Below are 142,765 nucleotides of genomic sequence, written 5' to 3' on the forward strand. Positions count from 1 at the left end.
TTTCTGCTGACCTATTACCTTTCTTGACGCTCGAGTAGGAGTACCTCACAGAGGTCTGGGAGTTTGAGAATCCTACGCAGTATCTTTGCTGTTGTTAGGACTGCGCTCTTCCGCTGGGGTTCCTTGCGTAATAGTAGTCCAACAGCATCCTGTTCTCATCCCTTGTCCATCTATGCCTTCTTGTTCCAATAGTAAACTTCTCATCACTGTGTCCTGGTTCTCCCAACACCTGAATGAATCAATCAAGCAATAGAGCAATTTTTTACAGTTTTTAACACAAAAATCTTTCAAGAACATGATATTTGAAGACCCTAATTATAAAAATTAACAAATACAGTTGACCTTATACCATTGTCCTGAGAAAAACAAAGTACACTCCAGGATCGAGAAGCTGAGAATCACTTTTAGCAGCAGTAACTTGAAGTTATAATTTTCTTTATGAGTTTTTATCAGTCTCTCACGTCATTGTGGAAGGATTTTGACTCACTCTTCTTTACAGCATTGCTTCATTCAGGTTTGCAGGCATTTGTTTAAGCACAGCTCACTTAATCACTTAAGATTCTGCCACAGCCTTTCAGTCAGTTTGAGGTCTGGAGTTTGGGCCATTGCACCACCCTGATTCTTATTTTCAGCCATTCTGTTGCTTCTGTATTTGGGATCATTTTCCTGTTGCATGATAGAGCTTTTGCTTAACTTAAGCCGTCTGACAGACGGCCTCACGTTTGACTCCAGAATACTTTTGGTATACAGAGAATCCATTGCCAAATCATCGGCTCCCCATCACCATGCTTGACAGCTGGTGTGAGGTGTTTGTGTTGATGTGCTGTGTTTGGCTTTCACCAAACATGACACCGTGCATTACCATCTCCTCTTTGCTCTCCTATCCAAAAAACATTGTTCCAGAAGTTGTGTGGTTTGTTCAGATGCAGCTTTGCAGATTTAAACTGTGTTGCTATGTATTTTTTCAAAGAGGGTTTCTCCTGGTAGTCTTTCCAAAGAAGTTGTGCTTGTTCAGTCTTTTTCTAATTTTACTGTTATGAATTTTAGCATTTAACATGCTAGCTGAGGCCTCCAGAGTCTGAGATGTAGCATGTGGTTGTTTTGGGGGTTTGGTGCGGTCTGACCTTTGGGCTGTGACATCCACCCCTGGTGAGATTGTGGCATTGTGTTAAGGCATGCCTGAAGTGCTCACACTTCCCAATGATCAGTTAATCAAAAAACATTTGATTAGCACCATCTGGCTGCTACTTAAAGTCTTAATTCCTATGGAAGCAGTAAGGGTGTATAATATATTTATTTGTTTATTTATTTAATTTCCAGTTGATTTTAATGGTGAAATTGTTAACATTCATTTAAAATCAAACCTGCCTGCAAGACGGGAACTTGAGAAAGACCAACTTTTTTTAATCTAAAAAGAGGGAAAGGGTGTAATGCATTGCAAATACAAAGAGGTATCGATCCACTGACAGGTGGGGAGAAGGAGTGGGGTGTGGTGAGGATTGATAAAGGTCAAAGCATGTGTGTGCTGCATCTGGCATACCTTTTGTTAAAGAGGAAATTAAAAGTTCCATACTCATCCGCATTACTGGGGACCAGAGAGAGGAGGAGGAGGGGGATGGATGCCCAGAGAAACAGTTTTCTGTCTTAATGCAGACAAACTCTTCCCTCAGGCCAAGGACAATCATTAGCTGAAGGGAAAGAGCCAGCATGTGTGTTATAAGAAGAGATCCTTATACTGGCACTGATCTTGAAAGAGCCTGGACGATCGATCGCATTAAGCTCCCTGTGAAAGAGAGAAATCAATATGTTTTTAAAGGCAAGGCAGGCTGCATGTGGCGTATGCGTGTGGGCTTCATTGATACGGCCAGATGCATTCAGGGAGAAGCTGTTCCTGAAAAAGAATCACATTTCGAGGTCAAGTGGTCTCATTTCCAATACTTCCACAAAATGGCAATGCTTCTGAGAGAGCCATATAACGGGAAAAGGTGGCAAAGTGTGTCTGAAGAGTCCCAGTTTGGGTTCCTGTTATCACAGCAGAATATCAGTCAATGTTTGAAGAGCCCAGATGACACACTGGCAGGGGGAAAAATCAATAGTTTTCAGTTGGATAAAGTTATACTAGGTGAGGAGTGTGAGAAATACGGGAGGGAAAGGAAAAGATAAATGACCTGTGAGTGTCAGAGAAAAGTCAGTGCTAAAGATACAATTCATTGCCTGCATGGGTTAATGGGAGAATATGGAGTGGGGCAGAGGTCAGCGAAAGAAAAACAAAGAAAAACAAAGAAAAACAAAGAAAAACAAAGAGAGAATTGAATTCCAGTCAATTGTCAAAACAATGCTAATCAATACAAAACACAACCGCCACGCAGCAGATTTGTTGCTCTCACCCTTGCCTTGCCTATCTCTCTCTCTCTCGGGTATACTCACAGTAATAATTGACTCTTTTCATGGTATCTGGGTGAGTGAGTTCAACCCACTAAAGGCAGGAGTGAAGAAAAATGAACCCAAATGAGACAAACTCCCATGAGGCACACACACACCGACACACACATCTTATAAAGCGGGCTGTTTTTTAAAACAACCCTGATCTGATTTGATTAAGGGTGGTTCGGGGGGGGGGGGGTGTACCAGTCTGTGGTTGCATAAAAAATTGAAAACAATAAATGGGTGGGTAAGATTTGAGGGGGATAATTCAGGAAGTAATATGTGAGAATGAAGATAAAGGAAGCAAGGCAAGAAATTTCAAATGTGGCTCAGTGTTGTAGAACAGGCCAGTGACTCTTCTTTTAAACAAAATACCACACTGCCCTCACATGGTCACAAAGAGAAACAAACTGAAGTGTTGAAGCACACTTCTTGCTTGAGTTTATCTTCTTTTTTGCACATAATTTGCCACTATAGTCAGAAACATTGTACATATATTTGTATTTAAATTGCTGGAATAACCAAGACCTTCACTAAAATATTTTTCGGCATTAATATAACCTTTATATGCATATTCTAAGTATTTTGTTTCACATTTGTTAGTAGTTTTTTTTTTTTTTTTTGCTGGTATATACATAGAAAATAAACAAAAATCTCAATTTTAGCACTTCATACTCTCTCTGTAATATATATATATATATATATATATATATATATATATATATATATATATATATATATATATATTTAATTTAATATAAAAACAAATGCAAACATTTATTCAGTGATTTGAAAATAGTCACTGCATTACATCAAAATGATGAAGAAAAAACAATAAACCACCAAGATTGACTCGGGTGGTGGATTTTCTGCCATTTGTGATTCATGTGGAAAAGGAAAGTTTATGACATTTTTTGGTCTGTTTTTCAAAGTCTAAAGATTGTTTTATGATTAGTTTGTTATACACCATATTTTAGGAAAAAAGTCTACTTTTCAACATTGTAACAGTTGAAATATGTTCTAGTTTGATTTACTGTGAATTTAGAATTCCCTTTTTTGTCTTTTCCCCCAAATTGTTTTCTTTGATAATTTCAGAGAAAATTGTCGAAGTTTTGCTATTGTTTTCATATGTATGGCTCTCTGGCTTTTTAACTTTTAGCACCCTCTTGAGGTTAAAATATTTTGCCAAAGATGCTGGCTGATTATCACTCAGGGGTGGAGTCAGCACTGGTCTGTTTTGGAGGCTCCAAGAATAAATTTGTTACATATTTTTTAATCTATGCAGACTGTCCCATTTTTTTTCCTTTAAGAAAAAGAGAAAAGCTTTTACAGCTCTTATATGCAATTCTTGTGTCAAACTCTAAAAATGTGTTTGGTTGTTTTTTACTATACATGCACAGTAATTGAACTGTCATGGGCTGGGTCTTTTGACCCAGCATGTTGAGTTTCATGCCTTTGTATTACAAAGTTTGTGTTTGTATAGTTTAAACTTCAGTTGGTTCTGTTTGAGTTCTGTTTTTTCTATCTAGGTTCCTCTCATCTCCCCACTATGTTGTTTATAGTGCAGTGTCCTCTGTGTTTAAGTCTCCCTCGCACTTCGTGTGTTTCAGTGATGTCTTTGTCTTCCTCCCGTCATCTCCTGTTGTTTACATGTTTCCCTCCTTGTGTTTCATTCAGTCTTCCCCGTTTGTCTTGTGTAATCTCCTTGTCCATTTAGGTTCTCCTTGTGTCTCTGTCCTGTTTCCCTCTCTGTGTTTATGTGCATATGTCCCTTTTTCTACTCCCATGTTCCCCTTGTTTCATCTTGTTCTCTCTATAAACTTCACAAGATGCTCGGTTGAACTTTCCCTCCTCCGAGGTAAACTTTTATTAAACTCTTAATAAACAGTCATGAGTCTCCGGTTCTCACCTTCCGGTGTTACACTCTCAAGACCCCGGGTGGAACACACAGGTAAATGCAATTCCCATTGCTACATCCCTTTTCTTTTACAAAGACAATGAACTATTCATAAGTTGAGAACTCAATTTGCAACTGGAACAAAACTTAGACATGACATTTCTTTGTTAGACACAATTTTCTTCAAAAATAAAAATTCTTTCTTCCACTTACTTTTTTAGCTTTCTTTCTATTTTCCTTTAGTATTACTTTTATTCATTTTTTCTGTTTTGTTTCTCATTTCCTTATTTTTATTTTTTTTTTTTTTTTCCTTCCAAACAAGTAAACAGATCACAAAACCATAACTCAAAATATTATCACAGATGTTCTGCTCTGTTCTCTAACCAGTAAACAAATCACAACATATAACTCAAATGTCGTCACAGATCTTTTTTTTTTTTCTTTTGTCTTTCCTCTGACAAGTAAACAAATTACAGCGTATAACTCACAGATTACCCCTTAATTGCATACATAGTCCTTCAAATATCCAGGTTGTTGTACTACCCGTCCTGACCTGGTAGTGCTGTTTTGTGTGTTCTCTTTGCTCTTTGTCGGCACAGTAATGTTCTGCCCCTCAGGCTGGAGATGTGCTGACATGTCTTTTTTGACCTCCGTAGCTCGCCTCAGATGGCGACGATTCCTTCTGAGGACTCTGCCGTTGTCCAACTCCACATCATAGGATCTGTTTCCCAGAGTGTTACACACTCTAGCCTTGGTCCATAAGTTGTGTGGTTCAGAAGGTTGAACTCGCACCAAGTCCCCTGGGTTTAATGTGTCCATGTCCTTCGCTGTCTTGTTGTAGTACTTTGTTTGTCTCTCCCTGTTTTTCATCAGTGCTAACTTGTTGTCAGTCACTGTGGGTTGCAACAATCTGTCTCCTATTGGGAGAAGTGTCCTCGTCCTCCTGCTTAACAGTCTCTGTGCAGGGCTGGTAGTTAAACCTTGTGTTGGGGTGTTTCTGTGGTCCAATAAGGCCAAATATGGATCCTGTCCAGCCAATTTCGCCTTTTTCATGAGTCGTTTGGCAGTTTTAACGGCAGACTCAGCTTTGCCGTTGCTCTGCGGATAGCCAGGTGATGAGGTATGGTGTCGAAATTCCCATTTCCGGCTGAAGTTGGCAAACTCTGTTGAGCTGTACTGGGGCCCGTTGTCAGAAAAAACAATATTTGGGATTCCCTGACGTGCGAAATGAGCCTTTAGTTTCCTAATCACAGTACTCGACTTGGTATCAGGTAGATAATCTATCTCCCAAAAGTTGGAGTAATAGTCAACAGTTATTAGGTAGTCCCTACCCTCAAAGTTGAATAAATCTGTCCCCACTTTGGTCCATGGTCTGGTGGTCGGCTCGTGTGGTTTTAGTGTCTCTTTCTGTTGTTTTGCATCCACAGACCGACATATGTCACATGTAGCGATGTACTTTTTGATGTGGTCGTTCATACCGTGCCAGTAGACGCAGTCTCTAGCTCTCCTGAGGCACCCTTCTGTGCCGATGTGTGTTGAGTGAATTCGCTGGGTTATATCTGCCTGCAGTGCTTCTGGAATCACTACTCTCTCTCCCTTGAAGACCAGTCCATCCTGTGTGCTCAGTTCATCCTGCAAAGATTGGAACTGGGTTATTTCAACAGGTACTTCTTTCTTACAGGCTGGCCACCCCTTTTGTATTGCTTTTATCAGCGTTTGTAGTGTGTGGTCGGTTCTCGTCCCTGCCCGTATTCTGTCCATGCTTTCTGTTGAAATAGGTACATAGTCCACCATGTTGACACATTCTGTCTCCAACTCTGTCTGGCTTTTGATGCTATCCTGCAGGTAGGCCCTACTCAGCGTATCAGCAAGTAGCATGTCCCGGCCTGGAACATATGTTATGGTTATATCATATTTTTGCAGCCTTAATAGCATCCTTTGCAGTCTCTTAGGTGCATGTAACAGTGGCTTTTTAATAATGTTCTCGAGTGGCTTGTGGTCTGATTGCACTCTCACAAGACGACCATATGTATATTGGTGGAATTTCTCCATCCCAAACACAATAGCTAAGCATTCCTTTTCAATTTGTGCATAACCTCGTTCAGTGAGCGTCAATGCACGACTTGCAAATGCCACTGGTTTCCCATGTTGAGTCAGAGCTGCTCCCAGTCCTGTCTCGCTGGCATCACACTGCAGCGTCAGCTCTTCTTCAGGGCTGTAATATTTCAAAACTGGGACTTGTGTTAGTTTTTCTTTCAGTCTTTTAAATGCATCTTCCTGCACGTCTGTCCACTCCCATAGGCTATCTCTGTGCGTCAGTTGTCTGAGAGGCTCACAGTCGTCTGACAGATGCTTGTAAAACTTTGATAAATAGTTGACCATTCCAACTAGTCTCTGCACCCCTTTTATGTCAGTTGGTGCTGGCATCTCTGTGATGGCCCGTACCTTCTCTGGGTCTGCTCTCAGCCCCTCTGCTGTGAGTAGATGTCCGATGTATGGTACTTCCTGTCTTCTAAGCTTGAGTTTTTCCACATTTAATTTGATGTTTCTCTCTCTGCAGCGTTCCAGGAAAAGTCTCAGGTTTCTGTCATGATCCATTTCTGCCAACTCAGTCGTCTCTCCTTTTCCAGTGATCAGGATGTCATCAGCAATGATGTATGTGCCTGGCAGGTTCTCTAACGCTTGCATCAGTTTGCGCTGAAAGACCTCTGGCGCTGGGCTGATCCCCATCGGCATTCTCAGCCAACGAAAGCGACCAAATGGTGTTGCGAATGTCGTGAGATGGCTTGACTCTTCTGTAAGCTTCACATGCCAAAAGCCATGTTTCACATCACAAACTGTAAAAACTTTCGCTTTTGACACATCTGGCAATATGTCATCTATTGTCGGTAACGGGAAGTGACTACGCTTCAAAGCTTTGTTAAGCGGTCTTGGGTCAATACATATCCTGGGTTTGCCATTTGGCTTCTGCACTGTCACCATCCCACTGATCCAATCAGTACTACCTTCCACTGGTGCTATTATTTGTCTGTCTGCAAGGCTCATCAGTTCCTCTTTCAGTGGTTTCATCATCGACACTGGGACTCTGCGTTTTGGCAGTTTGACGGGCTGCACTGTTGTGTCGATTTCCAGCTCATATTCACCTTGCAAACATCCATCTCCTGTAAACACATCCTGAAACTCAGTCTTTATCTCTTCCAACAACCATGCGTTTTTCTCTGATGGAGCTGTTGTCACTGAGCTGTTCAAAGCACAGATGTTATCATAATTAACTTGTATTAGCTTCATCGCTTCACTAGCTGTTCTCCCAAGTAGAGGTGTTTTACAATCCTCCTCTACCACTTGGAACTCGACTCTGTACTTTTTGTTGTTTCTTGGGTTTGTCAGCTTGACCTTACACTTTCCTAATGGACACAGCTTTGACTTATTGTACATCACAAGAACCTTGTCTGTGTGCTCCATTTTGATGTTCGGGTTCAACAAGTTGATGGGAATAACGTTGCAGGTTGCACCACAGTCAACTTGAAACTTGACCAGGCTGTTGCCAATCATCATGCCTGCAAACAGCTGTTCTCGTTTTTTCATGTCTGATTCTTTGATCTGGTTCACTTCTACTGCAGTCTGTGTCATAGCTGTGACAGTCATTATGTCTTCACAGGAATCCGAGTCCTGCTCCGTCACTGTGTGGATCTTTTTTCCATTTTCACTCTGTCTGCTTTTACTCCTGCATGCTATAGCAAAATGATTTTCTTTGCCACATTTTTTGCATTTTTTTCCATATGCTGGGCATTTTGATTTGAGTCTTTCATGTGCTCTTCCACAAAATCTGCATGATATCTCTTTATCCAGTCTTTTTCTCTCTTTTTGTTTTACTGCATGCAGTTCCTCTATAGCCTGTCCCGCTATTGTTTTGTTGTATTCCCTTGAAATCTCCATTGCTCTACAGATATCTAGACATCTGTCTAATGTGAGGTTCTCTTCTCTGAGCAACCTTTCCCTCCAACCGGAGCTGTTCGTGCCACAGACGATCCTGTCTCTGATCAGTGAGTCTTTTAATTGTCCAAAGTTGCAGGTGCTCGCCAGCATTCTCAGGTCCGTAACATATTTATCAATATTTTCTCCAGGAGCCTGATTGCGTGCAAAAAATCTGTATCTCTCGACAGTCTCATTAACTTTGGGATTACAGTGTTCATCGATTTTTCTCATCAGCTCACTTACTGTTACTCTTGCCTCAGCTCCGATCAGCGTTCCACAGAGCTCCCTGCCCCGTTCCCCGATCAGATAGTAAAACAGCTTCACTCTCGCCTTTTCCTCAGCATCCGGCAGAGCTAGTTCCGTGTAGAGTGTAAACTCTTCTTTCCATGTTTTCCACGCTTTAGACAGGTTCACTGAATCCATACTCCACTGTGCGGGTGGCTTCAATCCATCCATCGTAGACGCCGCTGCGCTCTTCTCGTCAGCGTCTCACTTGCTGTCCTGAGCCGTTAGCACCTCCGAGGCTAACTAGCCTAGCTGGACGCGTCGATACCGTCCGCTCAATCTGTTGTCTTCAAAGCGCGGTGTGGATCACTCTAGACCCCGCTGCCACCATGTTTCATCTTGTTCTCTCTATAAACTTCACAAGATGCTCGGTTGAACTTTCCCTCCTCCGAGGTAAACTTTTATTAAACTCTTAATAAACAGTCATGAGTCTCCGGTTCTCACCTTCCGGTGTTACACTCTCAAGACCCCGGGTGGAACACACAGGTAAATGCAATTCCCATTGCTACACCCCTTATGTTCATTCCATGTCTCCTGCCTATCTTGTTTATCCATGTTCCCGTGTTCCCTCGTTTAGTTTTGCTTCCCCTGTGATGTCATGTTCATTTGCATCAGCTGTTTCACCATTTGTTTTCACTTCCCCTGATCGCCTCCTGTGTGCATTTAGTCTGTGAGTTTCATTCATTCCTTGTCCGGTCGTCTGCTATGTCATGCCATGCTTCCGGGTCTTCATGTAGTCAAGTTGTCACATTTAAGGTTTTTTCATGTTTAGGATGTTTCATGTTATATTTCTGGTTTTCCCCAGTTTAGGTTATTGTTTTGCTTCAAATTGATTTTGCCCTTTTATTTTTCTACTGCTTAATCAGCCATAATAAATAGCGCATTTTCTGTTAGAGTCAAGTTTAGTTTTTGCGTGTCTGCATTTGGGTCCTCCTCCTCACTCCACACAGTCAGCTTCCACCTGACTGTGACATGAACTTAGCACATGAAGCTCAAATTATGCAGTGACTCTATAAACTAAAAACGCTGCTGGCCCATGCCTACAGTTTTAGCAAAACTGCAAGAATTACAGGCCTTTCCTTCCACATTACCATATGTAAAAGCATGATTTTACCTACCAATCAAACATTTTGTCTGGATAACAGCACAAATAGTAAAGAGGGACATCTGAAGAAAGATGAGGAGAAGGAATAATAATAAGATGGAATGAAGATCACTAAGAATCAGTAACACAGCTGTGTAACTGATTGAAGCAGAGTCGATGTAGCTGACTTTGTTGTGGATCATGCATGTGCAAGGCTGAACAAGTGATTCAATTAAATCAAGCAGTGTGTCCGAAAACACCAAAATGATACATGCATCATCCACATATGTTGAAATTAAAAAATAAATAAATAATGTGTTTTCTGTAATCCTACTGAACTTTTATAACGACCAACATACATCAGCAAGAATAAGTTCGAGTAAGCACTTCTCATCACACTTCTCTGTTCATACTCTCTTCTTGAATTTTTCTCTGGATTAGAAGCTGTGTGATCATCAGCCCACTGATCAGCTCGTCTTCACAAGGCTTGAGCAGACACTGATCAAGCTTCATGTTAGGAATGGAAACAACACTCTGGGTGGCCCTCTTCATGTTGCCTAGCTAAAAATACATTTTCACAACATGAAACAACAAGTCAAACAAAAATGAACTCATTCTGAGTTGGGATTCATAGTAACATAGCATTGTTCCACAGCTTTTGCTCCAAGAGTGGTTGGTATATTTGTTTTTCAAATGCAAGACGCTCAACCTGTTGCCTGGTGTTTTTAATTTAATTCATTTTAGATGTATTTTCTATGTATGTTTAGCTTTTGTTTTTGAAGCAAGTATCTGCATTTCAGGGGATAGGAATTTTTATTTCTTTGAAAAAAATCTCTCAAGGTGACTGTGTGTCAGTGCAGGTTCTCAGTAAAGCTGGAATTATATTTTCTGGGCCCCTGGCTCTCATGCAGACTCATTCGGGTCTGCATGACTTATCTACATTAAAATTAACAAACTATGCATGCGCCCCAGGCAGGTTACTTCAAAGGGACTTCAAGGAAGCATAACAGAAATGACTACAGGGTTCCTGGATCTCCTGCTGTCTGTGTCCGTACCTACAATGGAGTACAATTGAGGCCTTATAGGCCAACTAACACTGTTGATAAAATAGTCATCTTAAGAGTCTTGAATGCTTTAACTGAAGGCAGCTGGTTCTTGAAGATGCTTCATCCCATATCCAAAAGACTTCTTCAGTTCTGAAAACTGATCCAGGGTATTTAACTTCTAATGAAGCTATTACTTTGTGGTGGTCCTGAGCTTAAGACCCAGTAACACACTCAGACAGAAACTGGGAGGTTGAACTGCAATGCACAGAGTGCACTGACTGAGAGGTTTTCAAAAATGCTATGAAGAGTCATGGTATGACATCATATATCAGATTCTGTTTGGAAAGCTCTATACCATGACACACAAGGATCAGTTATAATATTAATAAGCACTGGTTCACAGCTAAGCTGGTTAGGCAGAGACTGGGAACGGAGAAAGTGTTGTGAAGTGGGGACACACAGGGAGTTTCAAAGTACAGCCAGTCCAGTTTAATCCTGTCGTTATCTTTAGGCCTGCTCAAAGGAGTGACACCAGTTCTCGGGAAATGACTTCCGCTCATGTCTGGAAAGGTCTCAAGCAGGCAAGCCTAAATCCCCACTCCACAAGCAACAATTCACATCTAGTGAACAGACTAAAGGGCCAAAAGACTCCCAACCTCCACCCAGTACTTTTCACCCATGTTCCCATTTCACCACCTTGACCATTCATAATACAACAGGTCTAGACATCCCCCTTATTGGTCATCACTTCAGAGGACTCTCCCCAACTACCACAGCCCTTTAAATATACTTTCAGTGCCTTCTTTTAGGACCCATAGTAAACTTCAACTGAATAAATAGTTCAATTTATCAATGCTACATGGATGGAACCTGATTTTTTTTTTCTTTTTTGATTAATGCTAGTACTAATCAAAGCAGACCTAGAAAACAATATTGTGACATGATTAGGAACAAAGACATTTAAATTGGAATTTTAAAAAGCTCCTTGAAGTTTATGACAAAAAAATATACTTGTGGGGTTTGCACCGACCCCAGTTGATAGGCTATGGGTTAAAGGAGAAGGGACACATGGACAGAGAAGGTAGGTGGTTTGAGAAAGGAGTAAAAGAGTCCATCTACAGTTCATAATTTGTTAGACAAAGTGACAATGTTTGTAGTTTTGCCTCTGTATGCTTCTGTATAAAACAGTTAAAATGTAGTTGAAGTACTGATTTTCTGCTTTAATTGAACAGGTTAAGTAAGAAAAATTAGTTCAGGACTTTGGATTTAAGTCTTTAGTCATTTTTATTCATAGTCCTTTATTCTCAGAGGCTCAAACATATTTGGACAAACTAACATCAATATAAATGTAAATATTGTTTTATCACTTGAATGAAAATCCTTTGCAATCAGTGACTGCCTGACGTTTAGAACTCATGGACATCAAATACTGTTTCCTACCTTGAGATATTCTGCTAAGCCTTTAACTTCAGTTGATGCTTGTTTATCTGCACTCAGATTTCTATTTAATAACTGAAAAACATGTTCTGTTGAGTTGAGATCAAATCAAAGATTTAGCCATTCATGAATATTCAATTTCATTCCCTAACAAAACCCCTCTTGTGTTGCTTTTGCAGTATGCTTTGGGTTATTAGATATTTCCACTGTGAAGCTCTATCTGGTCATTTTTGTTGCATTTGACAGAGTATGATCAGCGACTATTACCTTGTACACGTCACATTTCATCCTGCTACTTCTATCAACAACATTGTTAAAATTGCATCCACCATGTTTGCCAAATGATGTGGTATCCTTTGGATAATGACTTGATTCTTTCTGCGTACTTCATTCTTCTCAAGTTAGTCTTGATTTAATGTCTTCAAATATGTTTTTCTGATATGTTCTGATGTTTACCTGCAAAACCTTCTTGTTCTTAAGTGTAACCCAGTGATTTGCACTTTGCTGTAATACTTCGTTTAAATTCAACAAATAAATTCAACCTCCTTGAGCTCTCAACTCGATTAGATGTTGGAAATCATTCTGTCATTATCCATTTTAGTTTGTCATTTGTGAGCTTTCGGCCATTTGGTGTTTTTGAGATGACCAGGTCATGCCTTCTTTTTTTGTAATTTTGACCACTCCTAAAGTTTTTGCTGTCTCTATGGTAGTTTTATTCAGGATTTTTAGCCTTTTTTTAGCCTCCTTCACCTTGAATGGCATCACTTTGGGCTTCATATTTAAACTTACAGTGAAATTCTATAAAATACAAATTCCTCACTTTTCATTAATATGGCTGCTTCCATGAAACTGCTTCTCAATAAAATCCATTGAATCAAAGCTGAAAATCTGCACTTCGATCACATGTTCAACAGCTGATTTAAAATCCTCTGTGATGGTGGGCAGAGGCAAAAATAAATTTTGTCTTTGTCTTAGGAATTATGGACCTAACTATATATCCACTTGAACTAATTGAAGCTAATAGTATACAACACCAAATACCAGCCACCTATAAAACAATTCTGACATCTCTTTCTATGTGTTTCATAACCCCCATTCACACATTGAATTGACTTTAGTGATGGCAGGGTGGTGAATCGTCTCATGGATAATTCACACCTGGGTTCATGCTACCCCACCTTTTGACTGGCTTTGTGACCCCTAGTGATGACAGGGTGGGTCAACGACTCTCAAGACGACAATTTCTAAAGACAACTGTCCCATTAAAGGCTAAATACCTGAGACCTCCCATTAGCTTTTAGAACTGAAACAAACTCAAGAGATAACTGTTATTATTATTGGCAGCTAGAAATGCTATGACTGAGGTGTGTGTGTGTGTGTGTGTGTGTAGCAGGGGGTCTTCATGAATTTTATACACTGAAGTCCTTCCAGCCTTAAGCTGTTAGAATGGGCTGTTCTAATGACCTAAATAAACCTGAAGGCTGTTTGTTTGAATGGCTTCACTATATAAAATTCATGAAGACCCCCTCCTACACACACAAATGGTAAATGGCCTGTATTTATATAGCGCTTTACTAGTTCCTAAAGACCCCAAAGCGCTTTACATATCCGGTCATCCACCCATTCACATTCACACACAGGTGATGGCAAGCTACATTGTAGCCACAGCCGCCCTGGGATGCACTGACAGAGGAAAGGCTGCCGGACACTGGCGCCACCGGGCCCTCTGACCACCACCAGTACACTGAAAAAAAGGGACTGGCCATCTCTTGGATTTATGTAAGCATCTTGCATGTATTTAACACAATTGCCTCATCTTTTAAAGATAAATGTAACTATATAGTGTAAAAACTACATGATATGCAGAAAGGGTGTATTAAATTGTTCATATCATGTTCAGGTGAAGTAAGTCAATAAGATAGCAACGTTAAATCTCGTGAAACCACGCGTGATTTTGTCTCGCGGGCTTTGGATCGTGGTTTAAAAAATGCATCCATCTCAGTCAAGTCGAGCAGTCAACTCTACGTTTTTGGTATGTCTTGATTTTTTGAATTAATATTTACCATATTTCAGCCAAATGTAGTTAAACGTCTAGAGTGTCACCATGTAACATGCTAAAAAAGAGCCGTTAGCTTATTTGCTGTTTTATCTGTTGTCAAAGAATTGGCGCTTTTTCATTTGAATTTGTCTTTGGCACAAGAGCCGTAATATCACATTAAACCTAATTACGAGGCACTCATAACATAATTTGGTTTTCTGTGTGAATAGATTTGCCAAATGACTCTTCAGTTACATTGTGTATTTACTGCACCGTGGTGTTAGTGAGATTTTGGACATTGAACAGCTTTAGCTAATATCATCAGTGGCATTATGCTAGCTTACATCCCTACCCCTCCTGCCCTCACCTGCTGTCCTTTTGTTTTTGTTTTTTTTGCTGCACATTGAGAGATGACCTCTATTCTGCATTTCACCAGGAGTCAGCTAATGGATTGTGGGTTCAAGGTGTTATGGTAAGAAAGTATATTCTATTTTCGCTTAAGGTTTCTGTAACTTAATTATAATAGGTTTTTTATAATTATTAGGTGCATGCATACTCAAATAGACCACCCTATTAATACAACTGAGAAATCCAAAATCTGCCATAGGTTTAACTTATACCTGTATGTATTGTCAGAAAGGTGATTACTGGACTCACATTAATGCACACTTGAACTAAAATGAGGTTGTAACTTCTGGGTTGTTGGGTTGCAAATCAGGAACAAACATCTTTGGATTTTTTGAATCCCATAAGATCTGGAAACACAGTTTTTATTCAACAAAACATTACTGATTATTAACCAAGCACAATGCCTGCTGTTATTTCAAAATAATTTTATGTCATTTCAGATAAAATGCAGCATTCCAGTGCATCCCAACCATGCCTTTACAGTCAAGGTTTCTGACGGAGCTGAGTTTCTCTCTGACAGTCTGCTGAAAGTGTTTGCAAAGTGATCGGGGGAACAGGGCACAAAGCTAAAGGATGTAGCTGCCATGATGACAGTAAGAACTTTAAAATTCTTTAACTACAAAGTTTATATGTATTGCATTAGGTCAGTAAAAGATTTTTATGCTGCATCCATTGAAACAGTCAACTATTACAAGTGAGTACTGATTCCACTGAAAGGATGCCATAATTTTCGTCATGCATTTACTGGCCCACTGAGAAAAATTTATCTTTTTTAAAAAATATATGTTTTCTTTTTTCTTTCTCAGCAGGTGACCCAGGTGATTGATATATGCTTTTTTTTTTCTTTTTTTCTTCTTTTTTTTTTTCTTTTTCTGCTCATTCTGTTGGTTTTTGCCCTTCTCCCCCGTCCCTCTTCTCAGCTGTTTCTCTTTCCCTCTTTCTTTCTCCCCTTCTTTCCCCCAGTCAAGTCTGTCCCATATTCAGTAAGTGAAAATAAAATAAACAATAAAAGGTGAATCAAATGGACCATTATGGCAAGGCTGGGATGGTCAATTTGGTAAAGTAAATCCGTTGGGCATCTTTCTTTGCCTTTAGACAACAATTCTGATGGCAAAAGAGCCAAACGGGACAGGCCAAAAAAAAAAAAATATATATATATGTTCTGGAAACTATATATCCATAAAGTTGATGTCAAACAGGAACTTTTGATATTGCTTTGTAGATGCTGGTGTTGCATGTTGACTGGTTTAAAAAGTCAAGAGTTTTTGTCTGGGATCATTTTCTTCTGTGCTACTGAAAAGTTCACAAATCTCTGTTTTCTTTGTTATAATACTTTAGGATGACATTAATGCTCAAAGGGAGTCTCATCAAAGTGCTCCGCATCTGTGTGAAAGACAATTGCAGGAGTTCATGGTGAGTGTTTTATGAGTAGATTGTGGCTTTGCAACATTTAAAAATGTATTTAGTTATCCACTTGATCCTCATTGGACTGGTTAGGACCAGTAGTCCTCTTTAATAATTTGAAGTTCACATGAGGCCTGGTAGTGAACTCGGCCGCCGGCCCTTGAGGCCCCACCCCTGTATTAGGGGTCACATCAGTGTGAAAAAACTTTAAATTTGTCATTCTAGTGAACCAATATTTACATTAGCTTTTGTTTGGAAAAAAAAAAAGACCAACTGACCAACAGCTAACCAAATTGTGGGGCTGAAAGTCTAAATTCTAACATCTTCTGAGTGGCATAACCTGGATTTCTGATGGGCCAGTGTCTTTCTAACAAAAACTAATGTAAAGCATTTGAAATTATTATGTTTTTCACCCTCTCTTAGAAACTCTGTTAGACCATGAATGGCAGCATGGCAGGCCACTCTTTGGCTATAGCTATTTACTATGTTGCTTGCATTGGTTTAAATTACTATAACATTAGAACTGGTAGATTCAAAAGAAATGAGTTTAAAAAGGAATCTTAAAGAAATGTTTTGTGTTTAACCAGGACTTGACTGAGGCCACTGCACAGATTGAGAAAACCACAAAGAACATCTGTCTCCAGAGGATGCGGCAGGCAATGACTTTTCTGATGTTGGCATCATCATCGAGGGTATAGTAGTTCTTCAAGATCTGGATAACGTGACCTTTGCAGTAGCCATGCTGTTTGGACCTTTTTTATTCCTTCAATATGAGTTACCCATCACAGCTCTGCTACACTTTTGAGGTGATTCAAAGGGTGGTAATGGAGTTGGATGCAACTCAGCTCTCAAGAAAAGCTCACAACTAAGACAAAACTGCTCCTGCAAGGAAAGCTCACTGTTATGCATGTGAGGTGACCAGCTCTAGGTGAGAAGACATTTAAATCTCACACTTGTTCTGCTGCATTTTTGAAGCTCAATTCCAGGAACAGATCGCAGAGTTCATTTTTATATACTCTGCAACTGCCATGAGGACATGGCCGTTTTTTTGTTGTTGTTGTTTGTTTTTCCTTTTGCTCTGTACAGCATTTTGGCAGCATTTTTAAAATTCTCTTTGTATTTTTTCTTTCTTTTACTAGTGAAGAGATGTAGCGTGAACAGTTATACAGTCTAAATATCCCATATGGGTCGTGTGAAATGGTGTTTTCAGTTTCATTCAGTTGAAGTAAAGAACGTTGAATATTTCTAAGTGTGCTGTTTTGAACCAAGATGTCACAGTATGATCAGTGCTGTAATTTTTGACAGTCACTGTATCAATGTTATTTTTGCGTCTCTTGAATAAAGGTTTTGACCTGCAAGTGCTAATTTCTTTAGTTATTGGGGTAAAATGGGTAATGTTAATAGGAAGGTGTTTGCCAATTCAGTAACCTAATTTAATGTTAATGGAAACTAACATTATCTCAAATTGTTTAGTTATAATTGTTGTTTAACTGAATCTTGATTTTTGATCTTGATTTGTTCTTTCCCAACATTTTTCAAAAGAAACAGTCTAATTTCTTTGCTGTGATTGATTCCAGAGAACACGGAAGAACTGACATTATTTAACTGTTGATTTATGTAGATTCAGTGGAGGAGTAATGTCAGTTTAATTCTTTACCTACTGTCAATGCAGTGAAATTAGACATTTTGTTTTGAAAGGTTACTGGTGGATGCCAGCAACCATCTTGGAAGAGAACAATACAATCTGTTATAAGGCCTCCATTTGAAAATTGTGTATTTGATACTAGAATATAATAGCAAAATGTAATTTGAAGATAACATGTAGTATTTAAGTGACCAAGTAGTATTGGGTAAAAGTTATTGAATGGTGTTGGGATAAAGTGAGAAAATTGTGAAGGATTAAAATATTCCAAGAGCTCAAATTACTTCATCAAAACATGTTTAAGTCACATTTTATCAACACAAATTGCACAGGCTTATTGAACATGAATAAATTGTGTTAATTTAACTCAATTGTTTAAGTTGCTGCCAAAGCAAAACATCTGTGTGCAACAAATGTCCACCATTGAATTAAGTAAATCCAACAACATATTTTTTTCAGTGTAGGCAACGGGTGAAGTGTCTTGCCCAAGGACACAACGACCGGGACTGTCCAAGCCGGGGCTCGAACCGGCAACCTTCCGATTACAAGGCGAATTCCCAACTCTTGAGCCATGATCGCCCCAAACATGCACACACATGCACTAAACCAACTCCCAGTTTTGGGTTTGGGAGACAGAAACTCCAGATTTTTTTCTCCAGATCAGTCTTAAAACTTTGATTTTTGTTAAAGCCTATACTTTAAGATTTGTGCCTCCCTTAGCACTAATTAGCATCTATCTGTCTCTGTTCAGTGAATCCATGCACTTTATAGATGCTGCTTATTAAACAACCAGGCTTGCAGGAGTTTACTGACAACTTCACCCTAAAAATAAATAAACTTCTAGTATAGATCTCTCTCCTCAGGGTTCCTTTAAGGAAAATTAAAAATAATAATAATAATAAAGAAATGTAAAATAAAATAAAATAAAATAAAATAAAATAAAATAAAACAAAACAAAACAAAACAAAACAAAACAAAACAAAATAAAATAAAACAACGATTTTTGGCCCTCATAGACTCGAGGCAATAATTTTTAATTAAAGTGTAAGAACTAAAGAAACTGTTTGGTATAAAATGAACATATAAGATTCAAATACATTTCATTTGATCAATTACATTAAATCTAATGTACTTATGTACCAAATTTACACAGAAAATCATCATGTGATCAAATTACTTAAAGTCAGCATTTTGGGCATAAACATTTTTTAGATCGGTCAACAATTGCTTCAGACCAGTGAGTCTAATATTTTATTGATTTTTTTTATGTAGTTAAAAGTTGAAAAAGTTAACATCCCACAATTTTAGTCTGTAAATGACCATTAAAAAAAATCCACGTTTGACTTCAGTGAAAGTGAGTTCAGCACAATAGCACCACCCATCCATTCTAGTTTATTTGGTATGTAACAGTTATGCAAATCAACCTCTTGAGCGCTTAAATAGTAGGATACCGGCCAAGTCACTTCGAGGAACACTGACAAACAGCACTCACCTCAAACAGAAGGAATCTCTGCTCCCTATTGTAAGTAAAATTTGATTTCCATCGTTAGTTCTGATAAACACTTTTAATTGGTATCTTTCATTTGGTTATCTTTTGAAAATGTCCTCATTTCATGTCCGTGTGAACCGTGGACAGGTTTTTTAGATTCGTCTCAGCAACCCTGGTTACTGTCTAGCACGAGACCAACAGAGACCAATACTTCTTCTCTGTTCCTGTAAATCTTTAGTCATTTATTTGCGTTATCGTTCACACATTGTCGGACTTTTTAGGCTAAGCCACATTCAGACATGCGCGTCTTTATATTTGGTTCTATATGTTATATGGGTATGTCACTTTCCGTAAGCACCTGAAATTGGCAGAACTGGTCATTATGGGGGTGTCTCAGTCCATTGTAAGTAGTTATCTTGGCCAGGGTAATTGCTACATGTATTCCAACTTAATTTGTGTTTATATTTGTTACAAACTGCGGCCCTCTTGTCCAGGTTTGTCCAGGATTTCAATAGCAGTAAAACTTGACCGTGACATATAAAAATTGTATTATATAAAAATCTCAGATGTAAAGCCACAATAATCTCTCCAAAATCACAAGCCTTTACCCCTCATTGGCATTAAACTGTAAGTTAAATTTAACACAGACTTAAAATTTCTACAAATTTACAAGATAAATCAGCATCTAACAGCAACAACACTTTAACAGTCTTAAGCGACCCGTTTACCCGTGACTGGGTCTTGGGTTATTAAGGTAATTTTCAAATTTACTCGTCAAGTTCATCTCACCTTATATAAGCTCATCATTGTACTAATTAAGTTATTTTCAAATGTAGCACGGCCTTCAGTTCCAGTTTCCCGAGACTTCAGCAGAGAGCGTGAGAGAGGTGGTAGGCGTAGGCGTGGGGGAGTACTGTACTACTTATGCAAATTGTCACCATAGCAATGCAGCCCGCCGTTAGAATCGGTTATATGGTAATAATTAGCCAACGAACAGTTAATTAAGTCTGCTGCTAGTGAAGCTTCAGGTATGTAACAATCAAGCATGTAAATCCATTAAAACGTAACTTCATAATGATATATGATTCATAGGAACGCATTCCCTATGTGACATGTGTGTAGCTGTGGGGTACAGTTAATTACAATCCTGGGTTTGTTTGTATAGCACATAGTTGCTAAGCGCTTCACAGTTTGGGTGAAACCACACCTTTAAGAGGTGAGGACACTATTAGGTATCCCCCCACCCACACCCTCTTCCGCCTAGAAAAGCAGCAGAGTGAGGGATTTCGCTCTCTTTCACGCTCATCAGCTGTTTACTCCGGTATTCCATATTTGGGCCGGGCGGGCACTAGTCACCGCTTGCTCACTACACACAGCGAAGGAAGTGAGTCACGCTGACGGTAATCCTACGTCTCTGTTGCTTTACAGCCGAAGAGAACAAGGAAGCAACGTGCCGCCACGAGAGTTCCAGCGCATCAGTACCGAGGGGCAGACAAATACAGCAGGAGGGCACCGACAATAACTACGTTAAAATGTGAGTACTCACTTCTGTACTTCTAACTTTAATTTTATCGCGTTTGGTTGTGTAATGTGTTGAAGTTTTGTCGGCTGTGTTACGTCTGTTTGTTGTTGTAAATTTTATTTGATTGTATTTTATTAATGTTTTTTAAACATTTTATTTATTTATTTATTTATTTATTTAGTTATCTAATCTCATCTCCGGAAATACCCCCCCATCCAAAATACATTGTTTATTAATTGTTAATTAATACGTTGTTTGGGTGAGCTGCCTACAGCTGTACGTTTCTCGTCACAAACTTTCTGAATTTCCATTTGGGGGTTTCCGCACCGCCTGAAAACTCAAGCGCGTTATTTCCACTAAGTAGTGTGACGTTCCCTTCATCACAGCTGGATGGAGGATATACATTTTTCGCTTTCTTATATTCTTTGTCTGGCTTTTTTATTTTGTATCCCAACGGTCCACAAGCACGTGAACACGCTTTGCGCCGTGTCCTCATCTGCAGGCGCGGGGGGAATATCGACGAAACCGCTCCTAAAAATGGCTCAACTAATCTTTCCTTTTCAGGGCGACATTTTAACAGAGTTTTGCCCTCGTAGTTAAACATTAAAGACCGTAGTATAAGCAGCTGGAACAAGCCTGTGCCTGAAAATAGGTCAAGTTGTTCCAAACAAACCTGTATCAGAGGTTTGCGTATAATGACAGCCGCTCGCCTTTAAACGAGCACAGTAAACATGGTGTGCAGACTGAGAAGCTACCTCATTTTCGAGCTCACCTAACTTGTGATTATAGAGAAAACAAACACCCCCAGTGATGCGTTTAAGTTCCTTCAAAACGTAAATCATCCATCTGTATAACTCCAAATGAACGTGTGTAAGACCATCTGTCTTCAGTAACATGCTGTTACATTTTGTTAATCATCCAATTTAAGGACTTCATTAAGAACAAAAGTTCAAGATAAACCAGGGATTTAAAATAAGAACATCAGTTTTAAAACAACCTTTTATAAATAAATCAAAGCGTTTTTACAGGCATTTCTTACTCTTTGTTCGACAGTAACTAAAATCACTGGTTCAAGTGTCTAAAAATGAAGGTGTAGGCCTGCTATAAAAAAGAAAACAGAAAACAATATTTATATTCAATTCTGCAGATGTGTGGTTTAAATAACTGTTGCGGTCGCATGTACCACAATCGTTGAAGCAATTCTTAAGATATTGTGCTGTTATTAATGGCTTTAATGTCTCTTAGCACTTGTCACCCAAACCATATTGACTCTTCATTGCAGATTCTAGCCTACCCCTGTTTACCTCACGGACAAATTATAAACTGGAAGTCCGAAATGGTGTCTGAGGGGGATAACACATCGATGCTCTCATAGTTCATGCTACAGCAAAACATTTGTTAGGGATTTAAAGTTGCTGCTTGTGTCACAGGATCACGGCTACCCTTAAGGGAAGGCTGTGGCTCCATATAGTAGAGAAAATGATTATTTTCTGTGACAACACATTACCCAGACTGAAGCAAGAGTGGCACGTCGCAAGCCACAATAACAAAGTACAGTTTGCAACTCAAAAGTTCAAGGATGGACTTTCTTGTCAGGGATAACAGGAAGATGTTAGCACTGTCAGCTGGTTTGTCTGCAGTTGGCCAAAGCCTTGGCCCAATTAAGCACATTTTTTCTCTCTCTGATCAAGTTGACACTGACACTCAACCCAAAACAGACATGCTATCAGAAAATAAACAGCACAATGACCTCAATGAATTCGCATAGTCAAATTACTTGGATGTCAACCTGGCATTTATAGTTTGCATCTGATTTGCCCGTGTACAAACTTTATCTTTTTGTTGGCACAGAGCATGGCAATATATGTAAAATTCACTCAGGACATCTCACCCATGCTCAACACTGCCCTGAAGGCAAAGAAAAATAAATATACACTTCAGGGAAAACTGCACAGGGAAGTGTGATAACTGAAGTTCACGGTCTTCCACACCTCACTGAAGTCATAGCAAAACACATGCACAGAATCACATGGATAAATTGTGTGGTTTTCTTCCTTCTTTCTTTGTCTACAGTCACAATGAAGCAAGAGATCAAGGCCGGGGTGGACTTCCTCAAACGAATGGCTGTGACACGTGGTAACTTAGATGGTGCCAAAGCAGAGTTGTTTGCAGAAAATCTTCAAAGACTTCTATGTGAAAAATACAAGGATCACTGGTACCCCGACTGTCCCAGCAAAGGCCAAGCATTTAGGTAATCATCACTGTTTAAACATTTACACAGTGGTCAGTGAATGACTTTTTCCTGCAAAGAAAGAAGGCACCTAACTTTTAATTCCTGAACTTTTCACAGATGCATTCGCATAAACAGAAGCATACCCTGTGATGAAGTGGTGTTGCAAGCCTGCAAAGAGACTAACATCATGCCCACCAGCCTGGGATTTCCATCTGAGATGACTCTGTGGATTGATCCACTGGAGGTGTCTGCAAGGTGAGTCACCGGGTGCCTGCAGAGGCAGACAAAGACGCAGCCATTTCTCAGTCTGTTCTGTTCTGAACGAGTGACAGTTGTGATGCAATATGTGAAACAACAAGTGCAAACTTGTAGGAAGTCACAGGCTGGAAAATGGATGGCATGACTTAAAAATCATTTACTCCCTTCTTCACAGATCCAAAGAGAACAACAGTCCCTTTAAAGTTGCTTCTTTCGACAAAGAGGAGGAAGAGGAGAATGAAGAGTGTGTGAAGGATGACCTGGATGTGTCCTCGCTGGACTCACTAAGCCAGGAGACTTCAGATTACCACTCTGCCACATCTTCGGATTGTGGTTCAGCTTCATCGAGCGACACGGAGGAGGAGGCGAAAGATGGGGATGTGCAGGGAGAAAAAGAAAAAGAAGGGCAGGTTGCTGAGAAGGGAAAGATGGAGGATGAAAGCTGCAAAATAACCATGGTGCCCAGGATTCGAAAGCCACACGAAGATGGATCAAACAGGGTCAAATACCCAAGAAATATGGTACGTTTTTCTTGCTTTCTTTTCTTTTCTTTTTGTTTTCTTTTCTTTTCTTTTCTTTTAACAATCTGTTGGTCATTTATTTACCACAATGCTTCTTAGAGCAGTTATCTATGTGGCCAAACCTGTGCTTATGTTAGTAAAAGAAAGCACACCAGGGCTTGCAAAATCGCTAGCCCGACGGGGAGACCAAAATCTATCTCAGCCCCGCCCGTCGGGTTATCATATAGCCCGACGGACGGGGCTGAGATAGATTTTGCGAGCCCTGCACACTAATTAACAATAGTGCTACAAGAAATGACTTCTTTGTTACAATGAACCTGAGTACAGTAGCCTAGTCAGAAAAACCCACATGCAGCATCCAGCTGCCACAAATATACACTTACAGATTTTCATCACATATCAGTTCAATTCAGTTTTATATAGCGCTTCATCAGCAGCAGTGATCAACATCTGTTGATCATCTCAAGGCAAACACCTAGCGTAAAGACCCCACAATAATAAAGAGAAAACCCCAACAATTAGATGACCCCTCTTTAAGCAAGCACTTGGTGACAGTGGGAAGGAAAAACTCAGGAAACCTCTTTCCATACCTTTTGTAAATTTTTTTGGCTGGCCATTCATGAGGTCTTGTTGATGATGATTTCCAATAATGGAACGACCTCTGAGAGTTGAATGAGGTTTGAATGAGCTTTAAGGACTCTTGTCTACATAAAAGCTAATCCTAGCCTGCCTTTGTTGTGGTGTAGCAGATGTCTTAAGTTGTTGTGCTGGAAATCTGGTTGTCAATTCACACGGTTAGATCACTGCCTTAGCATTGCGCGACTATAAATCTGGGCAACTGAGCTACTGAAGGCAAGATTTTTTCCCTCTTAGTTAATTCACTTATTATATAGAATTAATGGCTTCAATAACCTATGCAGCTGAACATTTCTCTATGAAATAAGCGTGAGTTATCTGTGAATTATGCGTTATCCAGTTTTAAGGATTTATGGCCTTGTTGTTAGCAACCGTATAGGTCCAGTGTTGTGATTCATTGGATTTGTTGTTGTTATAAGAAACTGGCTTTATTTCTTTTGGATTAACTGACTCACACTTTTTGCAATTTCTTCCTTTACACAAGTAAGATACATGAACAGCTATTTTTAGTTTCATTTGCAAGTTGTTGTTGATGTTAGCTGCTGCTATATTATTACAGTGTTATGTTTTGTTGTTGTGTGCTTTAGAAAGGATTCATCACATATGGAAAAAATGTGTCTGTTACCATCCTTTCAGATTTCACTCAATCCAATCTTTGTCTCTGTTCAGGTGCCTCCTAACCTTCAGGTCATCTACCACCCTACACCAGTGTGGCCTCAGTTCAAGAAGCATGCTCCAGTTTTCATCAGCACTGTGCCACCACCTCCAGCCCAGCAGGTCGTTGGATACTACGTTGTGCCGCGGACCTTTCCGCAGTTCATCATCCCTCAGGCTCCCCTGCAGCCATGGCGAGCAGGGAAGGAGTAGACCAATTGTGAACTATGGGGAGGGCAAGTTTGGGGGCATTATAAGCATTATAAGCTGAGCCGTCTGATGTCAGGCCTGAGTAGAGATCTTCTTGGACCAAAAGGTTTAGCTGTACAGTTTAATTATTCCTTTCATAATCTGAAAAAAAAACAACTCTTTTGTTTCTTCATTTTTCTTTGTCAACGACGGCTATTACTCTGCACAGGGATACCCCACAGCTCAAGTGAAAACTGCTCTTTGAATCTGTTGTGTTTGCACTGCTGCTTTTGTATTGATGAACTGTACTCAACAAGAACAACATCAGTCACTGGGTGCTTGAAGTTGAACTCAGGAATTCTCAGCAATATGTTTAATGCCAAAAATATGTCTTTTAAATTTTTTTTTACCATCTGTAAATCTTTGCAGGGTGTAAAAGTCACAGTTAATCACTGTGAAATGTGATTCAGGGTTTTTAAACTACTGTAGCAATAGTGACAATATCTGTCTATTAAGTAGAAGAGGCTATTTTTTTACTAAGCTGCTTGTAAATATTACCACATCCGATGAGCACTTTATAATCGTATATTTGTTGTAATTTATTCAGCCACCAATGGATGGCAGTCAAGTCACATACAGTCAGTTTTATATATATATTTCAAACTTTGGTTTTACTTTAGAAACTTCACTTTTCCAAACGTGAACATGTTTATTTAATAGCTTAAACGCTCTCTGCTGTAATATACAGAACGCTTGTGTCACTGTCTTTTTCTTGTTTGTTTGTTTTTTAATTTGAAATGGGCTTGCTTATAAAGTCGTGACTTTTTTATTGTTCATTGCTTGCTATGAGGTCCTGCTACAGCTTTATAAACCATGAATTGTTACTTTTCATTTTTTATTTATTTACATTTCACGCTTACGCATTGATTGATTTTGTTCTTAGTTCTTGCTTGAGCCGCTTGTTTTATCGCAGAAGATTAATCCATGCAGTTTTTTCTGAAATCATTGTTCTGACATGAATCGTACTTTTCAGTAAAGTCTTTGCTGTTGCGTTTAAATCCTGTTTGTGTTTCTTCTTTTTTTATTCACTTGGCTGGGAAATCACCTGTATAAAGTGTATCCTCGGGCAGAACTCTCACTGCCGTCAGCGGAACAGCAGGATCTGGTTAGCGGAAGTACTCCAGTGCGTTGGATGCGTCACGTTGCCCAAGGTCATGACGCTGTGCCTCAGTTGAAAGGGTTTAGGAGAAAGGCTTTTTTTTTTCTCACTTTTTGTGTAGTCTATTTGGGGACTTACCTGTGCAATTTAATAAATATGGAGACATCGAAATCAGAGGGCACAGTTACATGAATGTTTTCAAAATGACAAGAAAAACATTTTCAGGTAGAAATGGAATAGTGACAGCAAACGATGTTAGTGAACCCTGACTACTGCATTGAATATAACCTAGTGCAACTCATCCCCGCCACGGCTCTGTAGCTATTGTGAAACTTGCGCAGTCCAGGTTTCATTGCGTCAGAATCAACTTGAAAGATTAAAATAAAAGCACGGGGGTTACATAACTGAATTTCCATACATTTGCCGTTTGGCGTTTTCTCCCAATTAAAATAACAATGATTGGATTTTTTTTCTTACACATCATCAAATAAAGAAATGTACAAAAGTTTATGTCATTTCACTGCACCTGCAACCTTCCTGTGCTTCACTGCTAAGAGAGTGCGCCACGCACGTGACGAGCGCATCCACCCGCGCACAAAGAAAGCGCTTATCAGACCAGCGCACACTCTTAAATAATAAGACATGCAAATAAGAGCGCAAAGTCCGCTGCAGTGTGGACAGTGTGACGGCGGTGCGCGCGAGCAGTGCGCGTAACCGCTCCGCGCCGGTTGGGCTGGAGCGGTGATTGTGGAGAAGACCCGAGAGTTTTGGTAAACCCGCATCGTGGATGAGGAACGCAAGTGAGAAGGGCCTGCTACGCGACTGTGCCATCGGACTATGCCTTACCCAGCTCTGGAGGAGAGCAACAGGCAAAGCATAGGGCGGGAAAGCGCAAGGCGACAAGGAGAGGGGAGCAGGCGGGCGTCTCGTGTGCGCTCCGGAGATGGAGATGACAAACCGCAGCCTGCACGGCGACTCCAAAGTCGACTGCGTGAGCTGCGATGGCCTGATCAGCCGAAACCGTGGGGACTCCGCAGACGTGTCGGTGCCACTGACACTCCCCGGGAAACGGACAACTCACATGGAGGGAGACGACCTTTACAGACTCCGAGACAGAAAATTATTACTGGAGGATAAAAAGCGTCTGTGCGCGTGGACTCTGGGCACCGCTCTCTTTGGGATACTGCTCATGATAATCCACGCAGAAATATGTCCCTATGTTTACACTCCGGTAGGTTTAAGACACGAAACACGTCAGTGTCTTTCAGACATTATCTCCACACCGAAATGCACAGCTTACATTTGAAATTAAATTAAATGTTTAACTATAAAACTTTATCTTGTATAGTTCGCTACCTTCTGTGTCAGCTGCCGCCTCTTATTATGTGGATTCATGTGAATATTTTTCTTAAAAGTTCTTAAAGCCCACGCTAGAAGTGATGTGACACATTGCTCTTTTGCGCATGTTGTAAAGCGTTTAAATGATAGCATCTTTAATGATAGCAACTTTGCATCTGCAAAGTTAGTCCGTTTGTTCAGCCCTTCTCTGGAAAGAGCAGACAAAGCTCTGACAGCAACATTAAGCTCACTTTCTATTTTCAGGAGCTTACTTTTTTATTGTTTGCCCTTGGACTCATGCTCAAATGCTAAATGAACAAATGAACACTACTGCTTCTACCTTAATTCAGAGGAACTAAAGCCTGTAAAGACTTGTTCCACTGCTGGCAAGCAGCACCTCAAATCAATGTCAACCTTTTAATAATACACACCTAGATTTGATTTTTCTTAGAAGCACATTTCAGGACACAGCTTCTCATGACTAAATTCTTGGTTAACAAACAACACTAACCGCTTGCAGCTCCAGCAGCATAATCTGCACCTGGTGTTTGACCGTCCGTGACCCGTTAATTAGTTAGTTCATTTCCAGACAGTCTATTTGGTAGCACAGACTCATGATATTAAGATGCAGATCTCAGTGGATAACAATGCCAGTCTACACAATCAGCGAATGATTGACCCCCCCCCCCCCCTCTCGCAGCACATGCCAGTTCCACATGTGGAAAAAAGTTACGACACGTGCTGCAGAACATCAGACCACATCCATGCTGTGAAGTCAGGGATTGATCATGCTGTCAGAGAGTCTCACATTTCTAATGCACACCAGGTACACCGCTCTGTCTGTTACATTCAATGAGGTTGACCTGGAGAAATTATGATGGTGAAACTAAATGTACTGGCATAAATATGAGTTCAGAATTTCAGTTTACAAACATGAACCAAGAACAGGTGCTGTTCAACTGCTCCTAACAGCAGGCATCGGCTTTGGTATGATGGAAATGCTGATGCACTGGAAAAGTGTTCTCTGCCCACAGTAAAAGCATATTATTTTGGAGAGGCTTCAGTTCTGATTTAACCATAGCTTATATAACTCATGCCAGGATTCATACTACTTTTTGTAACTTCATGCAGTGCCAAAGTCATGAATGTGAGCTGCACCATGGACTCTTTTGGGGGGGGGGGGGGGGGGGGTTATCACATAACAGCAGCGTTAATCAAACATAGCATCTATATCTTTCCCTGGAAGTGCACCATATAATATTATTTGTTTTTATGTCATTTTTATGTATGCTGCAGCATATATTTGGAGCGGCTCTATCAAAGTTAGCAATCGTCTACAAAGTTGTATTCAAGCAAACCTTTTTCGTGGTTATGCACAAAAACAAAGCTATTTATGGAACCTTTTTCCACATTTCACCTCTTCCCCTGCAGCATGATTGTTAACAGTACTTCAGGCGATCTTTCCACATCATTTAGTGTATAATTAGAGCGTTTGCATGGCTAGGCTAATGGTCTCTCTGTCTTGACTAAGGTTGTTCTAGTTGCCAGGGGGATGCACTTTGACTTGAATGTGACCTTGTGTCATCTTTTCTGCTGCTTTTTTAATTAACTGGCTTTTACAGTTTGAAACAATTTACATGCACCGAGACTGAAAATGTGAGCATTCGATCATTATTGCAGGCATTTGAGTGATTCTGAGACTACAGGTCAAAAAGAAAGTTTGTGACAGATTGGTCCGCCTGAACATAAATGGGAGATTTTTGTCTCATACAGAAAACATCATTTGGTAGACAGCCCATACATTTTTATGGCATCCTATTGTTGTATCAAACAGCACCTCTCACTAATCATTACTTTGCAGATTATATTTAAACTTAGTCAAAAGCATTCCATGTGCCAAGCAGGTGAAAGTCCTGATAATGAATGTCAATATCATTATCACAACTTTAACGTGGCTATATTTCATCCACTGACTACACAGACGTTTGTTTTTTAAACTCATCACAGCAAAATAATCAGCAGAAATGGATCATCTGATCAAAGGTCAAACAAAATGGGGAGAACATTTTTTTTTCACACACGCAGGGCAGCCACATTTGGTATCCGTGTGCCAATCCCCATAGTGGAAATGACTTCTGTGTGAGCTTTGCTTTTGCTTGATATGGGTCAAAAATGATGTAAATCTTTCTCTTTTTGAATTTGACTTATGTAAATGTAGGCTGTGCAAGCCAGATGTGTGGGTGTGCTGCAAGTACTACACATCCTGTTCTTAAAAATGATGAGTTTAATGTTTCGGTGGTTGCTTTTCCTGTTTCACTTTTATGAATCTACATTGCCTGCAAAGTAGCTGCTGATAGCGAACATAGGTTTGCATGATTATGCCCTTTGCACTAAGAAACTTGGGAAGTCACTGGCATTCTTTGAAAATATGAGTACACAGCATGCGTATATCAACAGGATGAGCTGGTGGTGAGCTTCAGGCTTGGTAGGTATAATGTAGACATCAAACAAAGGAGGCAGCTTGATTAGGATGGATTTTATTTTGTTTGCTGCTTCCCTTTATTGGGATGGTAGTTTGGAGGTTAGTACTGTTGCATTATGGCAACAAGGTCCTTGCTTCAGATACAGGGTGGGCATGGGGTGGCTTTAAATTAACTATAGGTATAAATGTGAGCATGAGTGATTGTCTGCAACCCTGAACTGGACAAGTTGAAGAAGATAAATGGATGCTTCCCTTTCATTTGGTTGAAAGTTTTGAGGTAATTACTATTATTTCTTTAAACATTTGTTAGCAAATGCTTTAATTTTTTCGCCTACTCTTGATTTAAGACTTACCCAGTAAACATTCACTTTATAATTTTCTGTTTCTAAATAGTATATTCTGAACTCATATGGGCATATGGCACAACAGAGAGATTTCAATGTATATCACCAACCAGACAGCAGGAATGTAAAAAACAAAATGAGATGAAGAGGCAGTCAAAACAAAGCAGCATCTCTCTGACGTTAAGAATGCAAGATTTTTTTATTTTTTTTTACCTTTTCCACTACACTACTTTTGATCTTGTCTGATATTCTTTGTAAACCCACACTTAAATTTATTGCAGAGAATGTACATGAACGTTAATGAAACCACAGTGGCTAACAAACCAAACTCGAAAACTAAAGTCAGATGCATGTATTATTACTTTGGAAAGTATTTATTTATTACAAAACTCAACCCAGACCGCTGACTATTGCGCTAGATATAGTGTTTTGTTTTGTTTTTTTATATTGTTTTGCCATACCTTGGGTGGCCTGTTCTGGTGACACTGGATCCTCATTTGTCCAAGACCATCTGTCCAAGTCTGTTAACCCAAAGTAGGTTAAACAGGAAAATGTTACAGAAATAATTTTAGAAACTCGGCACGAAACATGCTGTTGAGCTCTGTGTTATGGTGTGTGGTGAAATGTTGAGCTTTTGCGGGGTCTTCTAATTAGTGCTGGATGAATCACAGACGTGATGTGGATGCTACGGGAGAGACTGTGGAAAACAATGTACCTTGCCAATGGACGTCACACCATACCACCTACACACTCAACTCGCCTCAAGTTTGAAAGTTTGTAATTATCTTTTTGTCAGTAAAACCACACTGAACTATGCTTCTTGTGAAAAAGCAAAAAAGCTTCCACTAATACATCACCTGCACTGACATGTATGGCTCAGCATTATAGACAAATATAGGGCCTTTTAAAACTGCTGAGACCAAGGTGATTTGGTTTTTGATTCATCACGTGACACCGTCTCAATTTTACGATGGAGCAAAGCATTATGGTGTGAGTATCTGAGCCTGTAACTGCTTGTTCCGTGGAATGGAAAGTATTTAATTACAAGCACACATTACTTTAATTAAGTGGTTTTGTATGTATTTTTTGGAGTTCACTGTAGAATCAGTAACTCCTTTTTCATTAGGACTAATTACTGTAAATTATGTGAAGCTCATTTTGGAAAGAGTCAAAAAGTAGCCTGCAATTGTACTGTTAGGTAACAGAAAGACAAAAATTGTTCAATATAATATATTATGGAAAGAGAAATTCCAACAATACATTCATCATAAACAAAAAGGGGGCTAATGTACATTTGAGAAAACATCAGATTGTAGAGACTGATTGGTGACCATGCAAAGTAACAGAAGTGCAGCCATTATTGGGCAGTAATAAAATACATGCAGTTTGGCTAGTAGCTTTTTGATTTGTTTTTACTATTTTGTAGTTGTGGATAGCATTTCGTGTTTTATAAAGTTGAATATCTTAGGTCTAGTATTATTTTTTAACTTGGTGAGTGAAATACTCCCATCTGGGCAGTTTCTGGAAGGCAGGTGTTTGACTGACAGCCATTGTATACAACAGCAAAATGGTTATTCCTACTCTTTCCCAAGAATAGTGGGGAATTTTATTTTTTATGTTTGTTTTTGATCATTGAACAATTTGGCACTTTTTTCCAAACAAAGCAATTGATCGATCCCTCCACTGGCATGAAACCTTTTTTTTTTATTATACTTTGTGAATACAATCCTAATTCCAAAAAGGCTGGAATGTTGTGCAATATGTAAATAAAATCAGAATACAAAGACTATGAAACTTTTTTTTTCATGAAAAATGTTACCTCGTTTTGAATTTGATGGCACATCTCAGAAAAGTTGGGATGCAGGCAACAAAAACAGCTGGAGGAGCATTTTGCAGCTAATTAGGTTAACCACTAACAAGTCAGTAACATGACTGGACATAAAACAAGTCTAATCTTAGAGAGGCACAGTTTTTCAGTAAATATGGGCAGTTGTCTACAAATCAAAAAAGAGTGGCTACAATGTTTTGAACATTTCAGAATAACGTTCCTCAACATAAAATTCTAAGGATGTTGAATATCTCATCATGTACAGCATGTACAGTCATCAAAAGAATGTGAGAATCTGGAGAAATATCTGTGCTTAGGGGACAGAGCATCTATTGTTAATAAAATATCAGTTTATGAGATTTACAAATCATTACATTCGGTTTGTAGTTACGTTTTACAGGGCCAATCTTGGAATGGGGGTTGTGTTTTATTATTATTTATGTATTTTTTCCACTGTGATGGACTTATGACATGTCCTTCTGGTGTCCTGTGAGAGCTGCAATAGGTCCCAGGCTCCATTGCAAACCTGAGCTCTGCAAGCATTTAAGACAATATATTGATAGATTTTTTTTTCAGATTTTTTTTCAGTGGATTCTTTAGTTTAGAAAGATGAAAGGATAAAATTTACAGTGTCACACAGCAGACCAAGACAAAGACGTGCGTTCTCTTCACAATGCCTCAGAATAAACGAATTTTCCTTAGATGAAACAAAGCCAATCCCCGTTTTGAAATCAAAAGAAAAATGTCATATACAGACTGCACCAAGGACAAACTTTTTTACTGCAAATGGAAGAATTTGACTCTACCTGAGGAGCATGTTAACAGTCTGGAACCCATACTGGCTAACAGTAACCATATGTAGCAAGTTTCTGTCCGTTGAGAGCTCTTATTGTGTCTTTTCTTTTTTTTTTTTTTTTGTGCATATTTAGACCAAGAAGAAAAGAATGTTCTGATATATATTTATATATATATATATATATATATATATATATATATATATATATATATATATATATATATATATATATATATATTAGATAATTAAAATATTGTGGTTAAAAGAAACATATTACAGCAACTTTTAAAAATTATTAGTTATTTATTTTTCATCTTTCATCCCTTTATGGTCTGGTTTGATGTAATTTCAGGATATTGTTTTTATTTTAGGTGGATTTCTAGTAAAATGTTGTTTTTTTTTATAAAACAGGTGGATGAAGGAACACTAAAACATAATTTCAGCAAATAATTTCTCATACTCTAGACTTAAGAAGTCACTTGGATGAGTGAAGAAACATTTCTCCCACTGAAAACGCTGTCCACATGAAAAGAATCCACTTATTGGGTTCTCATTCTCTAGGTTTTTTTTTTTTAAATTAAACTTCATTCTGCACACTTAATACTCAACCTGGCCTGGACATGGCACCCCTGGCACACTGGTTTGTGTGCTGTGACATGTTTTTCAAAAAGCTGGTTTCCTATTTACACTTTGGCATAATCAGATTGTTTGTTGTGGGTTTTCATGCTTTTTGAAAAAAAACTGACCTGATTTCCAAGTCATTTAAATATAATTGATAAAGACAGGAGAGTTTAATGCACTAACATTGCATATCAATCAATCAAAGCTTTATTCGTCACATGCAGGTTGCCCTGCAGTGAAATGCCCCCCCCCCCCCCCCCCCCCCCCCCCCCGACCTTACACATATAGCACAAACATTACATGGGGATACAGGTCGGAGATTGGCAGAATCAGAGAAAAAACATTGAAATGTACACTACAATGGGGAAAGTACAAGAGGAAAAAAAGAGACCCCTACTCATGCTATGCTTCCATGGTAGGACAACATGAGAACAGGAAACAAAAAAACTCCTCTGCACAACAAAGCACATAAATGTCCACAGCACAACATTGTGAAGACATGACAAGCCACAGGGGTGGGTAGGGGGTGAGGAGTAATCCGAAGCGAACACAGCAGCCGCCCTGCACAGCGCTACCATTCCAGCGCGGCACACAGACCCGCCGTGTTCCCTCGCAGGAAACAAGCATCGAAGGCGTTGGAAAGGGAGGGGGGATGAGTGAGTGCCTATCAGTGTAAGTGTATGTGTGTGTGTGTCCATAGTTCAGCTGAGATATATGTTATTAATGATATAAATCAATGGGGTAAAAGAAGAAATCAAAGATATATTTGGTGTGTGTGTGTCTGAGAGAGCGTATATTCATATGTCTTGATGCATTCTCAATCATCCAGGTAAGTAAATCTCCAAAAGTTGATTCTGTTGAACAGATGAACAGAATCAACTTTTGGAGACGTGTGTGTGTGTGTGTACTTACTTTAAAAAAGACTTCTTATTATGGACAGTGGGTGCCGTCATATTGCCTGCTCAGGCTCCTCAGAAGCTGATAGAGTATGTCCTAATTTGAGCGTTCACCTTCCTGCTCCGCTATCTGGCCTTCCTCCACCTCATCTCCTGATAGCTCTAATCTGACTCTCCTTCCACAATTCTGAGTTTAATCTTTTCTGTCTCTCCCTGCCCTCTTCTTCCTGAAATAGGCTGAAAATATGAGGTAGTAAGTCCTGCTGTCCACTTCAAAGGAAACTAAATAAAATGCTTTGTTTCAGAAGAGATAATATCACTGGGCATTTCTGAAATTCTACTAAATCAAAGTTAAGACTAATTGATGAAATGATTTCGTTTATGGGAGTAGAATCACAATATCTGCAAAAAATGATCACTTAATCTCCCTTGTGGTCATAAAATGTAGAAGCTGCAATTCCTGTTATTTTGAAAAGAAAATCCATTTGCTCTGTTTGCCAAACAGACACAAATATAGCATCAATAGAAAGTGCATTATGTCCTCTTGACATTGCAGCAGGACTCGTATAGATTGCATAAATGGCCTTTGACGTAGAAGTCAAGTACTTGATTTGCATGTAAGTGTTTTCGCTCAGTGCTACAGAAGGGACTAGCAGCTATCCAGTTCTTGGACTATATCAAACCTTGATATATGAAAACATGAAAAGCAGTGAAATTTTAGACATTGCAGAAGAACAGCTGTGTTTTCATCACTCACGGTTCTGTTTTCTCTAACTCTATCTGTTTTCTTCTCAGGGCTCAAACATTGCATTGATCATCAACTGCTCCATCAGCCTGTCAACTGGGTGTCTTCTGATCCTCATTATAGCTTTCCATTATAAGGACATCCAGGTGAGTATGCTTTTTATGTTTTTTGGCATCGCTTATTGAACTATTACTTATTGTAATTCAATGTAACTCAGCATTAGTTTGGTTAAAATTCAATTTTTTTAGAGATACTTAAAGGCAGCTTTTTAAAAAGCCCCTCTCAGGCCATGTCTGGTAGCCTCAACACTGATTGTCTGTGATATTTGCTGCATGCAGGAAAACCCCAAATAAAAATCTCAGCCCACACAGGCATGCGCAATATTGCAGCTGTAATGTTTTTCCAGTCTACGTGGCTTGCTGCCGATTTGTGTGGGAATTTAATATACATGAAGGGATTTGGTTGAAATTAAACAGAGTAAACATTCTTTCATTTCCCCTCTTGCACAGTCACAGCATGCATGTTTAAGAGTAGTAACAACAACAAGTACAGAAAGAACTGTGTGTCTGTTTTGTAACAGTTTCTTTCATTTTTGCCTGCTGGGTTTGTATTCTTACCTACAGAGTGTTTAGTTTGGTCATAAGTCGCGTGTATCTGATACAAGAGGGGTACTGTCCAAGTGTGTAGAGGAGATAAGGAAGGACAGGCTTAGGGTGGGGACTGATATAGAGACAGTGTGCAGTGATGCATGATGTAACTGGTGTCAGAAGTGGCAGGCTAAATCATTCAGACCGTCTCAAAGTGTCTTAGTTGGTGGATTAAAGACAAAGTAATAATTAACAAAATGATGAAAGAGGAAGTTCTAAGAATGTCCCTGCTTCACTTTCTTAAACAAAATAAAGCTGCAGATTGAAGAAGTGGAAATATCTGAGTCACAATTTCAATACACATTCATAGTTTATCTCACAGGCTTCTGTCAAATATTTCTGGTTCAAATCTTTAGCGGGCCAAAAATAATTTTCTTATCATTTCCCTTTTAGCACAGCCCAACTATCGTATACTTGCAATCTTTCCCGCTTATAATGCAAAGTATGCATGTCGTAGTAATCCACATAATGAGATTATACTATGCGTATCCCAAAGTATTTTGTTCTTTCTAACAACTTTTTATTCCCCATCATAACTTTGCTGAGGCAATTGATAGAAATGGAAGTCATATAGTTAAAAAACACATCAGCAAAATGAAAGCACCCTGCTAATGTCATTAGCAAATATTGTAGGCAAATTCAATTCAGTTTAGTTTTATTCATATAGCACCAAATTATAACAGCAGTCACCCTCAAGTGCTTTATATTCTAAGATAAAGGCACTTTCATAATACACAGAAACCACAACAATTGGGCGACCACTTGTGAGCAAGCACTTGGCGACAGTGGGAAGGAAAAACTCCCTTTAAAACAGGAAGAAACCACCGGCAGAACCAGGCAGAAGAGAAAAGAAGAAAAAAAAACAGACTATGGAAGACAGCCAGAGATGAACAGTAACTAATGCTAACTAATGAGTAAATGCAAAGTGATGAATAAACATATAGTAAGTGAAATAAAAATGGAAGATGAAGCTAATGACAGAAGCTTTGGAGAAAAAACATCACAGATTTTATTGACACCATATTTACATACCATCATTACATTAATTGCATATCCACTGTATGAGAAGAAGATGCAACTGTAATGTTATTTTCTTCCATCTCCAACTGCACTTTGATCAAATTCCTTTCTATTTTTACTCTTTACTGTCCTTCCTCATCTCTCAGCTGTTCATCATTGACCACAACCAGGTGGACTGGCGTATCGCCATGACCAGCCACAGGATTATTGTCATCACCCTGGAGCTGTTAGTTTGTGTTATCCATCCTGTTGGATCATACTGGGGGGTGGGCCTCCATGTGAACTCCTCTTCCACCGTTCCCACTCCATCTCCACTGTGTGTTTCCAGCCACCACGGCGAGACCCTGATGGACATGGAGCTGCTGTTATCAGTGCTGATGTTCCTCCGCTTGTACTTGGTGCACAGAGCCATCTTGCTGCACAGCAAAGTGCTGCTGAGTGCCTCCTACAGGAGCATAGGCTCACTCAACAATATCAACTTCACCTTTCGCTTTGTTCTCAAGGTACTGATGAACAAACACCCAGCACGCATGCTGCTAGTCTTCATCCTGTTCTTCTGGCTCACTGTGTCCTGGATGCTTACACTGTGTGAGAGGTATGAAGCACAACTGAGACTTTGTGTAATCAAACTGATTCATAATCGCATTAAACTGATTTTTCATTTGCACGAATGCAGGCATTACAATAACGAACCAAAGATTTTCAATGACAAAATGAAAGTTTTCTCATTAAAAAAAAAAAAAAAAAATTAATTAGCTCTTTTTCTTAATCTCTCTTCCATCTTCACCCAGGTGTCAACTGACTATTATACACAGAAACACCAAAATGCTCTCCAGTAGTTTAACATTCCTCTTCAGGGTTTGATAGTCAGTTTGACTTTCTGGTTCAAGATGGATTTCCAATAAATGATTTCATAATTCTCCCCTAACAAAATTCTTTTTGACGTCTGCCAGCTAAATGTCAGCCTGATCCTCTGCAATCTGCCTGGCTGTTTAAACAGCGTGAGGTCATTTGTTCGTTTGAACCTTAATGGGAGGTTTGCCTTCAGTTTTCCACTTCTTTCTCGCATTCGTGTATATTTTGACATTTTGATTTGTCAGAAGTAATAAAAGAGCTTATTACTGATAGCAGATAATTTCACCAAATCTGTCAACACGCAACCATTATGCTAGCTGATTACTAGATCCGTGAGCCAGACGGATAAAATGATATGTTATCTAGCTGTGAGGCTTCAGCAAAGTTTATATTGGGCTTGTACTTTTGATGTTTTACAAGTTTATACTGGTCTCGACTTCCCGAACTCCTGAGTGCTGTAAAAAAATCTGCACTGATAAGGCGGTTTGATTAGTACGCCACACCTTCATCAAACAGACTGTGTTTGAGATGTTAAGAAACAAAATGAAGAACCTCAGAGAGTCAGGGAGAGTGTCACAAATAAACTTATCCATTGCATCACTTCAGCTCTTAATTGTATTTGGTGATTCACTGAAATAGTTAAATATAAGAAGGGATTTAGCCTGTAACTGTATCTATAAACAGGTTTCTGGATTAGACTGATATTAGTCAGAATTATCAGCTGCTACTTATACTTATACTCCAGAGCAGTTGTTGAATAGGATTAGAGAACTAATCCTATTCAACAACTGATATTAGAAAACAAACAAAGAAACAACCATACATACAAAAAAAAAATGTTTTCTATCTCATACAGTTTCACAACTGGGGGGTGGGGTTAATTGTGGTAATGTTTATTTTTTAACTCAACTAATACCTCTTTATAATATGTTTCATTACACTTCAGTCTCAGTGCTACGTTGTTTCCCCTGCAGGCAGACCAAAGAATCAACAGGCCATATGGATACAGCGCTGTGGCTCATAGCCATCACCTTCCTCACAGTTGGCTATGGGGATGTGGCACCCAAAACCAACTGTGGCAAGGCAGTGTGTCTCTTCACTGGAGTCATGGTAACTAAGCTGATTTGAGAAAATGTAGTACTGAAAATGATTTTAGATTCACATAAAAACTAAGGGCATACTGAATAAAATAAAACACACAATGCTTGTTCTTCATCAAATGATTGTTTTGGCCTTGTATCAGACAGTGTATGAAAAAGGGAAAAGTGTAGCATCTTTAGCATAGCATCTTTATTTTTAATGCACTTTACATCCAACAATGTTGGCCAAAGTGCTACAAATATAAAACAAAGAGAAAACAGTTTAAATTACATATAGAATACCTTAAACTTAAAAAAAAATAACAATTGATAACAAACATATTAAGAGACATCAACAAGTCCTGCTGTGTACAGTAAGGCCCAGAAGTATTAGAACAAAGACAAACATGAAGATTTTCAGCTTTAATTCCAGAGGTTTAACAAAGGTATTCCATGAGGAATCACAATCCTTTATATACAACTTGATGAACTTGATGAAGTTAGACTGCCTAAATTCTAGCACCCAGTCGCGTTCAAAGTTTGGTGTTTGTGAAGTGTGCAGTCTCATTTAGATGTTTAATCTGGCAAAGTTTAATCTGGCTTTATTGTTCTTGAGTCTAACCAGTGGTTTGCACCTTGTTGTAAATCCTCTGTAATTCCATTCAGTGAGTCTTGATATTAGACTTTGTCAGTGTCTGCCTCCTGAGGACTGCTCTAGATGTTGTGAAGAGGATTTTCTTATCGATGGTAATAATTCTGTAATCATGCACTTTAGTTGTTAGTGGTCTTTCAGGGCATTTGCTTTGTTACTGAGATGACCAGGTCGTGCCTTCTTTTTAAGACTGTAGCAGGATGTTCACAGCTTTCATTATCTCCCTGATTACTTTAATATGTTTTTTCAGCCCAATGATGGCCTCCTGTTTGCTGTTTACAGGAAGCATTCAGCAAATGCAAATTCAACAATTTGAATCAATTTCAAATCTGTTATCTGCTTATTTTGTCATGGAATAAAAAGGAAAAAGACCTAATTCATCTGAAACTACTTGGCATTCAATTTTCCAATTATTTTTGAGCCTCTGAAAATTAGGGAATGTGTATATTGTAATTCTTAAATTCCTTAATTGAATACTTTTGTTATACTCCTAAAAGTTTGTACTTCAGTCGCATCTTGACTGTTTGAATCAAAGAACTTTGTGGTGATGTATGGAGACAAAATGATAAAAACTGTCTCACTGTACAAACTGTTATCTCCTTACAGTAGCTGTGAGACAAAAACCCTCAATTCAATAGGGAGGCACAGGGAGTGGAGTTTTTTTAATCTTTGCTTTGCTTGTCTTTGTTACCACTGAAACCACCCGACACACTTTTGAGTGCAAAAACAGACAATAACACACAAAACCAAGAGCTTCTGTCACTGTTTTCACTTTGTCACACTATGTTGTCTCTAAATAGGTTGAATTTTCTGTTATCTTCCATTTTGTTTCATTTCTTCTCTGTTCTGTCACACTGTATTACATGTTGATTTCATGGATAGCATGAAATCAACATGCTATCCATGTTGATTTCACTGGAGGACTTCCTTTTGCGCAATTGATTTCATTCCTGTACTGTGATCTATTAGCATCTTTTATCTTCTGCTAGGGTTTATTATGTTTTATCGAATCCCTTCTCCGTGTATTTTAGCGTCATTTGTTCTACTTCATTCTACCTTCTCACCCTTAATGTTCTGTTCCACGTGTTTGTTTCATTCCCTTCTGTTCCACTGCAACAACTATTCATCCATTTTCCTATTTCATTTTTCCTATTTCATTTTCAGGTCAGTTCAGTTTGGTTCAGTTCACTTCTCCGCTGTTTGCAATCCAGCCTATTCTGCACTGTTCCACTAGTTATCTTTGATACATTAAATTCTTCTTGCTTGAATGCCTTCCTTCCCTTGTGTGTGTGTGTGTGTGATTTCGATTGCAGCTGTAAGTTGACGCAGTGTACTTCTGCAAGACCTTGATATTACCAGGCGCTCACATGAAAAGACTGAGGGAGGGAAGCTGTCAGCATGCAGTGTACCCTGTGCAGTTGCACAAAGATCTATGTGAAGTGTGATGGCTCTGCTGAGTGTGCCATAGTGTCTCAGAGAATTACAGCCAGGTTTAAGGTTTTTCATGTGTAAAAGAGCAAAAAAGGACATATATGAACATCTTAAAGTGAGATGTTTTTCTTAAAACAAGTTCGTTTTTTATGTTAATGCAAAAATGTTGGTAAGTGAAGACTGAAAAAAAGCTGGAGGGAAAGGTCAAGTGAGGGCAAGCAAGGAGTGGCTCCGTGTTTGAAATGGCAACACATTTTGCTGCTGCCTTGAATTCTGGTACAAGCAGATAAGAATCTCGGCCATGGCTCTGGATGTGGGCACAAGTCCGGTTTAGACACCTCTGTGACAGAGTGGAAAACAGTCCTCCCAATCTTTCCCTCTCTCTTTCTCCATCTCCCTTGTTTTCATTAAGTTCCCCCCTTATAAGGCAAAACTTTCCACCATATCCATTTTAGGTGGTTTATTGCCTTTGGCACCACTACAACAGGAGGGTGTGCCAACCTGTGCCCAGGGTTTGGAAAAAAATAGATTTCCCACTCCCATCAGCAGCTCTGGGAGCTAGAAACTTGGGGTGATACTCACACCTGTAATATGGTTGAAAGCTTCAATGTTCAGCACTTTGGCCTCTGTCCAGCTATAACTCAATTTGCAGCTGTTTTAAGGAGTTGACACCACTTTTTGCATCCCATCCCTGTGTGAGGATGGATCCAAGGAAAGAGTTTGTACCTCCCAGGTTTAGCAGACGATGTAATGATAGATATTTTGTGGCTGGTGGAATGAAGGATAAATATATCTTTCAGAACTCTGGCTCAAGCTTTATTGCTCATGCTTGGTCTTTCTCTCTCTCTCTCTCTCCTCTCTTTCTAATGCAAGCTGAAAAGTGGAAAACAGGTAAAAACTGGTTAACTTTTATCTTTATTCGTAATGGATATGAGTGCAGTGTTTTGTCTCTGTCTCCACTGATACATCTTTTTATAGATGTGGATGTGTTTTGCTTTGAGACCCATTCGAATATTCACCATCATTCTGTATTTCCCTATCCAGGAATAGCGCTAAGCTATTCTCAGAGGAAACCCACACTATTTTAGTGCCACTGAGGCCCGTCTAAGCATTGAACTTTTTGTGTAAATTTAGTTTTGATTTATTAGATGGAAGTACAAGGATCAACACTGAGTTTTCTGAAGAAGTTCTTTCCTTAGAGGGTAATGGACACGTAAAAAGACACGCTGGCCGCTGTCATTGAGCTTAACTTGCAAATTCAGGCTCATCAGTTTTGTCTCAGTATTCTGGATCAGTCTTACACAATCGCTGACGATCTGTTGAGACGACAACAAAAATACTAAAAGCTCTGTGTGTCTTGGGTTTTAGGGTGTTGCCTGCACCGCCATGCTGGTTGCAATCGTTACAGAGAAGCTGGCGCTGAACAAAGGAGAGAAACATGTGCACTTCTTCATGATGGATATCCAGATTTCTAAAAGGGTAAGAGCATGCAACAATTTTCTGCAAACCTGTATAAACACACAGTAATCAGCCGGCATGCCTTTTTTTATCAAGTTCTTTCTTTTTTTGTTTTTTTCATTGCTTCTATTTGAAATATTCTGTAGTGGGTCATGTGACATTTGCATGTATGGGTCTTTTCCTGCTTATTATTCTTTTACTTCAAAGTTGATATTTGTGGTTTTGCTTGTTTTCCCCCTGGAATCGCTGCAAATCATATATCCTTTGGGCTACATGAAGTAGGTTAGTAGTAGCTATCGGTAACTGTTCATACCCACATTCAGTGTGCAGATTTGAGAACCATTTAATTTAGATAATCCCTCACAATGAACACCATGTCCGTGTTTGTTGCTGTCAGAGTCAATGGGACAATGTGTGGTAATGCAGTTGTAAGAACAGAGCAACTGGAAGTCTGTGCTGCATTGCCACACAGCATTGATACAACAAACTAATACACTTTGGTATGCTTTGTATACTTGGTATTCTGGGCAATAAAAAGGAACCCACAAGAAAAGGAGAATTTGAGTTTTTATGGTTCGAAATTCTGTGAAAGTTTAAAGAAAATATTGTTTACTAATAGCTAAATATAAATGACATCAACAGCTCTCTTGTCCAACAAAAAATAATCTTGATAACAATTTATGTTAATATAAAAGTGTAACACATACATTTTCTGAGCTGTGTTGAAGTTCTCATAAATAGTGGCTCTAATTTTTTTAGCATTTGCATGAAAATTTTTGTGCAACAATCCAATAAACATGTTGTAACCATCAATTACCCTCCCTCCCATCACTGGTAGCTGCAGTGTTGTAAGCCAAACAAGAGACAGGATAAAACGGATAGAGATGTCAGGATGGATGAGTCACTGCTTTCCATGTTGCATGCACGCTTTGGTGTTTGATTCCTTTACTACAGGATTGTGTGGGAAAAGAGAAGGGAGAACTGCCGGGCTCTTGATGTCCTTTTCAAGGCGTCAAACAGAGGAAATAATCTTATCTCTGTCAGGAAAGAAACTTGTGTCACTTCAGGCCTGTGCAGCAGCGGGCAGGAAACTGCTGACGCGTGTGTTTTGCTTTTAAGGGTGTCTGAAAGTAAGTAGGAGAGGAGTGTGGTTGCAAGTGTCTGCTTGTTGATGGGAAAAAGGGAAGTTACAAGAAATCATTTTCAGTGTCTTGGTAATACGCAAAAATGTGTAATGACTGACAGATTGTGCAGGCTTGGTTTAAAGCTGTGTTTTGTATAAAGCAGTACAGCTCCCCCCCAAACCGTGTAGCAATGTCTGACTGAAGTAGAAGCACTGCTTTGGAGGATACAACCATTTCCTCTCTCCTGGTGGCTGCATCCTGTCACAAGGTGCATCTTTATGCCTCGCTTTTGGTTGTTTTGGTTTGTGTGTGTGCATGTGCATGCATCCTCCTGAGCTTACTGGTGCAGTCCAGATTTACACTGATGGGAACAAGGGAAGACATCTGGATGCAAAACACTGACAACCTCTATTAATAACCCTCACAACAAGGTCGTAGTGACATCATCACAGGGTAGTTACAGTGATTTGAGCAGGAAGGTAAACAGACATGAATAGAATCAAAGAAAAAACAAAACAAAACAGGAGAATACAAGCGAAATCTAGAAATCTCAAGTTCCTAGTTTAGCCGTTATGGCCTGTTTTATAAATATCTGTATATAAGACTCACTGACCATAACAGCCACTATCTGAAAACAGCATCATTGTACAAAAGGGGGGAACAGGAAAGGCTATCTGGATTTCATCAGCTGGCCTGGACGATGTGTGCTGTACTAAAATCTTTAAAAGTTAACAGTTAGCGGCTCTGCACGAATTTTATCAGTCGAACATCCAAAGTTGATCGATATGTGCTGTCACCACATTTCTGTATGTTTAAGCAGTCAGTTCAAATGCTTCTTTTCCCAGATCCGCCATGCTGCTGCTAATGTGCTAAGAGAATGCTGGCTTCTTCATCGTGCAAACGTGACAAAGGGCAACCGCGGTGAGCACAGAAAACACCAGAGATGCCTTCTGGAAGCCATCAGAGTGTGAGTTACTGTATTGCAAAATAATACCTTCAGGCGGGGTGTCTGCGTGCGTGTTTCAGTCTGTGTGAGGGGTGTACAGTATGTGGGTGGTGGTTTGTGTGCCTTACATGTGTATTTTATGGGTCATTAACTAATTGTCAACATGCTCGGAGTCACCAATTTAAAGATGCTAATTTAGATTACTAATTAGATTTGTTTGCCTCTTTTATGTGGACAGGATATGTGTGAACAAGTGTCTGTTCTTCCTGGCAAGTAAATAAATAAAAGGCCCCTTTTTTAAATGATTATTTGAAGTTTTTGACAATAACTGACAACTATTGTGCAAACCTTTCGGGAGATACTTTTAAGAAGAATCACTTTTTTTCCTCCATACATTGTGTCTGCTTGTAATTGAACAAGTTTCTCTTCTAAGAACAAGTGGATTACACAAGACAGGATGTCTGAAACGCTGATCATGTGGTACATTATCCTGACAACAGCAATACATGTGTGAGAATATGTCAGCCTGTGTGAACGGGGTCGTACTTCCTGCTTTGAACTGTTCTAAACTATTATAAATAAACCCTGTGTGGAAAGTGTGAGAAGAAGGCCCCTCTCTACTCTAAGAGTAGAGACCAGGTGCTTGATTGCAAAATTGGTTTTCATATGTCTTTGTTAGCTGATTGTCTGGATTATCTATTGAAGGAACTAAATTTAGACCTTTTCCACATTCGCCGCAAACCTTCTAGTAATGTTTTATAGCATTTCAACAAACTCAGCATGACTCCTTTAATACTGAGTAATTGAATACTTGATTGTCAGAATATTCCTCAAATCAGATTTTCTGTAAGTGTTTTATCTCAGTGTAGTCACTCATATTGGACGATCAACACTTCACAGCATTTATTTTGTTTACATTCCTGTGCCTCAGGATAGCATTTAAAATACGGTCTAATAAAATACAGTTTGAATTTTTCCACGTGTCTCAAAAATCACATTTACAGTTGTTGGGTTTTTTTTTAACTTCACAGATTTCGGCATTTACGCCTTAAACAAAGAAAACTAAGAGATTACGTCAGTGAGATGGTGGATCTCCCAAAGGTAAATAACAGCACATATGATTCACTGTAAAACTCCATTTATTTACACTTACAGGCCATTACATTTGGTATACATGTTCAGTCGCTCTGTAATGCAGATCTCTAATCAGCCAATCACCTGACAGCTACTCAGTGCATTTAGGCTTGTACGTCAGGTCCAGGCGACCGGCTGAAATTCACACCAAGCATCAGAATGGGGAAGAAAGGTGATTTAAGTGACTTTAAAACAGGGTTGTTGATGCCATACCGGTTAGTCTGCATATTTCACAAATCTGCTGTGATTTTCCCACACAGTCATGTCTAGGGTTTTCAGAGAATGCTCTGAAAAAAGGAAATATCCAGTGACCAGCAGTTCCCTGGCCACTAACTCCTTGTTGATGTCAAAGACTGAGCAGACTGGCAACAGTAACTCAAATCTCAAATAACCACTTTTTACAACCAAGCTATGCAGAAGAGCATCTATGAAAGCACAGCATGTTTAACCTTGAAGCAGATGTGCTACAGTAACAGAAGACCACACTGGGAGTGACATCTGCCAGCTATGAGGAGGAATCCGAAATTAAATATTGCTGTTTGGGGTTTCTTAGATAGAGCAGATAAATGCATACAAAAAAAACTGGATGATGAGATTTTAATTTGTCAGAAGTGAACAGGCACAGAAAAGGTTTCCATGAGGAAAAAACACATTAAAAAGACATCACCTAGTGAGAGTCACAAATGTAATTCTGGAGCGCTGTAATTGCTGGAATTATATGAAAATGTGCCCAGTTTCACTAAATAAGCCGTTCTATGGTTACCTTTCAGTCAGTTACGGTCTAACAATCTACTCCTGCTTACTGACTGAGTGCAGCTGAGCCGCAGCATAAAAAACAAACAGCTTCAAACAAAACAAAAAGCGATCCAAATGTTTTTGTCTGATTCCCTCAAAATCACTGTCAATCAGTCAGTAATCCACACAAACTCTGCAACATACTTTTAAAATGTATCTGCACAGAGTTCAGTAACGTTAGACTTTTGGTTCTAGTTTGAACTCCAAGTGTGTTTTCTTTTCAAAGCCAAAATATTTGTGTTGTGTGGTGGATTTCAACAGATGCAGATGATTATGTGCGACCTCAGTGCCAACTGGAATAACTCCTATCGGGAGCTGGAGCAGCGAATCCTCTCCATGGAGCAGAAGCTGGACGAGCTGAGTCGCTGCTTCCAACAAACGTCTGATCTGCTGTCTCAGGTTGTACGTCACCGCAACCCAGAGATCAGGTAAACAATACTTACAGATGCCAGTGTCCCTGCACAGATCTGCTAAAAAACACACTGTAAGATGTCATATATCATACGTTTATTCACTTTGGAGAATAACAAAATTATTTTGTTGGGGTTTTTTTTGTAGGTGACACGACTGCACGCAGTTGTTAAAAACAGTCCGTAGTGTTTTCATCTGAAGTATCCACGAATCCTCTCCAACCAGAGCTGCTTTAGACTCTTAACATGCTGAACCACTTGGAGGACTGGCATACTCACTAAAGATCATCTTTTGGCCCCATTCTGAGTGTACTGCACAGTGACTCACTGCTGTTAAATTATACAGATAAAATAAGACCTAAATTCACTGCTGGGAAATCCGAGTGCATTTTCAGGAAATCTGCTGGGCTTTCAAGCAAAAGGATTGGTGACAGAGCCCAAGAACTAACCTGATCTCAGTCAAGGACTGTGGAGGATCCCTTAATCTGCAATAACATCAGATCTGTAAACTTCTATTTGCAAGATATTATTGATGCTCTACATTCCTAGCTTATTCCTGTGGAATAAGCCATTTTGCATGTTTTAATTTTTGCAGTATTTCAGTGTTAATCCAACCATTTTCCATCATCTGAGACACACAGTGTCTCAATAATTCATCACTGTTGTGCTCTCCTGTAGCCGTTTAAGTAAATCTTGAATGAAAATGTGTTTAACGGTAATAGACTTTGGTGAGTGAAGAGAATGAAGTGAATGTCAAATTAAACTTGATGAAAAGAAAGTTTTATTGCAAACTCTAAGTCGAAGGGATCCCATGACTATTAACTGAAACTTGCAGACTTGCGTCGGCCACAGTTTGACGGAAGAAAAAAAAACATCCAACACTTTACACCTGTTGAAAATAAAGAAACTTCAGTGGCCTTATAAGCTCATCTTTTAGCAATCCAACTGCTCCATCTAGTGGACAATATTAAAACACACAACAATAATCATAATAATAAAAACTACACGACTTTCTTCCTGATAATTTCGGATTCTTCAGCATCTCAAAGGAGCATAACATTTTCAGCTGTATTAAAACAGAAAACAAGATTTAATCAAACCTCTGTACAAATGTCACTAATAAGAAAGCACTTTGTGAGAACAGCTGCAAAACTGGACCAACTCTCTCTCTCTCTCTGGAGGATTAACTGGAGTTTTGTTTAAACTTAATCCAGTGCTGGAAAAAAAGCCTCCTTGTTGGCTACCTTTTTTTTTTTTTCCATTTTATTTTTTTTTTTTTTAACTCCGGTAGTTAGTGTAGCAGCAGAAAAATGTATGAGAAACTAAATATGTAACATTTGCACATGGTAAACATGTTAATAACCATCTAAAACATGCTTATAATTCAAAGTCATTTAGAATGAGTGTGTTTATGTTTTTGCTTTATTTCTGTCACTGGAGGACACATGAATTAAACAGACTGGTGACAAGCAGGTGTCATGTGTGGCATATCTATTTTGATTTGTTGCTTGAAGAAATAAAAACGGATCTATTCGTACTTCTGTCACACCGTAGGCTTCTTCGGTTTGTTACTTGTCCTGTTTTTAAGCTGGTGCCATATGTATGCTGAAGGCCTGGGAAACAGTTCTCCGCAGTCACATGTGAAGGGCATTCTGCATGTTCTCTTGACTTTTCTTTTCCACGTGCAGCCAGAGGGAGGTTTTTTTGGAGACCCGCCCTTCAGGTGCTGCGCCAGGAGTTTAGCTCCTGTGAAAGTGTCCCCACAGCTAACACAGATGTAGCTTATGGCCTCCGCGTGCTGAATACAGTGTCTCAGGAGGTGCAGCCTGTGTTTAAAAGCTCGTCCGCATGGGCACTTGTGCGACCGGTGGCCTCGGTGGAGGTACCGGTGGCTGATGATGAGCGAGGGCTGCCGCAGGACAGCGCCGCACTGCCTGCAAGGGTAAGGCGCCTTGGAGCGCCAGCTGCTGTTCATGCGTTTCATCAAAGCCAAGCGATGGCTGTCATTCTCAAACATGGCTAGGATGGTTGGCATTGGTTGTGAGGGGGGGTTAAAGAGCGCACCCTCTTGGTATGTGTCCCGGGGTCTTGAAAGCACAGGAAAAGGGGAATGAAGGTTACTTGAAGGCGGTTGGTTTGGCTGAGCTAGGGCACCATTTGTCCCTGACGTTTGGCCATCACTGTGTGTTCCATTAATGGCCTTGCTCACGAACTTGGTTGACTGCAGCTGGATTTTTGTGCTCTGGGCTCCTCGGTTATCCTTTGCCAACAGTGATGGAGTAGTAACAGTGCACGCCTTGGTGCTGACCACTGACGTGTGAACTTTGGTTACGTGCTCTACTAAATATTTCTCAGAGGTAAAAAGGAATTTGCATATGTTGCATGCTTTCGGCATTGACTCAGAGCAGAAAAGCACCAAAGGCGATTTTCTCCCTTTGGGACACTGGTGGCTATAGTACAAGTTTTTGTGACTGAAAACTTGGCCACAGATGTCACAGGCATACAGAGCCAAGTGGTGTTTCTTAACAGCACTCTCAGTTAGAAAGGCCTTCTTGCACAGAAAGCATTGATATTTTACTCTTACGCCACTGCAGTGCAGCAAGTGGAGCTTAATTGACTTAAACGGACCTCTGCCGCACACAGTGCACATTACACTATTGGCAGCAGGAAAGGGTGCACATGTCGTTTGGGAATCTGGACAGTCTGAAAAATGACCAGAATCATTGGGAAAACTGGAGTTGGAGCGACCATTTGTTTCAGAGTGATCTGGAGGCAGTTTATTAGGTTTAGAGTGTGTCATGACTTCATCTTCAGAAGCAGAGCTTGTTGAATCTTCTGCCATGTCGGAATCACTTTCAGTGCTAAGATCTTCATCATCTGCACCCAGTATGTACGCCACACTGTTTTTAGGCATCTCAGGCTTTATATCAGCTCTCTGTTCAGACCTCAGTGCTGGCAGTGAGTCATGTTGAACAGTATCTGCATTTTGCTGCATTGTCTTCTCATTAGGAGAGCTGTCACTGCTCTGCCTCTTACAAATCAAAGAGGAATCTTCTTGGATAAACTCAGAGTCTGTACAGTGTTTCTCTGCATGCTTGTTCAGCTCCCAGACATTGCTGAAAGACTGATGGCATTTGTTGCAGACAGGTGGCAGATGCGCATTATCCAAGTGTGTAGAGAGTGACGTCAGGCGACGGAAACTAACCTTGCAGATGTGGCATGTGGCTTTGGTATTGTGGCTTTTATAATGTGAAATCAATTTCTTTAAGTTGTGGATGTTCTGCCCACATTCCCAACATTTTGATACCAGGTGCACATCTTCGTCGCTGCTCGAGTCTGCTGACATAACAGTCTGTGAATTTTGAACAGAAAAGACAAAAATCAGTTGAAATAGTCCAGAATATAGCACCTTGTTCCTGCATTTACTTTTATACCTGTGGCCCCAGAGACATGTGGACAATGAGTGGACTAAACATTCTGACATGGTTTGTAGTGATGCACTTTGGTTCGCTCAGAGTTCTCTTTAATTGGGCTTCTTCTGTTAGCCATTTAGCATGAAACCAAATCATGGGGAAAAGCTACAAGTTTACCAACTCATCAACTGATTTGGACCAGAGAAAACAAACCACAGGTGTGAACATGCTCCTAAGATTTACAAACACTGTCTGAAATGGCTCAAAAACAAATGGTTGAACCAGATTTTCTAATGAACCATACGTTGGTGAATAAAAGATGGACCGATGGCTAGCTCACAGCACATCAGTGACCGTGAGCTAAAGTTCAGCCTCACACACCTGCTCACATGGCTGCAGGCTTTTCGTTTGTATTTATGATGTGTGAAGACATAAAACATTGTATAGAAGAGACAGAAAAATACATCAATAAGACACTGAAATATTAACCATTGATGAGGCCACAAGATTAGAATTTTTACAGTAGCCATTTTAGTTTTTTGAAACCAGACTGATGTGAAATGGTAAATGTTAATGGCACTAATGGAAACCAGAATTAACTAAATTAACTTTTTTTTAAATCAGGTGATTTGCCCCCTGTTGGCCATTAGATGAGATGGTTCAATGAATGATTAAGGAACTTTAGCACTGGCTTCACTTTTCAGAACCGGAAGCTACATCTATCTTTTTTATTCAGTTAAAGAGCTTCTAATATGTCAAAAATATAGTGTATAGTTTTTCAAACTTATTGTAAAGCAAAGCTGCCCAACCTTTAAAGTATTTGTGGCATTTTTTTTTTATTTGCACAAGTTGGTAGTCTGTACTTGCAGTTTTATGCCCTAATGGAATTAAAGTTAGTTAACCAACTTCCATGCTTTATTTCAAGAAGAGCGCGAACCCTAAGGTAGTCAAGTGGCAATCTGTGAGGCAGAAAAATTAAGTCGTCATGGAAATGCTAAAAACTAAAGTTACTCTTGTTGCCAGCTGATCCACTTTCCAAACACTCTGGTATTAAAAGTCCTAAATTTGTTCTCAAAAGACAGGTAGAGAAAAACTGTTTCGACTTCCATTAGTTCCCCTGTTTACTGCAACTCCAAAATAATATGAATATTTTTGTAACTCAACATCGGGTGGAGCTAGAACAGGCATTTGCTTCCACATCCATCTTTTACGTGCAGTCTATTGGCTTCCACAACTAAATAAGTTAATAATAAATTAATATTTATAACTGAACAAACATTTAAATGCCATCTACATAGCTTAATATCTGTTATTATCTGGAAGCTTTGTTGTTGAGTAAACCAAGGTCTTGGCTAGAAAAAAAAAACAAAGCAAAACAAACACAAAGAAATTAAAATCACCCCCTAAAATTCAAGATATTACCTCTCTCCTGTGATGCTGTGACAAGTATGCACTTTTTCAAAGTACACAGGTTAATAACAAAAATAAAAACAATTCAATAAAATTTTTCAATACTTAAAATAAACATACTTTGTTTAGTAATGACTACTCTTCTCAGGCATCCACACTCCAGTATCACAGTGCCACTTTGCCATTGAACTATCAACATTTGCTGGAAGAAACAACACACGTTCTCTCTTGTGGCTGACTTAATACTATACTAGATGCACTTACCCCGTCCACAAATACCGGTAACAGCAGACGGTTCGTGCAACTCATTTACTGTGAAAATATAAGTAGCTTAACTTGGTATAATGAGCAAATCCAGCTGTAGGTGGGATAAAAAACAGGTCTCCATATTTCAAAGAGAAAAAGAACAATTCACTTTTACCTCGGGAAATCCTCCTGTCCTTTATGGCGTCCAAGATCGCTGTTCCGAACTCATCTACATCCGGTTTGAACCGGAAGAGATGAGCCTCCATCTCCCACAATGCATCGATGTGCTTTACCCACTGAGTGGACAAGCCAAGGCAACTCTAAATTATTCTTACTACAAATATAAATATTTTGCAGCTTGCTGCTGCAATTTTTAATCTACAGATTTATTAAAAAATAAATCTTTAATGCAAAGCGATCTCATGCTAAATTGCTAACAGAAGAAGCCCATTATTTATTTTATTTTATTTCATTAATTTTTATTTAAAGAAAATTATGAGACACCTTACTTTTTTCTTTCTGAAATCAAGCTTATACACTAAGAAACGTATTCCCCTGCATCTTCTAAATATCTCTTTTTATGCATATATGTTTATATGCATTTTATGTTAAATAAGCAGAGTGAGTGGATGCCTGAACAATGGAGAAGATTTGAAGAACCCTGGTGATGTTAGAGCTGTAGTAACTAAAGAGGGATAACGCTTATACCAGGAAGATATGGCAAATAGTATTTTAAGCTGGGTTAAGAAGAGAAGTGATGGTCAGTGAGCGGAAGTAATAATTTATGCATAGAAGGAGCACTACAGATGTGATGTTTGCCTAAAGGGAGGGTGTTACAGCAAACAAGAGGAATGAAAGTTTGTAGAAGCAAGATGGAATTCATGTTCGAAAGAGCGAGAGGCAGGTGTAAGAGTGCAAACTTGCAAAGAGTAGAGGTAGTCAAGGTAGATGAGCTTAGATATTTGGGGTCATCCATCCAAAGTAAAAGACAGTGCACAAGAGAGGTGAAGAAGAGAGTGGAGTGAGACAAGTGTCAGGCGTGATTTGTGTCAGAGAGAGGGCAGCAAGAGCAACAGGGAAGTGACACCTGTCATGATGTATGGCTTTAAAAAAAGAAAGACAAATAAGATAAATGAACCAAAACAGTTAAACAATGTGAAGCAAAGGAGAAGATCATAAAGATAGATTTTCCTTATTCATTTATAATACTATCCTTCCAGATGTGTTTAGATCAGTGTCATATTAAAACAGTGGGGTTTTTTTAATTACTAGTTGAAATTGAGATTGTGCTGCAAGTCCTTGACGATAAATAGATTAACTTTATAAATTAAACAATTCAATAGATTTTTTGGCTAGGAGCTGAGCAGTCCGTTTTTCTTGTTTTTTTTATGAAGAGAGAAAAACAAAACAAAACACAAAATACTGCGGGTTTACTTAACCCGAGATCAATCCAAATGAGTGCATAATTAAATAGTCGAAGTCAAGTTTTATTCAAATTTTTAAAAATGTGACTCTTTTTTGAAATATAGATTAAAATGTTCTTGTGTAACAGCTTTATCAGATTTAATTCATTCATTCATTTAAAAATGAAGTCAAGTCAATAAAGTTTAATTTGACTTTGACTTGACTTCATTTTTAAATTAGGATGAAACTATGAAAAAAATCTGTTATACAGCTTTCATTACTGGGGAAATTTCAGATTTCAAAACAATGATTAAAACTAATTATATTATATTATATTATATTATATTATATTATATTATATTATATTATATTATATTATATTATATTATATTATATTATATTTGTGATAAAATAGTTCCTGACAGGGGAACTAGTCATGTTTTAACTGTGTTTCAAATCGACTTCTTTTACATGACGAACAAGATGCATTTGTTTTGTACAAAAGAGATTTCCAGGCGGGTGGAACATTATCGCTTTCCTTATCCGCTCAGTTGAACCGTACACGGCAAACGCCAAGCCACGAAACAAACACTTCACCAGGAAGTCTTGGCTAGCGTTGTTTATAACCACCGTTAGGGTTGACTTATAATGATAGCTTCTAGCTAATTTTTACGTTTAAATGTTAACGATATTAAAAGCCATACCTTGAGGCGTCGGTATTAGAGGTCTGTCTTTTAGGAAACAGAATTTTAATTATAAATAATAGCTTTATCTCGGCTCTACTACCCGTCATTTACAAGCTTTCTGTAAACATCAGCTGTTCCAGGTGAGTCGCGATATGTCCGAGTCCGGTCACAGTCAACCCGGCATGTATGGGCAAGGGCGCAGGAGGAGGCGACGCCGAGGGGACAGAGATGTTGGCCCTCCGGGGCAAAATCTGTCCGGACCCAGTCGAGATCGGGATTACCAACCGAGAGAGCGAAGGGTACTTCAAACGATATACTGCTTTGGCCTCTGATTTTATCTTCTCTACATCAAAATACTTACTCGAATCATTTTCTTTCCAGGATGGAAGCGAGGATCCACCAGGTCCTCTAATTCAGAAGACCCCCATCATTCTTGCAAAACCTCCCGGAGAAAGGGTAGGTGGGCTTGTCTTTGAGACCACAAACTATAGTCTACAGTTTAAATTTGTGAGGTATCATTTTGCTTACCCTAACCGAATAGGAAGAATAGCCAAAATCAAAGAATATTCACAATGCCAGAACAAAACGAGCCGTACTTGTTTGTGCTTACGAAGCACTTCCATCTCCAATTCGTGCTGTTGTTTATATATTCTAAGGCTAAGCCCTCACAAAATACACCTGTCAGTGGAACACCAGTCCTTGAGAAGCCCATCATGCTAATGAAGGCCAGGGACGATGGAGTGAAGCCAGGGACACCTACTGAGTCGGCTGCACAGTCCTCTGGTCCACCCTCTAAGATAGAGAGGGAAGGGCAGCGACCTACTCAGCCTGTATACCAGATCCAAAACAGAGGAATGAGTGCTTCTGCATCGAGCAGTGCATTGGACCGTGAGTTGTTATAGACTCTACAAAAAGACATTTTATTTTCTTCTCCAAATTCAAAAGTATGTTCATGTGCAATAATTAAGGCCACAAGCTTTCATGTGACTTCCAGCCATGGTTGGGCAGTCCAAACTCCTTCCTCCGGAGAAAATGAAGCACAGCATTAAACTGGTGGATGATCAGATGAATTGGTGTGACAGTGCCATGGAGGTAAATTCATAGCATTTAATACATTTAGTTGATTTTGCAGATTTAAACAGTGCTTTCAGTTTACTTTATGATATGTGATCAAAGGAAACTGAGTGATGTTGTTGTGATGTGTTGCAGTATTTGAGGGACCAGACAGACATGTTGGTGGTGGGAGTTATTGGCTTGCAGGGAACTGGGAAATCCACCATCATGTCGCTGTTATCTGCCAACACTCCTGAGGAAGATCAAAGGTAAGGTTAAAGAATAAGATCAAGATGTAAAGTGTTCTGCACTACACACACTACTGAGGTTTTTGCAGACACATGACAACTAAATATACGGTGTTCAGTTTGGACCTGTGACAATCATGCTGATGGGTTAGGATGAAATGAATGGGACACCAGTTAGAGACCATTCCACACCTGTATAGCAACCACTGGGAAAAATCTGTATTTCCTGGATGGAGGTTGGCGGCAGTTGCATTGAAATGATTGCCAAAGTTTCAGTTACACCGGACTAGATACTATTTCATGACTTGCATTTAAAAATTTGGAGTCCCTGATGGTTTGGCAAAAACCTCCTTGTTGAGCAATATCCGCATGACTCACGTGAGAAATATCAGTAGTGTTTTGGTTTGGGCCAAACTCATGCACATAGGCTTAACTGGTGATTTTTAAATTGCAGAAGATTTGAAATGATGAAAGTGCTTAATTACACAAAAAGACAGGAAAAAGGTCTTTGGCTTGTCTTAAAGCACGCTGAGTGGTCACTGATAATAGAAAAGTACTCTATAATTGCCATTCACTTAAATTGATCCAACACACAAACTGTAGGGAACGGCGATGTGATGGCTGAAGCTCAAGAGATGGCGCATTTCATTTACTATTTAGAAGGTTATTGGTTTAAACCCTAGGTGCTCCAGTCTGCATGCCAAATATCCTTGGGCAACAAACTGATTCCTAAATTCCTCTCCGATGCATCCATCAGAGTGTGACGCACATAACCCAGGAGGTGCCCAGGAGGCACTTTCCCTTATTCAAGTGAAATGCCTACTTAAGTTAAGAGGGAATGAGGTAATACAACCGTAGAACTTGTCTGAATACATTTTATCCCTGCCATCAAAACGCAGAACATCTAGTTCCCAACCACTGAGCCGTGGCACATAGGTGTGTCGTGGAAGATTGTGGTTCCACTCCTGCAGGGAAAAATTATCAATATGCTTTTTGTAACATTTTGTTTGGTGGTGTGCCATGTGATTTTTCTAATATGAAATATACTCAATATAATACTCTATATTTGTCTGATAATTACAGATGCATTTCTTTTTTTAAAGGATCAATGCGAGTACTTTAATAATTAATTTGAGAAAAATCACTTGAACAGTTCTTTGGAGGTGATATTGAATAAAAACGTGTGTTTGTTTGAACAGGAGTTTTGTATTCAGACCCCAGACTCAAGAAATCAAGGAAAGAGGTGGAAATCAGAGCACAGGGATTGATTTCTTCATCACACAGGAGAGAGTTATCTTCTTGGATACGCAGGTATGAATGAAGTATTGTGATTAGAAATGACAGTTTCTACGGTTTACTGTAGTATTTTCTTTTTGCTGTCAGAATGTAAGTTGGTACAAACTGTCTGTAATGTTAACCTTGGAACTGCAAGATGTCTAACTGTGGTTAAGGATTTGTTGTGCTGAAGCAACAACATGTTTCACTGTGTTTAAATGTCATTCTTCAGCCAATGCTTAGCCCATCAATTCTGGATCATCTTATCAACAATGATCGGAAGTTACCTCCAGAATACAATCTTCCTCATACATATGTTGAGATGCAGGTATGTGGCTGGCCTGTGGAGGACAGTATATAATAATATGAATGCTGGTGCTAAACACCTGTGAACTTTAGTTTTGGGATTCATTGTTTGATGTTGGTTTAGTGATCGTATTTATTCTTTTCTACAAATAAAGCATGTTTGTACTCTCTGTATAATTCTTCTACAGTCTCTTCAGATCGCTGCCTTCCTGTTTACAGTGTGCCATGTTGTAATTGTGGTTCAAGACTGGTTCACTGATTTGAACCTTTACAGGTAAGTATTTTAGGTCTGCGATGGACCTGTGCTCTCAAGATGGTTGTGATTATAATTTTAAAGCCCAATACTCTCAAAGGAATGCTGAACATTTCATGCTATATCTTAAAAGGATATTTGTTTTTGCTTTTTCATAAGCTCAGCAATGTTGTTCTTTCAGCCAGTCTGACATTTTAAACAGGCAAATCCAGACCTGTGTAAAATGTCAGACTCCATGCCCATCTAACATGTGCTGACATTTATTACCTTTTGTACGCCACAATCCATTTGGATCAGTTCATGACTCATTTTCTTCACACAGCATAACAAACAATCTGAGCAACTCTGGCTATGTGATTAAAAACCTTTTCCCTTTGCATAGCATTCTTGCCTAATGCTGAAAATATTGCCATTAAAAGCAAGTTTTCACTGGCTTTGTACATAGCTTAAAATGATATCTCTGTAGTAGAAAGCTACAGTTTTAATCAGCACAAATATTGATATGATTATGTATTGTTTTGGCATCCTTTGGTGAAAAATCAATGTCAGATTACCAAACAATGGTTTTTACCAGGGCTATTGCCAAGTAGCATCTCACATTGGCACAGCAGGAAAATGGCAGATTCTGTATATTTACATATGTAACTATCCAAGCAAATTTTACCTGTACTCTTTCCACTCAGTAAAATGATCTAATTCTCATTATTATTGCTTCTTGTGACACAAATTGATTCCACAGCTGAAGTTATATTATGGTGTCACCTTTATGGACAGGTTTCTTCAGACTGCTGAGATGCTGAAACCTTCCACACCATCTGCAAGCCACGACAGCACCGGCTCTTCAGGCAGTGATGACGGAGCAGAGTATTATCCACATATAGGTGGCTGTTTAATGCTGACGCGCTATATTTGACACACAAACCAAATTTAAGCAGGTCAAAGTTTAAATTTCTTTCTCCCCCAGTTTTCCTCCAGAACAAGGCCAGACGGGATGATTTCTGCCCAAGAAATCTGAAGAACATGCATATGGTGGTCAACAAATTAATGGCTCATTCTCACCTCAAATACAAAGGTGCAAAACTACAACAAATTTCTCTTTATGTTAATGTTTTATGTGTAAGTAGTAATGAATGCCAGTAAGGGAGCTGGTAGAAGAAAATGAATGTGATATGGTGGCAAAAAAAAGTTAAGTAAATGGTAAGAAATTATCTACATTTAAAGTACTGGGACGATCGTGGCTCAAGAGTTGGGCGTTCACCTTGTAATCGGAAGGTTGCCGGTTCGAGCCCCGGCTTGGACAGTCTCAGTCGTTGTGTCCTTGGGCAAGACACTTCACCCGTTGCCTACTGGTGGTGGTAAGAGGGCCCGGTGGCGCCAGTGTCCGGCAGCCTCGCCTCTGTCAGTGCGCCCCAGGGTGGCTGTGGCTACAATGTAGCTTGCCATCTCCAGTGTGTGAATGTGTGTGTGAATGGGTGGATGACTGGTTGTGTAAAGCGCTTTGGGGTCCTTAGGGACTAGAAAAGCACTATACAAATACAGGCCATTTACCATTTACTGTGCAAATCTTGAGTCACCCCTCAAAACATGAATGGAAATGCAGTGTATAAGGAAAATACGAAACTTTAAAGTCAGTATTTGGAATGACTACTTTTTCTCTCCTGAACTCTCTTAGGAAAGCTTTGTTATCATTTCTTTAAGCAGTCTTCAGGAACTGTTCTCCACATTTATTGAAGGACAGTCAAAACTCTTCTTTCGACGTTGGCTGCCTTTTGTTACATTTTCTATGGATGATTGCAAACAGTTTTAATTATTTTTGATGTCCAAGTTCTGGGGAGGCCAATCCATGACTGATATAGGGCTGGGCAATATGAGGAAAATCTATATTGTGTAATTTTTTTACTATATCAAGATACATGATATATATCGCGATATGTTTAAATAACCTCCAAAACAAGTGTCATTTTCAATCATGCAGTGCCAAAAATGACACTGGTGTACTCATTTAAATTTTTTCTACAAAGAATCTGAATGAATTGACATGTTTTATTTTAACAGTAACCATCAGTTTCATACAGGGATTTTTCACAAATGACTATGCTGTCACAGTAAGTCTCTTTCTGTGGTCAACACTACACCTTTAACAAATAAAGATCATAGCAGCACAAAAAACTTTGAGCAATAATTAACGAGACAAAACAACTGAAATTAAAAAGGTGCTCCTTTGTGCTTTACAACATATAAAAAAATGTGATGACCTCAAATTATAGAGACAAAAGTCTACATAATGACTATAAAAACGACTGACCAAGAACAGTCACTGTTATCACAGATGGTTTATTTGAGGTTTTCTTTGGTGTGGGGAGACATTGACATGCAGAGTTTAAATTGGTCTTAATTTTGCAGTTGAACTTGTGGTACTGATACCTTTAGGGGCATAATTTTACAGCATGTTTCGCAAATTACCCCATTTTGTTTGGCATCCTCCTTGTGAAAGTCAAACAATAGCGAGTCTCATTCCCTTGCTCATCCGATACTCATGCTGTTGCTATTTTTCCTTATCCAGGAGTATATAGAGACATATCCTCAACGCAGTTGCTGGGTAGAAGAATTTCTGGGTGGGGGGTTTATAGCGCCCACCCCCAGACTGATAGTGTTCCTGTGAGTGTTTTTCTAGCCAGGTATGCTTTTATGGCATTGACAGTGTGTTTGGGATCATTCTCCCATGATCAATGTCAAAATTAATCCTTTTCTGCATTCATAACTCTATCAACACCACTGGCTGAAATACCTCCCCAAACTATGACCCTCTACCATGTTATACAGATGGCTGTAGACAATCACTGTTGTGCCTCTCTTCTGACCTCCAGTTAGCAGTCGGAGCAGTATGCATCACGTGATAGAGCGGCTGTGGCATGCGGGACCTGTCGGTGGTCTGGATAGCATTTGGAGCTTCGCTAGCAACCCGGCATTTCATCTCCGACAAAGTTATCCCGAGAGAAGTAAAGCAAGTGTGTAAGTCCATCTCTGAATGTTTGTAAAGCATTCCTGCGTTAAGCTTACCAAACGATATATGGAGCGACTGCCTCTTCTTGCTGCTACTTCAATCATGAAACTGCTTAACGATCAGCTGATCGGCTTTTCTGTCGCGAGTCCGTCTCTCTTGTTTGCTTTTGGCCCACTTTGCACCAGAAAGAGGAAACCAGCGGCTGAACAACAGCAGCACGTTTAAGCTTGATCAGCTGTTGTTAGAATTTATTTATTATTACTTTCTACTCGAGGATCTTTTTCTATGTAGCTGACGGCTGGTAACTGTGCAGGGGCGGATCTAGCAAAGTTTAGCCAGGGGGGCCGATAGGGCATTAACTGGGAAAAGGGGGCACAAAGACATACTTTTCTTTCTTATTCTCATTTAAAATGTCGAGCTTTTAATAAATAATTATCTGACACCCAAAGTTTTAATTTGATGTAAAATGAATAGAAGTCAATTACTGTATATAGTGACTATTAAGTCTAATATATATACCCTAGTAAGCTATAGTACTTTTTCCTTTGGGAAGGTACCATCTGTGCAGTCTGCAATTTTGTTGAAGAAAGATGTTGAATCTATTTAATATTTCTTGAAAAATAATTGATTTCTGTGCTTTTTTTTTTTCACACTGCATCAAATTAAGGTTGATTACGTCGATTAAGCATCATGAGGTGGAGCGTGAGGGGTGGTTCCCTATTTTTTATTTATTTATTTTTGTTGTTGCTGGGAGTTGGAACCCTATTAGTTAGGTTGCTTAATATTTACGCTAAGTACTCTTTAAAATACCAGAATAGGGAGGATGGTGTAGGTTTAAGTTTATTAGATTGATCAGTATTGCTTATCACTGATGATTTAACCCAAAAGTTCTAAATGTGCATTCAGGAGTGGTAAAAGGCTTCATCAGGTTTATGGTGTTTCTAGATGAAAACCTTTTGTTTGCTTTGTACTTGTGAGCAAAATGATATTTTGTGACTGTTCAAAGGTTTTTAGTGAATGTGTTTGGTTTTGTAGTCCTGTAAACAAAGCATCACTTCTGAAGTGGATTAACAGGCTGGCCACAACTATAACATGTGTTTTATTCTCAGGAACATTATCCATGCTTGACTGCAATGTCTTCCCAGGCCTGGGGCAGGACTATCTGACAACCGAGGTCAATATGTTTTTGCTTCCTGTGCAGGAAAATGACGGGGAGGATAATTTGACCAAAGCAGGTTACAAACATTTATTCTTCTCATAAGGTAAAACTCAAGTGACATCTCGTGTGTTGTGTGAAAAATAAATGAATCTTTGTACGTTGTTTAGGGTCAGGAACGTACCCACTGTTCTCTCTGCTCCCCGGCTATAGAGGACACCCGGCCTTTTCCACCATGGTTTCAAAACTCCGCAGCCAAATACTGGCCATGCCCCGCTGTCAGCTGTCACACACTATTCTCACTGAGAAAAACTGGTAAACATCATATCAGTACTATTTATTTATAAATGAATAATTATTTTATTCATATTCCACTATTCAAAAAGTGTAGGTGACTAATCCATGGTAAAAAAAAGTGAGACAACCAAGTAAATACATCCTGCACCCAGGGTGAGAATCAGTTTTATGTTTTAAACTGGTTTGCTCAACAAAGCCATCATAAATGTCATTGTTTTTGAACTCTCATAGAAACAGTTTTTAATCCCTGTGGAAGAAATGCAAAATATCTATTAGAGATGAGGGGTCTCTCTGCTTCCCTTTACTTTCAGTGACTACAACCTGCTGTCTTTTTGTTTTGTTTTTTGTAAACAACAGAAAATGAGCGCTGGTGGTTTGTTGTGAAATAGTTTTCTGAGGTGCAACTTGCTGCATGTACCTACAAGCACAAAACTTTCAGAGTAGTGAAAAATATTTCTTGCTGTGGGATATCAGGTTAATTTTTTTCTGAACATGCTTAAAACAATATCAATTGAAAATGAAATACTACAGTGAAAAGAAATATATTTCCATGCCATATAAAGAAAGTAAAAGTGTTAATAATTAAGGTTGGTGCAGAAATGCATAATATTTGGATTTTTTTCTTCTTTGTACTATGTCACTGTAATTTTGTGAAATCTTGAGACATTATTGGGATTTCGTTTAAGTTTATCCCTCTGTTTCCTGTCTTAACTTTCTTTGTTTTCACAGGTTTCACTATGCAGCTCGTATCTGGGATGGTGTGAAAAAGTCCTCGGCCCTCTCTGAATACAGTCGTCTGCTCTGCTGACACGTGTTTAACTGCTCTTATGTACAGTTTTATTTCACTGATCAGATCACACAAAGACAAAAGAAGTGCAGCTGAATGGGATGTTGAAAAAAAAAAAAACATCACTGGGACATAAAATAAATATAATTATTCAGACTTTGAGTCCTGCTTGTTCTATAGTGTCCTGGGACTGTCCTCAGGAATTCTGATAGTTACAGATAAAGTTACAGCCTGTGCAGAGGTGGTGAGCAGGAAAAGAAAGTGTCTTCTCTCAGCACATGTCTAATAAAAATGCGAGAATAGTTTTTAAATTCAAGTCATTCTTGACTGTGTTTCAGTTTTGATGCACTGATACTTAACATGTTTTATAAGGTGAAAATAGAGATTTCTGTCTTGTTATTACCTTTGTAAAAAGTATGGTAAAAATGAAAGAGAGAACTGGTGGGCCTGGTTTTTTAAAGATATATGTTGTATTGTAGAATGCATGTAGCATGAATCACAGTCAGTTTTTTTTTCATTCAGTGCCACTAGAGTGGTTGCATGGTTAAAACATACTCTGCTGACAACTGAAACAGTCACTGGTTATCAAAGAAAAAAAAAAACAATTCACGTCCGTTCTAAAAGAAAATGATTTGCAGCCTAAACATATTTTAGCAAAAGAATGAAACGACTTTAAAGAATATTCCATCAAATATATGATACAAAAATCAGCAATTTAATAACACTAAAACTTCAGCTATGAATAGAAGCATATATATAGCCACCTGTCATCAATACACTGATACAAAAATCAATAAGGCATTTTATTATCACTAAAACTTCAAACAAATAAACAAACTGGAACTAAACAGGTTTTTAAACTAGTTTTAATAGATATTATTCTTCCTCATACATATGTTGAGATTCAGGTATTCTATGTTATTCTATTTTAACTTTGGAGAATTCTAACTAATACCAATTTAATTATCTAGATATAGGTTCTATGAAGTCTATTCATATATACATATATGCTGTTTCAAAGGCTTGTTTTTGATAGTCAGGTTCTTTCATTGTCAAAGGAGGAGTTAAGGAGTGGTCACAGCAAGAAGACCACTTCCCCCCAATAAGAATTACTTGTAAACTGAACAGAAACTAAACAGAAATTCACTTCTATCTGACCATCACACAATGCAGATCTTTGTGCTGATCCTTGGGATTGTGCTGCTCCCTAAAGGCAAGTTTTTGTTCAGTTATCTGTTCTTTAACATTTTTAAACCAGCAAGTTCTGTAATATTCAATGAAATGTTTTCTTTTTTAATGCTTTTACAACAAGTGTCATTACATCTTAGTAAAGGTTTGTCAATTCTACAAATGATTGCACTATTTATTGTACTGTTAGCCATCTATTTTTCAAACTGTTTTAGTGAATGTTTTAGAATATGTCCATGCATTGGAAGCAAGAGAAAGTTTACTTGTCTTTATCTTTGTTTTATCAGCCTGTGCTTTGAAATGTTACGAATGCATACCGGACCTCTCTGGAAGCTGCGCTCAGACAACAAAAGAATGTCCTTCCAACACTCAGTGTGCATCAGTCAGAATAGCTTCATACGCAGGTTTGATTTTGTATAGTTCTTATTTTATTCTTCTTTTAAACTGGTTCAGTTTTCAATGGTTCGTCTTTTTGTTGCAGGTGGTTCAAAACTGGTTGATATTAAAGGTAAAAGTTGTGCTGCGGCTGAGGAGTGTGTTCAGGCCTCAATCAACTTTGGAGGCGCCCGAACTCTAATTACCAGCAAGTGCTGCACCTCTGATCTTTGCAACTCTCAAGATGCCCCTGGTAATTTCTATCATGCTTCTTGGTATTTTGAAATCTAATTTCCTGTTCTTGAAACTTAAAAAATAAAAAATCTTTTTATCAAATATGTTGAGAAATTTTAAAGTGGGTCAATCGTCGTATTTGCTTGAATAGATCAGGGCAAAATAATCAATCTGTGAAAATTTCCTGATTGAAAATTCTCAAACAAACATATTAGTAACATATTGTTTTCTGTTGGTTTTTTTTCCAAGCTGATGTTTTTGGCACACAGTTAAAATAAGCAGGGAAACAAATATTACAAATATTTCTGTATTCAACAGAGGGCAGCATCTCATCTCCAAATGGGAAAAAGTGCTTCCAATGTGTTGGAAACGATTGCACACAAACTCTAAACTGCAACGGAAATGAGGACCACTGCATCTCATCAGCAAGTAATATACCGACAGGATTCAGTGTCTGCATGTTTGTTCTTTTCTGCTCAGACAAATGTTCTGTTATTCCTTCCTTTCATTTCCTCAGTGACTGCAGAAGGACAAAAGGTGACTGTAAAGGGCTGCGCCTCCAAGCTGATTTGCTCAAGCACACAATCTCCACAGATCACAGGAATCACTGCAGCAGAAATCAGCTGCTGCCAGGGTGACCTCTGCAACAGTGCTGGGATGACAACTACATCACAGCCCAGTAGTACAACTGCTGGCACTACAGCTGTTGGCCGTCTGCTCTTTGTCACAACGCTGATCTCTCTGGTCTTGTTCTCTTAGCTGATGAAACAACAGCATCACATCCCAGCTTTTCATATGACTGTCACAATGTTTCCTCCCATTTCACCAGACCTTAAAAAATTATTGAAAATTTTGTAACTAAATATAATTTTCGGTTTGTGGAAAAAAATTAACGAATAAATTTCTTAAAATCCTATATGCATCTCTGTTTCCTTTAAGTCTCAAAATCATTTTGCACGCACATTTAAAGGTTATCGTAAGGAGTCAGTGAGACATTTTCCTGAATTAATAGAAAAGTAAAATACAAATATGGTGGATTTTGACAATTAAATTCAAATTTCAAATTCAAATTTTATTTGTCACACACACACAACCATACACAGTATGACATGGGGGTGAAATGCTTGTAGCTGTACAATGCCCGACCATTAAATGACAGAAGAAAAGTTCTACAATATTTACAATTTACTACAAAAATTTACAAATTAACTTAGGAATTTACAGTAAAGAATGTGCAAATAGCAGAAGAGATGATAAAGATAAGGATTATAAATTATAGGAATTATAGGATTATAGGAAATGTGTGGTGGTGCGTGTGGTGACGTGTGTGAGAGTCCAGTCTTATAGTGACGTGTTTGGGAGAGTCCAGTCCTACAGCTGGTTCAGGCCCCGAATAGCCTGGGGGAAGAAGCTCCTCTTCATTCTCTCTGTTTTGGCCTTAAGGGAGCGGAAGCGCTTCCCAGACCTCAACAGTGAGAAGAGTCCATTGTTGGGATGGGAGAGGTCCATCATAATCTTCCTAGCTTTGGACTTGCACCGCTTGGTGTAGATGGACAGCAGGTCAGGGAGCTCTGATTGAATGATGCGCTCTGCCGAGCGCACCACCCTTTGCAGATCTCGTCTATCCTGCTTGGTGCTGTTCCCAAACCAGGTGCAGATGTTTGACGTCAGGACGCTCTCGATGGTGCAGGAGTAGAAGTTCTTGAGCACCTTCAGTGGCAGATGAAAGCCTCTAAGTCTTCTGAGGAAGAAGAGACGCTGACGGGCTTTCTTAACCAGGGTGTTGATGTGACAGGACCATGACAGGTCCTGAGTGATGTGGACACCCAGGTATCGGAAACTGTCCACTCTCTCCACTGGCGTGCCACTGATGATGAGGGGTTTGTAATTCCTCGCCTGCTTTGTAGTGAAGTCCACGATCAGCTCCTTAGTCTTGCTGATGTTTAGGAGGAGGTTATTCTCCTGGCACCAGGTCTCCAGGTTCCTAATCTCCTCCAGGTAGGCCGTCTCGATGTTGTCGGAGATCAGGCCCACAACAGCAGTGTCGTCAGCAAACTTGACAATGGAGGTGGTGTCGGATGTGGCTACACAGTCATAAGTGTACAGTGAGTACAGCAGGGGGCTTAAAACACAGCCCTGAGGCACTCCAGTGCTGAGTGAGATGGAGGGGGAGACTTGTTTTCCCACCCTCACTGATTGGGGTCTGTCTGTGAGGAAGTTGAGGATCCACTGACACAGTGATGAGCTGAGTCCTAGATCCGTCAACTTGGTGAAAAGCTTAGAGGGAATTATTGTGTTGAATGCTGAACTGTAGTCCACGAACAGCATCCTAACATAATTCCCTCTGCCAGTGTCCAGGTGACTCAGGGATGTGTGGAGCAGGTGAGATATGGCATCGTCTGTGGAACGATTAGTCCGGTAAGCAAACTGAAGTGAGTCGATGGTGGGAGGAAGTGAAGAAGTGATGTGATCTCTCATCAGTCTTTCAAAACACTTCATCACAATTGAAGTCAGTGCTACTGGACGGTAGTCATTGTGGCAAGCGGGCTGTTGTTTCTTTGGAACAGGGACAATAATGGACCATTTGAAGCACGTGGGAACCACAGCTTGGGCCAGGGAGAGGTTGAAGATCTCCGTGAACACCGGTGCTAGTTGATCAGCGCAGGCTCTAAGGACCCGGCCAGGGATTGCATCTGGTCCTGCTGCCTTCCTGGTGTTCACCCTCCTGAAGGTGTTCCTCACGGCATGCTCTGTGATGACGAATGCATTTTCTTCACTGGTGTACTCCGAGCGCGCGCAGCCGTTTGTTGTTTTAATTGCTGCGGCGTCGAAGCGAGCATAAAACGTGTTCAGCTCATCAGCCAGTGAAGCATCGGCATTCATCATTGAAGAAGCTGGTCGTTTATAGTCCGTTATAGTCCGCAGTCCTTTCCACAGGCTCCTAGAGTCGCACTGTCGTAGCTGTGACTCTAGTTTTTCCCCGTAGCTCCGCTTTGCCTTTCGGACCGCGCTGCGCACGTTGTAGGACGCAGCCTTGTATAGGTCCATATTACCGGAGACAAGCCCTTCATTGTAGGCAGCGGTGCGTGATCTCAGAGCGTCGCGGATGTTTTTATCCACCCACGGCTTCTGGTTGGGAAACGTTCGGATGATAGTTCTTTCTGCTGTGTCGTCCGCTAGTTTCCCGATAAATCCCACAACCGCTTCCGTAAACATGTTGATGTCATCAGAGCTGCGCCGAAACATGTCCCAGTCTGCGTCATCCAGTGCGTCCTGCAGCGCGGCCACCGATTGGTCCGTCCAGCGAGCGACCTCCCTCCTGATTGGTGGTTGCTGCTTTAGCCTTTGTTTGTAAGCAGGTATGAGGAAGATGGTGGAATGGTCCGATTTTCCAAATGCCGGCAGGGGTTGAGCCTTGTAACAGTTCTTGAACGGGGTGTAGCAGTGGTCTAATGTCCTCGTGCCCCGGGTGGGGCAGTTGATGTGCTGGTGAAGGTTGTGAAATGTCCGTTTGAGATTCACTCTGTTAAAATCTCCCATAACAATGAGTGCGGCATCTCGGTGAATGTTTGTTGATGTGTGAGAGCCTCATGTAGCTCACATAAGGCAGTGTCCGAGTCCGCGTGAGGCGGAATGTAAACAGTGCAGGCAATGACCGCAGTGAATTCCCGAGGGAGATAGAAAGGGCGACACTTAACGATCAAAAGCTCCAGATTGGGCGAGCAAGAGCGTGTGAGTGGGGAGATGTTTGTGCTGTCGCACCATCTGTTGTTCACCATCAAACACACTCCACCACCTCTTTTCTTCCCCGACTCCATTGTCCTGTCCATGCGGTAAACCGAAAAGAACCCCGTCGGCTGCACGGCGTGGTCTGGTATCGCTGGGTTCAGCCAAGTCTCGGTGAAGCAGAGGAGGTTGCAGTCCCGAATGTCTCTCTGGAACTTGATTCTGGCTCTGAGGTCATCAAGCTTGTTCTCGATGGATTGAACATTGGCTAGCAGGATACTGGGCATGGGTGCGCGGTGTGCGCGAGCCCGTAGCCTGTTCCTGATGCCTGTTCCTGAAATATGTGTAAACAGAATAGCACAGAGTTAGTGAAGGAGTGCTTACAGTGCAAAGTGTACTCATTATTCTTGAACTGTCACCTACTAACTGCCTTTCAAGTTTGTGTGACTAACACACAACCAGATGATGATGTAGAGTCAAAAGTGTAAATACACTGATCATGGGCATTATTGGTCCAGCTAGGTTTGGGTGATTTGCATTTTTTTTTTTGCAGATTGTATTTACTCTAATATAATCTATTTAGAGTATTTATATTATAATATATTATATTATAATCTAATTTATTATATTAGATTATATAATAATTATATAATAATCTAATACAAACTCATATAAGATTTGTTTGATGTTCTGGCATAAACACACATATGAATACATTCTTAAAATGTATGTGTACGCAGTGTTGGGAAGGTTACTTTTAAAATGTATTCCATTACAGAATACAGAATACATGCCCCAAAATGTATTCTGTAACGTATTCCGTTACGTTACTCAATGACAGTAACGTATTCTGAATACTTTGGATTACTTAATATATTATCATGCTTTTTACAACAACGTGAATGTACTAATGCTGTGTGATTTATTACTATTACTGAAGGTCCGCGTCTCCGAACTGTAGTAAAGGGACCTCTGACTAATACGGCGGGGTCTCTGTCGGCTCGTAGCCGAAAAATAGCTTTACTTTGTTGTGTGGGTCAACTTTTCTTGCGAGAGACAGAGAGAGGCGTTGAAAGACTGCTCCAATTGTTTTCGGAGGAAAACACGAACACGGTGTACAGTCGAGTCTTAATAGTTTACTTACAACTGGGCTCGTCAGGCACTCTTCTTGGCTGAAGTGGTTGTTATTATATTTACATGCTTCCAGCTCCCGTTTTTCCTCGATGACAACTCGTACCTTTCCACTCCCCTTTTTCTCCCTCCTCGCTCACAGACCCATAACGTGTATGGCAGTCCATTCTCCCTGCAGCACGGACTACACTGCCCATGATGCTACATTCTTTAGAGCTATGCTTGTAGCATTCTGCCTATTAGCTTAGCACAACAACAACAACAACAACGAAAAGGCGCTCTCTCACCCAGGAAACACACAGTCGCAGAGAGAGAGAGAGAGCGTCGCCCTGTAACCATGGCAACCGTAACGCTGCCGCCTGGAACAACAGAACGCAGCTGTCAAACAAAACCCAAACAGTCCTGACCCGCGACAATATGAAACAGGAAAGTACCGCAGTGTAATCCATTTATTTCAACAAAGTAACTGTATTCTGAATACCACCTTTTTAAACGGTAACTGTAACGGAATACAGTTACTCATATTTTGTATTTTTAATACGTAACGGCGGTACATGTATTCCGTTACTCCCCAACACTGTGTGTACGCGATAGTCAATATTATGGGTTATCAAATTAATAAGACATAAAGAAAATATGGCTGAACTAATCTACCGATCCGCAGTAACTCGTTAACAGATTTGCCGCATTATGGCGTTAATGTCATTTTAAGGAGATTAACGCTGACAGCACTAGTGGGAATCCAATGAATATGACTGCACATTTACACCGACATCATCCTAGTGCAAAGGCAAATGGAAGCAGACAAAAACTACGGAGCCCCGCAGGGGACATGGGAGAAAAAAAATTAGGGAGAAAAAAAAAATTAGGGAGAAAAAAAAAAATTTAAGACGGACTTTTGCGAGATCTCGCAAAAGTATTGCGAGAGCTCGCAAAAGTATTGCGAGATCCCGAGTTTGTTTTGCGAGATCTCGCAAAACTCCAACAATGGCGGCAGCTACTTAGTTGTAATATTACTCTTTCTGGGTCACAAAATACACTTTTAAGATATTTTGAGGCGTGAATGTAGTTGTGTAAACATCAGATACCTGCTCGGTTTACAAGACATCACATACTTGCAAAAGTGCTCCAACGTTTTTGGAGATCTGACACCCACTAGCTCGAAGCTAACGGGAGGTCGAGACCTACTACAGCCCGGAGGAACACCGCTTTCCCGGCACATCGTGCCTCGACCTCCCGGTCGGCTTCGAGCTGGCGGCCACTAGCTTGAAGCTAACGGGCGGTCGAGACCTACTACAGCCGGGAGGAACACCGCTTTCCCGGCACATCGTGCCTCGACCTCCCGGTCGGCTTCGAGCTGGCGGCCTCCGAAGAATGCGGCTAAAACTTTTGCGATACTTTTGCGAGCTCTCGCAATACTTTTGCGAGATCTCGCAATACTTTTGCGAGATCTCGCAAAAGTCCGTCTTAATTTTTTTTTTCTCCCTAATTTTTTTTTCTCCCTAATTTTTTTTTCTCCCATGTCCCCTGCGGGGCTCCGTACAAAACAAACTCGGGATCTCGCAAAACTTTTGCGAGATCTCGCAAAACAAACTCGGGATCACGCAAAAGATCCTGCTCCTTTTTGATAGCGTTTCAGTTGAAGGGTGCAGTGCTACGGTACGGGGCTCCATACGGTGTGGACATGGAGGAGGATTTAGAACATTTCTTGCGGTCAAGAGAGGTCCCACACGACGACATCATGCACATGCAACAAGACAAAGTACGTATAAATAAAAAAGCATTAAACACCGCGGTTCAAAAGGCGAGTAACTTGTTGAAAAACCGAGGTCATATATGCAGGCCTTTAATGTTAATTCTTGTAAATATGTTCAGGTTCATTAAACATAACTCGTTAAGTGCACATATGTTTTGAAATTTCAAATCGTGTCCAAATTCATGGGCTGCATCCTCCCGAGGACTCGGGCTTCGTGGTCTATGTGGGCTGGGTCCTCAGAAGGTCGGGTAGGCCGGAAGTAAATGGCTGGGGAAATTGGACGGTCTAGCCTTCTGATTAGCGTCACCGCTGTCTCGGTGGAGTGTAATAAGCTCGTCCGTCTGCTCCTTTCTATCTAAAATATAAGACGACACTGGAGTAAATTCTCGACCATCTCACACTTCTGTTTAATCAGTTTTCTGTTTGACGTTGATTAAGCGGTGTAAAACCAAGGTGGAACCCACCTGGGGGATTAATAAAGTTTTATTTTATCGAATTTAATCTAATAACTTTAATCTCAGCCAAACCGTTTTACTCACGAACAAATGAAACACTGAAAAAAGCCAAACATTAACATTTTTAGGTTGTCTAAGTGTTTTATATATTACGTTTAGCCTGAGTAGCAAAAGTCCGTGGTGATCTGAAAATAATATGCCGGGATTTGTGCCGTTCTCGGCGGCTTTAGTGACCCTTGAGCTCTTGGCTACCTATCGAGCTGGTGGGTAACAGACATCAAGGAAAACGTCGAAGCACTTTTGTAAATATGCGATATCTTGATAAACCGAGCAGATATTTCAAGTTTATACACCCACGTTCTCCCCTGAAATATGTTAAAAGTTTATTTTGTGACCCAGAAAGATTAATAACGGTCATTTTAAAACTTATTAATGGCTGCCATTACCGGAAACTGGAGTTTGGCTGGGCCGCACTTTGAATTCTGGGATATGGTGGGCCACGAAGCACACACCCGACCCATCCTTCAAATTCGGTGAAAAGTGAATGTTTGTAATTCTTTGTATTACACCCCCTGGCATATGTTAATTTTGTTCTGGTTGTATACATGTTCTGTATACTGTTTCTTAATAAAGTTCAATAATTTAAAAAAAAAAAAAAATCGGTGAAAAGGAGGACGCATTTGTCCGCTGCATTCGGAGGAGTTTACGAATTTAAAATAGAATCTTTGTAGAGATTGCCATAATTGTTGTACATTTCTGTGCAAATTAAAAAAAAAGGAGTCTATGAATTTGGATCGCATCGCTGTGACATAATCGGTCTACAAAAGCGTCCTCAGGAGGATGCAGCCCATGAATTTGGACAATGTGATAAATAAAGTTAAAAAAAAAAGAGGTTGCAGCCCATGAATTTGGATGTTGTTATCTGGCTGTGCCATTACCATGGTAACATGGACACCATGGCACCAAATACTTGGTGGAACTTACCTTACTTATACCTTACTAGCAAAATATTTTTTAGTAACGTAGTATATAAATATCTACTACTATTACTATACTAATACTAACACAGCAACAGTAAAGTAATAAGACAGAAGTTGACAGAGTAACTTTTGATAATGATCATGAACAGTGATTAAGAACTCTATTCTAATACAGTTAGTATTCCATGTGTGCCAGTGTGGCTTCCTAGAGTAAAAGTATATTAATAGCATTTCTCTAATGTTTTATGTCTGCAGGTGGATAAGGCAGTGCTGTTCGTCATGACTGATGGACAAATGGCAAAATACACAAGGACATATGGTGACAGAGTAGCTGTCCAGTCCTTCTGTCAACAAACTAAGTACAGCACAGATAAAGAGACTCTTCTGCAGAACCTAAGAGATAAAATTGCGACACGGAAAGTAAGATCAAAAACCAAAGGAATGCTGTGTGGTTCATCAGGTGTGTTCCACAAGCAAAGTGAAGGGATGGCAAGACAGAGAAATAAAATACTGCAGGAGAGAAGACCTGCAGAAAAATTGAAATCGGATGGCTTCATTTAAGCAGTAATGAATACCGTCAAGTGAGAACCAGAAATGGTGGAGGAACAAGACATGCAAGAAAGATGAAACACTGTTAACAGTTCAGTCCTCATCTGAAGAGGATTTTTCTGTCAGCATAACTGAAGAAGATTCACCGGTGACATTACTTGGATTTGACAGTGAGACAGATGATTTTGTCCCAGATCTACTTGAACATGGGGATTCATCTGACAGTGACACTGGCAAACAGGTTTGTTAAAATAAGAAAGTTATTATTACAAATAATGATCACTTTAAAGTTACTGTATTTTGTCATGTTTAGTAGTGCTCGGTGGTAACATGCGACATTTTCTAATTTTGTTGTACTATTGTACTAGGTATGACTGTGCAACTGCAATAAAGAGTTGTCTTATTCAAGTGCTTTATGTACATCTACGAATATTTGCACTTCTGTAGGATGAAATTATTCCAGGAATTTGTTGTTGACTTGTGTGGTAAGGTACATTTAATACATCTGTGAAAGACTTACAGCTTTGTATTCATTGACATGTACAAAATGACTGGCTGCTGAAAAAATAATTGAATTATTTTCGTTTGTGTCTTGTGTTTGTTTTCTGGTTCACAGATTCACAATTTCCAGATGGAACACAATCCAAAAAAATCTGAAATCACTCTGTGAGGCAGTGACAACACAAAGTCCAGGAAAATCCCATCATATGCATTCAACCCCAACAGACATTAAAAACACTGTCGTGGGACAGCGGCAGCAGACTGACTCAAGTGATCATGATTTCCCTGACCACTGCTCTGAAATTATTGATCTGACCAGTATAGTTCCTAACAAATCCTTCAAACTAGAGTCCCGGGACAAACTTCCAAAAGATTTGGAATTTTGTTTTCCACACATAGACGAAGCGGATACGGTTGTATGGAATCCTGAAGAGGATCTTGTCAGAGCAGATGGTGATGACACAGTCGTGATAACCCTGAATTATGTCAACAGTGAGGATCTCAGACGGGTAAGACCATGGACAGTTGTGGTTGATATGGTTTAAGTGTGACAAAATATGGAAATTTATTAATAATCAAATTCAGTAACTTGCATAGTTCTGATTTTAAAAAAAGCTGATCATGCATTCCTGCTTGGACAAAATTTAAGTATGTGTGTTATTTTCTGTAATATTCTTTTAAAAGAAATAACTTACAGTACTGTGAAACAATTGCTCGATTTCTATTAATCAGAATTCATCTCTTGTTTGTTTAAAACTTGATTTTTTTTTGCAGCAATAATACAACATTTTAAGTAGTAAGAAGTACATCAAGATCTGATAAAAACCTGTGGAATTCCACTGTAATATGTCTTTTTACTCTTGCAAGTGAGACATGTAGGCTGAAAATAAAGAGGTGTATTTTTGTTCTATTTCTTAAGACCTATTGACATATTTTGCAGACTTTTTAAGAACATTCATGATTTAGAATAAGCCAAGGTAGAAGATTGAAGAAGAGTCTTCTAATCTTGAAGGGTTAAGGTGTCTGTTGTCAATTAATGCAATACATCCTTCTCAGAATGCTGACACAAATGGATTACCTATGGATGGTTTCCTGCTACCATTGTCTTCAGCTAATGGCTTGCCCACACCCCATATGCAGTCAATACAGGAGGAAGCACCCCAGATTGCACAGGTAAGATGGATCAATTCAGGCAACCATAAACACCTACCTTTACATACTGTAGAGATGCCAAAATTTCATGCTATTTTCTGAGGATATGGCAGTTTGTGGGTCCATTTGAATTAAAAGGATATTGTCAGTTGAGAGACAATTCCAGTGTTTTACATTAAGATAAGATTAAACAGGAAATTTAGTCTTGAAATCAAATTATTTACATAACACAGCAGTGAGACATTGTTTTGGTGTCACTATTGTGTTCTCTACCTATTTTGCACAGAAGTGAGTCTTCTCATACATGTAAAGAACACTTGTATAATTTTCTGTGAGGCATACAAGGACATCCATCAGGCCACAATGTTAATGTTATATATAAATTGTCAGTGCAACCATGGTTTGGGAATGTACAGCCCACTAAAATTAGACAAATAAATTTCAAACTTTTTCAGAACATTGATATTGTGTAATCTGTACAATTCATTTGCATTTCTTATGGAATGTGCATGTTTTGTCTTTTACTCAGGACCATGGACTGAATTTCATCGCACAAGGTTTGCCTTTAGATTCAAGCAACCAACTTTCCCCATCAAATTCAGGAGACCCACAGAGCCCCCTACATGTATCAATTCGCAGGATAAAGGTTGTTGATGATCTTTTGGCTGTATTTATGGACAGTCGCATTCTGAATGAGACTTTAAAGATGAACTTTGTAAATGAAAATGCTGTTGATGATGCTGGGGTGTCAAGGGAGGTTTACACTGCATTTTGGGAGCAATTTTTGGAACAGTGTGAAGGTGAAAATGAACGAGTTCCAAGGCTGAGGCCAGACTTTAGTGAGGCTGAATGGCAAGCTGTTGGGCAGATATGGGTGAAAGGCTTACTAGACCATGGTGTCTTTCCAGTGAGGCTGTCAAGGGCTTTCATTTTAGCTTGCATCCACGGAATGGACTCAGTTGATGTAGACATTCTGATTGCATTGTTTCTCAACTATCTCCCTCCTGTTGAGAGATCAGCTGTTGAGAAGGCGCTCCAAGGCACAATGGATGAAAATGATGAAGAGGACCTGCTTGACCTCTTTACAAGGATGGGTTCCCACTTCCTACCACCTAAGAACAACATGCAGCCTGCCATTGAAACAATGGCTCATAAGGCCATTCTCCAAGAGCCAAAGTATATAATGGATTGCTTCTCCACACCCATGGCACATCTGCAGCTAAAACTGTGACAAGGAAAGTGTGTTGTCTCTGTATGAGACAAAGAAGGCCACAGGCAAAAGACTAGTGCAGCTATTTCAAACAACAAAATTGATGCTGCCTCACGGAGAACAAATAACATTTAACCATCTTCAGCGTTATGTTAAAAACGCTGATGAAACCAAAGCTGAAAAAATCCTGCACTTCTGCACAGGATCTTCTGTGATATGTGTTGACAAAATTTTGGTGTGCTTTAATGCTGAAACTGGGCTCAACAGAAGGCCTGTTGCTCACACCTGTGGAGCTACCCTTGAAGTGCCATGCACTTACAGTTCTTATCCTGAATTTCGCACAGAGTTCAAGGTTCTTTATTTGTCACATGCATAGTTATACAAGTATAACACACAGTGAAATGTAGCCTGACATATATATATATATATATATATATATATATATATATGTAGTATATACATTGGGTGAATGTGCAGTAGTAGCAGCAAGCAGGTGAATTCTGTACATTAATATGAATAGACATCTGACTATTTTACAGGATAGACAATATAAACATATTTAAAATTAAAGGAATTGAAATGTACATTGTGCCTTGGTTTAGTGTCTGGAAGAGTCCTGTCTCAGTCAATTATAGATGATGTGAGCGGGCGGGTGTGTGTGTTTAGGGCACGGATGGCTTGGGGATAGAAGCTCCTCTTGAGTCTCTCTGTCCTTGCCCAGAAGATGCGGAACCTTCTACCAGATTGCAGAAGTTGGAACAGTTTGCTGCCAGGATGGGACGGGTCCTTCAGTATCTGCGCTGCTCTAGTCCGGCATCTCCTGGTGTAGGTGTCCTGAAGCGGGGGGAGAGCAATCCTGCAGCAGCAGCAGAGTTCGACAATGTCCTTTCCAGCAATTACTTTGAAATGGACATCATTTGAACTTGATGAGTGTACTAATGGTTACAGCTGTAATTGTTATTTGTATGATTATCCTTGAGTTCATAAATTCTGTCTTGTTTCATTTTGTCATTGAAGCATTTGATATATTCAGCCGTATAACAAGCAGTCACAAATTTAATTTTCTGATAGTTTAGTTGTATGTTAGGTCAGATTTCACAAGGACTCTTTATTGTTTAAAATTCTTTGAAAATGACCGCATCTTTAACTTCTGTTGAAAACAAGGTTTGTGTTTAGCGTTAGAGAGACATATCACATCAAAATTTGCTGTACACATTGTCATTGTTTTCTTTTACTCCTGCCATCAGCCAGAATAAAGGCTCTCTTTTGTTTTAAGTTCATTGTCCTCTCTCTCTCCTTGTCTGCTTTTGGGTACGTTCTGTCAACACACCTGCATACCCCACAGTGACACACATTGGCTTGCTGTTTATCCATCTAGAATGTTTTGTTGTGAGTTGCCTAGTTTTGGGAGATATTAGCTGTAGAGATCTCTTCCTTGTTGAAAAACAACATGAAGCTACATAAGGTCTACATAAAGACATTGCTACTAAGCATTAAGTACCATGTGAAACAAGAGAAGGGTAGGCTTGTACAGTCAATATCTCTAAAATTGGGCAACTCACACTAAAACAATGTGGATTAAGGAATACTACAGCTAGCGAACAGAAAAATGTGTAAATTTGATTTTAGGGTGAAAAGTCCATTAATATTAGTAAAGAATGTCACTATGGTTGCGAAAGAAGTTATTGAAAGTTAATGATAAGATCCTGTTTACAAATTCTTAAAGCTGATGTGGCCTATAAACATCTTGTAACAATAAGTCCTATTTTCCCTTGATTAGCTTCCAAAATGTTTACTAGTTGTTTTGTTAAAAATCATATTGCCATCACAAGTTATTTTTTTTGAAAGGACTTTGCCATAATGTGACATACAGATGATTCACAATTCTTTATACCGTCTTATATAATTACAAATTAACAAGCAATGATAATCAGATTTAACAGTTTCTTGGATAAACAAGATTGTAGGCCAGGATTTCTAATTAGATTAAATAGTATATATTGTTAATTATAAAATATTGCTACATTTTTGACAGATTATGCACTTCTGACTACCCTTCTCTGAAATTAAAGTGCCTGGGAACACAGGCAGTCAATACACAGATGTTGTCGATATGCTTTTGTCATTTGCAATTTTTTAGTTGTCTGTACTACATAGTCCAAAAAAAAATTAGAAATTGATTAGATTTCAGTTTATTTGTCCGGTAGTTCAACAACACATATCATCCTTTCAGAAGTGGTGAGTTTTGCAAAAATAGCATTCGAATGTAACAGAACAGGTGGGTGCAAAGAATTTGTTATTCAGCTGATAAAATAAGCTTCAGATAAATTCAGTGACCAAAAAAGAATGTTTATATCTATTAGAAATTCTAAGAGTTCAAAAGGTCTCAATTTAGTTCTTTATTTTTTCAGTTTTGTTTAACCAACATTAAAAAAACTAAAGCTCTTCTGGAATCAGAATAAATAGTTAAAAAAAAAGAAGCAAAAATGACATAAAAGAATTATATTTTTAGCCAGAGAAACTTAGTTCAGAAAAATGCCAAGGTGTCCCCTCTCAGATTATGATGCCCCTTAGTACCATTTCATGTAGCCTGCCAATGTGACAGTTGGCGTTATAATATATATAAAGCAACAAGGCATAATAGCATATCTCTTCGATTTTAAACAGTATTCTAGCCAACATCAACAACTAAACATTCCCATCATTAACAAATAGAGATGGTGTAAATAAAAACTCAACTCAATTATTACAAAATACTCAACATAAACCACCATTATCTGAGTAAACACTGTACATTAAAACTCCTAACACATTAAATTAAGATGTGTCTTATGTTTTGATCCATGTATCAAGCCAAATACACAGTTAAAGTAATTCGAAGTAATACACATAGACATGGAACTTGATAACATTTGACAGAACATTACAATGTTTTTGTGCTAAAGAACACTCAGAATATCATTAACAGGCAGAGACTTCCCTTTATACTTTAGTTCACTGACCCTCCTGGAACACAACAATAAATATTTCTATATAAGATATTCTCATAAATGACTGTGTACTAGAAAGCTTACAGTTTACAGTCTGTTTAACATCCAGAAGTTAGCTTTCTCACATATAGCACAGGTCAATTTTGAGAAATGTTCTCTGCTGCAGTGTATGCAATTTACACTAATGCCATGATGTTCTCTCTTAAATGCATGTACAAGTTCACAGCCTGATATGGGTCTGTTGGTGGAGTCAGATGGGACTCAGTCATGATGATATTGCACAGTTCATATACATCGGGGTCACATGGTTTGGTCAGTTGAAAAACACACTCAGTTTTACACATTTCAACATGTTCTTCTTCAGTGGGGCAAAGGAAGTCTCTTGTCCCGTAGAGCTCAGGTAATGTATACATTACATTAGGTCGACCACTGGGGATATTGATGTTTGTTGATGGCCTGATGGAGTGTGTATTCCAAACCTGTGCAGTGTCATCCAGCTCATCTGTTAAAAAGAATACAGAAATTTAAGAAATGCGATCGCATGTACGTATATACATATACGCGAATCACGATGAGACAACTCACTCACTGAGAGGAAGGTTTCTTATATTTATGCAATTTATTATTTTTAAACAATCGTGTGCATTTTTGTAATCATGTACTTTACCTAATGCCATCTGTACAAGTGTTTCACACACTAACTACGGTTACTGTTATGCTGTGATATCTTACATTAGTACTATTAGTCTTATTACTACCTGCTTGGCTCATCTACTCACCTCATAATAATCAATTTGTTTTATGTCACTGATCATTGTATTTTGTATTTGTAAGTTATTTTGATATCCCAATCAAAATAATTCCAAATTGTAAATAGTTAATATTATAGATAAGAAATTTTCATATGCCATGTCAACATAAACAACATAGATGTTAGGTCTGTGAAGGTTCTCAGTCATCCAGGTCATCGTAGTCAAAGGAGCTTGCAAAGAAAAGCGTCTGGACTTCTATAAGTTGCTTGAAGACGTTTCACCTCTCATCCGAGAAGCTTCTTCAGTTCTAAGGTCAAATGGTGGAGAGTCCCAGATATAAACCTAGTGGGAGTAACCCCCCACAGAGGGACAAAAGGACCCCCTGATGATCCTCTAATCGCCTGAGCCAAGGTGTGAAACTGGGCCTGGGTCCCAATCAGCCAGTTTCGGGTGTCTTCATTGTGAAACCTGGCCCCACCTTATCATGCGAATTCCTGAGGTCAGATGGCCCAGGATGTGAGTGGGCGTTAAGGCGTCTGGGAAGGGATCTCAAAACTGGATTATAGATGGCAGACAGTTGGTGTCGTAAACCCCCGCCTCTGTTCAAAGATGGTCGCTCACAGTGGACATAGATGGCTTCTTTCACTCCTATTTCAAACCATCTGTCCTCTCTGTCCAAAATGTGAACATTGGCATCCTTGAAAGAGTGTCCTTTATCCTTAAGATGCAGATGGACTGCTGAGTCTTGTCCTGTGGAGGTGGCTCTTCTGTGTTGTGCCATGCGCTTGTGAAGTGGCTGTTTGGTCTCTCCAATGTAGAGGTCTGAGCATTCCTCGCTGCACTGTACAGCATACACCACATTGTTAAGTTTGTGTTTTGGCGTTTTGTCTTTCGGGTGAACCAGTTTCTGTCTGAGTGTGTTGCTGGGTCTGAAATACACTGGGATGTCATGCTTGGAGAAAACTCTCCTGAGTTTCTCTGATACACCGGCTACATAGGGGATGACAATGTTGTTGCGTCTGTCCTTCTTATCCTCCCTCGCTGGTGTCTGGTCTTCTTTTCTGTGCCTCTTTGCTGACTTTAAGAATGCCCATTTAGGATAGCCGCACGTTTTGAGTGCTTCTTTACATGTGTGTGTTCCTTCTTTTTTCCTTCAGGCTTAGAGGGAACATGTTCTGCCCGGTGGTGTAGGGTCCTAATTACTCCAAGTTTGTGTTCCAAAGGGTGATGGGAGTCAAAGAGGAGGTACTGGTCCGTGTGTGTGGGCTTCTGGTAAACTTCGATGTTGAGTTTGCCATTCTCTTCAATGTGCACGGCGCAGTCCAGGAAAGGCAAACAGTTGTCCTTTGTGTCTTCCCTGGTGGACTTGATGTTTTTATCCACAGCGTTAATGTGCGCAGTGAAGGATTCCACTTCTTGTGTCTTGATTTTGACCCAGGTGTCGTCCACATATCTGTACCAGTGGCTGGGTACTCTTCCTTTGAAAGAGCCAAGAGCCTTCCTTTCCACTTCCTCCATGTAAAGGTTGGCTACAATAGGTGACACGGGGGAGCCCATGGCACAGCCATGTTTTTGTCTGTAAAAGCCTTCGTTGTACTTGAAATATGTAGTGGTGAGGCAGAGGTCTAACAGTGTGCAGATCTGATCGGGTGTGAAGTTGGTCCTGTCCTCCAAGGAGCCGTCTTCTTGTCCTCCCTCTAAGCCTGAAGGAAAAAAGAAGGAACACACACATGTAAAGGAACTGAAGAAGCTTCTCGGATGAGAGGTGAAACGTCTTCAAGCAACTTAAAGAAGTCCAGACGCTTTTCTTTGCAAGCTCCTTTGACAACATAGATGTTACTGTAGTCTTGGTTGTTGAGCTCTTCCTTAAGGCGGCCGATTGCTTAAACCTAAATTATAGTATTTACACAATTTTTCATTTCATTTACTCCCTGCTCCTCTCAACCGCTTCTTCCTGTCTTGTCTCTTTCTTCCTGCAAGTCTCTCCATTCCCTAAACCTGGCACAGGTCTCATCTCTCACAATACTTCGTGTATTACCTCTCTATCACTTCCTCAGTTTCCTTTATCTCTCACTCACACACACATGCATCCATACACGCAACAAAACATATTTTATTAACTCACCTGGATGAGTCCCATGCAACAAAACTGAAGGAGGTTTTTGTCCAGAAACCCACCATCAAAGTACCCGTTGTCTCTGATGTCTGCAAATAAGGATAACCAGAACTCCAGACACTGGCTGCGAAGAAAACGCCACCAGTATTCAATCCTTTGATTGGCGGTACTTGCTCCCTCCAAGTAACTCTCAAGGGTGTCGTTAGGAGCCACGGGCACAAGGAAACGCTGAAAGCCTCTAACATGGCCATTTTCAGTTCCAAGATCGCCCCTCACAACTCTAGGGCAGCCTTTAAACGCTGCACCGCTTCTATGTAATACCCCCCGATCACTTTCGGATTACTATTTGTTGTGTATGCATTAAGCCAGATTATTTTTCTCGAGAAACCGTCAATACTACCATTGATACAGATACCATATGGCTTCAGTTTGTCGTAGGAGTCCATGTGCCAGATGAAATTCGGCCCTTTTGAAAAATAGTTCCTTCGCCTGAAACGTCTTGCTTGCCTCAGTGCGACGCCTCGGGGATCCAGCTCCTTCAAAACCAAGCGCACATCCTCTTTCCTCACGCGTAGTCCATGTTCCCTGCATTTAGCGTACATCCATCGGTATCCGTGAAGCTGCCCAGAGTACTGCAATTGGTTGTCTATAAATTCAACCAAGACGGCCAGGTCAGAGTACGCTTTGTGGCGAGTGTGTCCCCTTGCGCTAAGAACTCTCTTCAGATGTCTTTCGCTTATATGAAAACTGTGTCTACTGCAAAGCACAGTTTTAATGTCTTTATAGTTTAGTCCAAGCTCAAAGTAAAAATCTATGAATCGCTCAAATGGGTGTGTGTCCTCCATCGCTGTGGTTGTTTCTAAGGTTTCAGTGCTGATTTGGAGGTCCATGGTACAGACTTTTGCGAGATCTCGCAAAAGTTTTGCGAGATCCCGAGTTTGTTTTGCGAGATCTTGCAAAACTTTTGCGAGATCTCGCAAAAGTCCGTCTTAATTTTTTTTCTCCCATGTCCCCTGCGGGGCTCCGTAAAAAACAACAAGCACGCATGCTACAAACTTTACCCAAGTCATTTAGACAGCCGTTAGCACATGATTCTCCTTATGGGGACCTGATATGTTTAATATGCTGCTGAGAATATAGCCCAGAAGAAGCGTATAGTATAGCTTTTATTTTGGAAAGAACCATTTCTCTGTAATAAACTCTCTTTTCCAAAGATGAGTGATTCCTCAATCAGATAGATTTACTTTTTTTTATTATTATTTTTGTTGTTTCAGCAACATTAAATTTAAAAACTGTACTTTTGAGTTAAAATATATATTTATAATTTTAATAAATGACAAGTTAAAAAGGCATGAACATTTTTTGTATCGATAAAATATAAAACCGTGACACCAAAGTATCAAACCGAACCGAACTGTGAATTTTGTGTATCGTTGCACCCCTAGTATTCACATAGTGCATAAATAGAAAAGCCACAAAAAAACTATAAAGTGTAATTTGTACTATATACAAATGTACATGCTTGTATGTGTGTTTTAGAAGGTATTTATTGTGTGTATTGTTACGTGGTCAGTCACGTTTGTTTCCGTCATGGTCCAGGTGAGTTGGCTGTTTTTTTCATGTTCTCACTTCTGAGCAGAGCCTCTTCCCTGCCCCTGTTTGCTCAGGGGCTAACAACAGGCAGTATTTAGGACCCGTGTCCTTATCTATTTCTCAATAGTTTGTCAGCTTACAGGCTTGGTAACAGGCCACCTTTGCCCTTTGTAATTTATGTCTATGATTAACTTACATCCTTCTCCTTGTGCTCACAGTAGTTCCACAGTTTAGTATTTATTTATTTATTGTCATTGTCAAGAACAATGAAATTGCGTTTGGGGCTTCCATACAACCCAAAAAAAAGAAGAAAATAATAAATACCCCTTAAAACCCAAGTGTACATATTTAACCCAGTGTGACTCCAATGCAATAAGACAATCCTTAGCAATAATGTTCGTAGAAATTCAGACAAAGACCTGAGAAACATGACAAAATACAACAATGCAACCCATTCAATATTATTGTACTGTGAGATATGATATCAGATATGATAGTTATCTATTTAAGAAAGAGGGGGGGGCAGGAGGGGGAAGAGAATTAAGATATGATGCACCAATGCAGACCAGTTCATTGCTATTAAGAAGTTGGATATGGTTATTGTCCGTGAGAGGGGGGCAGAGAGTTCAGGAGCCTCACAGCCTGTGGATACAGGCTGTTGGCCAGTCTGGATGTTCTGGCCTGTATAGACCTGTACCTTCTCCCTGAGGGCAGCAGATGGAAAAGGTGGCGCGCAGGGTGATGTTGGTCCCGCAGGATACTGTGCACCCTCCTCAGACAGCGAGTGGGGAAGATATTACTGATCTCTGGCAGACTTGTTCCAATAATTCTGCCAGCTTCTTTCACCACCCGCTGGAGTGCTTGCTGATCGGCCTTGGTGCAGCTGGGGAACCACACTAGAAATCCATACGTCAGAACGCTGCTGATGGCACAGTTGTAGAAGTTCAACATCAGAGATCTGGGAATGTGTGTGCTCCGCAGTCTCCTCAGGTAGTAGAGGCGCTGTTGGGCCTTCCGTACAACTGAGGTGATATGGTTGCCCCAGGACAGGTCCTCGGTCACAGTTACCCCCAAGAATTTAAAACTGCTCACCCTCTCCACCGCCTCACTGCCAATGAAGAGAGGCAGATGGTTGTTATGACCCCTCTTCCGGAAATCTACAATGATCTCCTTGGTCTTTTTGGTGTTTAAGACCAAGTTATTGTCGTGGCACCATGACTCTAGTTGTTGCACCTCTGTCCTATAGTTTGTCTCATCATTGTTGGATATAAGTCCGAGCACTGTAGTGTCATCTGCAAACTTAACAATGAGATTGGACGCGCAGGAGGAAATACAGTCATGGGTGAAGAGAGTGTATAGCAGAGGGCTCAGAACACACCCCTGAGGGGCACCGGTGTTGACCACAAGGGTGGAAGAGGTGTTCTTACCCACTCTGACACTCTGTCTACGGTTAGTGAGGAAGTCCACAATCCAGTTGCACAGAGAGGAGTTAAGTCCCAGTTGGTGGAGTTTGGGACGGAGTTTGTATGGCCAGATGGTATTAAAAGCCGAGCTGTAGTCTACAAAGAGGAGCCGTGCATAGGTGTTCCTGTGTTCCAAGTGCTTCAGTAATGTGTGCAGCACTGTGGCGATCGCATCCTCGGTTGACCGGTTCTCCCTGTATGCAAACTGGTGCGAGTCCAGGGATGGTGGAAAAGCAGCTCTGCCACTGTTCAGAACTGCCACTGTCTCCCTAGCCTGCTCCTCCCTGCACCTCCACTAATATCTCTCTCCCTCTGTTTGCAGTGTCACCCGTTCGAGACCTCCACACTCAGTAACTTCTCTAGTGTGCCCTTGTTTAAACTTCCACGCCATGCAACCTCTCCTTATGGCAATGTTTCATTTGACGTTTTTGCAGTAAAGCTTGTGTGAGAACAGTAACCTTGGCACTCATGATTGAATCTGCGTGTGGGTCCACGTTTGGCCTCCGGGCCCCGTTGTAACAGTTTCTCCTATAACAGAATCAGTCTGGGTTTTCACTTCGGGCTTAAACTGGACAACTGCACATTGATTTATTGAGAATCACCACACAAACTGATTGCATGGTTAGAGCATATTTTGCTGACATTTTAAACAGTGATCACTCATCTAAGAAAATCATTTACAAGTCTATTCATAAAAATCCAATTATTTGAAGTCCACCAATGATTCAGTGGTGGAATAATACAGTCTTGCCGAGGTGTCTGTCAACTATCTGATATCAAAATAAATGAAACATTTTAGTCAAGCTAGAACTGTTGCAGTGACTTAGCTGACAAGAACAGCACCTGGTGTGGTTTTCTGCTGCTGTAGCCTGCTCAATATCTGTTGTCAAGTGCCTCAAAAAGAACTAAACATATGAGATAGATATTAGTATCTTAACATGCTTATGCCTTAATACAACTTTCAGCATTCATTGGTGCTATCAGACCATATCATCACCATAAAAACTTCAATTAAAGTAATTATCTTGATAAATATGTAGTTCAATTTACTGATAGTTGACCTGTTTTATGAGGTGCAAATACAGATTTCTGGTTTTGTATTATCCTTGTAAAAAGAGTAGGGTAAATATGAAAGTGAAAAATATACCACTGAAAACTGGTGCCTGGTTTTTATTGATATATGCTGTAAGATAAAACATATGTGGCAATAACGGTTAAATACATTTTGAGGGGTCGGTAGTATGAAGAGTTGGACAGCACCAGGCCCCAACATTGTTCACGCCTACTGGCTGAAGAAGCTGACTGCAATCCACGAGCAGCACAAATGAACCAACTGCTAGTTGACGAGAGACACCCAGATTGGCTTATCGAATGCCGGCCAGTCCTGATCCTCAAGGACCCCCAGAAGTGGCCGATCCCCTACCGACCATAACCTGCCTAAGCACCACATGGAAGCTCCTGTCAGGCATCATAGCGGCTAAGATGAACAGGCACATGGTTCAATGCATGAATGGGATGGGCAAGAATACCCGAAGCGCAAAGTGTTAAAGTGAATTGTTAAATGTTGTCATTTTTATGCTTACCATCTCTACATTGTTTTAACTCTGTGATGAAAGAAATTCCGTTGTCTCTGACCACTGGCTGGAGAGGCTTTTATTGCAGATACATTCTATCTGGAAGATCTGTTTCTTGTGATGTTGCTTCCTGCTTTTATGACCCTTTTGGTCAGCAGGAGGTCACACACACACACACACACACACACACACACACACACACACACACACACACACACACACACACACACATTCTTACCTGCATACACACACACACACACACACACACATATACATACAGTGCCTTGTCTTTGTAACCAAGGGGGGTTTATGAGGGGAGGTACTTTGTATTGTGTGAACTGTTTTCCCAATAAAAGGCAGCAAGCGGAGGCCGGATTCGGGGTCATTTTGTGGTAGACACCGACGAGGCCTCCCTTGCAAGTAAATCGATCAATCGCTGACTGTCTTGTTTTCTTCATGATGAATAAGTCTCTAAACTAGCGGGGCTTGTGGAAACACAAACCCAACACAAAGTGTACCCGAGGCGCAAAACACCAGCTACTGGTAGACCGAACAATCAGCTGAGACTGCAAGACCAGACTGACCAACCTGTGCACTGCCTGGATTGATTACAAGAAGGCCTATGACTCAATGCCCCACACATGGATCCTGGAATGCCTAGAACTGTACAAGATCAATGGGACCCTAAGAGCCTTCATCAAGAACTCAATGGGGATGTGGCGTACAACACTAGAGGCCAACTTCAAGCCCATAGCACAAGTCACCATCAAGTGCGGGATCTACCAAGGAGAACAGTTGTCAGCCACCTCCTGTGCATTGATAACATCAAGCTGTATACCAAGAGTGAACGAGACATCGATTCACTGATCCAAACTACCAGGATATACAGCAATGACATCGGAATGTCATTCTAACTGGAGAAGTGTAGTCGGATGATAACAAAGAGAGGGAAGGTAGTCAGAACTCAGGGGATCAAACTACCAGAAGGCAACATTGTAGTCATAGAGGACAGCTACAAGTACCTCGGCACCCACAGGCAAATGGGAACCATGAAGAGGCTGCTAGGAAACGTGCAACCACCAAGTACCTGCAGAGGGTCAGGCAAGTCCTGAGGAGTCAGCTGAACGGTAAGAACAAGATCCGTGCTATCAACACGTACGCCCTGCCCGTGATCAGGTACCCTGCTGGGGTAATAGGCTGGCCAAAGGAGGAGATAGAAGCCACTGACATGAAGACAAGAAAGCTCCTGACCATGCATAGAGGGTTTCACCCCATCCAGCACCCTGAGGCTGTACGCTAAGCAGAAGGAAGGAGGACGGGGACTGGTGAGTGTCAGCGCCACGTGCGTATTTACGACTGTGCGTAAATCCCCCCTAATATTGGTATGATCCGAGCTCAGCAACTGAGCGAGGGGGCAGGGGGAGCTGCTGCCTACGAGTTTGCTGTTGGAGAAGCGCAGCCAGGCAGACAGAGGAGAACTGAAGTTCGAGCACGTACCAAAGCAAATCATTCGTACTGTACAAATAATGTAAATATGACGGTGTATCACGAAAGATTGATGTCAAACTGATCACTTGACCCATATTACATTACTTGCTCTTCAAGTGAATCAACAAATAGCGAAATGAAAAGCCAAAAAACAACAATGCTGTTTCTTTAGAGAGTCTTAGTTTACATGTATGTTTATTTCATATTTTCAGTTGTTACCCTCCACTGCTAAATAAATCGGTTTCAGTAATGTACTGATATAGAAGAATGGACATAAGGGGCTTCTTTCAAAGAAAAAACTCTGGTAGATGTTATTTTGTATATTATGCTTTGTATGTTGTTCAGTATATACCTCAAAACAAGAGGAATTTCAATACACAGCAGTATATTCACAGTTGAAACCAGATATTTACATACACTTTATGGAAAACACAAGAACATTTTTTTTACTGTACAACATCAATTTAGAGTAAACTTGTTTTGTTTTGGTTAAATAAATATTGAAATATCTTTTGAATTAGTTAAATGTCAGAATAAAGAGAGACAGAGCTGTCTATTTTAATCACTTTCATCAAATTTAGGAGTACATATACACTAAATTTATTGTTAATTAATAAGAAAACTCCAGACGATTCCATTCTGAGCTGAAGAAGCTTCTGATAGGTTAGTAGAGTCCATGTGAGTAAATTGGTGGCACAGCTGTGGATGCATATAAGGCAAAACACAGAGCCTGTTTCTTTGACATGGGAAAAATCCAAGAGTTATCACTCAAAACACCACGAAAATAATTGTGGAGCTCCATAAGTGTGGCTGAATTTTGAATACAAAATACAAAAGTTAACAAATATGTTTTTTATATTTATCAATCTAAAAAATTAAACATTTAGTCTGATTTGATGTTACAATTAAAAAAGTGTGTTTTTATCTGAAGAGTGTGTAAATATCTGGTTTCAACTGTATATTTGATGATGTTGGTGTTTGGCTTGATTGTCAGCACAAAGAGGGAGAGAGAGGAACAGAGAGGGGGATGGAGAATGAGGACAGAACAGAGATGGAACAAGAGCAGGTGAGACACATATGTTAGTCAAATGGTTGTTTGCCAAAACTCATCAGAACATGTATCCAGTACCTAGTGTTTCTTTTTAGATACCATTTGTTACTTTTCAAATTCTATATTTATTAAGTTATGCAGGCTTATGAAGGCTAAATAATTATATAAACTTTTCTGAATCTAAATAGTGTACTTTGGTAGACTTAAAAAATAAGTGTAGTGCAGGTCTATGATGATTTTTAGTGCTACTATCATCTAGTTTTGATTCTGGTTCTGTTTTGTAGTCCTGATTTTGAACTGTTGTAGTCCTGTTTTAATTCCGGATCAGTTCTGGGTCTGGTTGAATTGGGGTTTAGTCCTCGTGTCTTGATACAGCCTGACTTTGTTCTGCCTTGCTGCTTAATTAAAAACTAGTTTAAGGTGATATTTATTTTTTCCTATATGAAGTCATTCTTTTTTGAACAAAACTCAAAACACAGCCTATTAATCTTTCAGTTATTTCTACCCCACTAAATTTCCTTTTGCTGCTCAGCTCTCACACAGTGGCTCAGTTATGCTCCAATCCCTCCATTAGTTACTTTTTAAAAACACGATTTACAACATGAATAGGTGATAAAGCGATAGATCTTTCAGCTCAATTCTACTTTTTCTGCATAATTCATAATACAATAGGGCTTTGGAGTTGACGTCACGCCGCAATGCATTATGGGAGCGCAGCGTCATTTTCGGGGTCTACGAATCAACACAAACACACTGTGTTGGAACGACGACTACAAGAAAGATGCTTAAAAGCAGCTCAAAAGAGAATGGACTGTATAGAGACCGATTGCGTCCAGAGGCGAAGCAGCGGTACTGGCAGAAAAGAGCATGCATTGGAAATGTGGACCCGTGTGAAATACGGCCGTGGAGTAGAAACCCTGAAGACCAACCGCTATTGACGTAGCCTGACCTGGCCTGTGGAGTCAGCGCGTTCAAGTCGTCATTCAAACAAAGGTAAGTCAGTTCGAGTACTGCGAGTGAAATGTGTTTGATTTCCCTGCAAACATTCAGATTAGTGCAGCATAAATTCATTCATGAGGGGAAATTACAGTGAGAACATGTGGAGGCTGTTAGAGGGATAACATAGTGAGTTCAGTGCATTGATGAGACATTGTCCTGAAGGATTGTTGTTCTTTATGGTTAAAGAAATTGCACTAATTTATTCATATTTATTATAAATAATCCTAATTATACATCTTGCTTCCATGTTTGTATCTTGTGTCACTAAAAATACATTTTATTTTTATACATTGATTAATGACCCGCAGAATCTCCTTATCATATTAAGTGATTCATAATTGTCACTTTATGCTTTCTCCATCTCTAAAGTGATGACATCCTTGCATTACATACTTTAGGTTCATTTTCTGCAGGCAGGTTTCTGACAGAACAGGCAGATTTACACTATAACATGCAGTGTTCTATAGATGGATACATAAAGAAATGAAAAATGACATGTATGTGCTAACTTTCTAAACACTTTGTTACATTTATGATAAAGTAGATAAAACACATTTGTGTCGACCTTGGCTCATTAGTTCTTGTCTTTAAATGAACTTTGTCTGTGTGTGTTTCAGGTCCTGCACTCTCAAAGACTGAATGAACCAGCATTGCAGCCATGGGTCACTGTGAGCATCACAGGGGAGGTTGAAACCGCCCACTGCAGCTGTATGGCTGGAGTCGCAGAGACCTGCAGCCATGTCGCTGCTCTTCTGTTTAATGTAGAAGCAACAGTGTTGATACGTGGCACAAGGACTGTTACAGATGAACCTGTATACTGGGCTTTGCTGGGCAATGTGACCAAGATACCGCCAGAGGTTGGCCATAAGATAGACTTCTCCTCTTCAGCTGCCCAAAAAAAGGCTCTCAATCAAAACATAAACAGACCATCTGTAGTGACAGGTAAAAGGAGCCGTCCTCAAAACAGAAAAATCCCACCTGCTACTGTGGAGGAGTTGTCACCGCTATTGGATACTTTGCTGGAACACAGTAAAGCTGTGGGTTGTGGGAATGACCCATAATGTTTTATCTAGGGGTCTAGATTTATGCCTGCAGTGCACTGCCGTGTAAATGATTTGCATTTACTGAATATGTACTGACTGAGTACCACTGTTCAAAAGTTGAATAAAGAAACAAACTAATTTTTGTCTCTTTTTTTTTTTATTATTAAAACCACCTTATAGAACATCACATCAGTTACAATGTAGAATCCATGTCATTTATAGTTTACAAATGACAAAATGTTTACACAAAATCATGAGTGTTTACATGATATCACCCACTACTAACATTACTTTATTTATTGTATCTTTTGAAAAAAATACAGCAATTTTAACAGACTTAAGAATATTTAACAGGAGCAGGTTTCGTTTTTCCCTGGTTTTATTATCACACTGTTCACCAAACGCAGTAAACCTTCACCATCTTATCCAGGAGGGTCACCTCTTCACCCTCACATGGAAGAAGTAATCTGATTGGCATGGTGGTATGTTTGAAGCAGGTCCCTTGTGTAGCGCTGGAACCCAGTCACGATGTGTTTCATCCATTTCATAGGCTGATTTGCTGCAATAATGCCAAATAATTAGCATCTCTATAAATAGAAGGTAGTTCTGCAAAATTACTCAGTAGGATGTTTGTTCTAATTTGCTATGAGCTCAGAGCGCATCGAAAATAAAACTAATAGGCTAAAAAGAGTGATATGAACATATTTAGAACTTACCGGAATGAAAATGTCAGGAGCACCAACAGATATTTGGAGATGGAAGAGAACAGGATATCAGCTTGTCTCACAGCTGCTATCCAGGCTAGACGCCTTCGTTTGGTAACATCGATACACGAGCTGCCTCAGGTTGCTTCCGGGTTGGGAAAGAATTAAAAGATAAACCCTTTTCAAGCTTATTCTCTTGCCGGCCGTGTGATCGAACATTGCAGCCGACCACACAGCAAATACGAACCATGGCTGTTGTGTGTGACTTCGCTCCCTTTTCACTTGCGCTAGACCCCCAAAATGGCGGATCGGGTCAAAATCCTTTCCACGCCCACCCCCGTGACATCACGCTCCAAAGCCCTATATGTAATCAAATGGAAAAGTCTCTTTTTTTAACTTGTTTTTTATCAGTTTTAATCTTTTAACTTTATGCATCAAGCAAAAATGTAATTATATGCAACATTCTCTGACTTGAAGAAATTAGTTTAACATTTAAACCTATTTTCTGCACATTCCAGCACATAAAATAAAATATTTTTTGTGTCTTACACTCACTCTTTCAAATAGATGCAAGTAAAACACAGCAGAAAATAAATAAAATCAAAGACTAGCAGTCCTATTGCTCTATTTTCACCTGTAAAGCAGGAGCAGGGTAGGCGGAGGTTTACCCTGGTGCAGGTGTGCCTCAGCGGTCAGTTGAAGAATCCGCGAGTTTTTCTGTGAATTTCCCATTACGTCATTGTGCACTCGGTGCTTGTTTAGGATTTTCTTTCGCTGTAAAAAAAGTTTTCTTCGCACGCACAACATCACTTTTTATGGAATCAAACTCAAAATAAGGTCAGTACTTCCAAGGTCACACTACCTTGTGACGTAGGTAGGTAGTGTCCTTATGAGCATCCTTCCCCTGAATTCAGACACAGCAAATTTTCCCTCTAAGCATGTGCAATTGCGCACTGCTGGCATGGAAAATCTGCGTTGGGCACAGAAAAAACAATCTAACCTGAATTGAAATTAAAATTAAAAGTTTAACAGTTCTGTTTTGCAGTGTTAGTCAGTAAGTGACTGGCTGCTCCCATATGGGATTAACCCGACGGACCAGTTGCACGAACCAAAACATGCTAACAAGTGCACTGGGACTGGGAGACACTTCAAAGAAGTGGAGGAGAGGTAAATGTGTTGTAATCATATGATTCTAAATAATACTACAGATATCTGGAATATAGGTTGTATCCCAATTCAGGGTCTGCAGCCTTAAAGGCCGCATTTTAAGGCCGATTAAAACATATCCCAGAATGCATAGCGCGGCAGTGGGTGTGGATAATTTTGCCAAAAAAAAACAATGGAAGCGGGGTGGCCAAAGAGTAAACTTTCAAAAGTAAGTACTGAATATTATGTCACTTATTTATGTGCAAATGTTTAATAATGAAGAACATTAAAACATTACTGTTAGCCATATGCCGGCAAAGTTATGTGACATTAGCGATGTTTGTACTTTCAGCGTTTTAAAGTCTTTACTTTATACGCCGTTCGATAGTTGACCTTAATCTTACAGAGAATCTGATGATTTTGTGGATAATTAAAGTCAGTCATATATCCACAAAGACAACAAGCTGAAAGTCAGTGAATGCTGCTCGGTTTGCAGTCCTGAATATCACGGCACAAGCAGGATCCACTGCATTGTTAATATTAGCTATGTTATATTGCTGCCTCTGTTCGGTGGTGTCGAGCCAAACGGACTTTAACGTGTGTTTGAACGAGCTGACGGTTCACTCGTTAAACTGAAAGAAAGATGCTTTAATCACAGGAGTCACACATGTGTCCACTGTACCATCTGTTTAGCACTCGTAATCAGTGTTGGTCAAGTTACTTGAAAAAAGTAATCAGTAACTAATTACTGATTACTTCCCCAAAAAGTAATCCTGTTACTTTACTGATGACTTATTTTCAAAAGTAATTAATTACTTAGTTACTTAGTTACTTTTTAAAAACACGATTTACAACCTGAATAGGTGATAAAGCGATAGATCTCTGAGCCCAATTCTACTTTTTCTGCATAATCCATCATACAAAATGTAATCAAATGGGAAAGTCCCTTTTTAAAAGTTGTTTTATTAGTTTTAATCTTTTAACTTTATGCATCAAGCAAAAATGTAATTATATGCAACATTCACTGACTGGAAGAAATTAGTTTAACATTTAAACCTATTTTCTGCACTTTCCAGCACATAATTTTTTTTTTTTGTGTGTTTACACTCAGTCTTTCAAATAGATGCAAGTAAAACACAGCAGAAAATAAATAAAATCAAAGACTAGCGGTCCTATTGCTCTATTTTCACCTGTAAAGCAGGAGCAGGGTAGGCGGAGGTTTACCCTGGTGCAGGTGTGCCGCAGCGGTCAGTGGAAGGATACGGCAGTTTCTCTGTGAATTTCCCATTACGTGGTAGCGCATTCGGAGCTTGCTTGGAAGTTTAGGGGTTTTTTTTCGCTGTAAAAAGAAGTTTTCTTCCCACGCACAATGCTAATGGACGCTAATGTTTTTGTCACTTTTTATGGAATCAAACTTAAAGTAAGGTCAGTACTTCCACGCTTTAAACGCTGCACGCTCATACCGTATTTTCACAACCATAAGGCGCACTGTGCTAAAAGGCGCAGTCTCAGTTATGTGTGCCATTACTGTATTTAACACACACATAAGGCGCACTGGATCATAGGGCGCATACAAGTACCGTATGCGTATTTAAAAATAAAGCGGGAGCAAACCTGAATTCGGTACCTTACTCACATTTTTATTACCAATAATCGTCATCATCAACAACACACAAGCATACAAGTGTGCGTATTTAAAAATAAAGCAGGAGCAAAACAAAGTTTGGTACTCACATTTTTATCATCAATCAAACCCATGGAAGTCCTCATCCTCTGTGTCTGAATTGAACAGCTGCGCTAAATCTCCATCAAACATGCCAGGTTCACTTTCTTCACTGTCAGAGTCACTTTCCGTGTCGTGCGGCTCCTCGGAAACGATGCCGGCTTTTGCGAAAGCTCGAACAACAGTGCCAGCAGACATGTTAGCCCAAGCATCTACAATCCATTGGCAAATTGTGGCGTAACTCGCCCGGCGCTGCCTTCCACTCTTAGTGAAACTGCGTGGAAAAAACCACCTGGTCTCCTTACATACACCTCCCTCAGCCACTCTTTCATCATTTCCTCATCCATCCAGCCCTTTTCATTTGCCTTAATGATGATTTCTGCTGGAAACTTCTCTTTAGGCAAAGTCTTTCTCTTAAAAATCACCATAGGCGGCAGTTTCTGTCCATTAGCATGGCAGCCAAGCACAACAGTAAAAGAAGACTTTTCGTACCCCGTTGTGCGTATCGCTACCGTGCTGGTCCCCTTCTTCTCCACAGTGTGACTCACCGGGATGTCAAAAGTGAGCGGCACCTCGTCCATGTTTGTGATGTGGCTGGCCTGGATGTTTTTGTCGCCGATGTGTTTGCTGCAGTAGGAGCGGAAGATGGCCAGCTTTTCCTTATAATCCGCTGGAAGTTGCTGCGCTACCGTAGTCCTGGTCCGGATGGAAAAATGGCACAGTTTCATAAAAAGTGAAAGTGAAACTGCTTTTAGCCGAATGGTGACCGTCGAAACGCTTCTCCCGCTCGTTCTTTGCTCGATGATCCACCGCTCGAGTCTTTCCTCCAACTCGAGCCACCTCGCCTTATGTCCACGGAAACTCAGCTGCGTTTTCTTGACCTGCCGGAGCTCGTTTTCTAGCTTCCTCCATTTGCGAACCATCGATTCGTTAATCTTAAATTCTCTCGCCGCTGCTCGATTTCCATGTTCCTCCGCGTAGCTGATGGCCTTCAGTTTAAACTGTGCTTCGTAAGCGTGTCTCTTTGCCATTTTCAGGGTTGTTAAAACAACGATGTCTTGCATAATGCACATACCTGTTCTTTTATACAGGTATGTGCGATTGTCCTGGTATATACGATCAACGCCCACACTTCACCCTTTAACGTTCTCATGGTGTTCTCTACTACGTTCTCCTTACAACACATAGGGCGCACTGCGCTATAGGGCGCGCCGCACTATTTGAAGAAAATCTAAGACTTTTAAGTGCGCCTTATGGTCGTGAAAATACGGTACTCTCTCCCGCACTCGATATATGATCCACTGTTGATCTGCACACAGCTGTTGTCACGAACGTTGCACTTGCTTACGTCACTGTCATGAGACATTCTCTCAAAAAAATCACGGTTTTAGTAACGCAGTAACGCAGCGTTCCTACGGGAAAGTAACGGTAATCTAATTACCGTTTTGCAATAGTAATCCCTTACTTTACTCGTTACTCGAAAAAAGTAATCGGATTACAGTAACGCGTTATGCCCATCTCTGCTTGTAATAACACAAACACTAAATCCTCCTTCTCTTGTGCTGTTTTGTAGCAGTGTGTACACCTGAGACTGTCACCTGTCTGTCTGTCCTGCACTCTCTCTCTTTTTCTTTCTCTCTGATTGTGGAATAAAATGAACATGTATTTATAAGTTACACTTGTGTTTGAATCCTGCAGAATTATCACACATTTCCATGTGTGACAACTTCAAGTGTCCAGAGTGAGGACAGACTCAGGGACCCACTGCTGCACATCATCTGTGAGGCTTTGCAACCCTGATTATCCACCAGGACAAACTCAACAGTGTGTGAGGAAGAGAGGGAGGAAGAGCCAGCAGCAGCTGACAGATGGAGAGAATAGACAGACTGTTCCCTGTTTGTGAAGGACTGCTAGAAAAGTTTAGAATAACTAATTGTCTGTCCTGAATCAGTCTTATTAAGTAATGTTCAAATAATTTTATCATTCCAGTGTGGCAGAAACAAGTTTAATATTCAGAAAACTAAAGTATGTATCAGCAGCAGAATGGACCTAAAAATAAATGTTTGTTTCAGTTCTATGAAGCTTTGAGTATTTTGGATCAGTAGCACTGCTGTGTTTGTTGCATCATATTGCTGTAATTGTTTATATGCTTTATATATTCTGAGGTAAGTTGATCTATAGTGTTACATCATATTCTATAAGGATGTTATGTGTTTGGATACTTTCTGCCCAGTTTGACCCATTTAGCAGACGTCAGCCTGTTTAAGGCTCTGATATCTATTCTGTATGACTTAAAGCAGTTATTACATGGTATGATTTTCTCACCCAATAAAGGAATATTTAATATATCAGTCTACTCTTCATTCTATCAGAAACAGTTATCACAGCTCGTGCTTTTTACACATATATGTAAGCATTGAGCCAAATTTAGTAATCCCAACATATTAAAAGAACAATATTTGTCTCTTATATATAATACATCTATAGATACACTGTCAAAGATACTTGTATTTGAGTGAAGATTTAAGGTGATAGGAAATATAAATAAATGCAACTTGAATCTTTACTGAAGCTCAGTGTTTGACACAGAGTTCAAACTCACTGCTGTAATAACTAATAATGATTAATATAATAACTATAATATTGGCCATATTATATTTTCATTACCAAAGTGAGATGACTTTAGTCTCATGAACAACATTAGCTAATTGTTATTTACTAGCTAATCTTAAAATGACTGTTCAGTACAGAAATGAAGCCCAACAATCATGTTTTACAGTCCTGTGGTCTCAGCCTCAGATACTTATGAAATCACGCAAAGCTCATGTAGAAACAAATGTACAAAATATGTTCTCCTTCATTTCTGTCAAACAAAGCTGTATGAAACGTTTCCAGCTGTTAGTATCATGGTTGCTAGGCAACCTGGGCAGTGCAACGGAGGCTAGACCGTCCCATATCACAAGCCTACAAGCCCCGCACTTCTGCCCTTAGCGGTCTTTGAATACGCGGCCCTTGAGGACCGTTAAGGCTGCGTACTTTAAGGCTGCAGACCCTGAATTGGGATACAGCCATACATACATGTTTTGGTTTGTGCAACTGGTCCGTCAGGTTATTGTCTCCCCAGAAACATTTCCGTTGTGTCTTGTGTGCTTTTGCAGCGTTTTTCTTTTTGCAGCGTTTTTCTTTTTGCAGGTGATTTTCTTTTTGCAGCGTTTTTCTTTTTGCAGGTGTTTTCTGAAGTTGCAGTACAGCGTTTTTCTTTTTGCAGGTTTTTTTTTTGCAGCATTTTTCTTTTTGCAAGTGTTTTCTGAAGTTGCAGTCCGTTTGGCCTCTCAGGGCCACCGTAATGAGGGAGGCGACTGCTGAATGTTACAGGTGTTACAGGAGTGATACATCTCCTGTTGTCAGGCTTGCGGGTATCAGGCTGTTGTTCTCCTTTATCTCATAGTGGACAGAAATTATTTTTTGGAGTGGCACAAATAATTTGTGTGGCATCAAATATGATGCAGAACAGCTGAATGTTCTGTAAATAGTTTGAAATGTTTATTTAGAAAAACGCCTTGTCTGCATTTTTAGGTAAACAGCTGCAAAAAACGTTGTTGTTTGCAAAACTCAGTTACTTTTTTGAAGAAGTACCTATATAATTAATTGCCCTCTTTATATACCAGAGGTGTGGACTCGAGTCACATGACTTGGACTCGAGTCAGACTCGAGTCATTAATTTTATGACTTTAGACTTGACTTGAAAAAATGTTCTAAGACTTGTGACTTGACTTGGACTTTTACACCAATGACCTGGGACTTGAATTGGACTTGAACCGGTTTACTTGAAAAGACTTGATATTTCACCCCAAATATAAAATTTAACATGCATATTATATAGAGATTGAAAATGTGACCTCATTCAGGGGTAAACCGCAAAGGATTCTGGGAACCCGTGGCAAGAGGTACTAGCGCACGCAGGCTTTCAATTGAAATCAGTCACACAGCGATAAAAAGAGACACAAAAATGTCAAGAAGCCTTGTATTATTAACTGCAATAGCCGGTCGCATGACAGCCACGGGAAGCCGACGGGTAAAGAGATCGGTTGTTATCGGATTACGTCGTCGAAGAGAAATTGTTCAAGCCATGTTTCCGAAGTAACAAAGACGCGACGGATGGCCTTGATTGCAGCCATTCAAAGACCAAATATAACGTCCCAGAACACTCCAGCTCACAGGTTAGTCTGCTCCAAGCATTTACACAAAGGTCAGTGTTTTTTAGTAGTTAACACGTCATTTTCATAACATAATTGGTGATATAGGTTACAAGCAAGTCTGGCGCTGAACAGAAATTGTCGCGCTATGCTCCTTTATTTATTGTGCATAAATAGTGAATTGTCCTGACACAATATTGCGTTTCGCTTCTGTTATTACCATGGTACATTGACAAAAACATATACTTTTATTCACAGGATAAAACAGGTTTTTTGTATCACTAATTGCCCAGTACGATTACAGCATACAATATTATTGTCACTGCTACATTTCTGTAACGCGTACCAGAAATTATTTCCACTGCTAATTAATTACCATTGAGCTCAAAGGTCATATTAATAAACGGTTAATGAATGTGTATTTATGAAGACAATTTGTGAGACTGGTAAACTTATGATACGTACGATGGTCTTTACTTTCTACACGGTGCATTTCAAGGTCCTGCACCCATCCGTCAGTAAACTGTACCTGGGCTTGTTGCAGTGACCGGAAGTTACTAAACTTCATGAGTGTGTGCACTCACTCCAAGAACCATATGATTATAAATATGCATATAAATATGCTACGATGCGATAGCTGACTTCATCTAACTAGCAAATGTTGTCCAGGCTACGTTGGTGATAAAGTTTTTTTTTAATGTGTATGATATTTTTGTCATGCGATTTTAAAGCCGGTCCTACAACCGCATCCAAGAATAACATGCAGCTTATCTCAGAACTGTCGGTGAAAATTATTCTTGGAGCTAGGTTTAATTGAGCTGCATTTTAAAGAGGTGCAATTTCACAATTTGTGTATATTTTCTAAGTTCACTATTTTGTCATGTGTTGAGAAAAACACAGATTTTAAAATTACATGGTCTAATATTTACATTTAGCATAACTGCAACATTCTTTTTTCATTTTTTTTTGAAAGACTCGAAAGGACTTGAAATTCAAAGTTTCAGACTTGTGACTTGACTCGGACTTTTATACCAGTGACTTGAGACTCGACTCTGACTTGCCTGACATTACTTGAGACTTGACTTGAGACTTGAGGATAAAGACTTGAGACTTACTTGAGACTTGCAAAACAATGACTTGGTCCCACCTCTGTTATATACTGTATTTTGCAGACAGAGTTACAGGACTCTCTTCCAGACCACAGACTCATATACTCATAATACAAGTCAGAGCTTTATAAAAAATAAAAAAAAAAGGAAGTTGTCTTTTCAAAATTGGAGTTCAAGTTATTTTTACTTCCAATAGTGTTAACATACTACACTGGTCATGAGTAAGATTTTTTTTTATTTTCATTGTAAGTGGGCTAAAGCAGTTAATTAAAAGTAGTTTAACATAAATGTTAATGATGTAATTTGATTATTTTAATAAACCATGTAACTTGGATGGATTTGATGCTTGTGTGACCACAGTGCACACATCTGCTGTTGCTCACAGTGGTCCACGGGACTGCTCAGGGAGTTTGTGTGTTCGCTCAGACATATGAAAAATTTAGAGGGAACATTGGTCACAGGTATCACAGATGGTTTATTTGAGGTTTTCTTTGGTGTGGGGAGATGTGGTAGGGGAGACCGGGGATAGTTGTAACGTGGGTCAGTTGTAACACTTCCAATTTCTCCAATCAGGGCTAAGTTTCAAATGATGTGATTCATCCTGTGCATGCCCAACTCAGTTCTGCTATCACATGTGAAAAATCAGTACATTTTGTCAAACACAAACAATTTAACACAAAAAAATGTAATTTGTATGCCAAAAAGTAAGTTTTTCTACTTTATTTCAATTTCAAATAGCATTATCTGCTTTGCAGTTAAACTCATCAAACTTAAATTATGTTATTTGTATGTCTATGGGGATATATTCTGTGTAGGTCTTTAGTGCTAATGTTTTAGCCGTTGGCTGTAATGTTAGCTAGTTCATGGCTATAGGAGTCTGGGTCAGTTGTAACAGCAACAGTCTGGATTAGTTGTAACAATAATGCAGATGTTACAACTTACCACACTATTACTTTAACTTATATTACAGTTTTTTCTGATTGCTTAAGCACATTTTTTTGTAACTTTTGGCTAATTTTGCAAAACTCTTCACACAAATAAGAAAACCTGTCACCCAATAATCAAAACATTGTAGTTCTCTTGTAAAAGCAAACACAGCTAGATTAACTCTTCACACCTTCGTAAAAATGGTCTTTCCGTATCAAACAGTACACACAAGCCATCATCTACTAAGCACACAATGCGCCAACTGCACACTGATGATATGAATACAAAACACATCTGGCTTTTGCCTTCCCTGTGCACAAGGTAGGCTATGTCAGTTTGAGCTCATACTTCTGTCATAGATCCATAAGCATAGAGGGATCCAAACTTCAAATACTGGTGTTTATTCAAACACATCAAAACAAACACAAGTGTTTATTTCCAAGTATAGGATTACAGTTTTTTCTGATTGCTTAAGCACATTTTTTGTAACTTTTGGCTAATTTTGCAAAACTCTTCACACAAATAAGAAAACCTGTCACCCAATAATCAAAACATTGTAGTTCTCTTTTTTTTTTTTTTTTTTTTTTTTTTTTTTTTTACATAAAGAAATGTATTTGGTGCACATAAAATAAAAAATTAACTATTTTACATGTTGTACAAGTATTTTTGTACCTTTGGGTTTTATTATTATTATTATTATTATTTATTTATTTATTTTTTTGTTTATTTTATTTTCACTTACTGAATACGGGACAGACTTGACTGGGGGAAAGAAGGGGAGAAAGAAAGAGGGAAAGAGAAACAGCTGAGAAGAGGGACGGGGGAGAAGGGCAAAAGACAAAAACCAACAGAACGGGCAGAGAAAAAAAAATGCATATGCACATTGTAGTTCTCTTGCAAAAGCAAACACAGCTAGATTAACTCTTCACACCTTCGTAAAAATGGTGTTTCCGTATCAAACAGTACACACAAGCCATCATCTACTAAGCACACAATGCGCCAACTGCACACTGATGGTATGAATACAAAACACATCTGGCTTTTGCTTTCTCTGTGCACAAGGTAGGCTATGTCAGTTTGAGCTCATACTTCTGTCATAGATCCATAAGCATAGAGGGATCCAAACTTCAAGTACTGGTGTTTATTCAAACACATCAAAACAAACACAAGTGTTTATTTCCAAGTATAGGATTATTTGCAATCGCCATAATGACTATATGGGTTACTTGGTCTGCAGTGAACATGCTTCCTCTGCCCCCAGCATCTGGTCATCTAGCAATTCTGTAAAGTAACAATTTCAGTATTTTTACATCAATGGTATTGGTGTGTTTCTCATTGGCATATGGCAGTGCTACAAATCTTTGTGCGAAGTGACTGTACTAACCGATTCTCATTTCAAGATGTCCTTATGGTACTTGCTACAGTGTAGCGGCTCGAGTTAGGCTGGACCCGTTGGCCAGCTACCCTCAGGGTCATTCCACGGTTGATTACATGGTCCACTATTGTAGCTCTGATGTCATCAGCAATTCTATTTCTTACTCTTCCTACCCTTCCTCTCCCCCCCTCCTCGTCTTCCTCTTGCTTGTCCTTGTCCTTGTCGTCCTCTTCATCCTACTTCTTCACCTCCACGTCCTCTTCCTCGGCCTCCTCTACTTCTCACTCTTTCTGCTCCCTCCATTGTACTCCGCACACACAGCTTACCTGTATTATAGTGCTTAGGCTGATTGCAAAGTGGACTAATTATCTAAAACAGTCTTCACATGTGAAAGTGTGCCAGACAGTTGGCAAATTAGTGTTAATGATAGCCATACATGTGTATACTTTTGCTAGGAGTGTGTTGGAAATTTGGTAATTGAGTGTTGTGCAGTGAATTGTGCCTACAGTTTTGCAAAGTGTGTGTTACAAAATTGCAAACTGAGTGCAAAGCAGTTTTTGTGCTTTTAGTTTTGCAAACTCAGTGAGTGGTTTTGCTATAAGTCTGAATAGTTTTAGAGATTGTGCTACAGGAATCACAGTTAGGGTTTAAGCATTCAGAAAAAACTGTAAACAAGTTGGGGCAATGACATCAGCAGAGAGAGGTCCACTGGTCACTTTTGTATATGCGGTTAATGCCATTGGCAACACAATTCCTCCACTGTTTGTGTTCCCACACATACATTATGCAGACCACTGTGTCAGAGATGGACCAGTAGGAAGTACTGGTAGTGGAAATAAATCAGGATGGGTGTGAGAAACAGATTTCCTCGTCTTTCTGAAGCACTTTGCAAACCACACCAAGGTAAGCCATGATAAAAAGTAATGGAATTACGATGCTGGTGAACAACTACATTTTTTCAGCTTCATTGTTATGTTCAAAATTGGTGCAAGAGTTGTAGGTTATAATGCCCACTGAGCCAATGAGGCCAAACTCAAGAAAGACCAACCAAAATTAATGAAATATTCAGTTGCAGAAAATTCCATAATTTGTCTTTTTTGGGGGGTTGGAATATGTTCAAAAGCTAGATTTCTGCATTCTGTCACACACACACAGCTACATAAATGGATGTAAGTGCATCCATGTGTTGAATAAACAAAGATTACATGTTAATGTTTTGTTAGCACCCTTATTTCATCGTGTTACATTTTACCCCAGGATATGTTACAACTAACCCAGACTATGGGGTTAATTGTAACATTTCACTCTTTGTGTCACTCTTTGGCATCCTCCTTGTGTAAGTCTCATTCTCTCGCTCATCTCAAACTTGCACTGTTGCTATATTTTTCTCTATCCAGGATTATATAAACTCATATTCCCAGCGCAGTGGGCCAGGTAGAAGATTTTCTGGTTGGTGGGGGTATATTGCCCACCCCTTGGCTGATAGTGTTCCTGTGAGTATATTTATTTATTTATTTCTTTTGCCTGTCCCGTTTGGCTCTTTTGCCATCAGAATTATTGTCTAAACGCGAAGAAAGATGCCCAATGGATTTACTTTACCAAATGGACCATCCCAGCCTTGCCGTAATAGTCTATTTGATTCACCCTTTGTTGTTTATTTTATTTTTTATTTTCACTTGCTAGATACGGGACAGACTTGAATGAGGAAAAGAAAAGGGAGAAAGAAAGAGGGGGAAAAAAACAGCGGAGAAGAGGGACGGGGATAAAGGGCAAAAAACAAAAACCAACAAAATAAGCAGACAAAAATACATATATCAATCACCTGGATCACCTGTTGAGAAAGAAAAAAGAAAACAAGCATTTAACAAGGGATAAACAACATCATGATGATCTATGGGAATATAACAGTAAATACTAAGTGTTAAACATTATTGTGCAGCACGTAAGATCGACAGCGCACAGTGTGCTTTAAGGTAGGAGCCAAAAAGGGTGTATTTTGTGTGTGTGAGCACCGGTGTGTACAACTGTGAGCATGAACACGCTTGTTTTTAAAAGGTTCCTTCATGTAATGATCTGCTAGAAGGTGTGGGGGGGCCACAGCCCCGTCCTCCAGGGCATGAAGCAAGTATGGAGGAGATCAAAACTCCAGACATCCAGAGGCCCTCAGAACACAAGAGACCAAGGAAGACCAACAGAGGGGCAGCCGCGCCACTGTCCCAGAAAGAGCTGAGGAGAGTCCCAGATGAAGGGTCACTCAGCAGCCGTGGAGCAGAAGCCACGGGGAGTTGCAGTGACGTGCCCGTGAGCTCCGCCGGCAGCCAGCTGTGCCAGAGTGACCGAGCCCCAGGCAGAGAGGCCGAGGGCACCCCACCCCCAAAGTGGCCCAAGCGAGCCCCAGGCTCCAGGCCCCGATAAGCAGCCACCAAGGAGTGAGCCGGTGTGTACCTGGACGCCCATCCCCGGACACAAAGACCCACCAACGCACCGATGTCTGAGGGCTGAGGGGAAGTGGTGGGGGGAGATAGGCCTCCATGCCTTGGAGGGCCTGAGATGTCCCCAGAGAGGTGGCGTCTGATACCCGACCTGATATATGGACACAGACATACAGGCACACACAGATACAAACATCCATTCCCACCCTCATGCTCTCATATGCAATTACTCAACACTCACCCAACGTGGAGACAGACATAAAGAGACGCTGTACACACGATCACACTCCCCAAGCGTACTCTGCCGATTACAAGATGAACTGCCAACTCTTGAGCCATGATGTTGTTCAAAGGTTTTTAGTGAATGTGTTTCTTTTAGTAGTCCTGTATACAAAGCATTACGTCCGAAGTGGATTCCAGTTTTTTCTGAATGCTTAAACCCTAACTGTGATTCCTGTAGCACAATCTCTAAAACTATTCAGACTTATAGCAAAACCACTCACTGAGTTTGCAAAACTAAAAGCACAAAAACTGCTTTGCACTCAGTTTGCAATTTTGTAACACACACTTTGCAAAACTGTAGGCACAATTCACTGCACAACACTCAATTACCAAATTTCCAACACACTCCTAGCAAAAGTATACACATGTATGGCTATCATTAACACTAATTTGCCAACTGTCTGGCACACTTTCACATGTGAAGACTGTTTTAGATAATTAGTCCACTTTGCAATCAGCCTAAGCACTATAATACAGGTAAGCTGTGTGTGCGGAGTACAATGGAGGGAGCAGAAAGAGTGAGAAGTAGAGGAGGCCGAGGAAGAGGACGTGGAGGTGAAGAAGTAGGATGAAGAGGACGACAAGGACAAGGAGGAGCAAGAGGAAGACGAGGAGGGGGGGAGAGGAAGGGTAGGAAGAGTAAGAAATAGAATTGCTGATGACATCAGAGCTACAATAGTGGACCATGTAATCAACCGTGGAATGACCCTGAGGGTAGCTGGCCAACGGGTCCAGCCTAACTCGAGCCGCTACACTGTAGCAAGTACCATAAGGACATCTTGAAATGAGAATCAGTTAGTACAGTCACTTCGCACAAAGATTTGTAGCACTGCCATATGCCAATGAGAAACACACCAATACCATTGATGTAAAAATACTGAAATTGCTACTTTACAGAATTGCTAGATGACCAGATGCTGGGGGCAGAGGAAGCATGTTCACTGCAGACCAAGTAACCCATATAGTCACTATGGCGATTGCAAATAATCCTATACTTGGAAATAAACACTTGTATTTGTTTTGATGTGTTTGAATAAACACCAGTATTTGAAGTTTGGATCCCTCTATGCTTATGGATCTATGACAGAAGTATGAGCTCAAACTGACATAGCCTACCTTGTGCACAGAGAAAGCAAAAGCCAGATGTGTTTTGTATTCATATCATCAGTGTGCAGTTGGCGCATTGTGTGCTTAGTAGATGATGGCTTGTGTGTACTGTTTGATACGGAAAGACCATTTTTACGAAGGTGTGAAGAGTTAATCTAGCTGTGTTTGCTTTTACAAGAGAACTACAATGTTTTGATTATTGGGTGACAGGTTTTCTTATTTGTGTGAAGAGTTTTGCAAAATTAGCCAAAAGTTACAAAAAAATGTGCTTAAGCAATCAGAAAAAACTGTAACAGGCAAGCCACACCTATAACTCGTGTTTTTTTTTTTTCTCAGTAACATTATCCATGCTCGACGGCAGTGTCTTCCCAGGCCTGGGGCAGGACTATCTGACAACCGAGGTCAATATGTTCTTGCTTCCTGTGCAGGAAAATGATGGGGAGGACCAAAGCAGGTTACAAAAAGATTTATTTTCATAAGGTAAACTCAAGTGACCTCTCATGTGTTGTGTGAAAAATAAATGAATATTTGTATGTTGTTTATGGTCAGGAACGTACCCACTGTTCTCTCTGCTCCCCGGCTATAGAGGACACCCGACCTTCTCCACCATGGTTTCAAAACTCTGCAGCCAAATACTGGCCATGCCCCGCTGTCAGCTGTCACACACTATTCTCACTGAGAAAAACTGGTAAACATCATATCAGTACTATTTATACGCAAACGATCCGTGGGAATAAAGCAAGACAACCAAGTATAAATGAGGAAATACATCCTGCACTCAGGTTGAGAATCAATTTTACGTTTTAAACTGTTTTGCTCAACAAAGCCATCATAAATATAATTATTTTTGAACTCCCATAGAAACAGTTTCTATTCCCTGTGGAAGAAATGCCAAATTTCTATTAGAGATGAGGGGGGTCTCTCTCTGTTCCCCTTTACTTTCAGTGACTACAACCTGCTGGGTTTTTTTACAACAGAAAATGAGCGCTGGTTGTTTGCTGTGAAATAGTTTTCTGAGGCATGGTGAAACCTGCTGCATGTACCTGCAAGCACAAAACTTTCAGAGTGGTGTAAAATATTTCTTGCTGTGGGATATCAGGGTTTTTTTTCTCAACATGCTTAAAACAATATCAACTGAAAATTAAATACTACAGTGAAAAGAAACATATATTTCCAATCCATATAGGCATGGGAAGTAAAAGTGTTAATAAGTAAGGTTGTTGCAGAAATACATACTATTTGGATTTTTTTTTTCTTTTTATTATGTCACCATAATTTTGTGAAATCTTGAGACATTGTTGGGATTTCGTTTAAGTTTATCCCTCTGTTTCCTGTCTTAACTTTCTTTGTTTTCACAGGTTTCACTATGCAGCTCGTATCTGGGATGGTGTGAAAAAGTCCTCTGCCCTCTCTGAATACAGTCGTCTGCTCTGCTGACACGTGTTTAACTGCTCTTATGTACAGTTTTATTTCACTGATCAGATCACACAAAGACGAAAGAAGTGCAGCTGAATGGGATGTTTGAAAAAAACATCAAAGGGGCATAAAATAAATATAATTATTCAGACTTTGAGTCCTGCTTGTTCTATAGTGTCCTGGGACTCTCCTCAGGAATTCTGATAGTTACAGATAAAGTTACAGCCTGTGCAGAGGTGGTGAGCAGGAAAAGAAAGTGTCTTCTCTCAGCACATGTCTAATAAAAATGCGAGAATAGTTTTTAAATTCAAGTCATTCTTGACTGTGTTTCAGTTTTGATGCACTGATAGTTGAAAATACAGATTCCTGTCTTTTTTATTACCTTTTTTGAAAAGATAAGGGGAAACGTGCAAGTTAATAATATACCACTGAAAACTGGTGTGTCTGGTTTTGATTGATATATGATGTAAGATAGAATGGATGTGGCAATAACGGTTACATACCTTTTGTGTGGTCGTCGGTGACTTTCATTTCTCATGAATCACAGTCAGTTTTGTTTTTCATTCAGTGCAAGAAATTAAGCTGTCGTCAAGAACTACCACACAGAGTGATTACATGGTTAAAGCATACTCTGCTGACATTTGAAACAGTCACTGGTCATCAAAGACAAAAAAAACAAAACAAACATTTTACGTCTGTTCTTGAAGAAAATAATATGCAGCCTAAAATATTTCAGCAATAGAATTAAACAGCTTCACAGAATATTCCATTAAATATATGATACAAAAATCAATAAAGCAATATAATAACACTAAAATTTCAAACAAATACACAAAATTAAAACTGAAACAACATGTTTTCAAACTAGTTTTAATAGAATCCCATCAGGACTAAAAGAAAAATGCAGCATAGATGTTATTCTAATTTAACAGTGGAGATTTCTAACTAATACCAATTTAATTATTTAGACTCAAAAACACTGAGTTATAGGTTCTTTGATGTCTTTGCCCAGTTGGTTATTTAACTTTGCAAACAAAAGAAGAAAAGCTACATGGAACACAGAGGTCATATTATAACCTTTAAGAAGCAAAATACGGATGTGTTATAATGTTCACATGAAGAATTCAGCAGATTGCAATTCTGTAGTAGATTAGTGATGTTGGTACAGGATATTTGTACAACAGTTTCGTATCTGGATTTTAAGTCATTAAAAGCTAGTCAATCATTCAAGGTAACCAAACCATATTCAAAGTCTGAAAAGTTTTATTGTTGGACTAGCCTTCTCTTTGAAATAAAGACATGTTTGAACTATGCTTCCTTAGCTTTAATGAGATATCAGAAGCATCTCTAAAAAGAAATCTAAAAATCTCATTGAGGTCAATATGTTCTTGCTTCCTGTGCAGGAAAATGATGGGGAGGATAATTTTTCAAATTCAAATTCAAATTTTTATTTGTCACATACACAGTCATACACAGTACGATATGCACTGAAATACTTACACAACTGCTCGTGACCTGAAGAAGAAAAAAAAAGGCTATGAATAAGATAGGAAATAAATATGAAAAATTAAAAAGGGTAAATTTAACAAGGAAGGAATAAAATAAAATATAAAAATTAAAGTTAAAAATGAAATAACTGTACAACAAATACACAATACACAGTATAGAAATATATAAGAATGTATGAAGAAATATAAATATATATATATACAATAACAGCAGCAAACAGTGCAAATATGCTTAAAGTGATTTAATGATGAAGTGATTATTGTAAACAATGTCCAGAATGTCTAGTGTGTGTGTGTGTGTGTGTGTGTGTGTGTGTGTGTGTGTGTGTGTGTGTGTGTGTGTGTGTGTGTGTGTGTGTGTGAAAACCATATGTGTGGGTCGGTACTATGTGGTGGTGTGATTGAGAGACCGTATTGCCTGCGGGAAGAAGCTCCTCCTCAGTCTCTCTGTGTTGGTCTTCAGGGAGCGGAATCGCTTTCCTGACCTCAACAGAGAGAACAGTCTGTTGTTGGGATGGCTGAGGTCCTTCACGATCTTCCTGGCCTTGGTCCAGCACCGCCGGGAAATTTGACCAAAGCAGGTTACAAAATCTTTTCTTCTGATAAGGTAAAACTTCTGAGGCCTGTTGTGTGACAAGTAAATAAATCTTTGTATATTGTTTAGGGTCAGGAACGTACCCACTGTTCTCTCTGCTCCCCGGCTATAGAGGACACCCGGCCTTTTCCACCATGGTTTCAAAACTCTGCAGCCAAACACCGGCCATGCCCCGCTGTCAGCTGTCACACACTATTCTCACTGAGAAAAACTGGTAAACATCATATCAGTACTATTTATATATAAATGAATAATTATTTTATTCATATTCCACTATTCAAAAAGTGTAGGTGACTAATCCATGGGAATAAAGCAAGACAACCAAGTATAAATGAGGAAATACATCCTGCACTCAGGTTGAGAATCAATTTTACGTTTTAAACTGTTTTGCTCAACAAAGCCATCATAAATATAATTATTTTTGAACTCCCATAGAAACAGTTTCTATTCCCTGTGGAAGAAATGCCAAATTTCTATTAGAGATGAGGGGGTCTCTCTCTGTTCCCCTTTACTTTCAGTGACTACAACCTGCTGGGTTTTTTTACAACAGAAAATGAGCGCTGGTTGTTTGCTGTGAAATAGTTTTCTGAGGCATGGTGAAACCTGCTGCATGTACCTACAAGCACAAAACTTTCAGAGTGGTGTAAAATATTTCTTGCTGTGGGATATCAGGGTTTTTTTTCTCAACATGCTTAAAACAATATCAACTGAAAATTAAATACTACAGTGAAAAGAAACATATATTTCCAATCCATATAGGCATGGGAAGTAAAAGTGTTAATAAGTAAGGTTGTTGCAGAAATACATACTATTTGGATTTTTTTTTCTTTTTATTATGTCACCATAATTTTGTGAAATCTTGAGACATTGTTGGGATTTCGTTTAAGTTTATCCCTCTGTTTCCTGTCTTAACTTTCTTTGTTTTCACAGGTTTCACTATGCAGCTTGTATCTGGGATGGTGTGAAAAAGTCCTCTGCCCTCTCTGAATACAGTCGTCTGCTCTGCTGACACGTGTTTAACTGCTCTTATGTACAGTTTTATTTCACTGATCAGATCACACAAAGACGAAAGAAGTGCAGCTGAATGGGATGTTTGAAAAAAAACATCAAAGGGGCATAAAATAAATATAATTATTCAGACTTTGAGTCCTGCTTGTTCTATAGTGTCCTGGGACTCTCCTCAGGAATTCTGATAGTTACAGATAAAGTTACAGCCTGTGCAGAGGTGGTGAGCAGGAAAAGAAAGTGTCTTCTCTCAGCACATGTCTAATAAAAATGCGAGAATAGTTTTTGAATTCAAGTCATTCTTGACTGTGTTTCAGTTTTGATGCACTGATAGTTGAAAATACAGATTCCTGTCTTTTTTATTACCTTTTTTGAAAAGATAAGGGGAAACGTGCAAGTTAATAATATACCACTGAAAACTGGTGTGTCTGGTTTTGATTGATATATGATGTAAGATAGAATGGATGTGGCAATAACGGTTACATACATTTTGTGTGGTCGTCGGTGACTTTCATTTCTCATGAATCACAGTCAGTTTTGTTTTTCATTCAGTGCAAGAAATTAAGCTGTCGTCAAGAACTACCACACAGAGTGATTACATGGTTAAAGCATACTCTGCTGACATTTGAAACAGTCACTGGTCATCAAAGACAAAAAAAACAAAACAAACATTTTACGTCTGTTCTACCTTTTGTGTGGTTGTCGGTGACTTTCATTTCTCATGAATCACAGTCAGTTTTGTTTTTCATTCAGTTCATTCAAGAAACAAACATTTTACGTCTGTTCTCAAAGAAAATGATTTGCAGCCTAAAAATATTTCAGCAGATAGAGAATTAAGCAATTTAAAAACTTTACCATTCACTTAACTTGAATTATGTGGAAAAAGAATTCAAATTCTTATTCAAAGGACTGTTTTTTGATAGTCAGGTTCCTTCACTGTCAAAGGCAGAATTAAGGAGTGGTCAGAGATAGGAGACCACTCCCCTCGATGAGAATTGCTTATAACCTGAACACAAACTAAAGTAGAATTCACTTATGTCTGACCGCTCCACAATGCAGAACCTTGTGCTGATCCTTGGGATCGTGCTGCTCCCTAGAGGCAAGTTTTTCTTCAGTTATCTGTTCTTTTGAAGAAAGTTCTGTAATATTCAATGAAATATTTTCTTTTTTAATGCTTCTACAACATGTTTTAGTACAACCCAGTAAACGTTTGTCTACGTTCTACAAATTATTATACTAATTACTGTACTGTTTGCCCTTTATTTTTTAAACGGTTCATTTTAGTGAATGTTTTAGAATATGTCCATGCATTGGAAGCAAGAAAAATTTCATTTATCTTTATCTTTGTTTTATCAGCCTGTGCCTTGAAATGTTACGAATGCATACCGGACCTCTCTGGAAGCTGCGCTCAGACAACAAAAGAATGTCCTTCCAACACTCAGTGTGGATCAGTAAGAGTGACTTCATATGCAGGTTTGATTTTGTATAGTTCTTATTTTATTCTTCTTTTAAACTGGTTCAGTTTTCAATGGTTCGTCTTTTTGTTGCAGGTGGTTCAAAACTGGTTGATATTAAAGGTAAAAGTTGTGCTGCGGCTGAGGAGTGTGTTCAGGCCTCAATCAACTTTGGAGTTTCTCAAACTCTACTGACCAGCAAGTGTTGCACCTCTGATCTTTGCAACTCTCAAGATGCCCCTGGTAATTTCTATCACGCTTCTTGGTATTTTGAAATGTAATTTCCTGTCCTTGAAAGTAAAAAAAAAAAAGAAAAATTTATTTATTTTTATTAAATATGTTGAGAAAGTTTTGAAGTGGGTCAAAACCTTTCTTTCAATCGTCGTATTCGCTTGAACAGATGAGGTCAAAATTATCAATCTGTAAAAATTTCCTGATTAAAAAATCTCAAACAATAAACATATTAATAACATAAATGGTTTTTCTTTTGTTTTCTGTTGTTTTTTTTTGTTTGTTTTATTGCTGATGTTTTTGGCACACAGTTAAAATAAGGAGGGGAACAAATATTACAAATATTTCTGTATTCAACAGAGGGCAGCATCTCATCTCCAAATGGGAAAAAGTGCTTCCAATGTGATGGAAACGATTGCACAAAAACTCTAAATTGCAATGGAGATGAGGACCACTGCATCTCAACAAGAGGTAACAGGCCGACAGCATTCAATGTCTGCATGTTTGTTCTTTTCTGCTCAGTGATTCAGTGATTCCCTCTTTTCATTTTCTCAGTGACTTCAGGAGGGCAAAAGGTGACTGTAAAGGGCTGCGCCTCCAAGGTGGTTTGCTCAAGCACACAATCTGCACAGATTGCAGGAATCATAGGAACAGAAATCAGCTGCTGCCAGGGTGACCTCTGCAACAGTGCCATCAGTACAACTGCTGGCCTTCTGCTCTTTGTGACACCGCTGATCTCTCTGGTCTTGTTCTCTTAGCTGATGGAAACAACAACATCACAGCCGAGCTTTTCTTATGACTGTCACAATGTTGCCTCTCATTTCACCAGAGCTTAAAAAATAACTACATTTTTGTAACTAAACATAATTTTTGGTTTGTGGAGAAAATAAATGAATACATTTCTTAAAGTCCTGTACATTTCTCTATTTTCTTTAAGTCAATATTATCGGCTATCAAATTAATAAGACATATACAAAAAATATGGTTGAAATAATCGACACTTGGCTGAATTTTATCATAGATATTAGCCAGTGATTTATTTTTCTAGAACGTAGATCATTCTGTCCCAATATTTAACTGCATTTGTTACTCACTGCTTTAAAGGTTAATGTTGGAAATGGGTAGAATTATATTTTATATTTTCTCCATCTAATGGACAAATCTTTTTATAGTATACAGTTTAAACATAGACTTGATTAACCCCACACTGGGGAAATTCACATGTTACAGCATCACATGTGTCAGGAAGAAAAGTGAATAAAAGATATAATATAAAAAAAATAAGAAAATATAGCACATCAAGAAAAAAGCCACAATAAACCTATAAAGACTAATTTGTACCATGTACAAATGTACATGCTTGTAAAATATACATGTGTATTTTAGAAGGTATCTATTATGTGCATGTGTGTATTGTTACGTGGTCAGTCACGTTTGTTTTGGTCATAATCCGGATGAGTTGGCTGTATTTTTCCATGTTCTCACCCCTGGGCGGAGCCTCATCACTACACCTGTTTGTTCACCTGTCAGTGATCCAGGGCTAACAACAGGCAGTATTTAAGGCCAGCTTCCTTATCTGTTCCACACCAGTTTGTCAGCTATCCTAGGTTGTTTGTTTGTGTTGTGTTGTGTTGTGTGTGGGTCCAGATCCATGCTTTGGCCTCCGGGCCCCATTGTTACAGTTTCTCCTAGAACAGAACCAGGCTGGGTTTTCACTTCGGGCTTAAACTGGACAACTGCACATTAAATTTTTGTGAATCACCACACAAACTGATTGCATGGTTAGAGCATACTCTGCTGACATTTTGAACAGTGTTCGGTCATCTAAGAAAATCATTTTCAAGTCTGTTTATAAAAATACAATTATTTGAAGTCCACAAATGCTTCAGTGGTGGGTCAACTATCTACTAGTGTTTGTCAACTATCTGACATCAAAATAAATGAAACATTTTAGTCAAGCAAGAAATGTTCCAGTGTCTTAGCTGACAAGAACAGCACCTGGTTTGGTTTTCTTCTGCTGCTGTAGCCTTTCTGCTCAATATCTGCTGTCAAATGCCTCAGAAAGAGCTAAACATATGATAGATATTAGATATTAGTCTCTTAACATGCTTATGCCTTAATACAACTTTCAGCTTTCATTGGTGCTATCAAATCAGATAATCAACATACAATTATAATTAAAGTAATAATTTTGATAAATATGTGTCCAAACCTTTGATTATAAAAACTGTAACACTAAATCTACAGTTCACTGGCTGATTGGGTGTAATAGCAATATATTAAAAATGTATTAGATTGAACACCTCAGTATGTCTGAAGTATTGCAGTTATAATGTGTGGTTTAGTAAGACAGGAAAATGTTTGTGAGAGTGTACACATGAATGTTGCTGTGGTATTGTTGGCTAAGGGTAAACGTAAATACAGTAAAATCGTAATTCACGTCGACAGTAATGACACCCGGTTACGTCAATCGGAGGTCACTAAAATCAATATTGAATCGGTGTGCAACTTTGCCAAAACAATGTCGGACTCTGTAGTTTTCTCTGGTCCCCTCCCCAATCAGACCAGGAGTAACATGTTTAGCCGCATGTTCTCCTTAAATTGCTGGCTGTCTGAGTGGTGTCCAAGAAACGATGTGGGCTTCATAGATAATTGGCAAACCTTCTGGAGGAAACCTGGTCTTGTTAGGAGAGACGGCATCCATCCCACTTTGGATGGAGCAGCTCTCATTTCTAATAATAATAATAATGTGTTAATAGACCTCTCTGCATTGAATCATATCTGTTATTAATCCCTGTCTCTCTTCCACAGCATGTCTTTATCCTGTATTTCTTTTCTCATCCCAACCAGTCGCAGCAGATGTCCCCCCTTCCTGAGCCTGGTTCTGCTGGAGGTTTCTTCCTGTTAAAAGGAAGTTTTTCCTTTCCACTGTCGCCAAAGTGTCGCTCATACGGGGTCATATGATTGTTGAGTTTTTCTCTGTATCTATTATTGTATGACCTACTGTACAATATAAAGCCCCTTGAGGTGACTGCTGTTGTGATTTGGCCGTATATAAATAAAATTGAATTGAATGTTAACTGCAGTAAAAAGGTTAAAGTACCACATGTGCTGTCAGTGCAGTGTCTGATCTCAGACCTGCACAGCTTCCGTTTTAAACACTTGATGTACTCAGCTGCATGAAGAGCACATGAGATTTTCTCTGACACAATTAAATAAAACATGATGAAGGTCAAAGGTCATCACTTGTATGCTGAACAAAAAATTGGTAATCTGGAAATCTTTCACAGTTTTTTGCCAATAGTGTGTTATTTACCATAAAGTAATTCAGAGTCATTCACACCAGAGTAAGAGAGGATAATATATTTTTAAATATACTTTCTACAGAACTAAATATAATATCTTTATGTAAACGTCCAGAGCCTCTGTGGATTTGCCAAGTATTTATAACATAACGCAAAGCAACAGCCTCCATCACAGTGTTCATGAAATGCTGGGTTTATCAATCTTGTGGGGCGGGCATATTGTTGAGTTCAGAAGATTTCCCTGTAAGGGACCTGGTGGTGAACATTAGTCTTCCGTCCTTGCGATGAACTTCAGTCTTCCTGATGTTTCTGAAATGGTGCATCTCTCAGTAGGTTAACAGAACATGTGACACCTTTCTGTGATAATAGAAAGGGAACAAGTTTCTCCAAACCTCTGGAACGAGGAAACCCAGCATGGTCTCCCTCACCAGTTTTCGCCCAGGATGGATGAAGCTGTTGATGATAATGTGGATAATCAAAAGAACAAATGACAGGTCTATGAAACAAGCTGCTGGTTTTATTTAAAGTTTCCATGTTAGCAGACCGTAGAGCAGGCTCCAGAGCCGCATGCGACTGTTTTGTCCTTATACTGCGGCTTCACATGGTTTGGGAAAATAAATTAGAAGTATTTAGCTGACGTGTATTTTATTTGTGTTTATTTCTTTTTTTTTTAACTTGTAGTTCTAAATTGGAAGATTGTTGTGATATTGAAATAAAAATAATAAAATAATATTTTATTATTTTTCATCGCTCAAAATAAGCGTCACACTCGCAGAAGCCGGTATACCCGCCAAAACGCTGTGCATTTATCAAGACTTTCAACCCCAGATAGACCAATGGATCTTCGGATCCACATTATGTCAGCAGCTGTTCTCCACCGTGAACTATGTTAAAAACAAACACCGCTAACGCCTCACAGATGACAGCTTACAGTCCTGCGTAAAGATGAAAGTGACTTCAGCCCCGATTTGAGAGGCGGTGCCCAGAGGTTCAGGAGCAGAAGTTCCATTGTAAACATACCACGGCAGACCCGCTGCTTTTCAGCATCCCGTTATTGACCACTTGCTGTACGCATACAGTCGACGGTAGCTTTTCAGCTCACAGCCCGACAACACAACAGCAGAGAGCGTGATTGCAGGTGCCGCTCAGGCGCGTCCGACTCCCATGCAGCGGCACTGCAGACCACGCCCCGCCACACACATTAACCAGGTAAAATACATATTTAGGCAGAATTTTGCAAATATCTATTTTTCATTTTTTGGCAGCATAGTGCTCCCCCTCCCCCAATTTTTAAAAGTCAGATCAAGGCTCCAAAAGCCCAAAGGCGATAAAACAGTTTTTGTTTGCTACATGGATCATTTTAGTTCAGCTGGGTGTCTTTCCTTTTGTTATATTTCTTTAAGAGTTCAAAATGTGTTAATTACATAAATAAAATGTAATTTTCTCTGTAGCACTTCATGGATTTCATAAGCAACACATTTGCTCTGTGGATTCTTTTGAAAACCAGTTAAAAAACTTTTCTGTTCACACAAGCCTTTTGTTGATCTACGTATTTGATATTCTTTACATCATTTACACTTGATCTTGACTGCACCTCCAAGAACTCGGCTGTTAAACTCCTAACATTTGCAGATGACACCACTGTCATTGGCCTCATTCAGGATGGTGATGAGTCTGCATACCAGCAGGAAGTTGAGCGGCTGGCACTCTGGTACAGTCAGCACAATCTGGAGCTGAACAATCTTAAAACTGTAGAGATGACAGTGGACTTCAGGAGACATCCCTCAACTCTGCTCCCCCGTTACGACATCAGACAGCCCTGTGTTGACTGTGAAGATCTTGAAGTTCCTGGGTACCACTATCTTGCAGGACCTGAAGTGGGAGACCAACATCAGTCTTCCACAAGAGTTGCTGATCCAGTTCTACATTGTGTCTGTCCTGTGCTCCTCCATCACAGTCTGATATGGTGCAGCCACTAAACAGGGCAGGAGCAGACTGCAGCGGACTGTACGGGCAACAGAAAGGATCATTGGCGCCCCCTTGCCCTCCATCCAGGATCTGTACCTCTCAAGAACCAGGAAACGGGCAGGGAAAATCATCACAGACCCCTCACACCCTGGACACAAACTTTTCTACCTGCTGCCCTCTGGCAGACGGTACAGAAGTGTGTGTATATATATACTTATATATATATATATATATTACGGGTGCAACGATACACAAAATTCACGGTTCATTTCGATACTTTGGGGTCACGGTTCAATATTTTTTCGATACAAAAAAAAAATGTTCATGCCTTTTTAATTTGTCATTTATTAAATTTTCACGGCACATTCCGCACCACATCTCTGTGCGTTCATCATTTGTTTGAAGCCAGCTCACCTCCTGCAACTACTTTTCCGAGAATACGTGCTTCTTTTGTGGTTCGGACTCCTGACATTTCTTTGGAGGTGGAAGAAAACCAAAGTAATTGCTTAAAGGAGCTTGCTTCTTCGACATCTTTAAGAGTTCTAAACAAATGTCTGTCCTCCTCCTGAAAATCTTATGTACGCAAACACACGTTGCAGTTTTTTATTTTGACAGCGAATGCGCACCAGCGGACCACTTATGTGCAACCCTGGTTATTTAGCTCGTCATATTGCAGCCACAGAAATTCATTTGTCCATGAAACCATAAAGCTGCACTTTCTTTTTGCCTTATAGTCCGATTTGTCATAACTTTTCCGTTTTGTGGTAAGCTTTTCTTTGGCTGTCACTGCTTCACCCTGAATTGGTGCGCAAATTATCATCAGTCACCAATCAGTACTGTCGCTCTCTATACACAGTTCGCGTGATTGCAAAGTGAAAGCAAAAAACAAGCGCAAATTCAAACGCGATTTCAATATGTCACATATTGACAGTGGCTCACTGATGCCAATGACATAATTACCCAGCTACATTTCCGAAAGAATGCAAAAGCATTGACATATATTTTTTCTTCCTACGATAGGCCGACGGGCAGGGCAGAGATAGATTTTGGTAGCCCGACTGGAAATATCGCTAGCCCCGGGATGTCGGGCTAGCGATATTTCTATATATATATATATATATATATATATATATAAAACAACAAACAACACCCAGCACGCCCCTGCGGGCGGTTTATCCTTCAAGCTCGGGTCCTCTACCAGAGGCCTGGGAGCTTGAGGGTCCTGCGCAGTATCTTAGCTGTTCCCAGAACTGCGCTCTTCTGGACAGAGATCTCCGATGTTGTTCCCGGGATCTGCTGGAGCCATTCGCCTAGCTTGGGAGTCACCGCACCTAGTGCTCCAATTACCACGGGGACCACCGTTACCTTCACCCTCCACATCCTCTCGAGCTCTTCTCTGAGCCCTTGGTATTTCTCCAGCTTCTCGTGTTCCTTCTTCCTGATATTGCTGTCATTCGGAACCGCTACATCGATCACTACGGCCGTCTTCTTCTGTTTGTCTACCACCACTATGTCCGGTTGGTTAGCCACCACCATTTTGTTCGTCTGTATCTGGAAGTCCCACTGGATCTTAGCTCGGTCATTCTCCACCACCCTTGGGGGCATCTCCCATTTTGACCTCGGGACTTCCAGTTTATACTCGGCACAGATGTTCCTGTACACTATGCCGGCCACTTGGTTATGGCGTTCCATGTATTCCTTGCCTGCTAGCATCTTGCACCCTGCTGTTATGTGCTGGATTGTCTCTGGGGCATCTTTACACAGCTTGCACCTGGGGTCTTGCCTGGTGTGATAGACCCCAGCCTCTATGGATCTTGTGCTCAGAGCTTGTTCTTGTGCTGCCATGATTAGTGCCTCTGTGCTGTCTTTCAGTCCAGCTTTGTCCAGCCACTGGTAGGATTTCTGGATATCAGCCACCTCCTCTATCTGCCGGTGGTACATACCGTGCAGGGGCCTGTCCTTCCATGATGGTTCCTCGTCTCCCTCCTCTTTCTTGGGTTTCTGCTGCCTGAGGTATTCACTGAGCACTCGGTCAGTTGGGGCCATCTTCCCAATGTATTCTTGGATGTTCCTTGTCTCATCCTGGACTGTGGTGCTGACACTCACCAGTCCCCGGCCCCCTTCCTTCCGCTTAGCGTACAGCCTCAGGGTGCTGGACTTGGGGTGAAACCCTCCATGCATGGTAAGGAGCTTTCTTGTCTTTATGTCAGTGGCTTCTATCTCCTCCTTTGGCCAGCCTATTACCCCAGCAGGGTACCTGATCACGGGCAGGGCGTACGTGTTGATGGCCCGGATCTTGTTCTTACCATTCAGCTGACTCCTCAGGACTTGCCTGACCCTCTGCAGGTACTTGGTGGTTGCAGCTTTTCTAGCGGTCTCTTCATGGTTCCCATTCGCCTGCGGGATCCCCAGGTACTTGTAACTGTCCTCTATGTCTGCAATGTTGCCTTCTGGTAGTTCAATCCCCTCAGTTCTGACTACCTTCCCTCTCTTTGTTACCATCCGACTACACTTCTCCAGTCCGAACGACATTCCAATGTCATTGCTGTATAGCCTGGTAGTGTGGATCAGTGAATCAATGTCTCGTTCACTTTTGGCATACAGCTTGATGTCATCCATGTACGGGAGGTGGCTGACAACTGCTCCGTTCCGTAGTCGGTATCCGTAGCCAGTCTTGTTAATGATCTCACTGAGGGGGTTCAGACCTATGCAGAACAGCAGTGGGGACAGAGCATCTCCTTGGTAGATCCCGCACTTGATGGTGACTTGTGCTATGGGCTTGGAGTTGGCCTCTAGTGTTGTACGCCACATCCCCATTGAGTTCCTGATGAAGGCTCTTAGGGTCCCATTGATCTTGTACAATTCTAGGCATTCCAGTATCCAGCTGTGGGGCATTGAGTCATAGGCCTTGTAATCAATCCAGGCAGTGCACAGGTTGGTCAGTCTGGTCTTGCAGTCTCGGCTGACTGTTCTGTCTACCAGTAGCTGGTGTTTTGCGCCTCTGGTATTCTTGCCAATTCCTTTCTGTGTCCCGCTCATGTATTGACCCATGTGCCTGTTCATCTTAGCCGATATGATGCCTGACAGGAGCTTCCATGTAGTACTGAGGCAGGTTATTGGTCGGTAGTTGGAGGGGACCGGTCCGTTCTTGGGGTCCTTGGGGATCAGGACCGTCCGACCTTCGGTTAGCCATTCCGGGTGTGTCTCGTTAACTAACAGCTGGTTCATTTGTGCTGCCAGACGCTCGTGGAGTGCAGTCAGCTTCTTTAGCCAGTAGGCGTGAACCATGTCGGGCCCTGGTGCTGTCCAACTCTTCATACTGGAGACCCTTTCTTGGATATCTGCCACTGTGATGGTTACTGGACCCTGTTCAGGGAGGTCTGCCCTCAGATCCACTAGCCACTGAGCATTGCCGTTATGGGTTGCGTCCTTCTCCCATATGCTCTTCCAGTATTGCTCCGTCTCCAGCCTTGGTGGTGCTGTTCTCTTATTATTATTGTTCCCTTGCCACTGAGAGTACACCTTTGCTGGTTCTGTGGAGAACAGCTGGTTTATTCTCCTGCCTTCTATCTCTCTGGTGTACCTCCTTAAGCGGCTGGCCAAGGTTGTGAGTCTTTGCTTGGCAGTTTCCAAGGCCTCAGGTATGGACAGCTTGCTGTATTTCTTATGCACCTTCTTTGTCGCACCTTTCTGCAACTCCGTTAGTTGGCTAACCTCCCTCCGTGCTACTTTGATCTTGCCCTCTAGCCTCTTTCTCCATGGAGGGTACTGCCCCTTGTGGCTGTTCAACTTGTAGCCAAGCATCTCACTGATCACTGCTGCCGTATTGTAGATCAGCTTGTTAGTATCGGTAATCGTGGTTGTAGGTATTGTCCGTAGTGCTGCATTAACATCATCTAGCAGACCTTCTGAGGGTACTTCACGTAATCTTGGTAACCGGCTACGGGGGATCCAGGTTTCAAGCTTGGCCATGATCCTATTTTTCAGGTCAGTTCCTCTCGCACTCAACGATCCTTCTCCTGTCGCACTTGGGGCTATGTACCCAATCTCGGGTGGGGGTGATGATATCTCCCCCCTGACCTGGCGTCCTGACTCCTCCTTGCCGTAGCATTTGTGTTGTACCTCGTCAATCTCTAGCTGTGAGAGCAGTCCCTTCTTTATATATATATATATATATATATATATATATATATATATATATATATATATAAATATAAAAATAATGGTATCTATGGGATTTTTGTAAGGTGAGAACCTGTAGGTTTTTACAAAGGAATCTCTGAACAAACATGCAGAACCTGATTGACTTAACGCTGTATGCCTGTTACCTTCTGATGAGACGTGTTTGCAAGACAGGAATAATGAGTACATTTTCCTTTTTCTTTTCTTGAGATTTTTTTTAATAATAAATCAGCTGAATTTAATTCTCCCACACTGTTCTTCTCTTTTTTCTTCCCATATTTATACTGCACACTGAAAAAGTGTGTATAATGAAAGAAAACAGGTTTGAATTCTGCCCCCACTCCCTCCCCCAACCACATCTATCAATATGTACCCTCTACACACCCCTTGAATCTGTGTCATATTGTCATGATCCTGGGTCCTTTTGACCCAGCGTTTTGTGTTTTCTCTTCGTGATTTTGGTTCTGTTCTTCCTCTGGTTAGTGTTTACTCTGTTCTGCCCATGTGTTCCTGTATCTAGTCCACGTTTCTTAGTTTGTGTCCTTTCATGTGTAAGTTCCTGTTTTATTGTGAAGGTCTGTGTCTTATGTGAGTGTTTTCAGTTTGCCTCCCTAGTCTCGTCATGTTAATTACTCCCAGCTGTGTTCCCACCTGTATGTAACCCCCCTGTGTTCTCTGAGTGTATTTAAGTTGTGTCTTCTGTCATAGTAGTTGCTGGTTCGTCTGTGTTGTTTCCCCTCGGTCTCCCTGCGTCTCTCCGTATGTATTTCCCCGGACCTCCCTGCATCTTCGTTTCTGGTTTGTCTTATTAGTTTACCCAGTTTAGGTTTCTAGTTTCATGTTTTGCCACCCTAGCTGTTTGTATTGACCCACTATTATAAATAAACACTCACCTGCACCAGAACTGCCGCCCTTTTGGTCCTTACTACAAATCCACACGGCTTGCCCCGCAAACCGTGACACATATAGCCCCCATGACCAGTCACACTCCTTCCCCTTCAACCTGATCATTCCATATCTCACATCCACTTTTCATCTTTCTGTGCTTTAATTATTGCCTTTCCCCTTTGTCACCTTATACCATCCTCTCCTTGACTCCTGATCATGTGAGGAAGGAGCTGGAGAAGCTCAAGACCAAAAAAGCAACAAGCCCAGATCACATCATCTCCAGATTTCACTGGAACTGTGCAGATTCGCTATGTGAGGTGATCATGCCCATGTTTATTCAGAGCCTGGAAATCCTAAACGATCACCACAGTGACGCCTATTGGCCACTGAATGTAATAAACAATGTGCTTCAGAAAATAGTATTTTCTCCCTCTGTTACCTAACACATGTGAGGCTGTTTCACTTCCTGAGTAATTTAGTACAATGCACACTAAGCCAAATCGTAAAGTATATTGAGCAAACACTGCTATGTTGTTGTGTTAAACACATAGGTTTTCCAGTGGTTTCGGGACGGAGTCAGCTTCATTTTATGCAAGTTACCTGCCCAGTTTTGCAACCCTCAAGGAATTGTTTGACTGAAGCTTTGGCTACGTTCACACTGCAGGCGAAAGCGCATCAAATCCGATTTTTTTGACCCTATGCGACCCATATCCGATCATGGTATGACAGTGTGAACGGCACAAATCCGATATTTTCAAATCCGATCTGGGTCACTTTCATATGTGGTACTGAATCCGATACATATCCGATGTTTTAGAAAGCGACTGCTGTTTGAACGGTCAGGTCGCATTAAATCCGTCTTTTACGTCACCGACACAAGACAGACGCCAATTATCAGCGCCAGAGAAGCGTCAGAGAAGACATCGCGAACGCTTCTCTGGCCATCCCGTGTAGATATCAGTGAAACTGTTGGGAAGACAATGTTGGAGAAACGTGAACATTTTATTTGTACTGTATAATCTGCAGATTCTGACAGAAATCTGCAACTATCCTTTGAAGCACCGCTCCTCTCTAAAACAGCAATAAGGATCATTATTAGGTTATTTACATTATTATGTAAATAACAAAATAACTTAAAGCAAAAATTGGGAAATGTAAAGTCCGAACTCTTTATATTAAGGGTCATCTATCAAACAATACTGTTTGCTCTGGGTCTAAACAGAGCGCGTTGTGTGTGAAGTCTTCTTTTGCGCATGCGGGCCGCTTTGAGCGTTCACACTAGAGCGCGTTTGCTGTCGCATTTTATTTGTAGTGTGAACACGCAGACAAAAAAATCGGATTTGATCAAAAAATCGGAATTGAGCATTAAGACCTGCAGTGTGAACGTAGCCTTAATGTGAATGTCATTAGGTCTGTTCTACATGCTGTTACAGGTAGAAACTGCTGGGACATTAGGTTTTATTTTTAAATAATTCAAAGGTGAATATACATGTAAACAAGACTAAATGTTCTTTCTTCTAAATAACTAAAAGATAAGAGCTCATTTCACATTGGCCCATGTCTTTTTGAATCTTGACATGTCTTGGTTTACAAGTTGCTCAGTGGCAGACAAGGAACCTTTCCTAAACTTTATTTGTAATCTATACTGCTGTGGATGACACAACTTGTGAAATGGATATGATGTCTGTCTGACAGGTTTGGATTACATTAAACGTGCATGCCTTTTGTTCTGTTGTAAATGCAGCCACCCTGGATGTTAACAGTCAATTCAATCATCACAACTCTGCTGATATGAGTTTGCGATTTTCTGCTGGGAAGCAGCACAGAGAGGGACAGGAAACAAGTTAATTGTTGTAGAGGGCCAGCTCTCTCATGGCCAGTCCCTTAGACCCCATAGAGGAGTTTAATGAGAGGAGGGTGTTAGCCAAGCAAATGTCCATCATGGACAACACTCAAACTCATCACCTGCATGTGGAGGATTATATTAGGCTGTATAACAAAACATGTTGTAAAGACCCCTTGTTAGGTTTTGTATTGTTGATTGTCATTTATGCTTAGAAATATTTACTCACATATGCTTAGCAGTGTATAATCATTTGTAGATTGAAAGAATGTCTCATCCTAGGAGGTCTGTAACGGCTCTGTGTAGCATGAAGGGGGAGTGCGTTCACTCCCTCTACAGAGTGTTCTGGCGTAGATCACACCTCCTAGGAGAGGTCGTATCTTCTCTTGCTGATATATGGTATAGCAAACACACGTATATCTGTTTAAGTATAAGAGCCTTTTGTTCAGATGGACCCGCTCCTGGCACCAGCGTTTGGGGAGTCTTCACAGGGTCACACCTTGACCCCCCCCACACCCCCCCCCCACACACACACACACACACACACACACACACACACACACACACACACACACACACAGGCAAGGTACTCTTTGTGTGTATGTAGACGTCATATGTTAATGAACCTATGCATATTCATGTAACCTCAATAAAAGAACAGTGGTACGGGAGAACGAAGGAGAGCGACTGGGGTCAAGCGAAGGAACGGCGCCTGTCCGGTTTTCTCTCCCGTGCACGAGAAACATGAAGAAGCTTGCCTACTTGTGTCTTGCTTTGCAGTGTAATTATATTGTCTTCTTTTTTTTTTTTTTTTTTTTTTTTAAATGTATTTTTTTTAAATTATATTGTCTTCAACGTTCCAGCGGATGGGTTCAAGGACAATAGGCCTATTTTGTGTTGTTGTCGTTGTTGTCATTGTTGTTGTTGTTGTTGTTGTTGTTGTGTGAGTGTGTGCGGAGCAGAACACGTGGTCTGTGACACCGACTGTTGTTGTTATCATGGGTTCCTAGGCAACCAAGAGTGAGTCAGAGGGTGACAGACGTTTGCTCCTGGCAGCACAAAGTATTTCAAAAAAAAAAAAAAAGAGAGAGAGCGACGGCTCCTTAGCTGCGCGCGTTCACGCGAGCACGGTCGCGCGGGTTTCACGCGGATCTGAGCCGTGCGGTTAATCGCAGGCTTATAAATGGAAGAGATTCAAATGTTAGAAGTTTTCAGAAAACACACCAGCCTTGAAGAGCGTGTGGAGAAGGCCTGCCACATCAGCAGCACTTAAGATGTGCTGTGGTGAATGGCTTTCCCCCACCCCCTTGCTGACACGAAATGTTTATTCTTTAGCTTGCCCTGATCGACAACAGCCTGTGTGCCAGACCATAGATTTAATTGAGGTGGATAGTTGTTAAAAGTAATCTACATTAAGCTTGTGGTTGCTCAAATTCAGTACAATGACATATGAGGTGAAGTGATATAGATAAATATTTAAACTAATGAAGTGTGCCGGGTGGCGGCCAGGAGCGGAGGCCCTGGCGGACTGACCCCCGGCTGCCAAGACTGGCAATAGGGACATGGAATGTCACCTCTCTGGTGGGGAAGGAGCCTGAGTTAGTGCGTGAGGTTGAGAGGTACCGGCTAGATATAGTCGGGCTTCACCTCTACGCATGGCTTGGGCTCTGGAACCAGTCTCCTGGAGAGGGACTGGACTCTGTCTCAGACTGGAGTTGTCCCTGGTGAGAGGCGGCGGTCTGGGGTGGGTATTCTAATATCCCCTCGGCTTGCTGCCGGTATGTTGGGGTTCTTCCCGGTGGTTGAGAGGGTTTGTTCCCTGCGCCTTAGGGTCAGGGAACGGATCCTGACTGTCATGTGCGCTTATGCACCAAGTGGCAGTTCAGAGTACCCAGCCTTCTTAGAGTCCCTGGGTGGGGTGCTCGAAGGTGCTCCACCTGGAGACTCCGTTGTCCTACTGGGACTTCAATGCTCACATGGGTAACAACAGCGAGACCTGGAGGGGAGTAATTGGGAAGAACGGCCTCCCTGATCTGAACCCGAGTGGTGTTTTGTTATTGGACTTGTGTGCAAATCACAGTTTGGCCATAACGAACACCTTGTTCGAACATAAGAGTGTCCATAAGTGCACGTGGCACCAGGACTCTCTAGTCCGTAGGTCGATGATCGATTTTGTAATCGTATCACCAGACCTGCGACCATATTTTCTGGACACTCGGGTAAAGAGAGGGGCTGAGCTGTCAACTGATCACCACCTGGTGGTGAGTTGGATCAGGTGGCGGGGGAGGACACTAGACAGACCCGGTGCACCTAAGTGAGGGTGTGCTGGGAACGTCTAGCAGAGGCCCCGGTCCGCCTCCGGCAGAGCTTCAACAGCATTCCGAGGGAGACTGGGAACATTGATTCCGAATGGACCATGTTTAGCATCTCCATTGCCAACGCTGCTGCATTGAGCTGCAGCCGCAAGGTGGTTGGTGCCTGTCATGGTGGTAATCCCTGAACCAAATAGTGGACACCAGAGGTGAAGGAGCCACCAGGCAGAAGAAGGTGTCCTAACGGGCTTGGTTAGCCTGTGGGACTTTGGAGGCAGCTGACAGGTATCGACGGGCCAAGCGGAATGCGGCTCGGGCAGTGGCTGAAGCAAAAACTCGGGTGTGGGAGGAGTTCAGAGAGGCCATGGAAAAAGACTTTCGGACTGCCTCCAAGAGATTCTGGCGAGCCGTCAGGCGTCTCAGGAGGGGAAAGCGGTGCTCTACCTGCACTGTGTATAGTGCTCGGGGAGCGCTGCGGAAGGAATACTTCGAGGACCTTCTTAATCCCACTGACACGTCTTCCGAGGAGGAAGCAGAGTCTGGGGATGAGGGGGATGACCCACCGTCTGGCCCATTGTTACAGGTCATTCGATCCCTATACAACCGTTGCAAGAGCTTGGTTTGCATTTCTGGCAATAAGTCGGACTCGTTTCTGGTGGGTGATGGGCACCACCAGGGCTGCCCTTTGTCACTGATTCTGTTCATAATTTTTATGGACAGGATTTATAGGCGCAGCCAAGTGGCGGAGGGCTTTCACTTCGGTGGCCTCAGAATCTCATCTCTCCTTTTCGCGGATGATGTGGTTCTGTTGGCTTCATCGGGTAATGGCCTCCAGCTCACACTGGAACAATTCGAAGCCAAGTGTGAAGCAGCGGGAATGAGGATCAGCACCTCCAAATCTGAGGCCATGGTTCTCAGCCGGAAAAGGGTGGAGTGCCCACTCCGGGTCGGGGATGAGTTCCTGCCCCAAGTGGAGGAGTTCAAGTATCTCGGGGTCTTGTTCGCCAGTGGGAGAAGGGAGCTGGAGATCGACAGACGGATTGCTGCTGCGGCCGCAGTGATACGGACGCTGCACTGGTCCGTCTTGTGGAAGAGGGAGCTGATTGTAAAAGTGAAGCTCTCAATTTACCAAGAGCTTGACTCTTGTGAAATCTCAGGAAAGCTGTCACAGCAAAACTTTTTTTCTTTCATAATAACAAGCTTAATGTTATGCCATTCAGTCCATCCAAAACATGTTTGTGCATATGTCAGGACCAACCTGATACATAAAGTTCTGCTGGAGGACATTTATTAGTGGCAAAACTTTAGTCTGATTGAACTGATTGGTTTTTCTGAACTCACTCAGCCTGTGGAGTCAGTGTAATGGTCTCAGTCATATACACTACCATCACTTATATTTGTATGTTAGTTTTATCATAGCATTGCTCTGTGGCTTCAGACATGTAAAATTCATAGTAAAATCTGCAGATTAAATTTTGAGTGATATCTGGCAGATTTTTTGACACGTTATAGAAAGCTGTCCACTGTTTCATAGTCTTTCCTGCATACAAAAAATATCTGGCACTCTTGCCAAATGGTTTCAGTCTCCAATAGAAGGAAAATTGTAATACAAAATTTACTCACATTAAGACAGTGTTTAATTTATCCCATAAAATATATTTCTGAATGTCAAATTGCAAGAAAGAACAGCAAAATACACAAGCGAGGTGGCACAGATTTTGTGGCTTTTAAATATATTTTCTCCCTCTGCTGGTAATGGACCTTCTGGGAAAAGAAAGATTGAAAATATCTATAAACTTTTTTATAAAAAAGAAGAGGAGGAAGAGAAAACCCGTGGCTCAAAACTAACTTCAAATCAAGTCTCATCCTCCTTTTTCCTTCTTCATCACTACAGAGTCATCACAACACAGTTACAACACTGCTTAGTTAACTCATAATCAGTGTTGGGCAAGTTACTTTGAAAAAGTAATTAATTATAGTTACTAGTTAGTAACTGAGTTACCAGGTTTAAAAACTCTTTACTTTGCCTTGTTTGGTATCATTCTTTTCAGCACAACCTCACGTGTCTGAATTTACAGTTATGTTTTCATTTTGACATACTGTATTAACACAATTTATCTAAAATCAGACAAAAAACATGAAATCTGTGTAGAAAAAGTTATATTTTTGTACTGTAACAACCACACACATGTTTAATGACTCATATTTCAAAATGTTAAATGCAAATAAAAACTGTCAATGTTAAAATCATATGCACAAGTTTTTCAAACAACAAAGTTATTTGCAGCCATTTACCTTTTACCCTTTTTTTTATAACCATTTCAAATTATTTACATAACAATCAGGTGTTTTGCATTTAATACGATGCCACACAAATTATTTGTGCAACTCCAAAAAAACAATTTCTGTCAACATCACAGCCTGATACCTGCAGGTCTGACAGCAGCAGGCGTATCACTCCTGTTTTCTACCTGGAGACAGCAGTCGCCTCATTGTTCTGACACACAACACAAACCTATCCACAACACTACACACTAACTACACAAGACAACACATTAACTACACACTCCAAACACCCTAAACGTCACAAATCTCTCACATCTCAAAACTCGCTCTCTCTCTTTTCCTGCTTTCTCTCTCTCTCTCTCTCTCGCGCGCGCCGTCACTCCTAAAACTTCCCCCTCTCCCTAAACAACCAATGTCATGTTGCCATATCATTTTGTGATTGGTTGACATGGTACATTTTTCTGTACATTTCTGCTATTTGTTTTGTTTTTTTATTTTTTGCTCATAAGCAGAGAGTGCTTGCTAGCGCTGTTCTTAGACAGTAAACATGACGAAACTATTACGGAAAAAACGCTGCATATGTATTGTTTATCATGACTGACGTGACATGACGTGGCCTATCAGCACAATTTAAAAACTGGTATATATCACCTTGTTGCTTTTTCATCTTAAATTGGTTGTTTTATTTGGCTTACCACGATTACTATATTCTTCCTCAGTCAAACAGCAGCACTCATGCAAATGTTTTGCCCCCTGAGCTCCAGGTGCTGTGCCAAAAAGTGATCGTCGGGCAGAAAGTGATTGCCGCCCGCGGGAGCGCGCGCTGCTGCTTAAAGCTGCAGCGCCCCGATTACTTACATAGACAGCTACTTCCGTACAACTGATATAAGGTGCGCTAAGCTGAAGACAGCTTCAGCTGTCTGTTTGTTGAAAAATAGTAACGTGGCCGCACCGCGTTTTTTTGTTAGTAACGGTAACGGCGTTGTAACGATAGAAATAGTAACTCGTTAGATTACTCATTACTGAAAAAAGTAACGCTGTTACTGCTCATAATTCATATTTTACAAGTGGAAAAATGTCTCAAAGCAGAAAAAAGAACAAAACAACTCATCAACTTGTTAGATTAACTGCTGTGATATTCTGCAGATTCTGTTCACACAACATTTGAAAACACAGCTGGCTGAAGCAAAATTAAAATTGTACTGACCTCATTTTACTGAGGCAGTGTACAAAGATGAGACAGGCCCTGATTAAGATTAACACTAGTGAGATGCATGATACAACACTACACAGAGTGTAGAGACTGTTAATAATGATGATTTCTGAAAGAAACTGGGGGCATTTGCATGTAGATTCAGTTGTTGATCTAAATGTACTGGGGTACATTTAGATCAACAACTGAATCTATTTTTTAGCAGTGTACAGACAGAGAGGGACATTCAATAACAAGAGACCAAAAACTGGACCTTGCATGAAGTCAATGTAATATAAACATGATAAGTTGGTGAATTTGAGCAAAATACATAAATAAATAAAACCCTGTGCCGATCATAAGTGAGTCAAATTAGTCTTGAAAGGATAAAAACCTCAGTCCTCTTCTGTGGCACCTGGTGGCCAAAAATATGAAGAGCAGCTTGAATCTACAACTTGTACTGAACAGCTTAATTATGATTGCCCTTTCTACATATTGAATAAAGTGTAAGTATTAGATTTTTAAAAATATTGTTTGCTAGTTTATAAATAATTCTTCCCCCAGCTCCAGTTATTGCTAACTTCGTAGTTAAGTCATCTTGCTTTTGGGGATTTTTCTATCTGTGTGCATCTCTGTAATGTTTTTTATTGAGAACCTTTGGCAGCTAGGTCAGCCATAAAACTTTGCATATTTTGAATGTGATTTGGTTAACTTGAATGACTAAGCACTCAGTGGATATCTTGGGATACTTGTGGATAAGTCACTAACCAAATTTAATCCATCCATCTTCTTTTGCTTATCCAGGGACTGTCACCAATCAAATTTAATGAGCAGGAGAAAAAAAATTGTACATGTGAGGACAAGAAATGACAAAAAAAGAAGACATTAACAAAAAAAAGACACCCTTCCCCCATAATCGTTTATTTACAATATTGTATTTGGTGAAAATGTTCTGATTGTTCACGCACACATTGTTGTAAAATAATGTGTGCGCCAGTCTCCAACGAGACATAGCGCTGGAAGAGTAGTTATTCTCCGTTACACCACAAGAGGGAGTATCTCCTGAAATGAGCAGCTGAAGTGGGAGTAAACGAGCCAGGCCACTCACCTAATGCAGTGCGCCTAACAAAAGCTGTGTGAAAGTGTGTACAAGCGTGTAACAATATACTACTATGGCTATATATTTGCACTTAAGCAGATAAAAATAGTAAATAACTTGACCTTGGTCTTAAGATAAGTCCACATGGTTGCAGGGAATGTAGGAAAGTTGGCTGTTAATTCCCATCATGTGTGGTTAGTGTATATTTATTGTTAGCAATGTAGATTAGCCATGAAGCTACCGGTTTGCAGCTACAGCTAATTTGCCAGTTTGTGTGAAAACCTTGTGGCACTGTGGTTGATGTCTACCTGTACTGGGCTGTAATCACAGTTAATTCAGACCTGGGAATCAGACTTTTGTTTAAGGTTATTTCGTTTATGCTACTGTAAGAAGTATTGGTGTTTTGAGTTTGAAACAAGCCAGGCCACTCACCATAATACAGTGCGCCTAACAAAAGCTATGTCAGATGGTGTACAAGTGTATAAAAATGTCTATATATTTGCAGAAGTTACAGTAAAGGCGGACTCACAACGCTATGCTGGTTTCAATTCCTTTTAATCTAAGTGTGCAACATACAACAAGAATTGCATTTTACAGAATTCTTCATGTGAAAGTTATCCATGTTTTGTTTGTGTAACACAAAGTCACTCATAATGTGACCTCTGCTAAATGTAGCAATGTAGTTTTCATCGGTTGTTTGCAAAGTTAAACAACCAACTGGGCAAAGATCTAAGGCTAGGGTCCATAGCTCAGTACTATCTGGGTCTAGATAATTAAATACATACTAATTAGAAGTCTCCACGATTAAAGAAGAATAACAACTATGCTGCATTGTTCTTTTAATCCTGATGCTGCTCAAGGCCTTTTTAAAGCTTCTTTAAATAACTGAATTGTTGTAGTTTTGAGTTCATTTGATTGATATTTCTGTTTTATTAAAGTGATTTGTTTCTTTTTATTTTTGAATCAGTTCATTTACTGAATCCTCTTTAAGATTGTTTTATTTCATTGCTGAAGCATTATTAAGCTGCAAATAATTGTTTTCATAGGACAGACTTGTAAATTATTTATTTATGTATTTTTATGATCAGTGACTTTTTAGTAGAATATGCCAGAGGTGGGACCAAGTCATTGTTTTGCAAGTCTCAAGTAAGTCTCAAGTCTTTATCCTCAAGTCTCAAGTCAAGTCTCAAGTAATGTCAGGCAAGTCAGAGTCGAGTCTCAAGTCACTGGTGTAAAAGTCCGAGTCAAGTCACAAGTCTGAAACTTTGAATTTCAAGTCCTTTCGAGTCTTTAAAAAAAAACAAAACGAAAAAATAATGTTGCAGTTATATGCTAAATGTAAATATTAGACCATGTAATTTTAAAATCTGTGTTTTTCTCAACACATGACAAAATAGTGAACTTAGAAAATATACACAAATTGTGAAATTGCACCTCTTTAAAATGCAGCTCAATTAAACCTAGCTCCAAGAATAATTTTCACTGATAGTTCTGAGATAAGCTGCATGTTATTCTTGGATGCGGTTGTAGGACTGGCTTTAAAATCGCATGACAAAAATATCATACACATTAAAAAAACTGTATCACCAACGTAGCCTGGACAACATTTGCTAGTTAGATGAAGTCAGCTATCTCATCGTAGCATATTTATATGCATATTTATAATCATACGGTTCTTGGAGTGAGTGCATACACTCATGAAGTTTAGTAACTTCAGGTCACTGCAACAAGCCCAGGTACAGTTTACCGACGGATGGGTGCAGGACCTTGAAATGCACCGTGTAGAACGAAAGACCATCGTACGTATCATAAGTTTACCAGTCTCACAAATCGTCGTCATAAATACACATTCATTAACCGTTTATTAATAGGACCTTTGAGCTCAACGGTAATTAATTAGTAGTGGAAATAATTTCTGGTACGCGTTACAGAAATGTAGCAGTGACAACAATATTGTATGCTGTAATCGTACTGGGCAATTAGTGATACAAAAAACCTGTTTTATCCTGTGAATAAAAGTATATGTTTTTGTTAATGTACCATAATAACAGAAGCGAAACGCAATATTGTGTCAGGACAATTCACTGTTTATGCACAATAAATAAAGGAGCATAGCGCGACAATTTCTGTTCAGCACCAGACTTGCTTGTAACCTATATCACCAATTATGTTATGAAAATGACGCATTAACTACTAAAAAATACTGACCTTCGTGTAAATGCTTGGAGCAGACTAACCTGTGAGCTGGAGTGTTCTGGGACGTTATATTTGATCTTTGAATGGCTGCAATCCAGGCCACCCGTCACGTCTTTGTTACTTCGGAAACATGGCTCGAACAATTTCTCTTCAACGACGTAATCCGATAACAACCGATCTCTTTACCCGTCGGCTTCCCGTGGCTGTCATGCGACCGGCTATTGCAGTTAATAATACAACAGCTTCTTGCCATTTTTGTGTTTCTTTTTATCGCTGTGTGACTGATTTTAATTGAAAGCCTGCGTGCGCTACTACCGCTTGCCACGAGTTCCCAGAATCCTTTGCGGTTCTACCCGTGAATGACGTCACATTTTCAATCTCTATATAATATGCATGTTAAATTTTATATTTGGGGTAAAATATCAAGTCTTTTCAAGTAAACCGGTTCAAGTCCAATTCAAGTCCCAAGTCATTGGTATAAAAGTCCAAGTCAAGTCACAAGTCTTACAACATTTTTTCAAGTCAAGTCTAAAGTCATAAAATTAATGACTCGAGTCTGACTCGAGTCCAAGTCATGTGACTCGAGTCCACACCTCTGGAATATGCTTTGCAATCAGTTTGTGTGGTGGTTCTCAAAGTAAATTTCAATACAGTTTAAGTACAGATTAACTGTGATGGCTATTTTAGATATATACGTATAATTACGTTCACATGTTAACAATGACATGCACCTGTAACCAGATGATGTTTGAAGCCTTTTAATTATCTTCCTGATCTGATTTATTTCTCTGTCTGTCTGTCTCTCTCTCTCTCTCTATATATATATATATAAATATAAAAGATCTAAAGGAAGACTGAAGTTGTCACATTCAAATGAAAACTGACTGTACATCTGCATCATCAATGTTCGTGTCATTCCTGGAAGGACACTAGCTGCTGGGAGATTTCAAGTGACATAATAATGAGTATACATACTTTGCACTTTTTGACACTATTTTTATGCATTTGTTTCATTTACAAGATTTGCCTGATGTTTTTTTTTTTCATTTTAACCTTCGAGTATCAGTTCAAAATGTTTTAGAAATGTTAAAGAAAGCACAAATCCATAAAGTACATTTTTTTAAAGGAGCAAATTTTAAAATATTTGAGAAAAAATAAAAAGACTGTTGTTTATGAAACTTTATATTTTTTGAGCGAACTCTTGGTGAATATGTGGAAGTATTGTGAAGGTTTAAAGAAAAACTGGGCTGTGCTATTTTTTTTTCATCAGCTAAGAGAACAAGACCAAAGCGATCAGTGGTGCCACAAAGCATACAAGGATGGTACTTGTTGATTTGCCAGCAGTTGTGCTGCTGGGCTGTGATCCTGTTGTTGTGCCAGCAGTTGTGCTGCTGGGCTGTGATGCTGTTGTTGTGCCAGCAGTTGTACTGCTGGGCTGTGATCCTGTTGTTGTGCCAGCAGTTGTGCTGCTGGGCTTTGATGCTGTTGTTGTGCCAGCAGTTGTACTGCTGGGCTGTGATCCTGTTGTTGTGCCAGCAGTTGTGCTGCTGGGCTGTGATCCTGTTGTTGTGCCAGCAGTTGTGCTGCTGGGCTTTGATGCTGTTGTTGTGCCAGCAGTTGTACTGCTGGGCTGTGATCCTGTTGTTGTGCCAGCAGTTGTGCTGCTGGGCTGTGACGCTGTTGTTGTATCACTGTTGCAGAGGTCACCCTGGCAGCAGCTGACTTCTCCTCCAATGATTCCTGAGAGCTGTGCAGTTTGTGTGTTTGAACAAATCATCTTGGAGGCGCAGCCCTTTACTTTAGTAGTTTCCCCTCCTGCATTCACTGAGAAAACAAAAATTATTCTACTGTGCTGCAAGTTTTAAAAAAGGAATCACTGAATATTCCTCTAAGCAGAAAAGAAACATACAGAAACTTAATGTTCTAGGCCTGTTACCTGCTGCTGAGATGCAGTAGTCCTCATTTCTGTTGCAGGTTAAAGTTTTGGTGCAGTCATTTCCATCACATTGCGAGCATTTTTTCCCATTTGGCGAGGGTATGCTCCAATCTATGAAGCACAAATATATATGTCATATTTGTTTCCTTGATTATTTTATCAAAGTGCCAAAAAACATCAGATATGCAAATACTGGATGCTTTAATCCTCATCCATCAGGAGAACTCAGTGATTGAGAAAAAATTAATTTTCCTAAACCTGGCTCACTTTGTAACTTTTTCCACAATATTAATAAAATCTACTTCTTTATCACAACAGGAAATACTATTTCAAAATACCAAGAAACATGTTGTAAATTACCAGGGACATCTTGAGAGTTGCACAGATGAGAGGTGCAACACTTGCTGTTAATTACAACTTGGGCAAATCCAAAGTTGACTGAGCCACTGAAGCACTGATCAGGCGTAACACAAGTTCTCCCCATAAATTTAAATTCTGAACCACCTGAAACCAAAGAGGAACCATTGTAAACTCGGTCACTTCAAAAAATAATAGAAGAACTATAAAATACCATTTTACCCATATTTGAAATCATTCTGACTGAACCACACTGAGTATTGGATGGACATTCTTTTGTTGTCTCATTGCAGCTTCCAGATGGTCCTGGTATGCATTCATAACATTCCAATGGACATGCTGATAAAAGACATTTAAATAAGGAGTTAAATCAACTTTTCTTGCATTAACCGTATGGACAAATCCTGAAACTCCAACTAAAATAAATAGATTCAAACAAAGGGCTAAAAGTACAATAAATAGTGCAATCATTTGTAGGAAGTAGACACATTTTTTGCTGGGTTGTAAATAACATGATGTAAAAGCAATAAAAAAAAAAGTTTCATTGAAATTACAGAACTTTCTTTAAAATGTTAAAGAACAGATAACCAAGGAAAAACTTGCTTTTAGGGAGCAGCAGGATCCCAAGGATCAGCGCAAGGATCTGCATTCTGTGATGGTCAGATAGAAGTGAAATTTAGTTTAGTTTCTGTTCAGGTTGTAAGTAATTCTTATTGGGGGGAGTGGTTTCTCTCTCACTCTGACCACCACTTAACCCTTCCTTTGACAGTGAAAGAACCTGACAATCAAATTTTTTTATTTGCATAGCAAATATTAGCCTTTGTTAAATTTGTAAATAAATTATCTTATTGGTAAACCTTGCATTTCACACACTTTGCATGCTTTGAATATGATTTGGTTAACTTCAATGACTGACTACCTTCTGGAAAAGCCACTAATGAAATGTATTCAATTAAAATCCAGGTACAAAACTCTTGTGCAAATATACTGTACAAATATTACTAGTCTACTAGTAGAATTGCATTCTACTAGACTAGTTGCACATTGCAGATTGCACTCACTGCTGCCACTGCTGTATAAAAGTAAATGGAAGGAGAGAGACCCCTTCCTCTACACTGGAAATTTTGCACTTGTTCCACAGTGTTATGACCTGGCTCAAAAGCAACAACATAAATAGGGAAACTAACACCAGAATTTCACAGGGACGAGGGTGTAACACACAGGGATTAGACATGGTTTCTGTGGGAGCTCAATGGGTAAAGATGTTTATGATGGCTTTGTCCTGTTTTTTAACAGGTTATATGAATGGTTATATGAATAAAATGACAGACTATATTATTCTAAATGTGAAAATGAGTTTATAATGTTTACCAGTGTTTCTCAATGATAATAGTATTTGGCTGCGGAGTTTTGAAACCATGGTGGAGAAAGCAGGGTGTCCTCTATAGCCGGGGATCAGGAAAAACAGTGGGTATGTTCCTGACCCTAAACAATATGCTAAGATTAATATATTTTTGATTCAATACACGAGAAGCAACTTTAGTTTTACCTTATGAGAAGAAGCATTTTCTGTAACCTGCAAATTGTCCTCCCCAACAAATTGACCTCAGTTGACACATAGTCCTGCCCCTGTACTGGGAAGATATTGTATCAAGCATGGATAATGTTTCTGAGAATAAATCACGTGTTATAGGATGAGAAAAAGGTGTGGCCTGCCTGCTGAAGCAGCTCAGAAGTGCTGCTTTGTTTACAGCTGTGGTTCTCAAACTTTTCACAATGAGTACCACCTCATAAAACATATGGCTCCCTACCCATATGGAAAAGATATATATATATAAATCTTATAAAGTTTCTATCTGTCTTGTGTGAAACTTGTATGAAAAGCATACAAGTGTTAAAACAGATATAAGATCCCTTGAAAAATTATATAAATGAAACTTGTATGTTTTGGATACTTCCTAAAACAATATATGAAAGTAATGAGAAAGTGGCCACTTTCATGAGTAAATCCTATAAGCCTTATATGATTCACTATATGAAGTAGGCCACATCTTATGCAAGTCTTTTATAAGATTTTACTGTTTCTTTTTCATATGGGCATGACCAGCATTATAGTAGTATTTAATAACATATACAGTTTACATGAGACAATTTTATTTTTTATATGAATGCTATTCATTTTAATTGTCATAAAAAGTAAAATAAACATAAACATAAAATTGGTTTAGGGCCCAGATGGCTTGGGGATAGAAGCTCCTCTTGAGTCTCTCTGTCCTTGCCCGGATGATGCGGAACCTTCTACCAGATTGCAGAAGTTGGAACAGTTCGTTGCCAGGATGGGACGGGTCCTTCAGTATCTGCGCTGCTCTAGTCCGGCATCTCCTGGTGTAGGTGTCCTGAAGCGGGGGGAGAGCAATCCTGCAGCAGCGTTCTGCTGTACGGATCACTCTCTGGAGAGCTTTTTGGTCCTTCACACAGCTGTTCCCAAACCAGGATGTCATGTTCTGTGTGAGGATGCTCTCCACAGCGCCTGTATAGAAAATCCTGAGGATCTTTGGAGAGACCCTGAACTTCCTCAGTTATCGTAGGTGGTACAGGCGCTGCCTAGCCTTTTTGGTCTGGACCTGAATGTGGGCAGACCATGTCAGGTCTGAGGAGATGTGGACACCGAGATACTTGAAGGACTGCACCCTCTCCACTGGAGCTCCATTGATGATAATGGGCATGTAGTCTCTGTGCTGACTCCTTCTGAAGTCCACCACCAGCTCCTTGGTCTTGCCAACGTTCAGCTGGAGATGTAGGCCGCCTCATCGTTGTTGGAGATGGCACCCAACACCACTGCGTCGTCAGCAAACTTCACAATGGTGTTGGAGCCGTGGGTGGCCACACAGTCTGAAGTGTAGAGGGAGTAGAGCAGTGGCGAGAGGACACATCCCTGTGGTGCTCTTGTGTTGATGGTGATGCTGTTAGAGACGCATCACCTGAGTTCTGCCAGTGAGGAAGTCCAACACCCATGCACACAGGCGGCTGTTGAGTCCTAGATCCCTCAGCTTTGTGAATGGTCTGCTGGGTACTATAGTGTTAAATGCTGAACTGTAATCAACAAACAGCATTCTCATTTAGTTGCCCTGTTTCTTGTGCACATGGCTGAGGGTGGTGTGCAGGACATGGGCGATGGCGTCCTCAGTGGATCTGTTGGGTCGGTAGGCGAACTGGAGCAGATCTGTGGTGTCTGGGATGGAAGAGGAGATGATGTTCTTCAGCAGCCTCTCAAACACCTTCATTACTACCGAGGTCAGTGCAACTGGCCGGTAATCGTTCAGGGATGAGGGTTTGCTGTTCTTGGGCACAGGAATGATGGTGGATCTTTTGAAGCATGTGGGGACCACAGACTTCGCCAGGGACTAGTTGAAGATGGAAGTGAACACACCTGCTAGCTGGTCAGCACAGCAGCGCAGCAGACGGCCGGTGATGCCGTCTGGCCCTGCCGCTTTTCTTGTGTTCACTCTCCTCAATGCCGCTCGGACGTCATGCTCCGCGATGCTGGTCACCGGTCTCTCGCTGATGACGTCACTGTCCTCGGTAGTCAGGCGGTAGATAGCATTAGCCGCCTGGCTAACCTCGAAACAGGCGTAGGACTGGTTCAGCTTAGGGCTGGGCGATATGGCCTAAAATCAATATCACGATAAATTGAGCAGTTAACCTCGATAATGATAAATGGACGATAACCACCCCAAGTGCCAAAAAAAACAAAAGTTTTTTTTTTTTTTTCATTTGATGGGGCTGTGGCAGGCAGCATAGTTCCTCCAGTTATTTTGATAATATTATTCCCCCCCTAGACCCCCTAGAAAAGAAATAATAACTAACCACCTTATTGTAGTTGGATTATCTCAGTGGTTCTCCCAACTTAAGTTTGGTCCATTTACAGCATCCAGCCATGCAATTGCATTTTTCCCTAACCGTTGAGAACACTTGTGCTAACTTTTATCGAATGGAAAAAAGTTAGCGTTCATCCTCCAGCTTCAGTATGTTTATATTATGCTAAAATAGCTGTGTCGCTAGCCAGCATGTAGTGCATCATAATATACCAGCCAGTGAAGTGTCTAGAAAAATTTTGTTGGGGGGGCCAGGTAGGGGCACAGATTTGGAGAAGGGTGGCAGATTTAATTGGCAGATAATGTTTAAAAAAAAATTTCTACCAACCCTTAACCATAATTCAATAATCCTATAAACCTAATAACCAAATGCACTTTTAACTCTTATTAGAATGAGATTTTAACCACTACGGTGCAAAGTTTTTAGATACTGCGTTGATAAAGTACAAGAGATACAATCAGTGCTTTGTCAGTGTTTACTCAGCATTCAAGGACAGCAATATTTGCATAGTATTTTTACTGACATATACTGCACATATGTTTTGGGCAAAAACATTTTTGAATATTAAAATACGAACATTTGTAGCAAACAATGGACAAATTAGCCAGTTCCAATGTAAAACTTTCTCTGCCTGTTAAAAAAAGAAGATAATCTTCTCACAAACTGGTGTTTGATTTTGAAACAGGAAAAAAGTGGAGAAACAACTGAAAAGACTAATATTTGAATAAAACCTGAAAGCAAGTAAATACTTTCTATGCTGCCTTATGGTAAACTTTGGTAATATTGATAAAGAACAACACTGGCTGATGATGAAATACATTCAGCTGGCATGGTGACACTGCCAGTATTAACCTGCAGGGCTGGACTGGGACAGAAAATCGGGCATTTTTACTACAGACCGACCCACCAGGTATTAAAGCCATAAAGCCTTTGAATGAAAACAAACCCTGTTGTGACAGTGATGTACAGTCTTTTTGGTATATGTATGATTTCTATACATTTTACGTCAGATAAAAACTTTGGTTGTAAGATTTAGATAATTATTTAATAAAAGCTAGATATTTTAAATGAGAATAAGAAAGAAAAGTATTTCTTTTTGCCCCCTTTCCCTGTTAATGCCCTACCTGGCCCCCTGGCAAAACTTTGCTAGACCCGCCCCTGCACAGTTACCAGCTGTCAGCTACATAAAAAAGGATCCTGGTGGGTGGTCTTCACGTTTCCCTCTCACCAGATATCCAAACCGACATCATGACCAGCAGCTTTACAGCTGTGGCTCCAGCAAACATCAGCTGATACTAGAAATGAATATTAAATAAATTCTAACAACAGCCGATCAAGCTTAAAACGTGCTGCTGTTGTTTAGCGCAACATCTGCTGGTTTCGTCTTTCTGGCGCAAAGTGGGCGATAAACAAACAAGAGAGAAAAGCCGATCAGCTGATCATCGATCAGTTTCATGATTGAAGTAGCAACAGGAGAGGCAGGATGAGAGAAGAGGCAGCTGTGCAGCGTAAAGACAGAATAAATCCAGCTTTGTGTCTTTTTTTCCATCCTAGCTGAAGTTCGGGACAAACTGCGTCTGTTCTCAGCTCAATACGAAACGTGTAATATTTTCTCTGAATGAGGGACCATTCCATTTTTTTAAGGAGCCGTTGGCAACTCTACTAACTAACCTTATGAATAAAATAAAGTTCACTATCAGTAACATCATAGCAACCGAACAGCTGTATAAAAACTCCAAGCTGGCTAGAACGCAGTACGAGTTATTGCAACTGACAGTAAAAAGTCAGCACAACGAAAATAAACTCCACCTAAACTTAGTTCATATCTGACCCAGATAGACTGCAGGTCATAACTTCTTACCTGAAGTTCAGTTCACCTGACACTCGGACTGGCGGCTGCCTCGGGGCTCTCCTCCTGCCTCCCCTTCCCTCATCCACCTGCTGCCTCTGTGGAAGCCCCGTCATAGCCACCACCAAACAACGGAGTTATTTCTACACATCGACCTGCATCTGGCCAATCCACCACCTCTCATTGTTCATGCCGTTACAAAAAAAATAAAAAATAAGTCAAATAAGCCCGATGGCCAGTCCAGCTATGTTAACCTGCAACCAAATCTGCAGCTCCATACAGCAATGTTATGACTTACCTTACATCTTATAACTCATAACTCTTATGTTAGCTGCCCTCAGTAGCATACTGTCTGAAATATTCGAGGGCTGCAATAATTCTTTAAGTGTTATTTTTTCCTTGGTATTCTAATTTCGCCGAAGTTTACTAAACTCAACAAACTTAATATTACTTACCGGGACATTTATTCTGTCCTCATTTTCTTTCACCGAAAAATTGTTTCCTGCAGTGACGTCTTTCGTGCTTGGCTCTCCTACCTTTGCTAACGTGATGCACATAGCGCAGAAGCCGATGCTGCATTCACTTACACTCGGATATCTGAGCGTCACCGTGAAAACATAATCGGACATTTGATATTTGATTGAATTTTATTGTTTTGCCTTTGGGGTGGCACCTGGGGTGGCCAGTCTGGTTGGGGGGGGTGGCCTGTGCCCCCCCAGGCCACCCCGCTGGACACGCCATTGATACCAGCTACTCCAATTTCAGTAACCCTACAAACGTCACTGCTGTTTAGTTTTCTGCTTTCATTTGTGTCGGAAGTGAAGCAGAGCTGTACGTTTTAATTTTTCAGAAATCCCTCAATCAGTAAATGGTATATTATTTAATCATAACAATTTTTGGGGAGGCTTCCCATACCACTAGAGGGAGCCCATATAGCACCAGTGGTACCCATACCACAGTTTGAGAACCACTGGTTTACAGGATTATAAAGCAAACGCATGCTCTAAAAACTTTTGAACAGTCAAACAATGTCATATTGCTCACACAGTAAAGCAAGCAAAAGACTTGCACCTAATAACACCCTGAATATCAGTTCCACATGTGTCCCTGTCAGCAACAGAGCGTTACTAGCAGCGGCGGTCCTAGCCTGTTTGGCACCCTGGCCAAACACTCCCTTGATCCCTTTACCCCTAGTCCTAAAGTGTATATTTATTGTCTTACTCTTCTTATATTTATTGTTTGTTTACTTGCACTGCTGTAACTAGAGCCTTGACGTCTCTGCTCTCGCGCTCACTTTTCTCATATAGAATTTAGAAAAAAAAACATTGGTGCAAATTTTAAGTCTGTATCATAATGTCTGGTGTTTTCGTTTTATTTTGCGAGTTGGTTATTAGATGCTGCTCCAGCCAGTCAGAGAATAGGTTGAAAACAGGAGTTAATAAATTCTGCAGTCCACTACAAATGGCACTGAACAAAAATTAAACAGTTAAATCTCTCTAT

At 40.1% G+C, this 142,765-nt stretch overlaps 9 protein-coding genes across 17 annotated transcripts; 7 read left to right on the forward strand and 2 right to left on the reverse strand.

Moving 5' to 3' along the window:
• The first annotated feature begins 19,068 nt into the window (after positions 1-19,068).
• On the forward strand, positions 19,069-26,200 carry LOC113032235 (protein BTG3). The gene is made up of 6 exons (XM_026185004.1): positions 19,069-19,162; positions 20,558-20,663; positions 22,725-22,902; positions 23,002-23,139; positions 23,318-23,663; positions 24,969-26,200. Exons 3-6 carry the CDS (start codon positions 22,730-22,732, stop codon positions 25,164-25,166), a joined length of 855 nt encoding a protein of 284 aa, XP_026040789.1. The 5' UTR covers positions 19,069-19,162; positions 20,558-20,663; positions 22,725-22,729; the 3' UTR covers positions 25,167-26,200.
• A 658-nt stretch (positions 26,201-26,858) lies between these two features.
• Positions 26,859-48,439, forward strand: kcnn4 (potassium intermediate/small conductance calcium-activated channel, subfamily N, member 4). Of its 4 annotated transcripts, XM_026184308.1 has the most exons (10): positions 26,862-27,532; positions 35,402-35,497; positions 37,165-37,613; positions 38,848-38,983; positions 41,909-41,926; positions 42,404-42,514; positions 44,463-44,584; positions 45,595-45,664; positions 46,754-46,920; positions 47,051-48,439. In XM_026184308.1, the coding sequence occupies exons 1-10, from the start codon at positions 27,245-27,247 to the stop codon at positions 47,052-47,054; spliced, it is 1,461 nt and encodes a 486-aa protein (XP_026040093.1). In that variant the 5' UTR covers positions 26,862-27,244; the 3' UTR covers positions 47,055-48,439. The 4 variants fall into 4 exon arrangements, with proteins under 4 accessions (XP_026040094.1, XP_026040096.1, XP_026040093.1 ...); XM_026184309.1 differs by lacking the exon at positions 47,051-48,439 and having other exon boundaries at positions 26,859-27,532; positions 46,754-46,924; XM_026184310.1 differs by lacking the exon at positions 41,909-41,926 and having other exon boundaries at positions 26,863-27,532.
• Positions 47,667-52,256, reverse strand: LOC113031846 (zinc finger protein 585B). 4 transcript variants are annotated; one of them, XM_026184305.1, is made up of 2 exons: positions 52,147-52,256; positions 47,667-50,254 (listed from the first exon to the last, which is right to left on the reverse strand). In XM_026184305.1, exon 2 carries the CDS (start codon positions 50,246-50,248, stop codon positions 48,446-48,448), a length of 1,803 nt encoding a protein of 600 aa, XP_026040090.1. In that variant the 5' UTR covers positions 50,249-50,254; positions 52,147-52,256; the 3' UTR covers positions 47,667-48,445. The 4 variants fall into 4 exon arrangements, with proteins under 4 accessions (XP_026040090.1, XP_026040092.1, XP_026040089.1 ...); XM_026184307.1 differs by lacking the exon at positions 52,147-52,256 and adding an exon at positions 52,061-52,134; XM_026184304.1 differs by lacking the exon at positions 52,147-52,256 and adding an exon at positions 51,990-52,134.
• Positions 52,257-53,907: 1,651 nt separating this feature from the next.
• Positions 53,908-62,751, forward strand: smg9 (SMG9 nonsense mediated mRNA decay factor). 2 transcript variants are annotated; one of them, XM_026185457.1, is made up of 14 exons: positions 53,908-54,100; positions 54,193-54,360; positions 54,443-54,517; positions 54,718-54,949; positions 55,056-55,153; positions 55,271-55,383; positions 56,562-56,673; positions 56,870-56,965; positions 57,132-57,217; positions 57,971-58,077; positions 58,161-58,268; positions 61,310-61,435; positions 61,527-61,671; positions 62,383-62,751. In XM_026185457.1, the coding sequence occupies exons 2-14, from the start codon at positions 54,214-54,216 to the stop codon at positions 62,459-62,461; spliced, it is 1,524 nt and encodes a 507-aa protein (XP_026041242.1). In that variant the 5' UTR covers positions 53,908-54,100; positions 54,193-54,213; the 3' UTR covers positions 62,462-62,751. The 2 variants fall into 2 exon arrangements, with proteins under 2 accessions (XP_026041242.1, XP_026041243.1); XM_026185458.1 differs by having other exon boundaries at positions 53,908-54,360.
• A 78-nt stretch (positions 62,752-62,829) lies between these two features.
• LOC113032507 (lymphocyte antigen 6B-like) lies at positions 62,830-65,153 on the forward strand. 2 transcript variants are annotated; one of them, XM_026185459.1, is made up of 5 exons: positions 62,830-63,773; positions 63,916-64,032; positions 64,110-64,256; positions 64,556-64,666; positions 64,755-65,153. In XM_026185459.1, exons 1-5 carry the CDS (start codon positions 63,608-63,610, stop codon positions 64,994-64,996), a joined length of 783 nt encoding a protein of 260 aa, XP_026041244.1. In that variant the 5' UTR covers positions 62,830-63,607; the 3' UTR covers positions 64,997-65,153. The 2 variants fall into 2 exon arrangements, with proteins under 2 accessions (XP_026041244.1, XP_026041245.1); XM_026185460.1 differs by having other exon boundaries at positions 62,830-63,653.
• A 5,535-nt stretch (positions 65,154-70,688) lies between these two features.
• Positions 70,689-76,063, forward strand: LOC113032161 (uncharacterized). The gene is made up of 5 exons (XM_026184860.1): positions 70,689-70,856; positions 72,541-73,075; positions 73,451-73,844; positions 74,392-74,508; positions 75,017-76,063. The coding sequence occupies exons 2-5, from the start codon at positions 73,014-73,016 to the stop codon at positions 75,716-75,718; spliced, it is 1,275 nt and encodes a 424-aa protein (XP_026040645.1). The 5' UTR covers positions 70,689-70,856; positions 72,541-73,013; the 3' UTR covers positions 75,719-76,063.
• A 30,138-nt stretch (positions 76,064-106,201) lies between these two features.
• On the forward strand, positions 106,202-107,289 carry LOC113031485 (protein SMG9-like). Its single transcript, XM_026183604.1, has 3 exons — positions 106,202-106,221; positions 106,317-106,455; positions 107,126-107,289. The coding sequence occupies exons 1-3, from the start codon at positions 106,203-106,205 to the stop codon at positions 107,202-107,204; spliced, it is 237 nt and encodes a 78-aa protein (XP_026039389.1). The 5' UTR covers position 106,202; the 3' UTR covers positions 107,205-107,289.
• Positions 107,290-111,319: 4,030 nt separating this feature from the next.
• LOC113032440 (urokinase plasminogen activator surface receptor-like) lies at positions 111,320-112,884 on the forward strand. The gene is made up of 5 exons (XM_026185359.1): positions 111,320-111,390; positions 111,648-111,764; positions 111,842-111,988; positions 112,337-112,447; positions 112,532-112,884. Exons 1-5 carry the CDS (start codon positions 111,327-111,329, stop codon positions 112,732-112,734), a joined length of 642 nt encoding a protein of 213 aa, XP_026041144.1. The 5' UTR covers positions 111,320-111,326; the 3' UTR covers positions 112,735-112,884.
• A 21,534-nt stretch (positions 112,885-134,418) lies between these two features.
• LOC113032090 (mucin-13-like) lies at positions 134,419-136,189 on the reverse strand. The gene is made up of 5 exons (XM_026184752.1): positions 136,144-136,189; positions 135,763-135,879; positions 135,544-135,687; positions 135,184-135,294; positions 134,419-135,071 (listed from the first exon to the last, which is right to left on the reverse strand). The coding sequence occupies exons 1-5, from the start codon at positions 136,187-136,189 to the stop codon at positions 134,518-134,520; spliced, it is 972 nt and encodes a 323-aa protein (XP_026040537.1). The 3' UTR covers positions 134,419-134,517.
• Positions 136,190-142,765: the final 6,576 nt, after the last annotated feature.

This window comes from Astatotilapia calliptera, chromosome 11 (genome assembly GCF_900246225.1).
Source record: "Astatotilapia calliptera chromosome 11, fAstCal1.2, whole genome shotgun sequence".
Classification (NCBI taxonomy): Eukaryota; Metazoa; Chordata; class Actinopteri; order Cichliformes; family Cichlidae; genus Astatotilapia; species Astatotilapia calliptera.

Bases quoted from the DNA above. Each gene is read 5' to 3' on its own strand.
- LOC113032235 (XM_026185004.1), top strand. From the start codon at position 22,730: ATGAAGCAAGAGATCAAGGCCGGGGTGGACTTCCTCAAACGAATGGCT. The intron at 23,140-23,317 runs GTGAGTCACCGG...CCTTCTTCACAG, and splicing joins CCACTGGAGGTGTCTGCAAG to ATCCAAAGAGAACAACAGTC. The intron at 23,664-24,968 runs GTACGTTTTTCT...GTCTCTGTTCAG, and splicing joins TCAAATACCCAAGAAATATG to GTGCCTCCTAACCTTCAGGT.
- kcnn4 (XM_026184309.1), top strand. From the start codon at position 27,245: ATGGAGATGACAAACCGCAGCCTGCACGGCGACTCCAAAGTCGACTGC. The intron at 42,515-44,462 runs GTAAGAGCATGC...TTCTTTTCCCAG, and splicing joins ATATCCAGATTTCTAAAAGG to ATCCGCCATGCTGCTGCTAA. The intron at 44,585-45,594 runs GTGAGTTACTGT...TTAACTTCACAG, and splicing joins CTTCTGGAAGCCATCAGAGT to ATTTCGGCATTTACGCCTTA.
- LOC113031846 (XM_026184304.1), bottom strand. From the start codon at position 52,034: ATGAGTTGCACGAACCGTCTGCTGTTACCGGTATTTGTGGACGGG. The intron at 50,255-51,989 runs GTAAGTGCATCT...CAAAATTCACAG, and splicing joins TACCGGTATTTGTGGACGGG to ACTGTTATGTCAGCAGACTC.
- smg9 (XM_026185458.1), top strand. From the start codon at position 54,214: ATGTCCGAGTCCGGTCACAGTCAACCCGGCATGTATGGGCAAGGGCGC. The intron at 54,950-55,055 runs GTGAGTTGTTAT...TGTGACTTCCAG, and splicing joins ATCGAGCAGTGCATTGGACC to CCATGGTTGGGCAGTCCAAA. The intron at 55,154-55,270 runs GTAAATTCATAG...GATGTGTTGCAG, and splicing joins GGTGTGACAGTGCCATGGAG to TATTTGAGGGACCAGACAGA.
- LOC113032507 (XM_026185459.1), top strand. From the start codon at position 63,608: ATGCAGATCTTTGTGCTGATCCTTGGGATTGTGCTGCTCCCTAAAGGC. The intron at 64,033-64,109 runs GTTTGATTTTGT...TTTTTGTTGCAG, and splicing joins CAGAATAGCTTCATACGCAG to GTGGTTCAAAACTGGTTGAT. The intron at 64,667-64,754 runs GTAATATACCGA...TCATTTCCTCAG, and splicing joins CCACTGCATCTCATCAGCAA to TGACTGCAGAAGGACAAAAG.
- LOC113032161 (XM_026184860.1), top strand. From the start codon at position 73,014: ATGATTTTGTCCCAGATCTACTTGAACATGGGGATTCATCTGACAGTG. The intron at 73,076-73,450 runs GTTTGTTAAAAT...TCTGGTTCACAG, and splicing joins ACAGTGACACTGGCAAACAG to ATTCACAATTTCCAGATGGA. The intron at 73,845-74,391 runs GTAAGACCATGG...CATCCTTCTCAG, and splicing joins ACAGTGAGGATCTCAGACGG to AATGCTGACACAAATGGATT.
- LOC113031485 (XM_026183604.1), top strand. The intron at 106,456-107,125 runs GTAAACATCATA...TTGTTTTCACAG, and splicing joins ATTCTCACTGAGAAAAACTG to GTTTCACTATGCAGCTCGTA.
- LOC113032440 (XM_026185359.1), top strand. From the start codon at position 111,327: ATGTCTGACCGCTCCACAATGCAGAACCTTGTGCTGATCCTTGGGATC. The intron at 111,391-111,647 runs GCAAGTTTTTCT...TTGTTTTATCAG, and splicing joins GATCGTGCTGCTCCCTAGAG to CCTGTGCCTTGAAATGTTAC. The intron at 111,765-111,841 runs GTTTGATTTTGT...TTTTTGTTGCAG, and splicing joins AAGAGTGACTTCATATGCAG to GTGGTTCAAAACTGGTTGAT.
- LOC113032090 (XM_026184752.1), bottom strand. From the start codon at position 136,189: ATGCAGATCCTTGCGCTGATCCTTGGGATCCTGCTGCTCCCTAAAA. The intron at 135,880-136,143 runs GCAAGTTTTTCC...GTCTTTTATCAG, and splicing joins GATCCTGCTGCTCCCTAAAA to CATGTCCATTGGAATGTTAT. The intron at 135,072-135,183 runs GTAACAGGCCTA...TTGTTTTCTCAG, and splicing joins CTACTGCATCTCAGCAGCAG to TGAATGCAGGAGGGGAAACT.